Raw genomic sequence first — 144179 nt, forward strand, 5'->3', positions numbered from 1 at the left:
CTGGCAATCAGCTGAAGTGGGTTCAAAATGTTAATGCATTTCTAATAATGACTGGTTCTTTGAAATATTAAATCACCTAAAAGCTTAGACCAAGGAGAACAGAAGCAAGTGGTGGTATACCTTTGTAAGATACAGTTACATGTAAAAAAAAAAAAAACATTAAAGGACATAACTTATGGTAAGGTTTTGTATTCTACAGCAAATATTAACTAATTGGGATTTTCATAATTAACCCAACTGCCAAAAAAATTGGATATAGCTTTAACTAACTATTGCCTTCTAAAACCCAAAGACAACAGGAACCTTCCTATTTCTCTATAAAGCCCATATTTCTCCCTTTCCTGGAACCTCTAGGGTGGGGCTCACTTTCGTGCACACTTCTCCCAATGCATACTAACTGATACTACACCTGTTGATTCCAACCCAAATAATGCAACCAGTACCACCTTGGCATATTTCACTTCAGACTGCATCCAGAAACATCAGGTGTGGAATGTCAACCCTTCAGTTTCATTACTCTGGTCAGATCTTTCCTAGCTCATAAGACTCCTCAATTCCATTTCGGGTGGTACACTTCTTGTTTTTGTGATAGTTTCTTTGGCTGTGCAGAAGCTTTTCAATTTGATGTAATCCCATTGATTTGTTTCTGCTTTAGTCTTCCTTGCAATTGGTTTGAATCATCAAAGATGTCCTTAAGGTTTAGGTGGGAAAGTGTTTCACGAATAGGGCGGTACACTTCTTAACAAACCTCAAAATCTAGATATAGACCAGGGCCCATAAGATAGGGCATATGAACATGTATCCATAATTTAGGGGAAAACATATACCTTAAAGCAAGAGTGCACAATAGCTTGCAGTGAGTCAACAAATTCAGCAAGCAAGCAGAAAGACCTAAAAAAAGATACCATAAAGTACCTAATGAAATAGTCTCTACATAGACCTAGATACCCTCCTCACCTACCTCCTATTACACATATGTCAATCACTCCAAAGATAACCTTGTCAGAAAAGCAAGGACTACAAAAGCTGAATAAGGGCAAGAGACTGGCATAGATTAATGATAACTCTTTAGTCACTAGCAGGCAACCCCATCACCTGGGGCCCTGGTCAGGGAGTCCTGGGACTCCCACACAGATATGGTGGGCCTAGACCTCTAACAGATCCTCTCACCACTGTCACTGGTTATCTCCATCAGGAACAACTCAATGGACCCCTTTTTGGGCACATCAGTGTGGATCAACAAGGATAGGGACCGTTCCATTCTCCTAAGGGAGGTTGGATAACATAGTCTACCTACCACCCGAGGAAGAAGGGTCCTGAAATTAGTGCAGCCTGGAATATTCCCAGCCATGAACACAGAATGCCAGCTCAGACCTACAGAGATCCAGAGGTTACAAAGGCTCCTGTGCTTAATATGGACCCCAGAAAAAATCAATGGGGTTTACAGTTAACACTATTTATATAATTTCCCCTTATTTGGGAGCTACTCTCTTCCCTGATCCAGGTTTCCAGTCCTTTCTCCAACTATGACGCCATCTCCCCAGACAATAACTTAGGCCACCTACATGTTAGATCTCAAGCTCAGGCAAAAACTGGTAAAGTCATGGTCCCCTTGGAATATATCTAAAATAGACCTACCACCTTTTTTCAAAAGGGAGACACCAATATTCTTAGCTTTAGGTTTATGATTAGTCAACAATTCTTTCTTCTTTATATCTTAACTCTTTCTCAGCCACCAGGTTCCAGATGCTACCATGATGCCAACCTGACTTCCCTGGGCAGAGGACCCCACAAATGTGTCCTGAAGCCCCGCCTCCCCAGATCTCTACCTCACTAGGGAAAGAGAGAGAGAGAGAGAGAGAGGCTGGGAGTATGGATCAACCTGCCAATGCCCATGTTCAGTGGGGAAGCAGTTACAAAGCCAGACCTTCTACCTTCTGCACACCATAATGATCCTGGGTCCATACTCCCAGAGGGATAAAGAATAAAAAAGCTTTCAAGAGAGGGGATATGATACAGAACTCTGGTAGTAGGAATTATAGAGAAGTGTACCCTCTTATCCTATGGTCTTGTCAATATTTCCATTTTATAAACAAATTTTTTTTAAAAAAAAGCTTCTGCACAGCAAAAGAAACCGATACCCAAAGAGACTCCTCACAGAATGGGAGAAGAACTTTACATGCCATACCTCAGACAAGAGGCTAATAACCAAAATATACAAAGAGTGCACCAAGCTCAGCAACAAGAAAACAAATGACCCCAACCAAAATTGGGGAGAGGATATTAACAGGATGTTGTTTTAACTGAGCTGGCTTCAAGGGCGGGTAACAGAGACTCGAGGACACACGGCTGGGATGAGAAGCTGTATATCTTTATTCACGAAAGGGCAAATCACCACACCATGTGCTTTTCTCCATCATCCTCTCTCCGCAGCTGCTGCTGGGACTCTGCCCGTCCTTAGCATAGGGGGCAGGGAGAAAGAGGGGCACGAAAGTAGCAAGGGGCAAACCAATTCTTCTCAGAGGTCGGGGGGAAGGGAACATACCAACAACATGATATTCACCACAGAAGAGATCCAAAAAGCCAACCAACATATGAAAAAATGCTTCAAGTCACTGACTGTCAGAGAAATGCAAATAAAGACAACAATGAGATACCACTTCACTCCTGTGAGAATGTCGTACATCTGAAAAGATAGCAGCAACAAATGCTGGAGAAGTTGTGGGTACAAAGGAACCCTCTGGCACTGCTGGTGGGAGTGTAAATTGGCCCAACCCCTGTGGAGAGCAATCTGGAGGCTAGAAGTGGACTTTCCCTATGACCCTGCAAATCCTCTCCTAGGGATATATCCTGAGGAACCAAACATACCCATCCAAAAAAAAACTGTGTATATCCATGTTCATAGCAGCACAATTTATAAAAGCCGAAACCTGGAAGCAGCCCTGGTGTCCAACAACAGATGACTAGCTGAGCAAGTTCTGGTCTACATACACAATGGAATGCTACTCAGGTATTAAAATGGTTATTTTACTATTTTCAGCTCATCTTGAATGAAGCTTGAAGAAATCATGTTTAGTGAGATAAGTCAGAAACAGAAGTATTAATATGGGATGATCTCACTCATAGACAGAAGTTGAAAATAAAGATCAGAAGGGAAAACACTAGGCAGAACGTGGACTGGAGTTGGTGTATTGCACCAAAGCAAGACTCTAGGGAAGGTGGGTAGGGCTCAGGTCCTGGAAGATGATGGCAGAGGAATACCTAGTGGGGGCTGAACTGTTATCTGGAAAATTGGGAAATGTTGGCATGTACAAACTACTGTATTTTACTGTTGACTGTAAACCATTAATTCCCCAATAAATCTTTTAAAAAAGTGAGAAACCAGGGTGAAGATGCTTCCAGAAATTACATCATTACAAAAAACAAACAAACAAGCAAAAACCCTGAAAGACATAAACACAGATTGGACAAAAAAACATTATGTTAATAAGTAGCTTGAACTAGTAGGCCATACCATCAGAACTAATCTTTGCAAGTAAGGTACTACTCTTAGAGACATTAACACACACACACAAACACACACACACACACACACACACACACACACTCTCTCTCTCTCTCTCTCTCTCTCTCTCTCTTATTTACAATGTCCCTGTAGTTTTCCCCTCAGGAACTAATACTACCTAGCTAGACATTATTACACAGCTTTGTCCTATAACAAAACAGCAAACACTACAAGACAGAACCAAAGAGCATATGGTTATGGTGGCACTAGATATTTAAGACAAGACAGAGTTAAGAAAAAAAAAATCCACATACTAATAAATTTATTTAAAAATTGTCATGGCCTACAAAAAATTTAACTATTCATAGGATGTTCCCTTCTGAGACCCCTACACATGGTAAATATCCTTAGTACTTAAAACACAATCTTATTTTAGTACCATAACCACCATAATCCTATTTCTACAAATCAATCTTTTAACATTAATAGAAACAGTGTATGGGATGATAAACAGCAGGAAATTGGGTTGTAAAGTAGTTCACCTGGGTGGATGACTACTTTGCAATGCACACAACTCAGGTTTGAACATAGTCCCCACCACACTGGGAGAAGCTTCAGTATTGTGGTCTCTTTTCCTCTCTCCCTTTGGCTCTATGATTCTATAAAAATGTCATTCTGGAATGGTGAAGCCCAAAAGATGACAACAAAGGAAATTATTTTTATTATTTATTTAAAAATATTCTTTTATTTATTTATTGGATAGAGACAGAGAGAAATCAAGATGGGAGATGGAGACAAGAGGCAGAAAAGAGTGAAAGCAACAGAGCGAGAGAGACCAGCAGCACTATTTCACTGGTAATGCTCATGAAGCTTTCACCCTGCAGGTGGGGACTGGGGGTTTGAACTCCAAGTCCTTGCACATTATTAACATGTATGCTCAACCACTACAGAGTCCCAAAGCAGGAAATTTAGAGTCAAAATTTCTGGGCTTAGCTATAAACTCCAATGTTTGGGCAAGTTACTTAACCACTCTTTGTTTCAATTTCCTGACTCACTTGACTTATTATGGAAATAAATAGATCAGTAAGTGTAATGTACTTAAAATGCATAAATGAGCTAAATAGCTAAGTGGTCAATTCAGCAGAACTCTGTATATTCCAGTCAATGAATGCACAAATGAGACCATTTATTTACAGTTTCTTTTTTCACTTATACAAATAATAGTGTGATGACTTTGAGAGGAAAAGCTTCAAAGTCAAAAGGTTGAACATACCCTCTTGCTCTTCAATCATAGGAAAAGATGCTTTCTGAAGACTTCTCTACCATTATCAGAGCTGTCATCATTCAATTCACTATCTCCTTTCTCACTACCTTTCACACTAAATTCGTCTGGGTTTGAATGTGTGCTGGAAATGAAAAGCAAAGAATTATTCTGTTATCCATAAAAATGTACAAAACCCCAAGCACATTGCTTAGAGGTAGTGATAAATATTCTGAAATTACCCCGTCCTTGTAGCTGATTTATCCTTTCTGCACTGGGATGGGGGATGAAAAGGAGCTGAGACTGAATGCTCTTTGGAAAGAGGGGTAAAAGCAACAATTAAAAGTCATTTTACTCACAGATGTGAAGACTGGCTGTCAGTAGACACAACAACACCTCATCCGGGGTGCTGCAGGGAGACAGCATCTAACTCTGACTCTGAAGGAAAGTAAGTATTCAATCTCCACCTGAGGACGTTACCACAGACAAAACAAACAAAACCACGACTGCAGGCCCATGAACATCAGGCTTTACACATGGAGACCTTTCCCCGGGATGTAGACAGCCCTCCCTGGAAAGCACCTGTTAACCAAGCACCTGAGAGCACCTGCAACGGAGGAAGATTCCTGAAGCTTCCAGAACCAAGAAGTCTCTGTGATCTCCTTCTCCCTCTCCCTCTCTCTCCCTTTCTGCCTAAAATTTAAAACGGGGGTGTGGATGGAGGGCACAGAAGGGCAGGGGTGCAAAGCTCTGACAGGGGGAAAATATCAAATAGTTCTTGAAAACCCGACCCCACTGAAGATCAAAGTAGGCCAGGCACTGTGTTTCCAATTTTTAAGTGAATTTATGAGTATGCGGGTTTGTGGGTTTTTTTTTTTTTTCTTACTTTGTCTTGCCTTAACTATCTAGTGCCACCATAACACCTCAGGCATCTGACACCCACGGTAAGCTTTGGGGGAGCACCACCTGCCCCCTGAGTCATCCTCCACTGGCTCTCTGCCTCCAAGCTTCACATCAGACTTGGTTCACAAAGCTGTCCACGCCCTGTGCGGGCCTCGGCTGGGCGGGAACAAGCCCCGGCCCCCTTCTTCTTCTAGCGTTTGCCCTTCTTCCATAGCCAGTCAACAGCGTCAGGTTGAGCCTGATGTAAAGTTTCGAGACCTCCTTTGAATCTGGAGAGGTGGCAGTCACTGACTATGTGGGTCATAGTCTGTCTGTAGCCGCAGGGGCAATTCGGGTCATCTCTGGCTCCCCAGCAATGGAACATAGCGGCGCACTCGACAGCGATTGAGGAGGGCCCAATCATAACGTGCTAGGTCAAAGCCGGGTTGACGCTTGCAGGGGTCTGTGATGAGGTGTTTGTTCTTTACCTCAGCTGACTGCCAACTCTGTTTCCAAGAGACTGGAACAGAGAAGTTCAGTGTAGGCATAGGGGACCAGATTGGGTGACGAGACGTCAAGCGTTGGACAGGGTGGGCGAAGATATCCGCGTATATTGGCAGGTCTGGTCGAGCGTAGACGTGGGAAATGAACTTAGATGATGCCGCATCCCGACGAATATCTGGCGGGGCGATGTTGCTAAGAACTGGCAGCCATGGAACCGGGGTGGAACGGATGGTTCCAGAAATTATCCTCATGGAGGAATATAATTTGGAATCGACCAAGTGGACATGGGGGCTACAGAACCATACTGGGGCACAGTATTCTGCAGTGGAATAGCATAATGCCAGAGATGATGATCGTAGTGTGGAAGCGCTCGCGCCCCATGAGGAGCTGGCCAGTCTTGCAATGATGTTATTCCTCACACCCACCTTTGCTGCAGTTTTTATGAGATGTTTGTGAAATGACAGAGTGTGATCGAGAGTAACGCCAAGATAGAATGGCTGGGCTTCATGCCGGATTCTCGTATCGTCAAGCTGCACATTAAGCTCACGCGAGGCCGAGGCATGGTGTAGATGGTGTCATATGCTTTACATTGGCTTGCTCTAGCCCTCCCCCTCCAAGAGAATTGGATGAGTCCTGTTAATTTCGCGGGCCTGCTTGGCCCCGCCTCAAGGGACCCTGGGAGAGGGTTCCGGAGTCCGAGAGTTCCTGACTTCCCGTGTGACAGAGTTGCTGAGTTCCGGAGTTCGAGAGTGCAAGAGTGGGAGAGTTTCTGAGTTCGAGAGTAAGGGAGAGGGTTCCTGAGTTCCAGAGTAAGAGAGAGTGCTTGCGCCGCCGAAAAGAGACAGCAGAGTTCTGTTTGGTGATTAGTTTGTCTTAGTTTGTGAATCGTTGTTCCTGAATAAAGAAATACAGCTGCCCTGCCCAGCCGTTGTCTCCGCGTCTCTGTTACCCGCCGTGAAGCAAGCCCGGCCAGAGCCTCTGAAAATTTTAACAACAAATGGCGCCCACGTGGACCTGACCTGCGCATCTCTCAGATAAGTAAAGACAATTTGGCTACCTATGCACGATGGCCTTCTCTTCTGCTTATGAAGAGATCTCCAAAGGCCTCTGCTCTTTCTTCACGAGACTGTTTTGCTGTTTCTGGAACATTTATCTCTGGACCACTCTGTGGTTTCCACTCGCTCGGGCAAACTCAGAACAGCCAGCAAGAATAGCCAGCGGGCGGGAGGCGAGGCGCGGAGCTGCTGTTTCCACCTGGTTAAACAGCCAGCCAGCCGGCTGCGCCCAGACAACCCCGCGCACCGCGCCAGCAACCCCGCAGCCCCGCAGCCCGCAGGAGGCCTACGCCACCATGCAAGAGCCCGATGCCAACATGCTGGAGCCCGATGCCAACATGCTGGAGCCTGAGGCCAACATGCTGGAGCCCGATGCCAACATGCTGGAGCCTGAGGCCAGCCCACAGGAGCCGGCTCTCCACCGCGTGACGCAGGGCACTGGACGCGTGATCCCTCCACACTGCTCGGCCACTGCGAACAGGGCAGCAGACATGGCAGGGCCATGGGGCAGGGCCGCGGCGGCCCATCATGGCCGCCACCCCTGGGCACCTAGGCTCACGCCTTCTGCAAAGCTGGCCTGCCTGCCCTCTTTCTATGAATTCTGGAACCATCCCGGGCCTCCCGGACCCCCGGGCTCCCTGCCAAAACTGGGCACACGAGATCTCCAGCCGCCGGTCCGGTCTGAAGACAGACAAGCTGGAGTACGCAGAGATTTGTGCAGAGATCGCAACCTGCAATTCCTAGAAGTGGAGCTGCGCGGGAAGCCACCTCTGGATGGTGAACCCCCCCCCAACAACTAAGACAATATAGATTTAAATTCGTGTTTAAAATGACATGTCTTCGTAACAAAGGTTTCTCTCCTCGTGTATTAATGACTATGTTTATGTGTATGTTTAAAGTTTGGTAAACAGTAGCTTTAAGGCTAAATTCTTACTAGTCAAAGATAAATGAAAAAGGTTTTCAACGTAATTCTCATAAAGATAAAAATTAACTTACATTTAAAGTCTGAGGTAAAAATTAGTTAACAATCAATATATTTCAACTAAGTTGGTCTAAACAAAAGGTTAAATAGACTTGTTGATATGTAAAACACTACCTTCTCTATTAGAAATGGTAGATCGCACAATGGCTATGCTAATTATTCTCATGCCTGAGGTTTCCTCTCCGGCCCACACCTAGGGTGTGTCTCCATCTTGAATGGGTGTAACAAAAGGTTAAAAGACGTTGTTGATATGTAAAAGTCTCAAATTCCTTCTCTATTAGAAATGTTAGATCGTGCAGTAGATATGCTAATAACAAGTTTTGTTTCATAGTAAGTAAGTTGCAGCCAGCTGCCTTTGGGACCCTAGGCCGTTCCCCGCCCCCATGCAAATGCCCGTCGAGGCAAGTAGCCCCCCAGAGGCAAGAAATGTTTTTTTTTTCAGATATGGCCCCCTCAGGCCTTCCCTTGGCAACATGCTGGTTTTGGTTATATATGTTTCTGTTCACCCCACACCCTTGATACTATAGTCATTTAGTTAAAAAGAAAAGGGGGAATTGTCGTATGCTTTACATTGGCTTGCTCTAGCCCTCCCCCTCCAAGAGAATTGGATGAGTCCTGTTAATTTCGCGGGCCTGCTTGGCCCCGCCCCAAGGGACCCTGGGAGAGGGTTCCGGAGTCCGAGAGTTCCTGACTTCCCGTGTGACAGAGTTGCTGAGTTCTGGAGTTCGAGAGTGCGAGAGTGGGAGAGTTTCTGAGTTCGAGAGTAAGGGAGAGGGTTCCTGAGTTCCAGAGTAAAAGAGAGAGTGCTTGCGCCGCCGCAAAGAGACAGCAGAGTTCTGTTTGGTGATTAGTTTGTCTTAGTTTGTGAATCGTTGTTCCTGAATAAAGAAATACAGCTGCCCTGCCCAGCCGTTGTCTCCGCGTCTCTGTTCACCACCGTGAAGCTAGCCGGCCAAGGCCAACCTGCCCAGCTAGAGCCTACGAATTTTAACAACAAGATGGAAAACATATGATACCGTTTTTGCAGTGCTAGGGATTAGTCGCCATTTTTTACAGTAATCAGATATCAGAGACATGTCTTTTGTGAGTGTTTCCTCGAGGATGTCAAACTTGGATTCCTGAGTTGCACAGCAGATGTCATGGGTGTAGATGAACTTCCTTGAAGAAGTTTCTGGGAGGTCATTGATGTAAATATTAAATAGCGTAGGAGCCAGAACAGAGTCCTGGGGGAGGCCACTTGAGACAGGTCTCCATCTACTAGACTTGTCACCCAGACGCACCCAGAATCTTCTGTTTTGGAGAAGAAACGATATAGTGTTGGCCACCCATGGAGGCAGGCATCTTGAGATCTTGGCTAGGAGACCACGGTGCCAAACCGTGTCATAGGCTGCTGTGAGATCAACAAAGACAGCACCCGTCTTTAAATTCTTCTGGAATCCATTTTCAATGTAAGTTGAGAGGGCCAGGGCTTTTTCGCAGGTAGATCTTCCTGGGCGGAAACCAGCTTGGGCGGGTGATAGGAATTTCTCTATAAGAGGAGAAATACGTGACAGAAGCAGCCTCTCAAGGAGTTTGTAACACAGGGAGAGGAGAGAAATTGGTCTATAGCTGGCGGCCAGTGTTGGGTCTTTCTTTGGTTTCAAAACCCCGAAAACCCCAGAAGCCAGGCAACCAAAGGCCACCGCTGCCCGCGACTACAGCCCCAGCAGAACCGGGGAGGATGGCAGACAGGCTCCCAGGGTCCCGCGTCACTGGCCCAGGTGTCCGTTCTGGGTTGGGCGGCGGCGGCTACAGTGTCACGAGCATCACTCCTCCGGCAGGTGGTGCTGTGTCAGCGAGCGCGGGAGTGAATGTGGCCCCCGCATGCAGGCGCCTGAGGGACCCAGCTCAACGCTGCCCTCCGCCCTCCCGCCAGCCGCGGGGACAACTTATCTGCTCCTGCGTGCGGCGCCCGGGCTCCAAGGCAGCTGTCCTGGGGAGGAAGGTGCATAGGCATCGCTTTTAATCCAGGGCCTCCTCCCCCCGGGGGCTGAGGAGCCACCTTCGAGCGTCTGAGCCCCGCAGCGCTCGCCACTCCGCAGTCGTGCCGTCCAGCAGCCGGTAGGTGACAAGGCCATTGCGGCCCAAGTCCGGGTCGCGGGCGGCCACGGTGGCCAGGTAGGCGCCGGGCGGGTTGTTCTCGCGCACCGACACCTCGTAGAGCGGCCGCGTGAAGAGCGGCGCGTTGTCGTTCTCGTCGCCCACGCGCACCGTGTAGGGCCGCAGGGTGCGGAGCGCGGGCGCGCCGCGGTCCTCGGCCACCAGGGTCAGGTTGTACTCAGCGATGCGCTCGCGGTCCAGGGCCGCCGCCGTCACCACCAGGTAGCTGCCCGCGTAGGCCAGCTGCAGCCGGAAGTGCTCGTGCCCGTAGAGGGCGCAGCGCACCTGCCCGTTGGCGCCCGAGTCCTTGTCCGAGGTGCTGACCAGCGCCACCGGGCTCTCGCGCGCCGCCCCTTCCGGCACCAGGGACACGGCGCCGGCCTCGGGCGCCCCGGACCCCTCGGGCCAGGTGGCATCCGTGCTCCCGAGCGCGGCGGCGTTGGCGGCGTTGGCGGCGTTGGCGGCGTTGGCGGCGTTGGCCGCGGAGGTGGCGGAGGCGGCGGGCGCGCCCGGGGCAGCCAGCGGGGTGACGGCGATGTCGGGCGCGTTGTCGTTGACGTCGCGGATGCGCACGATCACCTTGCAGGTGGCGGCGGGGGGCCCGGGGCCGCGGTCCTGCGCGCGCACGTCCAGCTCGTAGGTGTCCTGGCGCTCGAAGTCCACGGGCCCCGCCAGGCTGAGGCGGCCGGAGCGCGGGTCGAGGCGGAAGAGGCGGCGCGCCTCGGGCGGGGTGCGCGCGCCGAAGGAGAAGACCACGTCGCCGTTGGGGCCCTCGTCGGGGTCGGCGGCGTCCAGGTCGAGCAGCAGCGAACCGACGGGCGCGTCCTCCGCCAGCTCCACCTCGGCCACGGCGCCCCGCGGGAAGGCCGGGCTGTGGTCGTTGGCGTCCAGCACTCGCACGCTGAGCGCCGCCATGGCGGAGCGCGGCGGGCGGCTGCTGTCCCGGGCCACCAGCTCCAGGCTGTAGGCGGCCTGGCTCTCGCGGTCCAGCTCCCGCAGCAGCACCAGGTCGGCGCAGCGGGCGCCGTCCGCGCGCGTCTGCAGCTCCACGCGGAAGGGGCTGTGCGGCTCGGCCAGGCGCACGCTCTGCAGCCCGTTGGCGCCCACGTCCTCGTCCACCGGCACCTCCAGCGGGATGCGCGTGCCCACGGCCGCGCCCTCGGACACCTCCACGGGGATCTGGGCGCGGGGGAAGCGCGGCGCGTGGTCGTTGACGTCTCTCACCTCCACCTCCACGTGCACCAGCCGGAACTGCTCCTGCGAGAAGCTGAGCACGTCGAAGGCCAGCACGCACTGCGGGGACGGGCCGCACAGCCGCTCTCGGTCCAGGCCCGCGTCCCCGAAGGTCAGCTGCCCGTCGCCCTCGCGCACATGGGGCTGGGCGACTGGCTCTGGAAATGCAACGGGACACTGATGACAGTGCCGGGGGCTTTTCTCCTCATAGGTGTGATGATTTTTTAAAAATATTTTATTTGTTTATGAGAAAGATGAGGAGAGAGAAAGAAACAGACATCACTCTGGTACATGTGCGACTGGGGATTGAACTCCGGTCTTCATGCTCATGGGTCTGTTGCTTTATCCACTGTGCCACCTCCTGGGCCACAGGTGAGGTGAATTTTGACAGGTTTTGTTTTGTTTTTGTTTGATTGATTGGTTTTGAGGTGATGTTGAAAGTTTTCAGTATAAAACCAAAACGCCAACAGCAGAAACAGCAAGAACTCCACTAGAGCCCAGTGTAAAGTCAGTGGGACATCTGAGCTTCCAAGGAGAAAAGTCCATTGCGGGCTCTGAGCTCAGAACCCCAGGCCTCACCTGCCCGCCTGAAGTGAGTGGTCAGGAGATACCTGTCCTCAACATCTAATCACCAACCCCTCTCTGCTGTGTGATCACTCTTAGCCTAAGGCATAATTATCCTAAGGCTTGAAGGCCTAAACATGCCTCTCAGACACACAGTAGAGAGAGTAGGCCAGGCCAGTCACCAGTGGTCTTCAGGCCTGCTTCATAAGCAGTGAAGCAAGTCTGCAGGTGCCTGTCTCTCTTTCTCCTCCTCCCCTCTCAACTTCTCTCTGTCCTATCCAATTTTTAAAAATGAAAAAAAAAAAAAAAAAGAAAGAAAAGAAAAAGGTTACCAGGAGCAGTGGATTTATAATGCTGGCACCGAACCCCAGCCATAAAACCCTGGAGGCAAAAAAACAAAAACAAAATCAAATTCATCCTACTTCCTTTGCTTCTTTTCTTTTTTAACCTTTTTTATTTATAGCAACAGCCAGAAATCATATGGTAAGTGGTGATAGGGAGAGCAACAGAGAGACACCTGCAGCACCATTTCACCACTCTTGAAGCTCCCCCCTCCCCTGCACGTGAGGATTGGGGGCTAGAACCTGGATCCTTGCACATTGTAACATTGCTGCACTCAACCAGATACTTACCACCCGGCCCTCCTACTTGCTTTTCCAGTTTGCTCAATTCTCACTGTGATACTCAGCAGGTGGAGGTTGTCCCACAGTCTCTCCTATCCCTTCTTGCTGTGCACTTAGTATTCCCAGACACAGTTTCTCTCCTTGTCTGCGATTTGAAATGAATGCATATATGCACTTTTCCACCCACACAGTTATCCATCGATGTAGGGTTATCATTTCCTGTATTGAAAGATTCTGGGAACACAGCTTCTTCAGAGCGAGGCAGCATCTAATCAGGGAAGGACTGTTTTCCAATGTAATCATCTCTGACTATCTTCTCCATGGGGGGAAAACCATTAATGATGATATTTCAGCCTCTTCATCTCCTTTTATGTCAGTAATTATTTGTGTGTGAGGAATCTGTTAGTCTGGGAGATTTGTCAACCACAAGCCACTGAAAAGAGATAGTTAAGGGTAAGCAAAAGACTTAGGGAAATATATTACAGACATTCTTGTTAGAAAATTACAAGAGACCAATTATTTTATTTTTTTACTTTTATTTCCTTTTGTTGCCCTTGTTTTATTGTTGTAGTTATTATTTTTGTTGTTATCATTGAATAGGGCAGAGAGAAATGAAGAGAGGAGGGAAAGACAGAGAGGGGGAGAGAAAAATAGACACCTGCAGACCTGCTTCACTGCCTATGAAGCGACCCCCCTGCAGATGGGGAGCTGGGGCTCGAACCGGAATCCTTACGTGGGTCCTTGTGCTTTGTGCCACCTGTGCTTAGCCTGCTGCGTTACCGCCCGACTCCCGAGACCAATTATTTTTAAAAAGCCCTTGGCTGAAGAAAACCATGGGTGGCCGGGTAGGCTGAAGGCTGAAGAAACATTAAACCATCTGTCTAAAGCACAATAAATAGTTCTGTGTTAAGTTCTCATGTGTAAAGTATTCTAAATGCAAAACAATCTGACATATTAATGATGACATTGTTTCTTGTGCCATGGAGTCATCATCAGTACGTACTGCTTTATAACTAGTCATCTTGGGGGGGGGGGATGAACATACTGTTTTATTAATATGCTCGGGCTATTCCTGGCTCTTACTTGATCTGTACTGTTATTGATTCCTGCAGAGACATGTCAGTATATGACAATTATTTTTATTTTTCTTATATGAGGAAGTTGCATTTATTTTAGCACGAGGACCAATGAATCCAGTTCTGAAAGCCACCTTTGATGAGATTATTAATTTGCAGGGTTTAATTTAGTAAAGTATGTGGCAATGATTCGAATTCTAATTACTAATAACCAATATACAGGAGAAGAACAGTAGAAAGCATGAGTTGATTTTGTTCAGGTACTCTGATATACTGAAACAGTGAAAATGCTTCATCTTGTTTACTTCAGATTTTTAATTTTCCTTAATGAGGCATCCATCTAAGGAAGGGAGCAACTTTACTTGAGTTTAATGAGACAGGATTCCCTTTCTGCCAGTATCCTCAATGATTTTTAGAAGTGGCATCCCAAGGAAGCACCTAGTTAATATCCCCCCAACTCTTTGGAAAGACAAGATAAGCTGATTCCTGCATCCAACTTCTTAATTCCTAGATTGTCCTTAACTGAAGCCAGAAAAAAAGAACCAGCTAATGATTTTTAAAAGGCACATGCTTTCATGCACATTAGCCAGGAGAGGGACCCATTTAACCACAGTCCAAGTCTCACTCCTTTTCTCCCTCAGTTCACACAGTCTCTGCCAATTTTCTCTTCTACCAGTCTTCAGCATTCTTCTTGCCATTTGTGATCAGAAAAACTGCTCAGCACACTAAAAATAAACAGTAGTCCATGACTTAACTACAGAATATCAAAAGATCCAGATAAAACATGTAAAAAGGCAGGCAATCAAACACATTACCTCCACAATGCTAAATATCTGGACATTTGTGTTTGGAAACATCAAGCTATGATGTTTCAATGCTTGATTGCTCTTCCTCCCCCACCCCTCCTCTTTTCCTCCAGCTGTTTGGCAGCAAATAGACCTGTTCTGATAAGGAATATGCTATATTGCTAGTGATTAGTTAGTTATTAGCATTAGCACTATTTCCAAGTCAACAACTACCTTATTAAAGCACTACTTTATGAGTGAAGGACAGCTGGAGTTTCAGGAAAGAGATATCTTCCCAGGCAAAAATCAGTTGTGTGCCAATAGAGTGACAAGCTAGAAAACATAGAAACTGTATGATCTATCCCCCTAGGGATGCATCATCAGGAAGCTGTGTTTACAGCCCTGATGTCCTCATGTTCCATTCTGTTGACTCCGCCTGATAAAAATCTGTCTCAATATTAAAAGCATTGTGGCAGAAATTTGCTTTATGTTGCTTATTTTCCCATTTGCTGGCATATTGCCAAACTACATGTCCATAAAATGTGGTTTTGATCTTTGTTGGTGTCAAACATAAAGCAAAACAAGCATGGGGTTAGGGATTTAGCACCAACACAGAAAGACCAAAATGCAAATAAAGCAGCAGTTTGTTCCTTTTGCTCAGTCTGTTTCTGAAAGAGGGGTGGGGTGTGAATCACTTACTGGTTTGTTGTTGTTACTGAAACAAAATCACCCCACCCAAATGTCAGCAAGTCAATTCAGTAAATCAGGATATACATTTCAATATTTTCAATAAAATGATTTCTGTTTTGCTGAACAGTTAACATCGTGTATGTGTCTTTACACAGTAGAGCACATTTTTTACACGAATGCCATAAACTAAACTTCACCACAGACATGGAGAAAAATGGTCCCTAAGTCAGAAGAGTGTCCATACCTTTGCGTATTTCCTCTTCTTGTTACATAATATGACTAATATGTTTGGAGGTGTCCTAGTTCCTAATTCAAAAACTAAGAGTGTCCCAAATGTGCACATTTGGCCAGATTTTAATGTCCACACTTCAGGGTAAGCATCAACTTTTATAGGAGCTGGAACTAATACTACCCAGACCCAGGAATAGGTTTTATACCATTTAGAACAAAGTATGCTATATTATACTGAGACCCATTGTCATTTCCAGAGGCATATAAGCAAAATATTATCAAGAGCAATTTTTTTTCAAGGAGTAAGTTCTAGAAATTAAAGCTATGAAGATTGTTTGGAACAAAGCAAATCAACCAACCTAACAGCTATTTTTATTTTGTCTTGTTTAAAATCATACCTTAAAAAATTAAAGTCAGTCTCTTATGATCACCCACAACAGAGGAACTGCTTTCTTCTTTCACAAGAAACATTAGTCTCTCACATTTCTGTTGTCCTAATGTATAATCAATTTAATATTAGTAAGTAAATTTAATATTAGTAAGTCTTGACTATACAATTTTAAGAGAAGTTATCAGATAATTAAAATGATTTCAGGGAAAATAATTTATCCCTGAAATATACCAGAAAGCCATCTGTAAATATCAGCATAGAAATAAGTACTATTTTATCAGCTACTTAAGTGATTTAACCTAGTGAAAATCAAAGGGACCAGCAGAAAGTTTAAAATACTGAACACAAATTCCTCTTAAAACAAAATGAGAATTTAAATAAGTCTTCTCTTAGAAAAATTTCACCATAGGATCACTATGTTAGTGAAGATATTACCAACACTAAATAACCTTAAAATACTACACAAAACTAAATTTTAAACTATTGATTTTATTAGTATAGCTATATAGGAAACTAAACTAATGATTAATGAATATCACCATATTATTATTGTAGCTTAAATGTGGCTTAAGTCCCAAATGAGTGAGATAGACTTGTGCTTGACTTCAGTCATAAACTTATGATCATACTTTTTATAGTCATCACACTGTAGGGAGGAGTCCAGAACCTCATCCGAGAATGCCACATTGCAAAAGTGGAAAAAAGTAAAAAACTGAGAAGCATTTTTTCATTTTTGTCATATTTTATCTCTACTTCTGTTCCTCTTAGCTGAACTTTTCTATTCCTACTCTGTACAAAATTTCATGTTCAGTAGCAATCAGTGTTTTCTGGTCCTTTATCAACAGATTTGTGATCAAATATCGGAGATAGAATAAAGTTTACAACATTGAAGAACAAAATACTGAACCCAAGTAAATAGAACCACCAGAATCCAGAGAAGGACAAAAGTGCCAAATGGCAGGTAGAAAATTACATCAAGTACAAACAAGAAGTGAGCCTAGAGTTTATAGGTAAAATCAGTCAGTCAGATCTAGCAACACAGAGAACCTGGGAGTAATAATGAACAAGCCATGGAGAAGAGAGGGCACAAAGTTACTTATAAGGACCAAGTAGACCAATGAGTTGATGTGAATGATTTAAGAAAGATGCTATGGCATGAGTGTGAATGAATGGCATAGATCAAAAAGATCTCGATGATAAGTTTAAGAATTTAAACTTTTTTAAGGCATCAGTGTAAAAGCACTGAAGTTTATGGAACAAAAGGTTATTGACATGTTTTATATTGTGAAAAATAATGTAAACAAATGTGTTTTATTTGAAGCTTTAACTGACTTATAATTATTGTTAAATGCTCTCTTATCAAAAGAGCATTGCATGATATATAACTTATACCTACCTGAAAAGTCACCTTTTGGAGTTGGTTGGTAATAAATCAGAGAGAGTATACATGTTCTCTCTCTCTCTCTCTATCTTCCCCCCCTTTACTTACCTCATCCCCCCCCCCTTCTTTACCAGAGCACTTCTCAGCTCTGGCTTATGGTGGTGCTGGGAATTGAACCTGGAACATCTGGTACCTCAATCATGAAAGTTTTTTTGTGGCATGTTATGCATGTACAAACTATTATATTCACTGTCAAATGTAAAACACTAATCCCCCAATAAAGGAAAAAAAGTTTTATTTTTGTTTTGCATGTCCATTATACTATATCACAGCTCTCAGCCCATCCCTATTAATTTCCCTCTGTCTCTGTTAATCAACCAACTAATCAAATAAACTTTAGAAAATATTTTTAAAAATCAACTGGCAGAATAATGGTTAAAGAGAGATTAAAGAGATAAGGAATGAATTAAAGTGCCCCTGCAATGTAAGTTGAAGATATTGCAGGTTTGAACAAGTTAGAGAAATAAAGAGTGGGGTTGGGAGATAGCATAATGGTCATGCAAAAAGACTTTCCTGAAGTACCTTACCATCTGAATAGTGCTCTGGTTTTAATAATAATAACAATAATAATAATAACTAAATTAAAAGGGGCCGGGCAGTAGCTCACCAGGTTAAGTGCACATAGTGTGAAGTGCAAAGACCTGCTCAGGGTTCCCAGTTCCATGCCCCAGCATTATCGATTCGCAACCAGTGAAGCAGGTTTGCAGGTGTCTTATCTTTCTCTTCCCTCTTTGTCTTCCCCTCCTCTCTCAATTTCTCTCTGTCCTATCCAACAGTAGCAGCAGCAGCAACAACAACAATAGAAAAAAGATGGCTGCCAAGAGCAGTGGACTCAAAGTGTAGACAGTGAGCCCTAGCAATAACCCTAGAGGCACCAAAAAAAAAATTATATATATATATATATATTGAAAATTTGAGGAACACTCTAGAGGAAGACTTGGTAGGACTTCATGGCAAATGAGCCTAGAGCCCTAGGTAATAAAGAAGATAGAACAAGTGAGTGGTTCCATAACTACTAGTGCCTTCAGAGAGTCATAGTATTCTTAAACAGAATTCCCAAAAGTTCCTGCTACTTACCAGCCGAAACATCAAAAGTAAAAGACTTCATCTCTCCCATCCTCTACTTCTTTATGGAAGAATGTCAGGCTTGAGGGACTGACAATCTGCCATACACAACATTTTTGTTGTGTATAAGTGGAAATGTAGATAGAGCAAAAATCTAGCATTAGCACTTCTATGGTCTAGAAAGACAACTGTGTCTTTCATTATAGCCGTTTTCATATCACCTTGCAATTCATATATTTAAAGGTGTGTTTCTTAACTCCATTGTGAGGCATTTCAGATATGAACCAAGTTCCCACCTATTTACATTGCAGCATACTGCCTACCACAAGCAAGTATTCATTAATAATTGTGGAATTTATGTGAAATATCATACCACCCTATACTAGTTCTGTTCAATTCTTATCATGTTACATGATCTAAATTAATTCTAAACTAGACAACTGGCACAGAATCTAAGTGTCTTATATACAACTTGTATATTATGAGATTTCAGCAATCAGCAATACTTAGCGAATAACGTGATTTGGTGCCTCCTAGGTGTAACTAAACTGGTTTCTTAAATCAGCTTCAACACCGACCTGTCTGTATATAAGACACTTGTTTTTGGTCTGCTTAGCATCAGTTTTCTTTTGATATAATGCCACTTGTCACATTAATCCAAGTGAGTTTGGCTTTGGTTCTTGGATACACACCTGCAAGACCTGCTTCACCAGGTGTTAATCGATCCCCCTGCAGATGGAGAGCTGGGGCATGGAATCAGGACCCATGAGCATGGTCTGAGCTCTGAAAGCAGGCTGCTTCAAAACTAGGAAGTTTGGATGAAGGTAGGAATTCTAGGTCAGTAGTGGGACGGGGTGCACTGGGTGGGCAGACAAGAACTAAAGAAGAGTACCATCATATTTGGGCTGGCAAACAGAGCTGAAAAGGGACAAAGGAATCAAAAAGATTGGCTGGGAGTTTTCTGTTTTGCTAGTTAACCCCACACAAGCTACTCCTGGTGGGACTCCTCTGGAGGGAATTTCTTTAGCAAGATTGCTGGATATCTTCAGGGGTGTCTTTCAAATGTGTGTCATTCAAAAGACATTAAAGGTAGGTAGCAGGAACTCTCTCTGAGTGACAGAATACCTGACCAGTCAGGGCCTCTGTCTTGCCTGGGGTAAGGTACCTGTGTTTTTTTGCTAACACTTGAGTTTAACTGAAAGTTACTTCTTATAATTGCTTATTTTTAGCTAGTTTTAGGAAAGATTGTACTGGTTCAATCTGCAGACTGACTGTTAGGGAAATGTATTTAATTTTATTCTGTTATCATTATTATTTGTACTTGTCTCTTCTCCAACCCCCCTCCAACTTGAACAAAAGTAGCCATTGCTGCTTCTTCCATTGATAGGTTATTGGGTGTGCTACACATTCTGGGAGGGACTTGTCCCCCCCTTTATTTATTTTTTTTTAATAATCTTTATATATTGGATAGAAACAGCCAGAAATCAAGAGGGAGGAGCGATAGGCAGAGAGACAGAGAGATACCTGCAGACCTGCTTCGCCACTTGTAATGCTTTCCCCCTTCAAGTGGGGACCGGGGGCTCAAACCCGGGTCCTTGAACATTGTAATACATGCGTTCAACCAGGTGTGTCACCACCCAGCCCCGCTCTCTTTTCTCTACTTCTTTTTCTTACCTTAAAGATGATCTGAAAAATCTCTTTCCTTTCACTTTTTCTTTCTTTTTTATTCACTGGCACTCGTTCATGAATTATCTTGTATAAGTCTGAGAGTAGATTCTTCTCTCTCCCCCTGTGTCTCTCTCCTTTTTCCTTATCTCTTCCCACTGTCTCTAGAATTTAGAGTTGAAAGTCAAATCATGCTTCTATTAAAGCCTGAGACTCGTACAGTGTCAGGGATTGGAATGGTAGTATTTGGTAGTACTTATAAGAAAAAGATAGTCTCCAACTGAAGATGATAGAAAGAAGGAAAGAAAATACAAAAGTCTGATTGTTATCAAACTTAGTTTTAAGGGTAGAAAAAGTAAAATGCCTACACTAAACTAAAGATAATGCAAAAAAAAAAAAAAAAAGACAAACATTATCAGAAAGGTAAGAATGCAGTCTCAGTCTTGAGCCCCTTTATCCTTCTCAAATACTCCCTGAAGGCCAGAATATCCAAGTTAAGAAAAATTGCAGTCTGGGTGGGTGGGTGGCTGGGGAGTTGCCTCTTAGGATGTAACTCAAAAGCAAATGCAGCATATACTAGTTGTGACTTTCTCCCCAAAAAATAGTTCTGAATGCCCTGGAGAGACAGGTGGAAGCCATTTAAGCTGTATACTGAGGGCATGAACAGAACATGTAGGGCCATGCTACTAGCTGAAAATCCCTGGGCTAGGAGTAAATTTGAGCACCATCTCCAATTTTGATTGTGGAACTGATTGAATATAAATAAACATAGAATTATTACCCAGAAAGCAATGGATTTTATTTCCTGAACACTTAGTTTAAAAAAATAGCTATTGCCCTGGAAATTTTCCTGGAATATCAGCCTATGATCAATTTAGATAAGGCCACAAAGGCCAAGAAGAATTAATCTTTTTATTTTGTCTCAGTCATTGTAGGGATTCATTGCATCTTTTGATCAATAGGATATGTTTGCTTCCTTATTTGCTATTGACAATAGCCATTGTGTGCTGCTTCCTTTCACACACACACACACACACACACACACACACACACACACACACACACACACACAAATACACATATATGTCTCCATGGTTATCTCTGGGGCTCAGTGCCTGCACTACGAATCCACTGATCCTGGTGGCTTTTTTTTTTTTTTTTAATTTTTTGGAGAGGATAGAGAGATTGAGAGGGAAGAGGAGATGGAGAGGAAGAGAGAAAGACAGACACCTACCGATCTGCTTCACAGCTTGTGAAGCAAACTCCTACAGGTGGGGAGCCAGGGGCTTGAACCAAGATCTTTGCTCACGTCCTTGCTGGTGTTTCCTTTTCTACATGGGTTTCTTAAATTGTGGTTATCTGTCATTAAATGTGAGTGGGGACATTCAGTGTGTTAAATAAGATATCAGATCGTGATCAGTTATATCTAACTGATGGTAAAAACAATGTATATTTTCATATAATCTGACTTGTTGAAGGTGCCAGCAATTATATCTTTTTATTGATCTTTAGGCTTCCTTAAACTTAGTTTAAGTCACCAATTGGTGGGAATAAAGAATGGCCTAGTTAGCAGTGCCCAATGAACAGGAGCAGAAAATTTTATTATTTATCTTTTCCTTTTTTCTCTACCTCACATCCCCGATAAATGCAACTACTCTGATAGGAAAACTTCCTATATTCAGCTGTACTCGCCCCTTCCTTATCTTTGTCTCTCAAGCAGTCAATGAATATCTTTGTTGAGACAAGTTTTCTCTATAACACTACTGTCAGCAAACAGATGAACAGCCCACCCATCCAAAAATCTTCCACCCTTCACTTTTCCTTTGAATTCAAAGTAGTTAGGGCTCCTTCTTATTCCTGAAAATTTTCATCTTATCTGCTTCTCTTGTTTCTGGTTGCTTTTATCTATTTCTGTTATTCAGAACAGCTGACAGCTTTACAAAATAGCTCTATCTTTCATGGAAACATCATGAAAAGAGCCTGGAAAAAGATTTTTAGTCCCCTCTCAGACTGAGAGCAAAGGAAGGTCTATCCATTGTGAAATACAGTGAGACAATATTTCATTTGCTTGTTCTATCTACTCTTGAAGTACAAGGTTGTGTAAGCTTTTAAATCTCTTAGGTCAATTTAACCATCAATGCCATAGCAATGAGTGGGCAATGGATATAGAATTCTCAAATGTACCTGGTTGCCTTCAGGAACTGCTCTATTATCTTTTAATAATCTTCATAAACTTAATACTGATTAATAATAGATTTGATAGTGTTCAGATGAAAGAAAATATGTAAAGAAATTATAAAATTATAATTTATAGAATCCTATGAAATTTCAAATTCATCACAAAGTTTAAATAGCTAAATATATAATAAATAGCTAAAAAGTTCAAAGAGGCTAGTAAATAAAAATTATCATTTCCTTATTTTATTTATTTATTTATTTATTTTTAATTTTTTATTTAAGAAAGGATTAGTGAACAAAAGCATAAGGTAGGAGGAGTACAACTCCACACAATTCCCAACACCCAATCCCCATAACCCACCCCCTCCCCTGATAGCTTTCCCATTCTCTATCCCTCTGGGAGCATGGACCCAGGGTCGTTGAGGGTTGCAGAAGGTAGAAGGTCTGGCTTCTGTAATTGCTTCCCCGCTGAACATGGGCGTTGACTGTCGGTCCATACCCCCCAGTCTGCCTCTCTCTTTCCCTAGTAGGGTGTGACTCTGAGGAAGCTGAGCTCCAGGACACATTGGTGGGGTCTTCAATCCAGGGAAGCCTAGCCAGCATCCTGGTGGCATCTGGAACCTGGTGATTGAAAAGAGAGTTAACATATGAAGCCAAACAATTTGTTGAGCAATCATGGATCCCAAGCTTGGAATAGTGGAGAGGAAGTGTTAGGGAGGTACTCACTGCAAACTCTAGTGTAGTCCTGCTTTCAGGTATATATTTTGCAGTAGTTTATGGATACATGTGCACATAAGCTCTCTCTCACAGAAACTGGTGTATATCTATTTTTAAAAAAACTGTTGTAAACTATTAATCAATCCCCTGTCCCCACCAATAAAATTATTTAGCATATATATATATATATTAATATATGTATATTTTATACTATATATCCATTTTCCTTTAAAAATGATATGGTTTGGGGAGCCAGGTGGTGGTACACCTGATTGAGCACACATGTTACAGTGTTTGAGGACTTGGGTTCGAGCCCCTGGCCCCCACCTGCAGGAGGAAAGCTTTGTAAGTGGTGAAGCAGTGCTGCAGGTGTCTCTCTGTCTCTTTCCCGATCTCCCCCTTCCTCTAAATTTATGACTATCTAATAAATAAAGATATTAAAAAATGATAGGATTTTTAGGTGTTACATGAACTCAGCTCTACCTGTTACCCACTACCCACTATCTTGCATACCACAGTTTACAGAGCAGCTCAGCCAGACCTCAGATGCCTCTAATTTTATTCACACCTCACTACTGTGACTTTTCTCATTCTGTTTCCTGTGCCTACAGTGCTATTCTTTCATGACAGTGTACTATCATGCTGTACATTCACCACTCTCGAAGCTTCCCTCATGCGGGCTTGAACCTGGGTTCTTGTGTATTCAACCAAATGAACCACCTTTCACTCCTGCAGGACTTTTTTGTTGTTGTTTATTTATAAAATGGAAATATTGACAAGACCATAGGATAAGAGGGGTACAATTCCACACAATTCCCACCACCAAAACTCTGTATCCCACCCCTCCATTGGAAGGACTATTTTTAAGTTAGGGAACAAATATAAATGAGATTTTGCTAACACTAAGTACTGTACCTATTGTACTATAAGTGCTCTGTAATAAATATGAACTTTTTTATTATTAATGGGAATGACAAGCATTAAAGTTTATCATGAAAATTTAACACAAGTTTAAGAGCCCTTCAGTTATTTTAGAACTATTCTTCAACACCTCCACTGTGACTCCACCACATTCTTCAAAACTGAATGGCATTTCTAATAGCCTTTCCAGAAATGCATTTGTGATTACATATAAAGTCTACAAGGGTTAATAACCACCAATTGCTGGCTCTTTCCTGTATGTCAAAGTTAAGAATATGCCAATTCTAACTCTAGAAACTGACATAAAGTTTTTCTAAAATGCAACCCATAAAGTTACCACAGCAACTGCTAGATGTCATATTTAGAATTTTCCTGTTTCACATCCTATTTGTGTAAGAACAATAAAGCATATACAACAGTAAAGCATATTGTAAGAACAATAAAGCATGGTATATACAATAAAGCATATACCATATACTAAATCATTGGCTGAAATGTAGTTTTAGAGATTAATCCTAACCATTCATATATCAACGTAACAAGATATGCAACAGCAAAACATATTTTTTAAAAATATATTTATTTTCCCTTTTGTTGCCCTTGTTGTTTTTCATTGTTGTTGTAGTTATTGTTGTTGTTATTGATGTTGTCATTGTTGAATAGGACAGAGAGAAATGGAGAGAGGAGGGGAAGACAGAGAGGGGGAGAGAAAGATAGACACCTGCAGACCTGCTTCACCGCCTGTGAAGTGATTCCCCTGCAGGTGGGAAGTCGGGGGCTCAAACCGGGATCCTTATGCTGGTCCTTGCGCTTTGCACCACCTGCGCTTAACCTGCTACACTACCGCCCAACTCCCTAAAACATATTTTTAATGTACACAGTAAAGGGATAGACTCAGGACCATGTGGTGGTATACTGGGATAAGTACTCAAAGCTCCAAGAATCCAAAGAAGGATCCCAGTTGAAGTCCTGGCTCCCTACCTGCAGGGGGTTTGGTTCACAAACAGTGAAGTGGTCTGCAAGACTCTCTCTGTCTTTCTACCTCTCTATCTCCTTTCTGCTCTCAATTTTTCTCTGTCATTAGTTATTTCTATAAAATGGAAGAAAGGGGGGGCCTCCAAGACCATTGGATTTGGAGTACTGGCACCAAGCCCTAGCAATAACCCTGAAGTCAAAAACATTAATAAATATATAAAAATAAAGGAGCAGGCTTCCTCAATATCCAATTGTTTCTTTTATTTGCCTGTAACTATAACATTCTTTCTTAGAATTAGTGAATCACAATGGAATTTTCTTTAGTTTGGGGAAAGGTCATTTATTTTAACTATTGTTGCTTTTTAACCAATGTAAAAAAACTCAGGAAAAATAAATCATAAAGATGGGGGTGATATCGTACTGGTTATGCAAAGAGACCCTCATGCCTGAGGCTCCAAAGTCCCAGATTTAATCCCCCATACCACTGTTTGCCACAGCTGAGTAGTGATTGGGTAAAAAGAAAAAAAAAATCAAACCTTCCTCACTTTGGGGCTGAGTGGTGATGCACCTGGTTGAGCACACATGTTACAATGTGCAGGGACCTGGGTTAAGCCCCTAATACCCACCTACATAAGGAAAGCTTTGTGAGTGGTGAGCAGGACTGCAGATGTCTCTCTCCCTCTCTATTTCCCCCTTCCTCTCAATTTATAGCTCCTTCTATCCAATAAATAAAGATAATTACAATTTTTTGAAAATATGCAATTCTATACTACTATGCAGCTCTTAGAAATAATGAAGTAATCTGCTATGCCATATCTCGTATGGAACTTGAAAGTATCATGTTAAGTGAGATAAGCCAAAAAGAGAAACAAGGACAATAAGAGAAGAAACAAACAAACAAAAAATCCACAGTCAACATCATACTAAATGGTGAAAAACTGGAGCATTTCCCAAGCATTTCCCCTCAGATCAGGTAATAGTAGGCAGGGCTATCACCGTTATTATTCAACATAGTGTTGGAAGTTCTTGCCATAGCAATCAGGCAGGAGCAAGGAATTAAAGGAATACAGATTGGAAGAGAAAAAGTCTAATTCTCACTATTTGCAGATGATATGATGGTATAGAAAAACCTAAGAATCCAGCAAGAGGCTTTTAGAAATTATCAGGCAATATACTAAGGTGACAGGCTACAAAATTAACATACAAAAGTCAATGGCATTCCTCTTTACAAACACTAAGTAGCAAGAAGATGAAATCCAGAAATCAATTCCGTTATAGCAATGAAATCAAGTATCTAGCAATAAACCTAACCAAAGAAGTGCAAGACTTGTATACTGAAAATTATGAGGCACTATTTAAGGATATTAAAAAAAAAAAAAACACAAAGAAGAGGAAAGTATTCCATGTTCATGGGTTGGAAGAATTAATATCATTAAAATGAATATACTACCCAGAGTCATATACAAATTGAATGCAATCCCCATCAAGATCCCAACCACATTTTTTAAAATAATAGAAAAAAAGCTACAAATGTTTATCTGGAAAAGATTTATAGTTGCCAAAACAACCTTGAGTGAAAGAACAGAACTGGATCTCAAATTGTATTATAGGGCCATTGTAATCAAAACTGCTTGGTACTGGAACATGAATAGACACACTGACCAGTTGAATAGAATTGAGAGCCCAGAAGTAAGCCCCCACACCTATGGACATCTAATCTTTGACAAAGGTTCCCAGACTATTAAGTGGGAAAAGGAGAGTCTCTTCAACATACAGTGTTGGAAAACCTGGGTTGAAACATGGAGAAGGATGAAACTACACTACTATATTTCACCAAACACAAAAGTAAATTCCAAGTGGATCAAGGACTTAGATGTTAGACCAGAAACTATCAAATATTTAAAGGAAAGTATTGGCAGAACTCTTTTCTGTATAAATTTTAAAGTCATCATCAAGGAAACAAATCCAATTACAAAGAAGACTATAACAAAAATAAGCCAATATGACTACATCAAATTAAAAAGCTTCTACACAGCTAAAGAAACAACCACCCAAAGAGACCTGCCACAAAAATGGGAGAGCTTTATGTGCCATATATCAGATAAGAGGCTAATAACCACAATGTATAAAGAGCTCACCAAACTCAGCAACAAGAAAACAAATGATCCCATTCAAAAACGGGAAAAGTATATGAACAGAATATTCACCAAAGAAGAGATCCAAAAGGTTAAAAGACATATGAAAAAAATGTTCCAAGTCATTGATTGTCAGAGAAATGTAAATAAAGACAACAACAAGATACCACTTCACTCCTGTGAGAATGTCAAACATCATAAAAGGTAGCAGTAATTCACCTCCTTTACCCCATCTCTGATGGAGCTTGAAGATGTCACTTTAAATGAGATAAGGCATAAATAAATGCTGGAGAGGTTGTGGAGACAAAGTAACCCTCTTGCACTGCTGGTGGGAATGCCAATTGGTCCAACCCCTGTGGAGAGCAGTCTGGAGAACTCTCAGAAGGCTAGAAGTGGACCTCTCCTATGACCCTGCAGTTCTGGGGATATATCCTAAGGAACCAAATACACCCATACAAAAAGATTTGTGTATATGTATACCTATGTTTATAACAGCACAATTTGTAATAGCCAAAACCTGGAAGCAACCCAGGTGTCCCAGAACAGATGAGTGGCTGGGTAAGTTGTGGTATATATACACAATGGAATACTACTCAGTTAAAAATGGTGAATTCACCTTCTCCACCCCATCCTGGATGGAGCTTGAAGTAATCATGTTAAGTGAAATAAGTTATAAACAAAAGGATGCATTAGGGATGATCTCATTCATAGAAGTTGAAAAACAAGATCAGAAGGGAAAACACTAAGCATAATTTGGACTGGATTTGGTGTACTGCATCAAAGTAAAAGACTCTGGGGTGGTGGGGAGGGTTCGGGTCCTGGCACATGATGGCAGAGGAAGACCTAGTGGGGGGTGTATATATTTTTTTTGCAAATCTATCATTTTACTTATTTTTTAGTAAATAAAAATATGGAATGATTCATGAATTTCCATGTCATCCATGCTCAGGGGCCATGCTAATCTTCCCTGTAACATTCCAATATATATACTATATATGCTGCCGATGCAGGAATGTGGGGGTTGTATTTTTATGTGGAAATGTTATACATGTTCAAGCTATTGTATTTTACTGTTGATTGTAAACTATTAATCCCCCAATAAAGAAAATTTTAAAAGGAGGCAAATATATATATAAATATAGACAGATAGTCATAGAAATAAAATCAACTTACTTTTGTGATCTTGGAGAAAACTACTTCAATTTCCAATGAAGTATGAGGACACAGAACTGTGGTGTTGGGAATGGTATAGAATTATATCCCTGTTATCCAATAAATTTCTCAGTCAATATTAATTGCTTATAAAAAGCATGTATCATTAAAAAAAAGTTTTCCTCTAAGAAGGCTTCTTAGAAGTTACATACAACACTTGCAATATGGGAAGACTGAGGCACAGAATGCCCTACTATTTGACAATCTGCCATTATAAACTCAAGTTTCTTGTTACAGGGAAAGGAGACAGAATAATGGAAAAAAACAGCATACTGTCAAAGGCAATTAATGTGTGTGTGTGTGTGTGTGTGTGTGTGTGTGTGTGTGTGTATTTAACAATGCTGTAAGGAACATCCACATGCATATATACAAATGCACATCTCTGATAATTTTCTTGGGGTAGGTTTTTTACTCTAAATCCAGTTCCCAGAAAGGTAATCACTTAACCCAAGTATATGAAAAATTTTAAGAGTTTTTATATATATTGCCAAATTATTTTCCAGAAATATTGTGCCAATTCCTACTCTCATCAAAAACACATTTTAAGGAGAGAAAATACCGTTAGTAAGATTCAATTTAATTTTATTGTTCAAATATTCCATATCTCCTGCAGAGAAGATAAAAATATCCACATCTTCAGAAACTAGTGATTGAGATTTGACAGGAAAGGGGGAGCAGGGCACACTGCAGTGCCAGATAAAAATATCTGTTAAGGAATTTTTCATCTATTCCCATGGATTGAAAGAATTCGCATCGCCAAAATGAATATTCAACCTAGAGCTATATAAAAATTTAATGCAGGGGCCAGGCAGTAGCACAGTGGGTTAAGCGAACATGTTGCAAAGCACATGGATCAGTGTAAGGATCCCACAAGCTCCCCATCTGCGGGGGTGGTGGGGTGGGGGTCGCTTCACAAGCTGTGAAGTAGTTCTGCAGGAGTCTTCCTCTCTGTCTTCCCCTCCTTTCTCAGTTTCTCTCTATCCTATCCAACAACAACAGCAATGACAACAGTAACAATGAATACAACAACAAAGGCAACAAAAATGGAGAAAATGGCCTCCAGGAGCAGTGAATTCATAGTGCAGGCACCGGGCCCCAATAGTAACAATAGAGGCAAAAAAAAAAGTAATGCAATCCCTATCAAGGTCCCACCAACTTTTTTATTTTTATTTATTTATTTATTTATTTATTTGCCTCCAGGATTATTGCTGGGGTTCAGTGCCTGCAACATGAATCCACTGCTCCTGGAGGCCATCCCCCCCCCTTTTGTTGCCCATGTTGTTGTAGCATTGTTGTGGTTATTATTATTACTGTTGATGTTGTTCATTGTTGGATAGGACAGAAAGAAATGGAGAGAGGAGGGGAAGACAGAGAAGGGGAGAGAAAGATAGACACCTGCAGACCTGCTTCACCACCTGAGAAGCGATGCCCCTGCTGGTGGGTCCTTGTGATTTGCTCCACGTGCGCTTAACCCGTACCACCACCCGACACCCCCACAAACTTTTTTTTAAAGAAAATATAACAAAAGTAACAAGCCTTTATCTGGAACCAGAAAAGGCCTAGAATTGCCAAAGCAATCTTGAGGGGGAAAAAAATGGAGGCATTACACTCCCAGATTTCAAACTATATTGCAAGGAAAATTAAAACAAAAATAAACCAATAGGACTATAACAAATTAAAAAGCTTCTGTACAGCATAACAGACCACCATCCAAAAATACTCCTTACAGAATAGAAGAAGATCTTTACATTCTTTACATACCATAGATCAGACAAATGACTAATAACCAAAATATATAGAGAGCTCACCAAACTCAGCAACAGAAAACAAACGAACCCATACATAAATGGGAAGAGAATATGAACAGAATAGTCACCAGAGAGATCCAAAAGGTCAACAAACATGAAAAAATGCTCCAAGCAATGACTGACAGAAAATGCAAATAAAGACAAAAATGCAACACCACTTCACTCCTGTGAGAATGTCATACATCAGAAATAATAGAAACAACAAATGCTGGAGAGGTTGTGGAGACAAAGGAACATTCCCTGCTGTGGGAATGTAATTTGATTCCACCTCTGCAGAGAGCAGTCTGAAGAACTCTGAGAAGGCTAGAAATGAACCCACCCTATGACCTTGCAGTTCCTCTTCTGAGGATATATCCTAAGGAACCAAACACACCCATACAAAAAGATGTTTGTATATGTATGTTCATAACAGCACAATTTGCAATAGCCAAAACCATGAAGCAGCCCAGGTCTCCAGCAACAGATGAGTGGCTGAGTAAGTTGTGATATATATATATATGGTGGAATACTACTCAGATATTAAAAATGGTGAATGCACCTTCGTTTACCCCATCTTGAATGGAGCTTGAAAATATCAGTTAAGTAAAAAAAGTCAGAAACAAAAGGATGAATATGGGATGATCTCACTCATAGAAGTTGAGAAATAAAAACAGAAGGGAAAACACAAAGCAGAACTTGAACGGGGTTTGATGTATTGCACCAAAGTAAAAGACTCTAGCAGAGGTGGGGTAGGAGTTGGTGGAGAGAGGCGGTTCCGTTCCTGGAGCATGATGGTGGGTGGAGGAGGACCTAGACAGGGAGTTAGTGTTATGCAGAAAACAGAAATTTTGCACATATAACAACTACTGTATTTACTGTCAACTATAGACCATTAATCCCCCAATAAAAAACAAACAGGGGCCAGGTGGTGGCACACCTAGTTGAGCGTAGGCATTGCAGTGTACAAGGGCCCGTGGTTCAAGTCCCTGGTCCCCAACTGCAGGGGGAAAGCTTTGTAAGTGATGAAGTAGTGTTACAGGTATCTATCTCTTTGCCTCTCTCCTCTATCAACCTGTTCTCTTTTGATTTCTGGCTGTTTCTATTAAACAAAATTAAGATAATAAAAAATTTTTGAAAAAAAACAAAGAAAAACATCATAAAACAATGAAAGGCATATTGATCTTACTGCTAAAGAAATCTGAGTTTGAATCCCAGCATCCATTTTACTATAACTCTAGGGAATCTATGTAAACCTCTCAGGGACTCGTTTTCTTTAATATAAAAATGGGACTGTTATTGTGTCCCCTGTTTTTATAAAGTTTACATATGTTAATGTGAAAGAACTTAATAGTTGTTTTTTAATTGAATCCTGCACTCCCATAAATGTTATGCCATTGCAATTCAATGTTTTATATCCTCCATAACTGAATGGCAGCAAGTAATGTCCTTCAGTAAAAATAAATCATTCACTAATACATTCCACAATATTTTGTATTCTGTTGCTATCGTTTTGTTATTTTTATCAATAAAGAATTTTAGTTTTATTTAGTTAATTCAATTGAAGCACCATATACACACAATTAGATGCATTACTTTGAAGTACAAAACTCAGTGACCAATAAGATCAGTAAGATCACTACCTTAGTCAAGTTGTAGAATATTTCCCATTAACCCCATAAAGTTCCCCTCACTGTCACTTTGATGTCAGTCACACTCCAGGAAACCCCTGATCTGAAATCTATCAATATATGTTAGTGTTGTCTAATTTCAAATTTAATATAGAGTCCTGTAACATGCATGTTTTATGTCTGCTTACTTTCACTCGACATACTAAGATGTATCCATGCTGCTTCATAAGTTTTTTTAAAATTTTTTATTAACTTTATTTATTGGATAGAGACAGCTGGGGGGGGGCGGGTGGTGGCACACCTGGTTGAATGCACATGTTATACTGCTCAAAGACCTGGGTTCAAGCCCCCGGTCCCCACCTGTAGGGGGAAAGCTTTGCAAGTGGTGAAGTAGTGCTGCAGGTGTCTCTGTCTCTGTCTCTCTCTATCACCCCCTTCCCTCTTGATTTCTGGCTGCCTCTACCCAATAAATAAATAAAGATAATTTTTAAAAAGAGAGAGACAGCCAGAAGTCGAGGGGGAGTTGGTGGTAGAGAGACACCTTCAGCTCTGTTTCACTACTCAAGAAGCTTTCCCCTGCAGGCTTGAACCTGGGTCCTTGAGCATTATAACATGTGCGCTCTACCAGGTAGATATGCTGCCACTCAGCCCCCATAAGTTTGATTTTCATTTCACTGCTAAGTATAATTATACTTTATGAATATTCTACCCTCTTTATCATTCAACTGGAAGCATAAGAACTGTCTACAATTCTTGTCTCTAATGGATAATGCTATTGTGAACATTAGTATAGAAGTCTTTCAGTGGGTGGGGTTTTATTCTAAAAAGAGGTTGGGTAAATAACTATAAGAGCAATTATATATAGCAAGTGCATATTGAATTTCATAACAAACTCACAAAGTTTTCCACAATTATTATGCAATTTTATATCTCCTAGCTATGTATAATATTTCCAGTTGTTTTATGATCTCAGACATTTAATATGCATAATCTTTATTTTTACATTTAGGTGTTATGAAGTGGTATATCACTAAAGTTTTTGTTTATTTATTGGTTGATTAGTGATGTTTAGAATCTTTGCAGATCCTTATTGACATATGCTAACGTATATCTTAGCATATTTTGTTCGAGTCTTTTTTCTGTTACAATGGATTGTTTTATTATGAAAGTATATGACTCTTAATATTATTAAGAATTGCAAGTCTTTGTCGGATACATGTTTTCTCCATTATCCAAAAATCAAAGAATTCCTGTTTGGTATAATGTGATAGGTCACTTTTGGGGTCTGATTGAAATGTTTTTTTCCACACAATTTAATGGAAATAGAATTCCCAAGCCAATAAAAATTATCTATGAAATAGAAATATTCTGGTCTAGGGAAATAACATAATGGCTATGCAAAAAGACTCTCATGCCCAAAGCTCCAAAGGTCCTAGGCTGTATTTTCAGCACCATCAGAAGCAAGAAATGAGCAGTGCTCTGGTAATTTAAAATAAAATAAAAATCCATTTTCCCAAAGTAGAGTAAGTATTCCCCAATATAAATTACCTTTTAAAGTTTTATTTATTTATTTTATTTGTTTGTTTGTTTATTATTGGACAGAAACAGAGAAATTGAGAGGGAAGGGGAAAGAGAGAGAGAGAGTCCTGCAGCACTGTTGCACTGTCATGAAGCTTTCCTCTAACAAGTAGGGACTGGGGACTTAAACCTGGGTCCTTGAGCATTGTAACATATGCATTCAACTTGGTGCACCACAGCCTAGCCCCATTAATAACTTTTTTATTCTCTCTCTCTCTCTTGCTCCCGCCCTCCCTTCCTCCCTCCTTCTCCTCTTACTCCTCCAATGGAGGCCAACAAGGTTATCACTGCTGGCAGTATTCCACCACCATTCACAGTGGCCATTTTCTATCTTCTTGATAGAGGGCGAGAGACAGAATTAGAGAGACAGAAAGGTAGACATACCTGCCACACTGCTCCCACTTATGAAGCTTCCCTGCTGCATGTGAGGACTAAGAGCTTGAGTCCAAGTACTTGCACATGGTAAATAACATGTGTTATACTGGGTATGCCACTGCCTGACTGTGTCTTTTTATTGTCTTAATGGTGTACTTTGAAATAGCTAGCTTGCTTGTGCCTTATATATGCACAATTTCTCTACTCTGGGGCACTTTTTTCTCCCACTTAAATAGAGACAGACACCACAGCACTGACATTTCTTCCATTACTATAGCACCTCTCATGTGACGTTGGGACTGAAACACAGGTTATATTGATGGTATTCTAGTGAGGTATTTCTCTTGCTCTTAAGGAAGATTTTAACAAATTTTAAATGATGACTTTAAATTTTGATGATTAGTTATTTGTATGTCCTACTTAGGAAATCTTTGTCTACAGTTTAAACTTTTTTTGGATTTAAAGACATTCTTTTTTTTTAAATTTTTTATTAAGAAAGGATTAATGAACAAAAACATAAGGTAGGAGGGGTACAACTCCACACAATTCCCACCACCCAATCCCCATAACCCACCCCCTCCCATGATAGCTTTCCCATTCTCTAGCCCTCTGGGAGCATGGACCCAAGGTCGTTGAGGGTTGCAGAAGGTAGAAGGTCTGACTTCTGTAATTGCTTCCCCGCTGAACATGGGCGTTGACTGGTCGGTCCATACTCCCAGTCTGCCTCTCTCTTTCCCTAGTAGGGTGTGTCTCTGGGAAGCTGAGCTCCAGGACACATTGGTGGGGTCTTCAATCCAGGGAAGCCTGGCCAGCATCCTGGTGGCATCTGATTTAAAGATACTCTATATTTTCAGATTTAACATGCATCAATAGACCTATGGTTTATTTTAAATTGTTATGGATTGGGGAGACCAAGGTTAAATTTTTTTTGGTGTGGATATCCAGTTATTCCAATATTGTTTAAAGATAAGACTAGTGCTCTCTCATTAATTTATCTTGTTGTTTTTGTTAAAATGAATCATATATATTCAGACAGATGAATGATAAAAATGGTTTATTTCTGAATTCCCTATTTTGTCCCACTGATAAAATCTACTCATAAAAATTCCATGTTGTTCTGCTTAATGTAATATTTAGAGAACTTTTTTTTTCTTTCATTTTGTTTATTTGTTTATTTACTGGAACACTTAAACTCTGGCTTATGTTCAAGGGACTGAACCTGAGACTTTTGGTACCTGAGACATGATTTTTTTTTTAATCACCACTATGCTATTTCCCTGGCCCGTATAATAGGCCCTTCTTCCCTCCTCTTCTTCCTTCCTTCCTTCCTTCCTTCCTTCCTTCCTTCCTTCTTCCTTTTGACTTCTGAGTACTGCTCATTTCTGTCTTATAGTGGTGTGCTGGACTTGGAAGCCTCAAGCATGAAAATTATTTTTGCATAACCATTATGCTATTTTCCCCACCCTAGAGAAGAGAAGGCCTGGTAGTATAAATCCTCCAACTTTGATTTTCTTTTTCTAATTTGTTTTGACCATTCCTAGTCTTTTATATTTCTTTTAAGTTAAAACAACTTCTCAATTTCTACAAAAAGAACCTCAATTTTGATTCAGATAATATTGAATCTACATTTCAATTTGAGTGTGCTATCATAAATACAACCTGTCTATTTAGATTTAAATTTTTTAAAGGAATGTTTATTGTTTTCAATGGACAAGTTTTTTCTTGTCTTCTATTACATTTTTAAAGTAATTTTAGTGTTTGATGCTATCTAAAATGTTTTTAATATTAATTTTATAGTTTGTTGCTAGTATATAGAAGTATAGTCAGCTTTATCACTTGGATACCATGAAACATTACTAATTTTATTAATTAGTTCTAGCAGTTTTTTTTTAATGGACTTGGTTTTTGTTTGTCTCACTAGTGAATAAAACAATCTTTCCTCTTCCTTGTCAATACTTACCTCTTTTATTTATTTTCTTGCTTTATTTCACTGACTGTAACCTCCAATACAATACTGAGTGACAAGTGGGAAAAGGAGATATCCCTGCTATATTTTGAGGCTTAGAAAACATCATTAAATGTTTTACCAGTGACTGTGATACTTCTTAATTAGCATATTTATTATGTTCTTTATCAATTTTGGAAACGTTCCTCTATTCATTTTCTGACAGATTTTTATCATATATGGGTGTTGAAGTGTGTCAAATGTTTTTCTGTATTAAAATTTTCATATGGTTTTTCTTTTTTTTGATGTGCCAAATTTTATGTAATTTTCAAATGTTAAACCTAAAGTCAACCATACCCATGTATGTATGATGATGTAGTACTTTTGTCCCAGCTATTTCTGGGTTTTATTTGATTTTTTTTAATAGTTTTGCATTTATATTAACGAGGAGCATTAATATTGTTATTATGTCCTTGATAGGCAGATCAATTATGGGCAGTATATCTCAACTTGTTAGACTTGGTCTTAGACTATGGAAAGCTATAGTAATTTCTCATTACTCCTTACTGTACTCAACTTTCAAACTCAGTTTCCCCTGATAATACTGACAAAACTGGGATTTTCAAACTTTAATAGTGTGGCTCTAGAGTAACCCTTACTACAAGGGATTTCTCCTCTCCCCCCTTCTCCTCCCCAGGATATTATGAAGAATTCTTTCCTTAGACTGGGTCAGAATTCTAGTACGGTCAAGCAATGTTCTGCCTCTAGTATGTCTATTCTGCTCTCGGGCCTATACTTAGAAGTGTATAGTTTTGCAGCATACACATGCACCCCATCCCTTAGTCAAGGAGTCATGAGAACTATATGGTATAGACTTCTATTGCTTTACTCAACCCCTACACTTAGTGTCCCAAATGGTCCTGCCTTATCCATTTGCCTGGCTCTGAATGCTTATCTTTGCCTGTTCATGGTAACTATACTAACACAATGTATATGGAGTTTGTCTCCCTGTGCCACAGTTAAAATTTTGGGCACAATTTGTTCTGCTTTATATCTTATTACTTTTCAGCCACCAAGTTGCATACTAGTCCATGAAATTTCTTCATGATGCCAACCTGACTTCCCTGCACAGAGGACCTCACCAACTGTCCTGGAACCTCACCTCCCCAGAGGCCTATCCCACTAAGGAAAGACAGAAACAGGCTGTGGTTATGGATCAACCTGCCAATGTCTATGTTCAGCAGAGAAGCAATTACAGAAGCCAGACCTTTTACCTTCTGCCCCCCCTAAAGATCTCTGGTCCATACTCTCAGAGGGATAAAGAGTAGAGAAGCTTCCAATGGAGGAGATGTGATACAATGGAGGAGATGTTGGTGGGAATTGTATGGAATTATATACCCTTTATCCTACAATCTTGTCAATCATTATTAAATCACTAATAAAAAATTAAACTGAAAAAAAAACTGGGCAGAAATTAAGCATAAAGAGAGTTTCACTTTACCTTGGGGATTGTGGCATTTGTTGAATACCTGAAAATAATTCTCATGTATTTGCCCAGTTTTAGAGTCAAATCTTCAGATCTTTGTATTGGTCTTTGTTTTATACAGAGAGTTAGTCTTTGACTTGTGGCTGTCAGAGGAGAGATGGCAATCTTTTAAATGGATTATTTCATCATTTCCAAATAGTTATGAAAACAAGGTGGTTGCAGGTGAATATGTGGAAAATATCAGGTTTTATTTTTGGTCATTTTAAAATCTTCTCACCTCTCTCCCCCAAACACATACTAGTCCATGAAATTCCTTGCTAACAGCTTTACCCTCTAGACTTGGAAGAAAAAGCCAGGTCAACTTACCCTTGTTCTGTATAACAGGTAACTAAAAGAAATGCAAAAGAAAAAAACCTATCCTGTATGTTATACAGATAGTACTTAGGAAAAACTTCAGGTGTACATTTAAAGAAAGAACCCCCCCATAGCTCCAGTGGAACAATCAGCATGCGGTACTTATACAGAAACAGCCCCCCCACCCCCAAAAAATTGGGTCACATCACAAACAGATGGGAGAACTAAGTTTGAATCCAGGTCTGTCCATTTGTTTTATCTATGTGTGGTTATTAAGTAGTATCCCAGCATTTTTTCTTGTGATTAACCTGGTTTTTATGAACTTCAGCCGCTGCCATATTCACATTGTTGCCTCACTTCATATACTTAAAATCTATATTCCAGTCATAGATCTTAAGTGTAGACTTACCTAATCAATAAAGAGAAGACCAGACCAAAGATATTTGGAATTTTCTTTTCCCTATTCTTCACAGAGGTTAGTAAAAACACAATTCGTTACTATAATTCCACTTCATGGTATAGAAGTGTGTGGGAGTGGGGAATGAGTGTTATAAGTATAGACGCAAGGATTTATTTCTGAAATTTTCCACCTGTTATTTCAGCAAAAGCATTCCTAAGCTCTGCTATCACCAGTCAGCTTTGACATAAAGAAACTTCAGCCTGCTCATTATTATTTTAACATGGTAGTCATCCTCAACAATGTTTTTGTTTTGATTTAGTTACCTTTTAATAAATACCCTAGAACCACTTCAGTATCAGTACTTTAGTATCTGCTATATTTTGCCCCAAAAATAATCATTTAAAGCAAATTTTAACTGTCTCTTTAAAAAGTAGTACTTTGGAATAGGCCAAAGGACAAGATACTAAAAATAGAACAATCTTCTGAATATTATTAAAATCAAAGTCCTTTCAGAATAAAGGAACACCATAATAGAAAAATATTTTTAAAAAAATCATAACAAGCAAACAAACAAAAATAGGGACCATTCAGGGCTGCTTAGACTTTCAGGACCTTATGATTTTATCTGGTCTAGCATAACCATGAATTTTATAGTTACAAAGGCATGAGAACTGTACACAACTACAGATCACTAATAAGCCTATAGAAGAAGACATTGAAAATCCAAATTTATCTTTACCAAGTAAAGGGTATACTAAAGGGAATAAATATAAACAAAGCATGGGGAGAGATATATAAGAAAGGTACTAACACACCAATCCAAACTCTTATCAGATGTCTCTTAAGAGCTCCTGCCAGCAGGAAGCCAATTACGTGGAAACGAATGAAGTTTGTTTTATGAGCACAATATTACAAATGGCTCTTCATCCTGACATCAAGGAGGAATTTTGCATTTCCAATAGGAGTCAGCAGTGCTTTGCAGGCAGCTGATAGGCTGGTGGTATGCCCTGGAGGTTAAAGCTGTAGGAGGGATATGGGAAGAATCAACAAGCTCCTAACTTCCTAAATGTAGCTCTGGTGATTAATTTCTGGCACTTAATTTGTGATAACCTACAATGAAATACTAAGATCCTCACAGCACAGTCACTAATGCCATAATGGCATAACTTTTGGCCTCACAGGTTTCTCAAAGCCTCTAATGCAATGAGCCTAGAATGTTTTTGTCACGGAAAGCCTATGATTTCCATCAGAGAGATAACTTACGTACATAATTATTGTTTAATAATATAATGTTTCCTAAGAGGTAACAACCTTCTGGAACTTTGTATATAAAAAAAAAAACATCTTTGCTCTTATTCTGAACATAAAGCATCTAATTTGTCTCATTCTGTTTATATCTCTCTCCTTCATATTTGAAGAAGCAGCAGAATTCTTGATTACTTTGCACAGTATGCTTGGTTAAATAATGGTGTGATGTGCTTCACTGTGCTCCTAAACATCTGCCAGTTTTTTCCACAGGAAAGCAACATTTCACATAAAAACAGAAGGGAAGGATTAAGGCCATTAAACAGATCTTCTGGATGATAGAAATATCACTTTTATACCTGAGCACAATGTTCAGTATTGCTAATATTATCAGTATTGTTCCAGAAAGCCACTCTAAGTTGACCATTTGACCTATGAGATTAATATACTGAAGTACAAAAAAAATGCCTAAAAAATCCTATCACAGTATTTTCATAGCACAAACATAAAATCCTTAAAATTGCAAGTCAAAGATTTAAGAAGAATGAAATATATTGAATTTCTTTTGGCTAGTTTCTTGACTGCTACAGTTAATACTTTTAGCATAATGGCATTAGTTCTTCTAAAACATAAATAAGTTCTAATTTTGATTACAATTTCTTTATTGATTCATGGTGTATTTATATTGCTCAATTACCATAAACTAGGAGACTTACTAGCTATCTTTTCATAATTGATTTTTAGCTTAATTTCACTGGGAGTTGAAAACATAATCTATGAATTTAATGTTTGGAAATTGGAAATTGGTTGAGACTTGTTTTGAATTATACTGCAGTTGTTGGATACAGTGTTGATTCAGTATGCTAAACATGACCTTCAATTATTATACATCATTACTAATTATTTCCCAGGTACATCAGTCACTAAAAGAGGAATATCATAAATGCCTAACACTCACGGATTTGCATTTTTCTTATTTCCGTTTTATCAGTTTTAACTCTATAAATTTGAGACTTTGTGGGGGTCAGGTGGTAGTGCAGTGGGTTAAGCACATGTGGTGCCATGCTCAAGGACTGGCATAAGGACCCTGATTCGAGCCCCTGGCTCCCCACCTGCAGGGAAGTCACTTCACAGGTGGTGAAGCAGGTCTGCAGGTGTCTATCTCTCCCCCTCTGTCTTCTCCTCCTCCTCTCCATTTTTCTCTGTCCTATCCAACAAGAACAATAATGACTACAACAACAATAAAACAACAAGGGAAACAAAAGGGAAAAAAGTCTTAAAAATAAATTTTTAAAAATTGAGACTTTGTTATTATAGCCTTAAAACTTTCTCAGTTGCTTCCTAGTAGGTTGACCATGTTTTCATTTGAAATATTCCTCTAGTAATTCTTGCCTTAATGTCTATTTGATTTGTTATTGGCTTAAAAGACAGCTTTCTTCTCGTTAAAGTCAATAAGGAATGTCTTTGTTATTGTGGCTATCAACTTTGTTGATCTTTATTAGTTTACTATAGGCAACAGATTTTTTAATTCAGTTTGGGAATATTTGTCTTTTAATTGAAGTATTTAATCTTTCACTTAATGTACTAATTAATCTATGTAGATTAAAATCTGCCATCTTGCTATATGTTTCTTCCTCATATGTTCCATGTCCTTTTGATCTCATCCCATGCTTATTTATTTATTTATTTCCATAGTCTTTTTTTTCTTTTTTTTTTTTGCCTCCAGGGTTTTTGCTGGGGCTCGGTGCATACACTACAAATCCACTACTCCTGGAGACCATTTTTTCTATTTTTATTGACTAGGACAGAGAGAAATTGAAAAAGGAGGGGAGGATAGAGAAGGGGAGAGAAAGATAGACACATGGAGGCCTGCTTCACCACTTATGAAGTGACACCCCTGCAGATGGGGAGCCAGGGACTGGAACCAGTATGTTTGAGTTTCATACTATGTGTGCTTAACCAGGTGTGCCACCACCGGCTCTCCTATTTCCATAGTCTTTAACTCAACACTTAAAGGCCAGGGGTCAGCATTAGCAAGGAAACAAAAGTGATTGTTTTCCACCTAAAATAATCTGTTTTTTTTTTTAGTTTGCCTCTTCCTAAAGGGTTTCCCCCCACCAAGCAGATCCATAATAACAGATGAAAGCAACTTTATTGTTACTAGGTCTTACTTTTATAAAGCACAGTCCCATAACTAGGTAGTATCTTCAGCTTTGTTAGTATCAGACACCTGCAGGAAACCTGAGGGCATTTGGGTGCATTGCTATGTTCCATCACTTCATTACCTGAGGTCCTGCTTGCTGGGCTAGCTTCGTGGGCTTGAGAGAGAAGACCAGGGACTCATGGCTGAGCTGGGACGCAGTTCAATCTTTATTGACGAGCGGGGATGCAGTTCAATCTAGCTCTAATCACAGTCCTGTCCTTATATATCTCCTGAGAAGGAAGTGCCAGGTGGGAAGAGGATGTAAGTAGGATAAGGGGTGGGGAGAAGGAAAAAGTATGCGAACCAGTGGGGATTAAACCAATGAAAACAATGATTATGTAAATAGACCACAGAGTTAAGCAATGCAACAGAAGAGGTCTTAGAAGCAGACCAACGCTGCTCATCAGAATGGAACCTGCTCATCAACTTCTGTTATCCTGGAATCAGTATCTGGCATAGTACAGTTATAATAACTAATCTTATTGTTCCCCTCACTTGATGTTCATAATCAAAAGTTTGAGTGCTGTTTAATCATAGCAGTGATGCCTGAATCTTTCAGGGTAGTGACTCAACACATTACTGAGATCTGTGCCACTTGCCACTATTTTTCCCATCTTTCCCATGGACTGCCTTGGTTCTAGCAAACTTGCTCCTCAGAAATCTTACTCTGGTAACTTTTTTTTCTTTTTCTGGCCTCTCAAAACATTTTTAAGACCAACTTTTAATAACAGTATTTGTCTATATTTGAGAAATAGCATATATTTTTCATTTTCCAAAAATATTGCAGATCAGTTAATAGCAAACTGAATGGGGACCATCAAGTAAAATTGTTACCAATCTGGGTACCTTTTTTTTTCTTTTTTTAATGTCAAAGATCATTAAAAAAAGAATCTCATACCTGGGCTCTTTTTGAATCATAAAAGCTGCAGCTTCAATACAGGCCATCCTTGTTTTGATTTAATTAAACATTTTTATTATTTCATCACCTTCCTTACTGTTTTATTATACTTTTGCTAATCCCTTAATGGCTCCCCCTGAAAAAACAAGTGTCCCTAACTTTTATCACAACATAATACAAAGATACTCAAACAGTATTACTTTGTATATCCATTATTTGACTTTTTGTTCAACTATGTGATCTATCACATAGATATTTTAACCTTACAAAATACTGTTATTATTCTAAACTTTCAATATTCATCTATCTATAATTATATTTACTCTTTATATTAATTTTCATTTTCCGTATAACTCCATTTTTCTGTCTAGAGTCATCATTCATAAAATGTCACTCTAGTGTTAGGTCTACTGCTGGGGAACTGATAATAAAGTCATCTTGGTTGTTTTTGATCAAAAGTTATTTATTTTGCTTTATTTCTTTTTATGAGAGAGAAGCCAGAAAACTGTTCAGTTGTGATGCCTGGGATAGAACCTGCTACCTCTGAAGCCTCAAGAATGCAAGTTAGGAGCTTTAACACATTTAGTGATCTTGCTGGCCCAACTGATATTCTCCAAATCAGTTTACTAAGGAAATGCTGATTTGTAAAACTGTTGTGGAGAGGTTGGGATGGTGACATCATGCTTGAGGCTCTGAAATCCAATCCTCATTACCACTATAAACCAGAGCTGAGCAGTACTCTGGTAAAAATAAATAAATTTATACTCATACTAATTATAAAACTTGTTTATGTTATTTAGTTACAATTCCACATCTCTCCATGATAAATGTCAATACACCTAGTCCACCACCAAGTTGTCATCTCCCTCCACCACAGGACACTGGGTACCCACACCATCTCAAGCCCCTCATACTTCTCCCACATTAGAATCCCTGGATCTGCTGCAATAAATCACCATTTACTAATATTTCTCCCTGTACTTTGCTTTGTTTGGTAAATTACACCAATGAGAGGCATCTTCTAGTACTTCTACTCATCCTTCTCCTTTTAACTCAGTTCAATTAGTTCCTTTCATTTCTACTCATGTTGTTGCAAGCAAGAGGACACATTTCTGTGGGGGAGATAATATAATGGTTATGCAAGAGACTCTAATGCCTCAGGCTTCAAGATTTCAAGTTCACTCCCCTCACACAACCAAAAACCAGAGCTGAGCAGTGCTCTTACAGGGAAGAAAGAGAGAGAGAAAGTAAAAACTTTGCACTGGGACAGAATTCTATGTTAGCTGTTTTCTTTCTTTATTTCTGTTTTTTCATAATCTCAAATGAATATGGCAATTTTTCAAAACTTTAAATAAACAATTTTATTGTCACCATAGACAGTTCTATGTTTTTTTCTTTGGAAAAGTCACAGGAAAATTCCATTTTCATTTCTGTCTGATTTTTAAGACACTTTGGCTTACAGCGGTATGCTTAGATATAGAATATTTATATTTTCCCATTAGAGATGTTCTACCTGACTCTTGGTACCTTTCATTATTTCTGTAGAATTATTTGCCATTATCCCTTTAAATATAGCTTGTTCCTCAATATTTTTCAAGCTCTTTTGAGGTTGAGTGTAGAGTGCTTAATGCATCCTTAATGAAAAATATGGTCAAATATGTTTATCTATTTTTAGGTCCTATATTTCTCTTACATTGAGGCTTTCTTCTAGCTTATCTTCCAGTTTACCAATTTTCCCTTAAGCAGTATTTTTTAAAAGAGAATCTCTTTTTAAGATGTTTTATTCACTTTATCATAATAAGAAAGAGAGAGGCAGGGGGGAGATACAGAGAGAAAGAGAACAGCACTGTTAAACTCTAGTTAATCTGGGGATTGAATCTGGGACCTCAGATCTTCAGGCATGAAAGTCTTTTTGCATAACCATTATGCTCTCTCTCCAGCCCATGCAGTTTTTTTTAATCTGCTATTAATTATATCTGTTGACTTACTAATTTAGTTATTTCCACTTCTAAACTTCCCACTTGCTTATTTAAAAAAGTTAATATCTGTTTATATTCTATATCTTGTCTTTTATTTTCATTATGCTTATAAGTTTACACAAGATAATTTAAGTATCTGGATCTGCTCCAAGTCTATTTCTGTCATTCTTTTTCTTCTGGTTTTTGGAAACATGCTTACCTCCTAGCATCTCCTGGTATGTTTTTATTTTGTTCCAAATATCATATATTAAAATTAAAGAAACAATTTAAGATTGGATTATGTTGACTTCAAGACAGCATTTACATTTGCAACTAATAGGATAAGGAAAGGTCATCTTAATCTGACCAAGAATAGACTGATTTAAATATACTCAGGCTTGTGAGGCTAATTTATTTCTGACCCACCCTTACTCTTCCTAATTAAAACCATGGCAAATTTGCCAAGGTCTGTTTCCTTTAACTGACCCTGAATTTGTTATTTTTCCCCAAGCTCACAAGACCACCTGAAGCTCAAGTTGACTTCCAGACCTTTTAGTTATCAATTTCTGCTCAATTTCTCAGCTGCTTTGTAGCTTCTTTGGAATTAGCAAATGCCTTGAAGGGAAATGTATATGTTACATTCAAATTTACCTCTCACATTTTTCTTTCCAAGACCTGTGTCTCTTAAGTTGTAGTTACTTTGGTATGTCTCCAAGTTTGAAATAGATTATTTTATATAATATATATTGTCTAGATTTTCTTAAATTCGCCACTGCCAGGAGTAGCTACCCCCAAAAATACTTACAGCATTTTCAACATTCAATTCTACTAACAGCAGAAATTTGACCATTCCTACAAAATACTAATGTCTCAGTTTTAGCTGAGGAGATTCATAGCTTGCAGGACAAAGTGGCTCCTATTTGGCCAAGGGCAAGTCTCAGCGCCCCACACAGAGCAGCTGTGAGTTATTAGCAGCCACCATTCACCATGGATGGCATATTTACACATACACTGAAAAAGAGCCCTAGGAAGGCATCAGTAGCTTTGATTACAATAGATTTCCTGATAATTTTAGTAATGTGCAATTTATTTACTCTTTCAATTTTTATCTATAGCATGTCTCCTTTATTCTTTTGCCTAACCCCATTGCTAACCTTTTTTTTTCTTCTAATTTCTCCACATTTGGGGTTAAATAGGGCTGAGGAGAAAGAATTGGGAGAAAGAACTCACCTCAAAGTACACATAGGCATATGCAACACAGTATCTTACAGCAGCCTTCCTAGACAGATCATCTCACTACTGCTTCTCCAGTGTACTCCACTATGCCTCTGTTACTAATGGGGGGGTCACCCTACCCAACATGCATATTTGCCCCTGAGAAACTGTATACCTATCTTCCCCAAATCGAAATGTGCAGGATATTCCTTCTGCAGCCTTCTTTCTTTAGCCTAGTCTTCAGGAGGGCATAGTCTCTTCTTCCCTTTGACTTTCTAAATTGGAGTCAAGATGCAATTCCAGCTTCAGATTCCAGAGGATCCAGGTAGACCTCTCCTCAAGACTCTCTAGTTCTGTTCCCATGGTGACAGAGGAGTGACAAGGTTTCTAGAATTCAGCCACCAGTCATCCAGGATGAGATCTCTGGCAAAAACCACACTTTCTTTTAAATCCCTCTTACATAATAAAGGTGTATGTGGGGTGGGGGGGACCTCCCTTTCTTAAGCCCATGAGGGGAAGAAAAACAAAAGTCTGGTTCATTGAAAACTACAGGCAACCTAAGTAAAATGATGCTTTGTAGGTAAAAGGCTAAGGACATTGTTCAATGTCACTTCAACTCGTCCCTATTTTAGAAGTGTTTCTGTGTTAAACACAGTGGGCAAAGTGTTGATGCTCTTCTCCTCCACGCTTTCCATGCTTCTGCCAGAATTCATGAAACTTCAGGAATTTTATACTTGTATCTAAAACACCAGGAGATGCTGTGCATTAATAATTATTTGATTCTAAACTATTTTTGAAAGCTAAATGATTACCTTAATGGGCTTTTTTTCCTCAGGAGAGAGAGATTTTCATTTCTGGAAAGGACACACAAACTACAGGCTCTTATTACACAGCTAGCATCTGCTTCCAACTGAGTGACATAGAGTATGCACTGATGTTTGACTTTAAAAGTAAATTAATATTGGCATAACACCTCCTTCTTTCCTGTGGTCTCTCTGTGGACTATGAAATAAGGATTTTTCACCCACTCTCCTACCTGAATTTCAGAAAGTCAAGTATACAATATATCCTTTGAAGAGCCTCAAGTTCTCCTTTTATTGGTTCATATAAATTTACTGAATGTTTGTCTCTGGGCTCAGTGCTGAATTACAAAACCAAAAATAAAATGGTCACTTCTCTCAAGGAGTTTACAGACTGATGAGGAAAGTAGGAAAATAAACAGATCATTAAAAACTGGCTAAGCTGTGATGGAGCTGTGCACAGGGTGCTGACGGAGCCCAGAGAAGGGAACCAGCTTGTCTCAGTTGGTAGAGGAGGACCCCCAGAAGCAAGTGCTATTTTGGGTTGTCTTATAGGACATGCAAAAATTAGCCATATGATTCTCAGTTTTCTAAACTGGCTGGGTGATGAGTTGATGGTATAGAAACTCAGATTTCTCTACTGAGTTGATGATGGTAAATGTACAAGATTGATGATGGTAAATGTGCAAACATAATTTAGAATGGAAGGTCATGAATTAATGTTGGATTTGGTGTGCTTGCACTGCTGACTCTAAAAAGCAAAGCTAGCTGGTAAATATTTTAATACAGGAGAATAAAATTTGGAAAAATTTAGGCTGGAAATATAAACTTTTTAGTTATCAATTTTTAGGCTGGAAATATAAACTTTTTAGTTATCAATTTTTAGTTGGTATTAAAATACTTAGAGTGAAGAAAATCATGAAAGAACAGCACATATTTTACATTATCTGGCTGATATATCTTTTTGAGAATCTGGGATATAAAATAAAGAATTCTTGTACTCCCCAAAATTGTACACAGATAAAATTTTCCACACACTTAGAGTGAGCATATAAATCCCCTAAAATGCATTCATGATTAAGAAAACACAATGCTTAATATGAAAGAAAGAGAACTGATTGAAACTTCCTAAACCACAATCAGAAGTATTGATGTTCAAGACAGCATAGATAAAGCTAGATGGACAAAGGAAACTTGGAAAAGTTGGATTTCTTTTTTTAATTTCTTTATTGGGGAATTAATGTTTTACATTCAACAGTAAATACAATGCATAACATTTCCCAGTTTTCCATATAACAATACAACCCCTACTAGGTCCTCTGTCATTCTTTTTGGACCTGTATTCTCCTCCCCCCCACCCCCACCCCAGAGTCTTTTACTTTGGTGCAATATGCCAACTCCAGTTCAGGTTCTACTTGTGTTTTCTCTTCTGATTTTGTTTCTCAACTTCTGCCGGAGAGTGAGATCATCCCATATTTATCCTTCTGTTTTTTGACTTATTTTACTTAACATGATTTTTTCAAGCTCCATCCAAGATCGGCTGAAAATAGTGAAGTCACCTTTTTTTTTTTTATTGTTGTAGTTATTATTGTTGTTGTCGTTGTTGGATAGGACAGAGAGAAATGGAGAGAGGAGGGGAAGACAGAGAGGAGGAAAGAAAGATAGACACCTGCAGACCTGCTTCACCGCCTGTGAAGCGACTCCCCTGCAGGTGGGGAGCCGGGGTTCGAACCGGGATCCTTATGCCGGTCCTTGTGCTTTGCGCCACCTGCGCTTAACCTGCTGCGCTACAGCCCGACTCCCAAAGTCACCATTTTTAATAGCTGAGTAGTATTCCATTGTGTATATATACCACAACTTGCTCAGCCACTCATCTGTTGTTGGACACCTGGGTTGTTTCCAGGTTTTGGCTATTACAAATTGTGCTGCCAAGAACATATGTGTACACAGATCTTTTTGGATGGGCATGTTGGATCCCTTAGGATATATTCCCAGGAGAGGAATTTCAGGATCATAGGGTAGGTGCATTTCTAGCCTTGTGAGAGTTCTCCAGACTATTCTCCATAAAGATTGGACCAATTTACATTCCCACCAGCAGTGCAGGAGGGTTCCTTTGACCCCGTAACCTCTCCAGCATTTGTTGCTGTTACCTTTTCTGATGTATGACATTCTCACAGGAGTGAAGTCGTATCTCATTGTTGTCTTTATTTGCATGTCTCTGACAATCAAAGATTTGGAGCAGTTTTTCATTTGTTTCTTGGCCTTTTGGATCTCTTCTGTGGTGAATATTCTGTCCATAACCTCTCCCCATTTTTGGATGGGGTTATAAAGTTGGGTTTCTGAAACCAAACACTTTGGTTTTTATAATGATTTATTATATACTACCTGCCTGTGGAACCAGAGGAGTCTATAAAGCATATTGCCACAAAACTCCAAAACCAGAAGCAATGTTGAAATATACATGTGAAATAGAGTTGGATCTATTTGTATCACAGCTCTGGAGAATATATCAAGCTACAAGTAATGAGTTCTAGTTGTAAGGATTTTTACAGCTCAAGAAAATTGGCTTTTCTAAAGTTTTCTCCTTCTCCAGGTTGCCAGAACACTGTGCTTTTGCTTCTGCTATAAAACTCATTTCATTCCTTCTTGTTCACACGTCACCTTCCCCCTTCTAAATTTTAGAATTTTGTAAAAATAAAAAAGAATGGGGTGCCCAATTCTTGCTTATCAGTTGATAATTCCTCTGTACCTCTCTAACCTATCCCCCACCATACATACCTTATGTATAGTCTTGCATAAGAATTTGATATTTGTGAAACTTAATCAGAACTGCAAGTCCAATTACATAATCTTCTTATGCTAGAAAAAGAAAAATTGGAAATTTGGAAAATAATGGAATTCAGAGACTCCAATGGGTTTATGTCAGGTATGTGCTAATGCCTCTGATTTAACTGTAAATAATGTGAATCAACCCGGGCTTCTCCACCTCACATTTCTCCTGTTTTTGTTCCACCATGATATGGAATTAGACACAATGGAGGAAAAAGATGTATGTTCTATGGGGCAGGGCAATTCTTTTCTTTTACCATATAAAAATTATCTCCTAGACAAAAGGAGATTGTCATTCCAGAAAAGCAAAAGGCAAAATGGGTTACTACATGAATAGAGAATCTCTAGATTCATAAGCTAACTCCTTTGCTCTACATAAATCAAGACAGAGATATATTTAGCCTTGTTTTCTGTATAACACTATAACTAGGCTTGGGGCAAACTTCTGTCTTTAAACATTGCCTATAAGCCTGAAGAGAAGCCATTTTCTGACCTTTGCAGATTTATAGTTCTACCTAGTCTGAAATGGAGCAGAATGTCATTGATATTTTCAGAAGAATATTTACTTGCTGCCTTCATTACCTTGCTCAAATAAATCTTCACCTTCTAGATGCAGATGGAGCATTTATGTCATCCATTCCTATACACAACATGTCTAAGTATCAGAAAAGGTGCTTTTTTTTCTCCTTTGGTTTGTTTTTGTTTGATTTTATTGGTTTGTCCATCTTAAAATATCTAGCGAGCATTTATACACCAATGTCTTAATTCAAAACATGAAACAAAGCTTTAAAAACAAGGACTGGAGAAAGAGCTCAGTGCATAAGATGCTTTCCCTGCCATGCTTGCAGTCCAAGTTTAAGCCCCAGCACCACACATGAGATGTTATGGTTACTTCTAGTCCTCTGGTACCTCTCAGTCTTTGTATAAATAAATTAAAAAATAGCCCAGGGTACTGAGATGAAGCATGTATGAGGCTCTGATAAGGCAAAAAAAAGTTAATTTTTTAATTAGTTAGCAAATAGAGATCAATTTCAAACAAATCTTGATTTCATGGAAACCTCTTGAATATAGCCTAGAATAAGCTCTGACTCAAACTGTGGGTTGCCCAAACTTTTCTATGGGAACATAGGCTTGTTCCTTTTCTTGGACTGTTATATAGAGATGGCTCTGGAGAATACAAAGCATTACTGTAATTCTGATTTTTTTTTTAATGTGTGGGCACTTATCATGGGGAAACAAGAAACTGTACTCATGTGACAACTGTCTTATAAATCATTTCCCCCCAATAAGGTGATTTAGAAAAGAAAAAATAAAGACAGGCAATGGCTCTTGAGGTAGATTGCACATGTTACAATGCATGAAGACATGGGTTCAATCACCTATCCTCACCTGTAGGGGGAGGCTGCACAAGCTCCGCAGGTGTCACTCTCTCCCTTTCTGCCTCACCTTTCTCTCTGTCTCTATCCAATAACTTAAAAATATATATATATTTTAAAAACCCTTTATACTAAGAAATTAGTTTGTTCTAGACAAGGAAGGTAGAGTAGTAAGCACAACACAAAACAGTTAATCATCAGCAAGAAAACAAATGACCCCATCCAAAAATGGAAAGAGGATATGAACAGGACATTCTCCATAGAAGAGAACCCAAAGGGCAACAAATATATGAAAAAAAAAATGCTCCAAGTCACTAACTGTTAGAGAAATCCAAGTAAAGAAAACAATGAAATACCACTTCACTCCTGTGAGAATGTCATACATGAGAAAGGGTAGCAGCAACAAATCCAAGAGAGGCTGTGGGGACAAAGGGACCCTCCACTGCTAATTCTGGTAGAATTAGTCCAACCCCTGTGGAGAGCAGTCTGAAGAACTCTCAGAAGGCTAGAAGTGGACCTTCCCTATGACCCTGCAGTTCCTCTCCTGGGGATGTATCCTAAGGAACCAAAGATCTGTCTATACCCATGTTCATAGCAGCACGATTTGTAATAACCAAAACCTGGAAGTAACCCAGGTGTCCAATAACAGATGAGTGTTTGAGTAAGCTGTGGTCTATATACACAATGGAATACTACTCAGTTAACGTTCTTTACCCCATCTTGGATAGAGCTTGAAGATAACATGTTTAGTGAGATAAGTCAGTAACAGAAGAATGAATATGGGATGGTATCACTCATAGAAGTTGAAAAATATAACCATGACATCAATCTGCCTTCTCTGGCAGATAACCTCACCAATATGTCCTGGAACCCCACCTCCATGAAGCCCTACCCCACTAGGGAAAGGTAGAGAGACGGGCCTGGGGTATGGATCAGACAATCAATGCCCATGTCTAGTGAAGAAGCAACTACAGAAGCCAGACCTCCAACCTTCTATGCCCCATAGAGATTTGTGGCCCATAGGCCCAGAGAGATAAGGAATGGGGAAGCTTCTAATGGAGGAGATGGGATATGGCATGCCGGTGGTGGGAGTTGCATGAATTGTACCCCTCTTATCCCAAAATCTTGACTATCACTATTAAATCACTAATAATTATTATAATAATAATGATGATTATGATGAAGTTGAAAGATAAGAAAACACAAAATGGAACTTGCACTGCGTTTGGTAAATTGCACCAAAGTAAAAGACTCTGCGGTTGGTGTTGGGGGTGGGGAGAGTTCATGTCCTAGAACATGATGGCAGAGGACCTATGGAGGTTAAATTGTTATATGGAAAACTGAGAAATGTTACATAGGTACAAACTACTGTATTTTACTGTTAACTTTAAACCACTATTACCCCAATAAAGAAAATAAAAAATAAAAATTAATTAATTAAATTTTAAAAGAATGGAGAAAAATAGGGACTGAAGAGCTATCTCGAGGAGTCAGAACAACAGACTTGCATGCCCAAGGACCTAGGTTCAGCCCATGGCACCACCATAAGTCAGAGATGACAGCGCTCTCATCTCTGTCACTCATTTGTTCTCTCTCTTACAAAAATAAATTTAAAAAAAAAGATTAGTCATCGTTTTCATCTCAGCATGTCTTTATAGGTGATGTGAAAATTTTCTTAATAAAACATATGTTGAATAAATCTAAGTGACTAATACCAAAAACAAAATCAGAGTCCCAGATAATTAAACATAGAGCTCATAGAACTTTACTCACCAGTATGTCATGAAGACCCAGTCTGATTTGGGAACTACTCCAGAACATAGCATTTATGAAATCAGACTTGGATGTGAGAGCCTCATAGAATAGTTCAAATAGAGACAATTCAAATGATTTTTATAAGAAAAAGAAATTAAAATAATTCTTATCTGTATTCACTTTCCGAAAGTATCTTAACAGTGGACATTTATTTTTTTATTAGAAAAAAAATCATCCTGAAGTATCCTCATGTGCTGTATAATTATTTCTTGGGAAGAAACATTATACACCCACATCAGTTTTGCAATTCACATGGGTAAGGAACTGAGGAATCTCCTTCCACTCACAATTGCTCAGTCCTGTTTATGAGCAGTCCCTCAATGCTACACATAAAAGGATGGATTTAAAATGAGTGCTGCATGGACTACTTACTGCACAGATTGCCATGGACACTGTCCAAATGTAGCTACATTGTGTCGTAGGAATGTAAAGCTTATTGAAAAAGGTCTGCAACTTTTCAATAAGACCCTATTCAAAAGTATATTCAGGTACTCACTGAAATACAGGAATTACTCAAGTGATACATAATTTGAATAACTTTCTCTAGAAATGTCTCCAGTTTTCAGCAAGCCATAAAGAGATTGATATAATGGATGCACAACTCCATACAAGCAGACACACACTCATATACTCATCCTTGCACTTTCACACCTGAGTGTTCACTCACTCATTCACCCACACAATACTTTTCTTCTCTCCTGTCATACTCCCTCTTCCTCCTCTCCATGCCATTCCTGTCCTCTTCATCCTTCTCTCTCTTATAACACACACACACACTCCCAACTAACAAGGGGAAGCAACTCAATGAAGAGGTCATTTCCAGAACATCTATGTTCTTGGATGCTCACCTGATGAAAGAAGGTACCTCGAAGGTTTCAGCTCAGTTATCAATTGGATTTTATAGTACCTAACAGTAGCAACCCAAGTCCCATAAATTGAAGGACATACTACTACACAATCCAGATTTTTACTAAATACTAAGGGTAGCTGGCTGGTCTTGCAATCATGAGAAATCCTCTTGGTATTTCTAAATCTCAGAAAAGTAAGTTGAAATTAAAACAACAGGACTACTAAAAACAGCATTTCCAGGAGTTGGGCAGTGGTGCAGCGGGTTAAGCGCACATGGACCAAAGTGTAAGGACCTGCGGTTCGAGCCCCTGGCTCCCCAACTGCAGGGGAGTTGCTTCATAGGCAGTGAAGCAGGTCTGCAAGTGTCTGTCTTTCTGTACCCCTCTCTGTCTTCCCCTCCTCTCTCCATTTCTCTTTGTCCTATCCAACAACAACCACAACAATGTTAAATAACAAGGGCAACAAAAGGGAAAATAAATTTTAAAAAAAGCTTAATCAAAAAAAAAAAAAAAAAAAAACCAGAATTTCCCAGCCCTTACACTATCTTGGTGTGACTTCCCAAACTCTAGTTAATGTGTAAACCCTTTCTGTTTTGCTCACAGATTTCACTTTAGTGAGACTCAAAACTCCACAGAGACAGGTGTTCTTATGTGTCCTTCTTGTCACTGTAAACTCCCAGTAAGCCTCAGAGTGGAGGAATGCATGACAGCATAGTTGTACAAAACTCTCTAGTTCACATTAACTTTAGCTACCATGTGAATGTTCCCATGACACTTTATGGTTCTCTCCTCTGTAGAAACAAAGAAGAAATCAGAAGCATGCTGAAGAAAACCCAGCCTTTCCCAGGTGTTTCCACAGCTTAGATATGCATATCTCAGCATCCCTTTTCTCCAGGTGCTTCACAGTGGAACTTGCCTTCATTTAGGGAATAGACTGAAATAATGCACATATTTTTCATATAAATTATCTTTGTACCTTCCATAGTGACACAGGGAGCAATGACTCAGCCTATCCCTATGAACAAAAGGAAAAAGCTGAACAAATGTCCAAAGATACTAATCAGAGCAGCAGAAGATATGTATTATTCATAAGCTAAAGCTTACCTTTTCCCTCAGCTGAAATGTTTTGACCAGAAAACCAGATGATTATTTCAGATTTATACCCCATTTATTTTATGTAAGCATCATTTCATTCATAGTAAAGATAAAGAGTTTTTGTCCAATCATTTCTGCTAAATAAAGTCCTAAAATCAATTTCCAACAAAGGTTTGAATAAATATGTTTATAGTTATATTACATGGAGGGTCTACCTGGTACATTTATGAGATACCTACTAACCATATTAAAGTTGAGAGAGATAGTAGAGAAGTGCTTATGGGATTCAAACTAAGAATAAGATCAGATTGGTGTTGTAAAACTGATTACACTGTGCATCCACTACATGTACATTTCTGTGCACATATGTGCATAAATATGTACACAAATCTTATATACAAACACACAGTTCAACTTATGATGGTTTGACTTACAATTTTTCAACTTCACAATAGTACAAAGGTGATGTGCATTGAGTTGATACTGTACCTTACATTTTGCACTTTGATCTTGACCAGGCTAGTGATGAGAGTACTGCATTCCCTCATGATGCTGACTAATAGCTGAGAGCCACACATACTCTACAGACTGTGTCTCACTTCAGTACAGTATTCAATACATTACATCAGATATTTAATACTTTATTATAAAATGGGTTTTGTGTTAGCTGTTTTTGCCTAACTATGGGCCAATGTAAGTATTCTGAGCACATTTATGTTTGGCTCAGCTAGGATGTACTATATGTTAGATAAATGTTTGAATAATAATAATGTCAACTTACAATGGGTTTACAGGGACAAAACCCTGTGGTAATTTAGGAAAATCTATATGTATAAATTATATAGATGGAAAAAACATATAAACTTATCTATACAGGGCTACCTGCCCCCAATAATACTTCTTCCATTTTTAGTAATTCTAGCATTTGCAAAACTACAATAATAGTTTAAAGGAAGATAAGATAGCAAATGGGTCTTTGAACACTATGCCAAAATGTCCTTCTTGAACTAGAACTCAGTGTTCAATTTGTCTTTGTCCTAGATGAAATGGTATCCATTTGAAATGCTACATGAAGATGTTTTGCTTTTGTACAACTAATTGGCTCTAAACAGCCATAGTAATTAGCAGCATCAGGTAGCCCCAGCAGCATTTGGTCACCCATTGGCTGCCTATCTATTTGTGAGCAAATGGCAGGTTATGTAGGGGTGACAGGAACAGATGGGGAAGAGATACAAGTACTTCACTGGCACCTTGCATGAATGTCTCATGCTGCCTTTCTCCCACTGGCATCATTAGTGACTCTGGTTTTTAAGCTTGGTCTGAAGAGCCCTTGGGCAAGTGCAGATGCTACCAGCTGTTCTGGCTGCCCTTCCCCTATAGCTTGCTCCTGGCTGTCCACACATCTGGCAGGAAGAGGGAATTTCTGTGCTAATGCCATCAGTCTCTGAACACTTCGGTTTCACAGCTGAGGATTTCTTTTTTCTTTTTCTCCTTCTCTTTCTCCTTCTTCTCCTCCTCTTCTTCTATTTTCCTTCTTCTATTCTCCTCCTTATTCTATCCTTCTCTTCCTTCTCCTCCTCCTCCTCCTCCTCCTTCTCTTTATAATAACTCAGTACGGCTGTGGTTAAGGGTTAATTGTGCATAAAGGCAAAAAGTGAAAAAACCCAGCACTTTCTCTCAGAGGGGATTCCAGAGAGTTACTGTAACTGACTGCTACCTTTTAACAGTGGCTCTCTAGTGGTGTGCCAGTATCAGGAGAAGGAAAGCCAAGTAGAGATGCCTTTAAAAAAGGGGTGGGGGTAGGCTGAGAGACATAAAATGGGACAAGTACAGAAAAGATAGTAACTATAGAATCATAGTGGAAATTTTGGAAAATCAGAGAATTTAATATTTATTAAGCAATTACTACCTATCAGGTACCATATAGGTAATTTGCACATTAAAAGTGATTAGATGTGGTTCAGTCTCTTAAGTACTGGGTCACATATTCAGATCAAGAAATCCTTCAATCTTTGAGTCTCTCCTAGGAGTCCAGGAGACTAGAATTATGTTTGTGGGTCAGTACTTATTTAAATAATTTACTTATTTAAATAATTTAAGCATGTCAATAAACTTCAATATTTTTTCTCCAAAGGAGAGACAGAAGGGCAGTTCAGTGGCACACCTTTTAGAGAGCACATATTACAATACTCAGCAATGCTTCAGGTGTTGCTGTCTCTCCCTATCTTCCCCTTCCCTCTCAATTTCTCTCTGTCTCTATTCAAAGTAAATAAGTAAGCAAACACATATAAGAAAGGGGCAAGGGGTTGGGTAGTAGTGCACCTCTTTGAGTGAACATGGTACTCTGCATAAGGACAGAGTTCTGGGGTGGGGGCTGGCAGTAGCGCAGTGGGTTATGTGCACATGGCGCAAAGCACAGGGACCTGCTCAAGGATCCTGGTTCGAGCCCCAGCTCCCTACCTGCAGGGGGGTTGCTTCACAAGCAGTGAAGCAGGTCTGCAGGTGTCTATCTTTCTCTCCCCCTTTCTGTCTTCCCCTCCTCTCTCGATTTCTGTCTTATGCAACAACAATGACAGCAATAATAATAACAACAACAACGATAAACGATAAACAACAAGGGCAACAAAGGGAAAGGGATGACTTCCAGAAGCAGTGGATTCCTGGTGCAAACACTGATCCCCAGTGATAACCCTGGGGACAAAAAAAAAGAGTTCTGCCCCCTGCAGGGTGGGGGTCAAGCTTCACAAGCAGTGAGGCAGTGTTGAGGGCTTCTCTCTCGTTACTCCTAAATCTCCCCATTTTATATCTAACTCCCACTTTATATTACTGTCTCTATCAAAAAGAAAAAAGAAAGAAAAGGGTGGGGGAAATGACCTCCAGGAGTAGTGGATTTGTTGTCCAGGCACCAAGTTCCAGTGATAGCCTGATGGCAATAAAATAAAGAGATAATTTTTAGTTATGCTCAACAAACTCTTACCTAACAAGTTTATTAAAAATGGAGATTTCTAAGTCTCTTCTTAAACCTAATTAATCAGAAGCCTTCTGGCAAGGTGCCTAAAATTGCACCATTAATAATCACCCTGAAAATTTTCAAGTTCAATAATGTTTAAGGACAACTGGGCTACTCAACCTGTAAGGTGTCTTCTAAATTGAAAAGTAAATGATTCTGGTGACTGAAACAGCACCCAAGGAAATGGTTGCATTGTTTATATCCAAATTTTGCTTATTTAAAAGAAAACCCAAAAAACGTTTCATTTGTTAAAAGTTATTTTACTCACAAATGGTGATTTCTATTGACTTTCCTTTCAATCCAAAATTGAAATCCATTTTCAAAGGATGAAGATTGCTTTCCAAACAGCGAGGAAATGAAAATCCTCAGTTTTAGGACTACTGTGAAAATGCTTTAAATTCAAACAGGAGTTTTGGAATCAGTTATTGAGATAATTTTATAGAAGTCAATGTTCTTTGGGGTCTATACACATTTTATAATTATATTTTATAATGAAGCCCAATAGGTTGAACCGCATGAAATCTTATTTTTACCTGTAAAAAATATGATTTCATATGTGTGAACTAGGCTCAGTGTCTGTGACCAGAATATTAAACATTGGGGACCAGGTGGTGGTGTACCTAGTTAAGCGCACACATACATGGACCTGGGTTCAAGCCCCTGGTCCCCACCTGCAAGGAGAAAGCTTCATGAATGGTGAAGCAGTGCTGCAGATGTCTTTCTGTCTCTCTCCCTCTCTATTTCCCTCTCCCCTCTCAATTTCTCTCTGTCTCTACCCAATAATAAGTAGATTTAAAAATTAGAATATATAAACATCAATACCCCTCATAAAAGGGTGCTGCCTTCAGTGAAAACTCAATAGATGTTAGGTAGTGATATTGATAACGAAATTTCCCATTCAACTCCCCAGACTTTGTCATAAATCCTTAGGACTTAATAAAATTAAATATTCACACCTACAGTAATCCAGTTTCAAACATGGCAACTCCTTCTTCCCCTTTCAGTCCCAAGCATAACATAGCACACAAGTATGTATTTCCCCCAGTTACCCTGCACACGTGAAGTGTCTTCTGAAAGGCAGCTTCTAGTCTAAAAGATTTCGTCATCTACATATTTTCCCAATTGTCAGGCCATTTTCCTCACAGTAAATATTCGGTCATTGTTACTGAAAACATATCAATAGGAGAAAGAAATCTAAAAGTTAACAATTAGATGAAATGACATGAATTTGCATGCTTTGAATGTTTAGGGAAGAAATACAAGCAACTGTGCTCACTCAGCCACATGAAGTATTTGTCCCCCCCCCATGTCTTCCTCCTGGGTGCCCAATTCTGGATGCCAGCAGGAATATTTGGCAGCAGTGGGCTCTAACTAAAACCTCTAGTAGCTCTTATTCAGCAGTAAAATTGTTGTCTTCCTCTGATCCTCAGATTATGGAGATGAGGGGATGAATGTACAGCACCAAGATTTCCTACCGTGATAGTTTTTCACTCTTTTCAGTAAGAAAAAGATCAAAAGGAAACTAGCTAATTAGCATACCAAAGGAGACAAAACCCCCTAGAGCTTTATCTTTGTTGCAATCCAATAATAAACGCCCGAGTACAAAAAAGATTATTTGATAATGACACACAAAATTGAAAGCCTTTGAAATAGCAGCTTCTAGAAAAACAATATTTTTGGAAGGGAAGATATCCATAATTATACAGAATAATGCTTACATGTTGGGGAACAGCTCTTCATTCCTATGAGAGCTACTTGCAGAAATATTTTGCTAAGAACGGTGGTATGGGTTGCCTTTATCTGAAATTCTCAAAAACCCTACAAAAGGGTTTCAAATCCCTTCCCAAGTAAACATTAAACTATTTCATATTCCCAAAAACTAAACACAGAATTCTTGTCCCCATTTCCCAGACCAGAGCCCAGCCAAAGACTTCAGCTCAAGACCAAAGACATTCGCAACTCTTTGAGGTTGATTATGCTTATTTAACAGCTTTCTCTGGTTTAGAAACGCCAGTAGTCTCTGTAAATATGAACTTTATAAAAGGGAGAAGAACAAAGTAATTGTTTAATTATAAATAACTTGTTCGGGAGCACAGGCACAGGAACCTAGCAGTCTATGGAAAGAGCTGTCCTCGAAAGAAGACCATACCCTCACTAGTCAGGCTAATACTAATATTGTGACACTTCTTTGCAGGAGAAAATGACCATCAGAAACATTTTTTTTAAGTTGTCATAGTGGGTTTGAATAAATTCTGAGAACTTTCTCTTCTTCTGTCAATGCATAAAGAGGCCATGTCTTTCCTATTATATACATACATTGGTTAATCTTGGAGTTGTGGTCAAGCCTGGTTTCCCCATGAGAAGCTGACTGGCATCCAAATCAACTCTAGGACCTCTCTATGAATAAGAGATAGGGGGTGGAGTATAGCCCTGGATTGGGGGCAAATTCCAATAGAGAATTTCTGCATTGCTAAGAGGCTGCCAAGCCTACTTTCCATTTTAACTGCTTACTGATCACAGGGAAGGTGTTATTTTCCCTGGAGATCACCCAGGTAATTATAATGGACTTGCCAGCAACCATTGGCTCTAAGCCATTTGAATTAAAAAGCCCAGAATCCTGGGTTATTAATACTTCATCTTGTTTCTAAGCAAAGAAACATCATTAATGAGTCAGATGGTAATGATTTTCTTTACAAATCTGAGTTTAAATGAGTAATGTCTCTCCTATTATATACACATGCATACATATTTTTTAAGCAATAAATGAATGAGAAATATGCCTTTGGCCATCAAATAAACTCTACCTTTTTCTCTAAGACCTCTAGTTCTACCTTAGATCTGATAAAATTACTTAAGGCTCTTATTTTGTTAGTTCCATACAGAATTATTTCATTTGTTTCTTTTTACAAATTGTCCATTTGCAATGAAACAAGCCCCAAATAAGAATTTTACTTAGAAAATGTGTCTAGAGAAGTAAAATAGCTGCCATTTACCCACCACTCCAAAGTATTAATTAGCCTTAGCTGTTTGCCAGCTAAGTACCAGAGGAGCCCATGGTGATTAGCTACACTAATTGGAATTTCAAGTGGCACTGATAACCACACAAGATAATAGGATTATGCCTTTCCTTTCTGAAAAAAAGTAGCTTTGTCATAACTGTTTAGATGATGGTTTTAAGCTGTTTCACACCTATATACCCCCAGAGAATGGAACATTTTTAGATCCTATTTTTATTCTTATAAAAAAGAGAAGTAACATTCTTCCACGTAGCAACAAAAATGAACTTTCCTCTGCTACTGGATTTCAACCTGATCTTCAAGAAACACAGACAAGTGCCTTTATTTGACAGTCAGAAGGTCAGGGGGACTTGTGTTTGCCTACAAGAACATACTTTTTTTTTTATTATTTAAGAAAGGATTGATTAACAAAACCATAGGGTAGGAGGGGTACAACTCCACACAATTCCCACCACCCAATCTCCATAACCCACCCCCTCCCCTGATAGCTTTCCCATTCTCTATCCCTCTGGGAGCATGGACCCAGGGTCATTGAGGGTTGCAGAAGGTGGAAGGTCTGGCTTCTGTAATTGCTTCCCCGCTGAACATGGGCGTTGACTGGTCGGTCCATACTCCCAGTCTGCCTCTCTCTTTCCCTAGTAGGGTGTGTCTCTGGGGAAGCTGAGCTCCAGGACACATTGGTGGGGTCTTCAATCCAGGGAAGCCTGGCCAGCATCCTGGTGGCATCTGGAACCTGGTGATTAAAAAGAGAGTTAACATACGAAGCCAAACAAATTGTTGAGCAATCATGGGCCCAAAGCTTGGAATAATGGAGAGGAAGTGTTAGGGAGGTACTCACTGCAAACTCTAGTGTACTTCTGCTTTCAGGCATATATTTTGCAGTAGTTTATGGATACGTGTGAACATATGCTCTCTCTCACCGAAACTGGTGTATATCTAGGTTATGGGACTTTGTTAGAAGGTGAACCACCTGAGATGAAATTCGAGTGTACCATAAAAGGAAAGGTCTCACCCGAGTAATGAAGCTGAAGGGTTGTCATTCCACATGTGAAGTCTCTGGACACAGTCTGAGGTGAAGCATGTTGAGGTGGCAATCGTTACATTAGGTTGTGATCAGCGGATGCAATATTATTTGGTATGGATTGGGAGACTCATACGGGAAAGTGGGCCCTATCCAAGGGTTCCAGGACTGGGGGAAGTAGGGGCTCTATAGTGGAGATGTGAGGTTCCTGCTATCTTAGGGTTCAAAAAGATAATCGATAGTTAATGTTATCATCACATTATTTGGTAATTGGGTTAACTTTGAAAAGTCCTTTTGTTATGGTTTGCTGTACAGTATCCAGTATCTTGTATATAACTGTGCTATTGGATGCTTCTAATCTACTTGGTCTAGGCTTTTGAGAGTCCGCATATCAAATACACAGCCTATATATTAAAAAGATTCAGTTTGTGTTTTGTTTTTCAAAAAATTTTGCACACATCCAGGTTTAGGACAAACAGACTACAAATATGACTCCTATTTGGGAAGGATGGGAAGATATCATTGTCTGTACATCTTTAGAGACAGAGACAGACTACAACACCAAAACCTCCTTTAATGCTGTGGGGGCCAAGCACAAAGCAAAGCAGAGCACTATCCAAATGAGTTTTTTTTAACCAAGCCTGTACCCCCCATTTTTGCCTCCAGGGTTATTGCTGGGGTTGGGGCCTGCACTACCAATCCACTGCTCCTGGCAGCCATTATATTCCGTTTGTTATTGTTGTTATTGTGTTGTTATTGCTGTTGTTATTGTTGGATAAGACAGAGAGAAATCAACAGAGGAGGGGAAGACTGAGAGGGGAAAAGAAAGACACTTGGAGACCTGATTCACTGCTTAGGAAATGAACTCCTGTTGGTGGGGAGCTGGGGGCTACAACCAGAATCCTTGAGCCAGTCCCTGCACTGAATTCATGCCATGTGCACTTAACCGGGTCTGTATTTTAAAGGTTAAAAGACTAGGAGACAGCTTACTTTCCACGTGCAAGGATCCAAGTTCAAGCCCTTGACCAACATATGGTAGTACTATGCAAGTAGAAACTTCACATGTGGTAGAACAGAGCTGTGGTATCTTGCCCTCTCTTCTTTCTATCAAGGAATAGAACAAAACAAAACAAACAAAAACAGGAGCAGTGGAATTATGTAGGCACATATCCCCAGCAGCAACTGATTAAAAGATAAGATTTAGAATCTATCATGGAGAGGTTAAATGAGATTCTGGCATTATTTTCCTGTCCTAAACACTCCATATTTATAAAATTGTGGCAGTTTCAAATATGATAGGTCCCACAGGTCAAGAAGTACAGCAGGGCTCCAGCAAACTCTGCCCTGTTTCCGTACTGGGAACCAGGCTTGGTATCACAACCCCCTCACCCCCTCCAGACTACCTTTGTTGGGTGAAAATAACTTCTTTCTCCTCAAAGGTAAACAAATAAATAAAGAGAGAGACAGAGAAAGAAAAAAAAAAAGTACTGATGAGGAGCTAACACACCTGCAAGCGGCGGTCACATCTATTTTTTTTTAAGATTTATATTTTATTTATTTATTTATTTATTTCCTTTTTGTTGCCCTTGTTTGTCAGGAAGTTGTGAGGATGTGTTAGAGCCTGATAGGGCTTGACCTGAGGAATGCATCTATTCTGTCAGTCTCTCTCTACCTAGAGGTTGAGCAAGGAGGGACAGGAGTAACCACAAAGGTTTGTCCCATCTTACCAGACTCCCTGTTTCGCAAAGCACCCAGTATTCCTGATACTATGGCCATTAGATAAAAAGAAAGGGGGAGATGTTGGGAAATTGTGAAGATGTGGTTAAGCTTGGCAGGGCTTGACTTGAGGGGACACCCATCCTCTTGTCTTATCAGACTTATTACTTACATAATCATTGTTTTGCCTGAAAGATCCCCACCATTCCATTCCTTTGATTTATCTTCTTTCTACCCTCAAGACCCTCCCTGCCTGCAGGGTATTATTAATCCTACCAGTTAAAACCCTCACAACAGTTTCTAAGGAAGTTTCTACCTTCCCAGCCCCCTTTTGCTTTTCTACACCCCTTCCCTAGCCATTTCCATTTCCCACTTGCCGCTTCTGGGTCTACCCTTTAAAAGCCTGGGCTCTCTGGTCAATAGAAAATTGCATTGCCTCACGCCACGTGTTTAGTTCCTGAGTCATCTTCCTCACGTCTTTGAGTGAGTAGGAGCTCAAGCTGGCTCCAGTCATGTTTTCTCCAACCCAGAGAGTATGTGCCCAGGAAGAGGCACCATCACACTAGCCCAGCACTTGTTGTTTTTATTGTTGTTGTAGTTATTATTGTTGATGTCGTTGTTGTTGGATAGGACAGAGAGAACTGGAGAAAGGAGGGGAAGACAGAGAGGGGGAGAGAAAGATAGGCACCTACAGACCTGCTTCACCACCTGTGAAGTGAGTCCCCTGCAGGTGGGGAGCAGGGGCTCAAACCGGGATCCTTCTGCCAGTCCTTCCACTTTGCACCACAGGCACACATCTCTTGTTTTTATCGTCCCTTCCACAATCTAGACCAGCTACTCAGGACTATGGCAAAAACTATTATGACAGAAAACTGCACTTGGGGAGGTGGGAGGGACAAAAGGAAATTGGGGTTGAAAATCTTTTTGAGATGTTAAATATTCAGAAGAGAGAAATTAACAAAAGTTTGCACGTAGAAAAATAAAAACCAAATTTTGGTCACAAGTTACTTGCACTTAAAGTCAAAGTTCTGACACCCACAAGATATAGCTTTGACCATGAAGTTAATCAGGTTTCCCCAGCAACTTACAAGGTTGTAAGGTGTTTTAAAGATAAAGGCATAAAGCAAAGCTCTCAAATTTGAAAAAAATAAAGGATACCTTTAATTGTACAGTTACATATTCAGTTCACATTTGAAAGACCTGACTCACATGGAGAACTTCACTCAAGAGGTACAGAACCTATGTGGAGTTACCATAGCAACTTAAAGGAGCCTGCATAGTCAACTTACCCCTACATGTCTCCATCATGATTCCAGGCATAGTTCAGCATTCTTAGAGATGGGCCATTACTTCTATGGAAAATTCCTACCTAAATATCACTAGATATATTTGTTTAATCAGCAAAAACTATGATTACTAAATACCATATAACTGAAAATTAGTATGGGTAGCTTTAGTCAAAAGCAAGGCCTCTGAAGTCAGAGAAGGTAGAGACATATGTGTTAGTATAAGGATTAATCCTGAGACTACTTCTGGGGAAAACCAGAAGACAAAGGTTTCTTAGGGGAAAGTACAAGAACAGAGGACAGCAAGGACAAGATTGTTAACGATGGGAAGAAATTCACCAATAGGAGAGGCAAGACTGATAAATAAAATAAAGAAATAAAGAAATACTATATTTTTTCACATCAAAATCTTCACTTAGCTTATAAAATTAAACAAAAATATTTTTGGTTCATTTGATTTTTAGGTAGCTGAGGAAAAATACATTTCCCACAAAAATGTAAGTTTCATACAAACAATATTTTATTTATTTTTATACTTTAATGCCAAATGCTATGTGTCTGGACATATTTTATATATGTAAGAATGTATGAATGAATAAATGAAAACAGAAGATAAGGAAGGGAAGGAGAAAGGAAGGAAGGGGGAAAGGAAGGAGATAAAGGTTGCAATTTTTTTGAAGAATAAGAAAGTTAGTCTTTGGCAGTTAAGCACAACACACACTTCCTCACAACACTCACTCTAACCAACACTGCCAATACCTTGGTCTAAGTCTTCCAGCCTTCAGAACTGTGAGACAATACATTTCTGTTGTTTAAGCCACCCAGTTTATGTGGTATGTTGTTAGAGAAACCTTAGCAAACCAATCCAAGCCTTAAATAGATGTATGAGCAGGGACTAGGAGGTGATGTACTTGGTGGAGCACACACATTACAGAGACCAAAGACCTAGGTTAACTGCCCCCCCCCCCCCCGCATCACAACCTGCAGAGGGCAGGGAAGCTTCACTAGTGATGAAGTAGTGTTGCAACTCTCTCTCTCTCTCCATATCCTCTCTCCCCTGTCCTCTCAATTTCTCTGTCTCTATCTAAAAAGAAGGAAAGAAAGAACAATCAATGTGAGACAAGAAAAGGAATAAAAGCCTATGACTATAGAGCCAAGTATATGTTCCAGCTACCCATTATCTACTCTTCTCTCCTATCTACTGGCAACAAATATGACTGATTAGAAAGAGATGAAAAGTAACCAAAAATGTTTGGCTAAAATTGCTAGTGGGAGGAAGAAGGAAATAAGCCTGACTATTCTTCTGGAGTTTTTTTCAGGCTTTCTGACCAAACTACTGGGGTCAGGGGCATCGGAGGTGATGGGAAGGAGATGAGTAGAGGGGTGTGTAGGTAAGTATCCTTTCTGTCTGCTTCCTTGTCTATGTTAGTGTTTTATAAACATAGGTTCTTCTCCTTCTCCTTCTTCCTCTTCTTCTTCTTCTTCTTCTCCTCCTCCGCCTCTTCCTCCTCCTCCTTCTTCTTTTTTTTTTTTTTTGTAAATTTCCTAAGCAACTGCATTTAACAAAATATCTAAATTTTAAAAAAAGGTTTGTAAAGTGCCTTAAAAGCAATTCCAATATTGGAGAAGCAAAATATTTGGAGTAATGTCAGCATGTTTATAGAGTAGACTCCATAGATTTCCCTGATAACCACTTACAAAAGGAAATCCTTTGTTTGTTTTTTTTACCATAAGTGTTTGATAGAGAGACCAGAGCACTGCTCCATCACTTTATTCACTTTGTGCAGCACCAGGGGTCTTGTATATGTGTGATTTTATTGCTCCTGAGTTGACCTTTTCATTCTTTTTTATTTCAGAAAGAGAGATAAGAGACAGACAGAGACAAAGAGAGGAGCCAGGTCTCAAGCTTGAGTTGTGTGGGGTGGCACATACTTCAAGGTAAGCTATCTCCCAGCCTCTGCTATGTGATGTAAGGGATTAAACTCAGGGCCCTGATCATGGAAGATGTGCATTTTACCTCTGAGTGAACTCCCAGGCCTCAGTAAGCTTCGTTAGTTCCCTAACTGTTCATAGTTTCTTTAACATCACTAGTTTGCAGTCACAGCTAGGATTTTAAACATACATTTTGCTTCTCCTGAACTCACTGCCAACATACTTCTAGAGTGACAACATATGCACTGCGTTGCTAGGTACCTAGCAGAATGGATAAGTGACATGATCACTACCCTCTAGGGAGGATAAAAAGAATAACAGAAGAAATGGTGTTTTCATAAATGCATATATTAACATTTGACTTCACTTAAAAAATGCTCAGCTAAAGAAAGAGAGTTTCCCTTGAAGTTAAGAAGTTTTATGATAGATCTAACCATAAAAGGAAAGGAAAAAGGCCATGGGGCTAATAATTATAATTAGCACTTATATTGGCACTTTCTGTCTTCAAAGCACTTTGTCAAATATTAACTTGTAAATCTTCCCAATATTCTTGTCAAGTTTATAAAGCTTTAGATTGTCCTGATGTTTCCTCCAGTATAATTTCATACTTGTGAACATTCTCTGGGTTTTGGCAAACACTACTGGAGACCTAATTAGCCCTCATGGTGTTCAGTACCAGCAGCTCACAGACTTTGGTTCAAAGAATAGATGGTGGTTCCTGACTCATTAGTAGGAAAGCTCACTCAGAGCTGAAGGATCTGCCAGGAAAGAGAAAGATAACTTTATGCACCTAAACATACTTTATCAAAATGGGTTCTCTGTTCTTCTGCTTTTGAGTCAAAAGCTCATCAAGGAGCTAAGTATAGCTAAGTACTAAAATGTGTGGCACAAGAAATGATTGCTAGGAGAGGATTATATTATATACGTACTTTTTTTTTCTTTTGGACTTCTCAGTTCATTAGACCAACCTCCTTCTTTTGAATTTATGTGCTTGTTTAACCAAATTTTGACATATGTTGTTATTATAGTAAAATACTATACTTCTTCAACTACTTAGCATAGAATCTTCACTTATTTGGGAATTACATACATACAAATACTCCTTTCTGTTCAAAACAATAATAAAAACATACAAATCTACACACATGAACATTCTTAAACACTAAAATTTAATACTGGTCCTAAATTAGAGTTTTGGGATGTTTTGAATATATATATATTTGTGTGTGTGTGTGTTATCTCATGCTTCAACTGAAATTTTAGAAATTATTATGAGTTTAAAGAAAGTTTATTTCTGGAAGATTGAAAAAATATTTTAATCTTTCCTAAAGTGTAATTGTGATTTTCATCCCTTCTCTTTACATTTGAGTTTTGTAACAATTATAGAAATTAATAGCCCTACTACATATTTGAATACATTGTGGTTTTTTTCCCCAGAAAATTCTGACTTCTACATGAACCATAAAATGACATATCTGAAATAGTCTATCTGATCCCTGGTGTCAGCTCCATTCTGATGCCCCTTCACACCCTTCCCCATTGTCTCATCCATAGTTCAGAACCAGGGTCCTTGGCACTCATCATTCAGTTTCATCCTACCTTACTGCTGGTTTTCCACCCCACACTCACCTCTGTTCTAGTTTCTAGACTCTCCTCTTTTCAAGCCAACCTTTACTTCATCATCTATTCCAGTGATCAGTTTATTGTCTCTCAGAACTCACCCCCCTCCCCAAGTCCCCTTCTCTTTTCTGCTTCAAGATACTCTAGCTGAACCCACATTTCTCTTTTGTAAGGGAGCACAAATGTCACACTATACCAATAGGAGGGTGCAGGAGGGAAACTGTTAAAGGATAGATTTTTTAGCTGCTTTTCTTCCTACAAAGCATTATAGGTAGATTCTTTACCATAGGGAAGTTCCCTTGTGAAACAAAACTCTCCCATGAATTCCCACTTCAGCCACTAACTTTCTGCTATCCAGTTCAGTCTTCTTCAGTTTGATGGACTTCTTTGCCTCTACTAGACCACACTGAATGAGTCAGGATTCTTCGTGTCAGGATGACAGGGCCAAACTTGTTCATTCCTTACATGTTCTCTCTCAGTCAGACAAATGACTGCTCTTTACATTTTGCCCTGGATTCTTGAAAGCTTCCTTTACACATTTTAGTTGATGATATCCTGAAACTGAATAATTGCTATTCATTATTTAGTTTTCCTGTTCAAACCTATACTGTGGTTTCATTCTCCTGACTAAGCCTGAACTGGTTTATCAGTTGAGTTTCAAATATAAATAAAATTATATCAACTACTGCTAAAAATATGCAATGACTTCTCATTGTGTGTCCTGCAAAAATTTAAATTGTCTTTGGATCCAAAACAAAGGTCTACTTAAGAACCCAAATCACTTGGTTTCTCCATAGGCCAGATGACATAGTTAGAATTAGACTACTGCTTGCCTTTGCGCTTGACACACTCTGTATTTGGCAACAGGATACCCAGGGTTGTTCAAACATACTCTCCCTCCCTCCCTTGCTTAACTCCCTTCTTTACTGAAGCTTACTTCCAATAAGAGCTATTGTACCACAACATGGAAATTTCATCTCACTGCCCCCAAAGTTTCAATGTACCCATGGATTGTTGCAATTATAATAATCTTCTATTTCCCCCCATCATTCCAGTTCAGCTCGAAGACTTTTGTCATATACTCTTTGAATCTGAACAAATGCAAAGCATGTTTGAATAAAATTGTCTCCTTAGTTTCATGGTATTGTTTTTTTGCCACCAGTGTTATCACTGGAGATTGGTACCTGCACGTTTCCACTGCTCCCAGTAGCCATTCTTTATCTTTCTTTTTTGATAGAGAGCAAGAGACAGGAAAAAGTAGAGAAGGAGAGAGAGGGGGATATAGACAGATACTGAAGAGAAACACCTGTAGCACTACTCCACTGCTTGCGAAGCTTGCTTTCTGAAAGTGGGGTCTGGGGGCTTGAACACAGTTTTTACACATGGCGCTCCATCTTAAATTATCTGGCTCTACCTGCTTTCGCTTCAAATGGCTTACAGTTGTAGGGCAATGACTACAGTTCCAGGCTATATCTTTCTCTCTTTTGCACAGCTATCACCAGGAGCCAAATTCATCACATCCTTAACAGCACTCTTCAGATTTATCTATCAAGGCAAAGGATCCAGATTAAAAATGAAACAACCATTTCACTTGCTTGACAAGGGGAGACTCAGTCTGTCACATTCCATCCCTATCACTGGGTAACAAGACTTTAGGAAATTAATAATAAATGTTGTCACATTTAGAGCCACATAGCCTGGAATACTTAGGGGCTTCTTATCTTATTTCAACAATTATTCCAGCTAAAAGGTTAAGGGATATATATATATATATATATATATATATATATATATATATATATATATTCTGTTCACTCTGTCATTCAGCACTGATTTGAGATGCAGGGCACACATATTTAAGGATTAGCTCTCCTTTCTCCATACTCATACTCTTAGAGTGATTCTACTTCCTGCTATCTTCTCTTTCAGAATAGAAATGAATACTTATACTAGGGGAGTTATTACAATCAGGCTCTTTTATATCTTTAAGGAAATTACAGGCAAAGACAAGAGTGCCTAATGCATAGCATTTCCACAATTTGTAATTTCGGCATCTCATCTTGCCAAGCCATGATAACATGCAGATGTTGCCCTATTGAAAGGTGTTAAATAGAATAAGCCCCAATCCAAGAGTACTCTCAGGCTTTATTATTTTTTTTGGGGGGTGGCTTTCAAATTGTGAATGATTTTTTCTTTAAAATATTATCACTTTCATGATTTAGTAAATAGTATTCTGGTCTTCATAATGTTTTAGTGTTTAATAATATGTTTTTATTTTTTTAAGTTTTAATAAGATAGGGAGAAGTTAAGGGAGGAGGGGAGATAGAGAGAGATAAATGAGACACCTGAAACACTGCTTCACCACTTGTGAAGCTTCCCCCCTTAAGTAGGAACCAAGGGCTTGAAGTTAAGAAGTGGTAATATGTGTGTTTAACCAGGTATGCCACTACCTGGCCCCCAGCACCTAATAATAATAGTAGTTGCAGTAACATTTTACACTTATATAGTGTACATTATATAGTGTACATTGTATGCCTTTTCAGTGTTAATTTTTATTTTATTTTATTTTAGTTTTCACAAGAGCACTGCTCAGCTCTGGCTTATGATGGTGCTGGGAAATGAACTTGGGACCGGAGTACATATGTCATTGCACTATATCATCAGCTTTCAAATATTAAATAGTAATACTCTCTGTGCATTTTTCTAACACTCTTCACCACAAATTTCTCCAGATTGTCATCTAATTCCAGTTTGACAGTGTAGAGTGCCACTTTTTCCCAAGATGTTTACATAGAAAGAGAATAATATAGGTAACATTGAGGGGCCAGGTGGTGGCACACTAATAGAGTGTCTGTCTGCCATGCTTAAAGATCTGGGTTCAAGTCCTCAATTCCTACCCATATTGAGAAGATTCACAAACAGTGAAGCAGTGCTGTTGTGAAGAGATATCTCTCCTCTCTCTCTCTTTCTCTTTCATATATATGAACAGGAGAGCTGTGCATAAACCAAGCCCCACTGATAACTCAGGTAGCAGAATAATAATAATAATAATAATAATACTTATAAATCCACAAGGAGAACATAACTGGTCATTCAGAGTTTGCCTAAGAATCTAGAAGGCAAAAATTCAGTTCTAAAGGCATGCTTACTGGTCACATTCTGGTCACAAGTTACCTGGGAAACATTTGGAGGTAACAGTGTCTTTTCTAGTATGTACTACTCATGCTATAAAGGGCTACTCCTTACCAAGTGCCTACTATTCTCTGTGAGCCCTTCCTTACTTACTCAGTCCTATAGTTTCACAGATGTGGGCCCTGTGATGTGTTGAGTATAAGCAGAGACCATGGCACAGTATGTTAAGGGGGCACTTAGGAAGGTCACATTAACTCACTTTCAGATAGCTATAATGCCTTCACAAAGTCTAAGGAACAACCTGAAAAATAAAGTCTTTTGGAGTTTCTTTGTGACATTCTCCTACTAATTTCAGAATTCAGAATATGAGATTTCTGGCTGTCTTCCATCTACAGGGAACTGTAGCTGGAACACACAAACCTCTTTCCTTATACCACAGAAGCTGGAACCCATATGAAAAACAGCTTATTCTGGAAAAATTGTCTAATTCTCTATGGAAACAGCATATGTTCAAGGGAGAGAGGTTGTAGCAGTCATTGGACTGGATAGAGCAGGGCAAGACACCTCTGAATCACTGCCAAGAAAACAAATTTAGGGATTCTTCACAGCAGAGGCATCCTAGAAGGTTTTACAGAGCATTTCCAACCCTTCAAACCAATTCCTTTCCAAACTACCCATACCCACATAAAATCCACATAATATGGGCTCACAAAGCCTCATGCCTTTCCATAAAAAGGCATGGTATTTAATATAATTTTTTTAAAGAGCACATACTACATAGGAACATTAAAAGAGAATGATGTGGTTTTCTTTCCCTGGAAGAACTCATAAATTCCAAAGTAATAAAACAAGTTGATAAAAGTAGTCTAGAGACAATCCTGATTCTCATTCATTCATTCAACATTCCCTGCTCACAATTTAGAGACAAAGGTATGTGCAAAGTTATGCATGAATAGTAATATTAGTCCCCTACTTGAGAGACCCCAGAAAAAGTAGAATAAACTGATACATGCTAAGAAAGGATTATTGATATGTGCTTGCTCCTGTTTAGAAAGTCCTAGTATCAGGGTCAGTTGGTGGCTCACCCATTAGAGCACACATTACAAGCATTCTGAGAGCGCACTCACTCTGAATCTCAGACTGCTACATGGGAGTGTCTGCAGGGGAAGCCTCACAAGTGATGGAGAGGTGCTATGGTTTTGGGTTGTTTTTTCTTTTTGCCTTCACGGTTATCACTGGGGTTCAGTGCCAGCATTACGAATCCACTGCTTCTGGAGGCTATTTTTCCCATTTTGTTGCCCTTGTTGTTGCCCTTGTTGTGGTTGTTACTGTTACAGTAGTTGGATAGGACAGAGATAAATTGAGAGAGAAGAGGAAGATGGAGAGGGAGAGAGAAAGATAGACACTTAAAGACCTGCTTCACTGCTTACGAAGTGACCCCCCTCCAGGTGGGGAGCTGGGAGCTCAAACCAGAATCCTTACTATGGTCCTTGCACTCTGCGCCAGGTGCACTTAACACACTGTGCTATTGCATAGCCCCTACTATGGAGTTTTTCTTTCTTTCTCTTCTTCTCTCTCTCTCCCTAGAGAAAATTTAAAAAAAAAAAAAGAAAGGAAGGAAGGAAGGAAGGAAGGAAGGAAGGAATAAAGAAAGGTCACCTGAATTGGTGGTGGAGTTATGCAGACACCTAGCCTTAATGATAAGCCTAATGGAAAAAAAAAAAAAGAAGGCTTAGTCTTTTTTTTTTTTTTATTTAAGAAAGTATTAACTAACAAAACCATAGGGTAGGAGAGGTACAATTCCACACAATTCCCACCACCCATTCTCCATATCCTACCCCCTCCCCTGATAGCTTTCCCATTCTCTATCCCTCTGGAAGCATGGACCCAGGGTCATTGTGGGTTGCAGAAGGTAGAAGGTCTGGCTTCTGTAATTGCTTCCCCGCTGAACATGGGCGTTGACTGGTCGGTCCATACTCCCAGTCTGCCTCTCTCTCTCCCCAGTAGGGTGGGTATCTGGGGAAGCAGAGCTCCAGGACACATTGGTGGGGTCTTCAGTCCAGGGAAGCCTGGCCGGCATCCTGACGACATCTGGAACCTGGTGACTGAAAAGAAAGTTAACATACAAAGCCAAACAAATTGTTGAACAATCATGGACCCAAAGCTTGGAATAGTGGAGAGGAAGTGTTAGGGGGATACTCACTGCAAACTCTAGTGTACTTCTGCTTTCAGGTATATATTTTGCAGTAGTTTATGGATACGTGTGAACATAAGATATCTCTCACAGAAACTGGTGTTTATCTAGGTTTTGGGACTTTGTTAGAAAGTGAACCACCTGAGATGGAATTAGAGTGTACTATGAAAGGAAAGGTCTCACCCTAGTAATGAAGCTGAAGGGTTGTCATTCCACACGTGTAGTCTCTGGACACAGTCTGAAGTGAAGCATGTTGAGGTGGCAGTCGTTGTGTTTGTTAGGTAGTGATCGGCAGATGCAATATTATTTGATATAGATTGGGAGAGGCATACGGGAAAGTGGGCCCTATCCAATGGTTCCAGGCCTGGGGGAAGTAGAGGCTCTATAGTGGAGATGTGAGGTTCCTACTGTCTTAGGGTTCAAAAAGACAATTGATAGTTAATGTTATCATCACATTATTTGGTAATTGGGTTAACTTTGAAAAGTCCTTTTGTTAGGGTTTGCTGTACAGTACCCAGTATCTTGTATATAGCTGTGCTATTGGTTGCTTCTGATCTACTTGGTCTAGGCTTTTGAGAGAGTCTGCATATCATTTACACTGCATATATTGAGAAAAGATTCAGTTAGTGTTTTGAAAATTTCGAGACATACAATTAATTTCCCCCCTCTCATATTAATTAACTAGTGATTTATATGACTACATTCTACTAGGAGTGTACATAAACACCATTCCCACCACCAAAAGACTGTGACCCATCCCTCCCACCCACTCCCACCCCCCACTGGCCCAGGTAGCTGCATGTCTACCCCTCACCGCAGAGTTATTACTTTGGTGCCCTACTTATAATTTGGTCAGGTCCTGCTTTTAATTTCCCTTTCAGATCTTCCTCAACTTCTGTTGATGAGTGGGATAATCCCATACTCATCTTTATCTTTCTGACTTAGCTCACTTAACATAATACCTTCTAGCTCCATCCAAGATGTGTCAGAGAAGGTGAGTTCATTGTTCTTGATAGCTGCATAGTATTCCATTTTGTATATATACCACAGCTTTCTGAGCCATTCATCTGGTGTTGGGCACCTGGGTTGCTTCCAGGTTTTAGCTATTATGAATGTGCTGCTATGAACATAGGAGTACATACCTCTTTTTGGTTGGGTGTTATGGAGTCCTTGGGGTATAATCCCAGGAGAGGAATTACTGGATCATATGGAAGGTCCATGTCTAGCCTTCTGAGAGTTTTCCAGACTGCTCTCCACAGAGGCTGTACCAATTTACATTCCCACCAGCAATGTAAAAGGGTTCCTCTGTCCCCACAACCTCTCCAGCATTTGTTGCTGCTGTCCTTTTTGATGTATGCCATTCTTACAGGAGTGAGGTGCTATTTTAGTGTTGCCTTAATTTGCATTTTCTGACAATCAGTGACCTAGAGCAGTTTTTAATATGTTTGTTAGCCTTTTGGATCTCCTCTGAGCTGAATGTTTTGTTCATATCCTCTGCCCATTTTTGGATGGGGTCATTTGTTTTTTTGGTAGTAAGTTTTCTGAGCTCTTTATATATATTGTTGATTAGTTTCTTGTCTGATGATTGGCATGTGAAGATCTTCTCCCATTCTGTGAGGGGTCTCTTTGTTTGTTTAATAGTTTCTTTAGATGTGCAGAAGCTTTTAAGTTTGATGTAGTCCCATTGGTTTGTTTCTGCTTTAGTCTTCCTTGCAATTGGGTTTGATTCATCAAAGATGTCCTTGAGGTGTAGGTGGGAAAGTGTTTTACCAATGTTTTCCTCTAAGTATTTGATTGTTTCTAGTCTGACATCTAGGTCTTTGATCCATTTGTAGTTGATTTTTGTTTCTGGTGAGATAAAGTGGTTCAATTTCATTCTTCTGCATGTTACAAGCCAGTTTTCCCAGCACCATTTATTGAAGAGAGCCTCCTTTTTCCATTTAATCCTTTTGGCCCCCTTATCAAAGATTAGATGCCCATAGGTGTGGGGATTTATTTCTAGGCTTTCAATTCTCTTCCACTGGTCTGTGTGCCTATTTTTGTTCCAGTACCATGCTGTTTTGATGATGATGGCTTTATAATATAGTTTAAGGTCTGGGAGTGTGATGCCTCCATTTCTGTTTCTTTTCCTCAAGATGGTTTTGGCAATTCTAGGTGTTTTCAGGTTCCACATAAATGATTGTAGTATTTGTTCTAGTCTATAAAAGAAGCTTGGTGGAACTTTGATTGGTATTGCATTAAATTTGTATATGGCTCTGGGGAGAATATTCATTTTGATGATATTTATTCTTCCAATCCATGAGCATGGGATAGCTTTCCATTTCTTGGTATCAGTTTCTATTTCCTTGAGAAATGACTCATAGTTTTCAGTATATAAGTCTTTCACTTCTTTGGTCAACTTTATTCCTAGGTATTTGATAGATTTTGCTGAAACAGTGAATGGGAGTGATTTCTGGATGTCTTCTTCTTCAGATTTAGTGTTTGCATAAAGAAATGCCACTGATTTTTGTACATTGATTTTGTAGCCTGATACCTTGCTATATTGCATAATAACTTCCACTAGTTTTCTGCTGGATTCTTTAGGTTTTTCTATGTATACTATCATATCATCTGCAAATTGTGAGAACTTGACTTCTTCCCTTCCAATCTGTATTCCTTTGATTTCTTTCTCTTGCCTGATTACTATGGCAAGAACTTCCAATACTATGTTGAAGAGTAACGGTGACAGTGGACAGCCCTGTCTAGTCCCCGATCTGAGGGGGAATGCTTTCAGCTTCTGTCCATTGAGTATGATGTTGGCTGTAGGTTTGCTATATATAGACTCCACTATCTTGAGCGAATTTCCCATCTATTCCCATTTTTTGTAGAGTTTTGAGCATGAATGGGTGTTGGATTTTGTCAAAGGCTTTCTCTGCATCTATTGAGATAATCATGTGGTTTTTGGCTCTGCTTTTATTGATGTGGTGAATGACATTGATTGATTTCCGGATGTTGAACCAGCCTTGCATTACTGGGATGAATCCCACTTGGTCGTGATGAACAATCTTTTTGATATGTTGCTGTATCCGGTTGGCCAATATCTTGTTTAATATTTTGGCATCTATGTTCATCAGAGATATTGGTCTGTAGTTTTCCTTTTATGTTCTGTCCCTATCAGATTTTGGTATAAGGTTGACTTGGCTTCATAGAAGGTGGAAGGGAGTATTCCTGTTTCTTCAATCTTATGGAAAAGCTTAAGAAGTATGGGTACTAACTGTTTCCTGAAAGTTTTGTAGAATTCGTTTGTGAAGCCATCTGGTCCAGGACTTTTGTTTTTGGGGAGGTTCTTAATAACGGTTTCAATTTCTTTGTCTGTGATTGGTGCATTTAGATTTTGTAGTTTTTCTTGGTTCAGTTTTGGAAGGGAATATGCTTGTAGGAATTGTTCCATTTCTTCCAGATTCTCTAGCTTGGTGGTGTATAGTTCTTTATAGAAGTTTCGCAGGATTCTCTGGATTTCTGTGGTGTCAGTTGTGATATCACCTCCATCGTTTACAATTCTATTAATTTGAGTCTTCTCGCTTTTTTGTTTGGTGAGTCTGGCTAGGGGTTTGTCAATTTTGTTTAATCTTTCAAAGAACCAACATTTGGCTTCATTGTCTTTTGTATGGTTCTTTTATTTTCGATGTTGTTTATTTCTGCTCTAACTTTAGTGATTTCTGTCCTTCTGGTGCTTTAGGGTTCCTTTGTTCCTCTTCTTCTAAGTCCTTAAGGTGTGCAGTAATGTCGTTCATTTGAGCTTCTTCTTGGTGTTTAATATGTGATTGTATGGCTATAAGTTTCCCTCTCAGAACTGCTTTAGCTGTGTCCCAAATATCTTGATAGGTTGTGTCTTCATTTTCATTTGTTTCCAAGAACATTTGAATTTCCTGTTTGAGTGAATCTCTGACCCAGTGGTTCTTGAGGAGTATGTTGTTTAGTTTCCAAATTCTGTGACTTTTAATAATTGTTTGTCTGTTGTTAAATGTTAGTTTTACTCCAATGTGGTCTGAGAAGATACTAGGAATGATTTCAATGTTCTTGAATTTATTGATGCTGTCTTTGTGGCCTAACATGTGGTCTATCCTTGAGTATGTGTTATGTGGATTTGAAAAGAAGGTGTATTCCAGTTTTTTGGGGTGAAGGACTAAAGGGTTGACATGCTTGTGATTAGCAGAGAAAAGAAGTGACATTTTTCCCCCTACCACTTCCCTTATAAAATCCATGAAGACTAAGCTTTCCAAGGACATTCATCCAATCATTCAACCTTTCATGAGACTTTTAATGGAAGTAACCTGAAATATTGCAGTTTTATTATTCTAATTTTTCATATTGCACAAAGGTCTGAAAAAATAAGTGAATACAGGGAGATAACTTAGCCTGTTAGAGCACCAGCTTGAATGACTGAGGCCCCAGAAGTTACAGGTTTAATCCTTGCCACCACCGTAGCCAGAGCTAAGTAGTTTTCTGGTCTTTCTTCCTCTGTCATTCTCTCTCTCTCCAGCTCACATAATAATTAAGGAAAATAACAGATCTTTAAGAAAGCAACAAAAGCAAATTCTTGGGCACTAGTAATAAATCCACTAATAGCTTGAATTTAAAAGTATTTTTAGCTTCTTTTTTTTTGTAATTGGGAAACCTAAAATCTGGCTGTAGGCTCTCTGATGGTATTTTTTTTCTGTTTAATCAAAAATTTTAAGTGCCTTGAGAAGTCTGATTTATCAAGGGTATGAAATTTCAGGAATAGAAAAAAGTCAGAAATCAGAAGGCAGCAACTGCCCATGGACAGTTGTTAGAATGTGTTCCAGACATTTATCATTAGCTCAGAAAAGGAGCATCTAGTTTAACAGATCAATAAGGTTTCTATCATGTTTCACAACTTTGGATTTACAGAATTATTTGGTAATTCTGTTTCTTGAACCTGAACAACTAAAGTAAATGATCATGATTATTGGTGCTTTAGCCCATTGGGCTCTTTATTAGAAAGATGCCAGTCTCCTGTGAGATGTTAGCTAGCTTCTTTTCAAATCTAGAAGATATTGTTTTGGTTGGTTGGTTGGTTGGTTTGTTGGTTTTTGGTAGTGTGCAGGTCTTCACTGTGTCAGGCTAATTTGTTAAAATACAAATAGATAGGCAGAGAGAGAGTGTGTGTGTTGGTATGCTTCTAGTTCTGCTTCTGGGATCCCTTCTGTTACATTGCTTGACGTTGTGGTCTATTTACATGGTCATACTGTTATATTGGTTTGGTCTTCCCCCCCTGCCTCTGGGAGATTTTGGTTTGGTCCTCCCTGGTTGGCGCTCTTCCCTTCTCCACGCCCCCTATCCTACTACTTAAGCATTCCCTGGCTCCTCACTCTGCAGCAGGAGGAGAAGGATGCAGGACAGAATGGGGTTGTGATTAGAGATTAGTTTTTGAACTGCATCCCCACTCGCTTGTGAATATAGAGATATTGCTCTCTAGCTCAGCCATGAGTCCCTGGTCGTCTGTCTCCCGCCAGCGAAGCTAGCCCAGCATACTGGCACCCTGAACTGGGACTGACAAGAGAGAGGGAAAGAAACCACAGCACTGAAGCTTTCTCCAAAGCTCAAGCCTGGGCGCCAGGTGGTGGCGCACCTGGTTGAGTGCACATGTTACAATGCACAAGGACCCAGATTCGAGCCCCTGGTCCCCACCTGCAGGGGGAAAGCTTCACAAGTGGTGAAGCAGGGCTGCAGGTGTCTCTCCATCTCTCTCCCTCTCTATCTCCCCTTCTCGATTTCTGGCTCTATCCAAAAAAATAAAGATAAAAAATATATTTTTAAAAAGCTCAAGCCTGGTTTGTACACAGCAAAGGAGCACACTATCTAAGAGAGTTGTTCTGCCAGCTCTTGAAGATGGTTTAAAGGGATAATATGCCTCTGGTAGCTCCAAAAGACAAGGAATGTTTCAATTGTGTCCATATCCACCTAAACCCCATCTTACTCTAGCCAGACTAACTCGTGAGGTTCCGTGAAAGCATGGACAAGAGCAGCACCAAGGGAGGTTAACAATTTAAGCATCACACTGGTCATACTGCAGCCTGGGTAGCTTCATTCCTTCAGACAAGAAATCAGTGCTTCAGGCCCAACTGAGTTTCCCAACAACGTAAAGTAGTATTTGAATGTGCTACCCCAGTAGCACAGATGACCCTGTGGAGCTGCCTTTATTCATTAATAGCAGTTCCTGAGTGTTGCCAGTTAATAGAAGACACTCTCTGGAGACATGCTCCATCACTCCTTATTTGGCTTCAGGGATCTTGATTGCAATTCGAGATCTGAATTTAAGAGGGTGGGAGGGTGGAGAAGTGAGAGCTAACAGAAAAGGAGGACAGGGTGATGAAGAGGACAGACTGACTGAAAAGAGATAGATGGGTATACACACACACACACACACACACACACACACACACACACACACACTATGAGAGAGAACAAGGCAAAGGAAGAAAAATAGAGCTTCAGAAAAATGCCTTTCAAAGCAGAACTCATTCTCTTTTTAGACATGCTAGTTATAGGTTTCTAGTGCCGTGGGTGGGCTTGCCTTATATTCTGGGGCTGACAATGGTCATTTCCTCAAGGGCCTGCTGAATGGAGTAGAGGCCTGAATGGGTTAGGCCAGCAGAGGAACTGAAAGGAGACAGGAGTTGCTTTTCAATTTAGAGAATGAGTTCAAGGAAGGAAGGCTGTTATCCAAAGAGAAAGATGAACAACAACTCCTCATGAAGACAGCACACATTTAGAGCTGATGCCACAGAAGAATGTTCTGATAAAATGTTTCTTGGAAATAATTGAGGGTAATGTAGAGAAAATAAAGTCTTATGTCCATGTTATCATGCCTGTGATTGTTCATTAAGTCCTCTTCCATTTCTTTCTGTCTTGTTTATGCTTCTATTCTTTGCACAGGAAAAAAAAAAAAAAAAGGAGAAAAACCAGAGGAGCTCACTATGTTTCCAGTGAAAAAGAAGAGTAATTTCCATAATCCGTTATTACATCGGGAAATTTTAAATTTAATGTTATAAATCTTTTTTGTTCACCGAATGTGCTGTCAATTTGAAGAACAACTGTTTGGTTCTTTCTAGTTTATCATGTGTAAGCTTAATTAATCACAATGGAATCCTATTCAAACTATTTTCCAACCCAAGAGGCAATTGTTTCCTATAGCATGCTGTTTCCTCCTAACTAAGGACAGCATAAACTGGAGAAAACATTAAAACCCTGATGCACATCATAATGAACTCCATGCAAAGTAGTTATATTAATGTAATGGAGTTGAGATCTTAATTGCACTTGTGCTTATATTTGCAACCTTCTTCCTTAAAGCCTTTTTATTTTACTCAGTGATTTGAACAATGAGGTAGGAGAGGTTACATGGCCTATTCGATAGAGATGGGTTTTACCACGCTGTAGGAGGAAAAATGAATCTGAGGAAGGACTGGCTAATTTAATTTTGTAAAGTAGATTTTATTCTTAGTTGATAATGGCTAAAATTGCTCTGTGAAAGCAATCTTTCCAGAGCCAGAAAATGTTCCCTGGATGCTTAAAAAGATGCATGTCCAAGAGCCCTTTCTGCCTCTCCCTGTGACCACCATTAGCTGACACTGAAAAACTCCCAGTTTGAGTGCTGAATTCAGTACAAAGCAATTTAGGAAGATGCATCCTCTGACTTCTGACTGAAAGAGATGATATATGATAATATAATTTCCAGCCAAACCTAGGAGACTTAGAGACTGTATCGTAGAAGATGGAGGGGAATTTACCATAAGCCTTATACAAAGTAGACATTCAAGGCCATAGTATAGTTCACCAGGTGGGGTACTTGTCTCACCATGTGCATGGTCTGGGTCTGAGCCCTGACACCACATGGAGGAGCCACAATACTGGGGTAAGCTATAGTGATATGGTATTTCTCACTAAGATAAAAGGAATGAGAAAGTCAGCCCAGGAGTGGTGAAATCCTGAATGTACAGGGCCTTGGCTCAAAAAATAAAATAAAATATATATGCAATTAATACTGAATTAAGTTATTGACGTAGTATAATCTCTAGAGAGGACATATTTATTACCATGTGCAAGGACTTGGGTTCAAGCCCCTCTTTGCCACTTGCAAAGTTAAGCTTCATGAGAGGTGAGGTAGTTCTCTCTCTCTCTCTCTCTCTCTCTCTTTCTCTCCCAGAGGAAGGAAGGACAGAGGAAGGAAGGTAAGAAGAAAGGGAGGGAGGGAGGAAAGAAGGAAGGAAGGAAAGGCAATGCAAGGAAGAGTCACCAGGAATGATGAATTCCTTATATAGTCTCTGAGTCCCAGGGATGACCTGGGTGGCAATAAAAAAGGGGGTGGTAAAGATCTGGATAGTGGCCCTTCTCTCTCTGTTTTTCCTACCCCTATTTATTAGACACAGACAGTGAGGAGATATGCCCAATTTCCTGGTTAATGCTCATTAATGTAGACACTGGACAATGATGCTTAAGCTAAGCCAGAAATCACCCTTGTATGTGCTGATGATCTTATCAGGGAGGAGGAGAGATGTATTATTCACTAGTTACATGGTACCTTTGTATGACATTTCTCTTGGACCACAAGAAGTTACTGTTCTTCATATATATATATATATATATATATATATATATATATATATATATATATTCAACTATTTACTCTTCATTGGGTTCCTGGGAGACTCAGAATAAGTTCTGCAGCCATCCTCTCATGCCTGTCTTGTCCCATCCTGACTTTAACCCACAGCCTTCTTAACCTCAACTTGTAAACACAGCACATACACACGCACACACACACACAAACACATACACACACACACACACACAGAGGCATACATACCACAGCTTGTACAATAAGGATTTTGATCAGAGGGAGGTGATATTCTCTAATTACATGGTACCTATGGGGGAAATATCTCTTGGGCCTTAGGACCTAAAGTTACTGCTGTTCTCCAGAGTGATATTTTCTCATATGGATGCCAATATTTGTGCAATTGTAAATTTTATGCTCTTTATTTGGTCTGTTGGGAATCTGGATCATCAGCTCCTTCTCTGTGAAGGAAAGAAGAACAGATGGAAGGAAAGAGAAAAAAGAAGAAGAGAAGGAAAAAAAAGATACAGAGTTGAGTTAGATGATATGAAGCTCACAATCATTCAAAAATATTCCTGGATTTCTCTTAGAATGCCAGGCACTGAACTGCCTGCTCAAGAGTTCACATGCCAAGGTGAACTACTAGTGAAGCAACCTCCCTGCAGGTGGGGAGCCAGGGACTCAAACCAGGATCCTTACTTACTCTGGTCCTTGTGCTTCACGCCATGTGCATTCAACCCGCTGTGTTTACTGCCCTGCCTTCTCTTTTGTCAGTCTTAAGATGCTTAAATAACTTTTAAATTCAAGAGATTAATAAGAAGGTGAGGATGTAGAACATGCCTATGTCTGGCTTCAGTAGTTTCTTCAACTGCTCTTTATAATATGAGCACACTGGAACAGCTCAGAATAGTTCTGACCATTAATGTGTTATCAACCTGGGTAGTCTGAGGGAAGAAAGAGGAAAGCAAAGGTAAAAGGTAAACAGCATGGCAAGCCCCACACAGGTCAAAGCTGAGGCTACAGAAGCTAATTATGAGAATAAGACACATCCTCTTGAATTCAGGATGTTTTTCCTTTTTAAAAAATATTTATTTATTCATTTTTAATTACTCAGCTCTGGTTTATGGTTGTGCAGGGATTGAACCTAGGATATTTGGAACTTTCAGGCATGAAAGTCTCTTTCATTAACCATTATGCTATCTTCCCATGCCCCAGGCTGTTTCTCTTACCTTAGAGGGAAGAGGAAAAAGGAGGGACATTTAGAACTTGTAACAGGTGTATATATGGCTTAGAAAGAATGTGAATGTTAGCCTTCTCTGCCACTGTGGAAGACTGGCCCTGAAATGTGGGCAGCCTAGAATGTTCCCAACTGTGAATATGAACTGTGAATTCAGACTCACAGGGACTCAGAGGTTTCACAGGCTCCTGTGCTAAATACGAATATATATATAGGCCTGAGGTCAGATCAGTGGGGTAAACAGTTAATTGGATTTATATACTTTCTTTAAGTTTGGGAGCTACTTTTTGCACTAGCCCAGCTTTCCAGTCCTATTCTCAACTCTGACACCATCTTTGCAGATAATATTTTTAGTCCACCTGCATGTTAGCTATCAAGCTCAAGCAAAATTTACTGAAATCATGGACCCCTAGAGAACATACTTAAAACAGCCTTCCTAGCTTCTCTCCACCCTAAGATCCCTGTTCTTATCTGCTTTTTTCCTAATTTTTGCTTCCTGTTTTATTAAACATTTTGTCCTGCTTATATTTTATTGCCTTTTAGCCACCAAGTTTCAGATGCTACTATAATTCCACCTTGACTTCCCTGGGTAGATAATCTCACAAATGTGTCTTGGAACCTCACCTCTCCAGAACCTTACTCCACTAGAGAAAGAAAGAAACAGGCTGGGGATATGGATCTGTTGGTCTGCTTCTATTTCTGCTTCTAAGACTCCTCGTTGCATTGCTTAACGCTGTGGTCTATTTACATAATCACTGCTTTACCTAAGACCCACCCTGCCTACAGGGCATTGGTTTAATCCCCACTGGTTAGATGCAAGCTTGATACGCATGCTTTTTCCTTCTCCCCACTCCCTATCCTATGTATTTCCTCTTCCGATCTGACACTTCCCCCTCAGGAAATATAAAGGACAGGATTTTCTAAAGAAGAGAGATTAGATAGATTGCACTGCATTCTTGCTCATCAATAAAGATTGTACTGCTTCCCAGCTCAGCCATGAGTCCCTGGTCATCTGTCTCCCGCCCACAAAGCTAGCCCATCATGGATCAACTTGCCAACCCCATGTCCAGTGGAGAAGCATTTACAGAAGCTAGAACTCACCTTCTGTACCCCATAAAGAATTTTGGTCCATTCCTCGAGAGGGGGAGAAATGTTAGGGGAAGATGACCAGAGGGCTCGGAACTCCAACTCTTTCAAGACCTGAAGAAAGAAGAGTAAAAAATGAAAGATGCTCAAAAGTAGGTATAGGTTTAGGTGTGACTTAGAAAGGAAGAGAATGGGGCCAGGTGGTGGCACAACTGGTTAAGCACTCACATTACAGTGCATAAGGGTCCAGGTTTAAGACCCTGGTCCCTACCTGCAGGCAGGAAGCTTCACAAGCAGTGAAGCAATGCTGCAAGTGTCTCTCTCCCTCTTTATCTTCCCCTTCTGTCTCAATTTCTCTCTGTTTTCATATAATAATAAATTTTAAAAAGACTGAAAATAAACTAATTTTTTTAAAAAAAGGATGGAAGGGAAGGCATAGCCATAAAAAAAGTGGGCAAAATATATAAACAGTTATAGAAATATTAGTTAGCCCATATCTGTGACCTTGGGAGAACTACTGCAATTCCCAAAGGAGAAAATGGGGACACAGAACTCTGGTGGTTGGAATAGCATAGAATTAAATCACTGTTATCTCATAACTGTGTAAATCAATATTAAATTACTAATTAAAAAAGGAAAGGAAGTGAAGGACCTTAGATGTAAATACGAATGGGCATCAACTTCGACATGGGGTCAGCTATCCTTGCCCAAATGGCCCATGTGCTTCTCTGATGTGTGCCTTTTCATTTTCCTGATTAAAAGTTTTAAATGTCTGAAAAAAAAAAACAAATAAATCCTATGTGGAATACTTAGAGTAAAAGGGAAAAGAGCTTTTAAAAATGGAATAAAATTACTCATTTGAGTCTCATAAATGCAAAACAAACAAAAAACTGAAATAAATTATGGGACACTCAATGGAGTACTACTCAGCAGTTAAGAAAGATGATGTTTATGGCCTTCAGGTCCAGATGTATGAGGCTGGTGGTGATTATGCTTAGTGAAGTAAGTAAGAAAGTAAAGCACAACTATGGGATAATTTCACTCATATGTGGAATACAGAGAGTTGAAACATATTAGTTTGAAAATATATATAGTCAAACCATATCTATGACCTTGGAAAAATCTATTTAATTACCATTGGAGTAGGACGGGGAGAACAGAACTTTGGTGGTGGGAGTGGTGCAGAATTATACTCCTATTGCAATCTTATAAATTACTGATAAATTATCATTAATAAAATAATCTTTGTGTTAAAAAAACATATATCCTCTTTAGCTAGTAGAGAGGCTGCATCAGAGGTTAATGAAAAACAAGAGAAAGATGAATAAAGTTCATTAGTATCCTTTAAAACATTAATAGCATTCACACTATTCTGGTACAAAATTCAAAATAGAAACATTTTTCATGTTTACTTACTGAATTGCTAATGAGGCAGAGAAAGGATTAGAAAGCTAGGTAATACTGAGAAACATTCATAATAGTGAAATTTGAAAACTTACTAAGGAATACGTTTAACTGTTTTTTGTCACTGTGAGGATTTCACCTCTCTGAGTTGACTTTGTTCAGTTAGAGACAGAGGAAAAGAAACAGAGGAAGAGACAGAGGGAAAGATACCCCAGTACTAAAGATTCCGCCAGCTTGAGGTCAGGTTCAAACCTGGGTTTTGCACATGACAAAGCAAGTGCCTAATGAGCTGAGCATTCTTGATAGCCCAGAATTTTAGATTTTTGTAATCAGAATGAGTTTATCCATCAGAGGGAAAGAAGGAAACATCATTCTTTGAGTGTTATATAGTGATACTAAGCACACATCACAGGTTTCTCTCTCTCCCTCTCTCCCTCTTTCCCTTCCCCCTCCCCCACCCTCCCTCAAGACTAAGAGAGTTACTTGCAAGACTCCACAGTCTCTGACATCCTTTTAGATAGATAGATGATAGATAGATAGGTAGATGGGTAGATGGACTATAGACAAAATAGGTGGAGAGTTAGATGATAGACAAACAGATAGATATGCAGATAGAGGATAACTGAGTTTGGATATAAAGAAACCAGGAGGGAGCTGGGTGGTGGTAGAGCTGGTTCAGTGTACATAGCATGATGCACAAGGACCTGAGTAATGTTTGACCTTCCCCAACTCCCCGCCTGCAGGGGAGATGTTTCACAAGTAGTGAAGCAAGTCTGTATGTGTCTATCTTTCTTACTACCTCTCTATCTCCCCCTCCCCTCTCAGTTTCTCTCTGTCCTATGGAATAAAAAATGGAAGAAGAAAAAAAGAAAGAAAGAAAGAAAGAAAGAAGGAAAGAAGGAAGGAAAGGAGAAAGAGAGAAAGAAAGAAAGGAGAAAGAAAGAAAGAAAGAGAGAAAGAAAGAAAGAAAGAAAGAGAGAGAGAGAGAGAGAAAGAAAGAAAGAAAGAAAGAAAGAAAGAAAGAAAGAAAGAGAGAAAGAAAGAAAGAAGTAGCGGGGAGGGGAGTGGAGGGGAGCCAGGAGGAGTTGGCTAGCAGCCAGTTCGCACTCAGAGCCCAGAGTTTCACTTAGGCACACCCAGCTACTAGCCTCTCTTGAGAGTCAAAGGATTGTTTCTCTTTGCCTGAGCAGTTGACAGCTGTCTTTTGGGCCAGAGCACAGTTGGGTGACTTTTCAGACTGCCGGGACTCCACTAGCATTGTCCCATTGCACAGAGATAAAAGCACAGGGATCCATCTCCATTCCCTGTGGACCTCCAGCCCTTCCCCCAAGCCAGGTGTGTGCTTCCCACATCCTGAAGTAGTTCATTACAATCAGAGACTGCATAGTAAAACAGAAATTAAATTGACACTTTGAAGCATTAATCTAAGCACAAATTAATATTCATCAGCATCTGCTATTTGTTCAGGTGAGTGCTAGGCTTAAAAAATAGCATTCCTCCTACCCAGAGCTAGCATACACAGAGATAAAATGGCGTCAGTGCTCAGGTCCTCTGTGTAAGGCCAGCAGGAAAAGTTGGCTCTTGGTGGTGAGAGCATCAATAACAAGCCTCCCAGAGGGTGCCTAGATACTTAGCAATAAAACATATTCATTTGGTCTTTTGTAAACTTGCTGACTTTCTAGATAGTGTTATTGCTTCTCAGCAAGGAAGAAGTCACAGTCTGGTTGATGTTTATGGCATCTCAGTCCTTGGAAACGGGCGTCCCTGTTGTCTACCATTTGATCACCATCATCAGGGCAGGAGAAGTTTCTCTGCGGGAAATTACTAGATAAACCTCCAAATGAGCATGGAGTGATGTTTTTAGGAGGGTGGAAAGATGAAGCAATGGAATCATAGAGGTGGGATAGCTATACATAGATAGAAAATGAAGCAATTACGTAGTAAAACTGCACTGTAAGGCAAAGGGAGTTAAGATGGTAACACACAGGAAGCATCATTGAGTCAATAACATCTTTGGAACAAGGGAGTATTTTTAGGGCATAACTAAGTTAACAGTTACTCTCGTCCTGCCAAAAGAAGTTAGGGAAAAAAACTCTGAAAGCCCTCCATGACTATAAGCCAGGGCAGGACTCAGAGATATTTAGAAACATAATCTCTTCCCTCGGTGAAGTAAGGACTTCCAAAAAGCACTTTGGAGGATATCCCTCCTTACATTTTTCCTCTCTCTGTCCCAGATAACAGAAACACAATCACTAAAATGGTAGAAATACAGTTAAAGAAGACAATAAACAAATAAAGAGACTAAAACTTTGCATACTTTTGAAAAAAATTATGGCTTGGGTTGCATGAATCTAGTCATCAGCAAAAACCATGCCTCGGCCTCGCGTGAGCTTAATGTGCGTGCAGCTTGGCGATACGAGAATCCGGCATGAAGCCCAGCCAGTCTATCTTGGCGTTACTCTCGATCGCACTCTGTCATTTCACGAACATCTCATAAAAACTGCAGCAAAGGTGGGCGTGAGGAATAACATCATTGCAAGACTGGCCAGCTCCTCATGGGGCGCGAGTGCTTCCACACTACGATCATCATCTCTGGCATTATGCTATTCCACTGCAGAATACTGTGCCCCAGTATGGTTCCGTAGCCCCCATGTCCACTTGGTCGATTCCAAATTATATTCCTCCATGAGGATAATTTCTGGAACCATCCGTTCCACCCCAGTTCCATGGCTGCCAGTTCTTAGCAACATCGCCTCGCCAGATATTCGTCGGGATGCGGCATCATCTAAGTTCATTTCCCACGTCTACGCTCGACCAGACCTGCCAATATACGCGGATATCTTCGCCCACCCTGTCCAACGCTTGACGTCTCGTCACCCAATCTGGTCCCCTACACCTACACTGAACTTCTCTGTTCCAGTCTCTTGGAAACAGAGTTGGTAGTCAGCTGAGGTAAAGAACAAACACCTCATCACAGACCCCTGCAAGCGTCAACCCGGCTTTGACCTAGCACGTTATGATTGGGCTCTCCTCAATCGGTATCGAACAGGCCATGGCCAGTACGCCGCTATGTTCCATCGCTGGGGAGCCAGAGACGACCCAAACTGCCCCTGCGGCTACAGACAGACTATGACCCACATAATCAATGACTGCCACCTCTCCAGATTCAAAGGAGGTCTCGAAACTTTACATCAGGCTCAACCTGACGCTGTTGACTGGCTACGGAAGAAGAGCAAACGCTAGAAGAAGAAGAAGAAGCAAAACCCAGTTTTGGGAAGTGATAGACTCATGAACAATTTCATCAAACATGTGTTTGGAAGAGTTGTGTTCTAGTTAAGATCAAGGACTCCAAAGTAAGACTGTGAGGAAAGATTTCATCTTTGCAACTTACTATCTGTGTGATCTTGAGCAACTTATTTCACTTCTCTCTGTTTCACTTGTTGCAATGACTAAATGAGTTTAACTATATAAAGCATTTCAAACTATATCTGCCATATTACAAGTATCATATAACTATAAGTAATATCAAATTGTAAGGGACATTACATTAGCATACTATAAGGGAAATTGTATATTAATAGAAATCACTGGTAATTCTACTAGTAGAGATTAACACTGATGAAGGTCTAAAGTAAATGGGTCATGGCTGAAACTGGTCAATATAAGAAATCCAATCTATAATTTACTGAACATCTAAAGAAACTTCTATGTGTTAACTGCACTGTAGACAAGAAATTTATTCAAAGGAAATTCTCCAACAAAAGTAATATAGCAGGGATTCTTTCTTTCTTTTCCTTCTCCTCTTCTCCTCTTCCTTTTTCTCCTTAGCCTGCTCTTACTCTTCCTTCTCTTTCTGCTTCCCCTCCTTCTCCTCCCTTTTTGCCATCAGTGTTATCAGCAGGGCTTAATGCCTGTATTTTTCCCCCTTTTAAAAAATGATAGAATCAAAGAAAGACACCTGCAACCTGTTTCACTCATCCACTGCTGTGAAACCCCCCTCTGACCCGCCCCCCTGTGGAAATCAGACTTGAACCTGGATGCTTGCACAAGTGTACTTTTTTTTAAATTTGTCCCCCCTTTTGTGTTGCCTTTGTTTTATTGTTGTTGTTGTTATTATTGATGCAATTGTTGTTGGATAGGACAGAGAGAAATGGAGAGAAGAGGGGAAGACAAAGAGGAGGAGAGAAAGATAGGCACCTGTAGACCTGCTTCACTGTCTGTGAAGTGACTCCCCTGCAGGTCGGGAGCTGGGGTTTGAACTGGGATCCTTACACCAGGTGAAATAACTCATTTGGACAGTGTGCTGCTTTGTCATACAGTCAACCCAGGGTGCAGTCCAATTCTCACTATATGAAAGGAAGCTATGTGTGTGTGTGTGTGTGTGTGTGTGTGTGTGTGTGTGTGTGAGTGTGTATGTATTTTTTCTTTTCTTTTTAAAATTTCTTTATTGGGGATTAATATTTTAGAGTTAACAGTAAATACAATAGTTTGTTCATGCAAAATATTTCTCAGTTTTCCACATAACAATATAACCCCCACCAGGTCCTCTGCTATCATGTTCCAGGACGCAAAACATCCCCCTACCCCACCCACCCCAGAGTCTTTTACTTTCGCTCAATACACCAACTCCAGTTCAGGTTCTGCTTAGTGTTTTCTCTTCAGATCTTGTTTTTCAGCTTCTGCCTATGAGTGAGATTATCCCATATTGATTAAATGAAGCTTTGATGCCGTGGTGTTTCTAGCTCTCAAGGTTTTTTTTTTCAGTTTTTTTATTGTTTATTTATTAAATAGAGACAGCTAGAAATTGAGAGGAGGGGTAAAGACAGAGAGGGAGAGAGACAGACACCTGCAGCACTGTTTCACCACTTGTAATGTTTCCCCCCTGCAGGTGGGGCTGGGGGCTCAAACCTAGGTCCTTGGACATTGTAACGTGCACTCAGTGAGGTGTGCCACCACCAGCACCCTCTCCTTTCTCTCCCCTCTCTGTATCTATCTAAAAAAAAAAGGTCCATGACTCATGTTTTCACTTTCTTTTGCCCTCTCACTCATGCTGATCAAGCCAGTTGCCATGTTGTAAGATATTCTATAGAGAAGCCCATGCCAAAGTGAATCCAGGAATGCCTTTAGCCAATAGTCTATATGAAACAAGGTCCCTACATCTAATGGCTTCCAACAAACTGAATCTTGTCACAAATACATGACTAAGCTAAGTGGCAGATGTCTCCTAGGCAAGCTTTCAGACCTATTACCAGAGGAACCTGTTAAGTTGCACACAAATCCCCGACTCACACAAATCACAAGATAACAAATAATGTTTTAAGCCAATAAGATCTGAAATTGTTACACAGGCCATACGTATCAACAAGTATGGATTTTCACATTGAAATGAGTGTTTAAGGACTAGGGAGCTAGCTTAGCATCAGAACACATAATTTTCATACCTGAAGCCTTAGAGGCCTCAGGTTCAATACATGGTATCACCATTTGTAACAGCTAAGCAGTTGTCAGAACTCTCTCTCATAAAAATAAATAAATCTTAAACATAAAAAGAAAGAAAATCAATTTTTAAGAAATAAAGTTGGAAAACTGGTTAAATGGATATTGTAGTAAATGACAAGAGAGATTTTGGTAATATGGCTTAGAACAGAAGCAGATGACTTGGAGAGAAGGGGGCATATTATATTCCAGATGTACTTTACTAAGAAAAAGTGAACAAAATTACTTTTGTCTTGATGTAAAGACTGAGTTCTAGCTTGAAAAACAAGGTTTAAGCAGAGGAAAAAGAAATAACTAAGTTTAGATATCATGAGTTAAAATCAAGCTTTCTCTTTTTAGTTATGTTGAGTTTGATGTACCCACTAAATACTCAAGTGCAGAGATAAACACACGGGACAATTGGATTTAAGAGTATAGTGTTTTGAGAAGAGATTAGGGTTGGAAAGTGGATTCTAAAGTCATAAACATTTAGATGACATTTTAAGTTATGCTATAGGATGAATCCCATTAGAGAGTATATCAATTATATAGCTGCATATCAAGTCATGCCAAAACTTAGTTGCATAAAGGAGACATTTTATTATGCTCTTAGGTTCTGTAGACCAACAATTCAAACAGAATACTGCAGAAAAAGCTTATCTCTACTTCACAATGTCTGTGTTCTCAGCTAAACTTCACTACAAATGGCCTTTCTGGAAGCCTGAGCTTTTTAAGTATGACCTCCTTAATACTGGAAGTTCAAGTTTTCTATAACCTATATCCCAAGAGAACCAAGTAGAAACTTCATGGCCTTTTCTGATCTAGTTTTTGGTATTAGGAACTATTAATTCATTTACATTACTAATGAGTTGCTGCTAAGTGCAACCCAGAGCTAACAGAAGAAGATTCAGACCCATTAAGATTCAGATCTTAATGTGAGGATAATGAAAGAACCTTCAAATAGGTCTTAAAATAATCATTAAAAAATAAATATAGATATAAAAGAGAAGGTGGTGTTTTTTAAGACATCCTGGTATATTTTAACCTTTGGAAATTGAGCAGCAGAAGAGGATCAAGAGAGACTGAGTGAAAATCAATGAGATAGGAAAAAAAAAAAAAAAAAAACTCCTGGGTGAATATGAAGTAAATAAAGCCAAGAGAATGCTTTGTTTTCAGAAAGTTGGAGTGACCATTGTGCTTCCAAAAAGTGAAGTAAGACAGGAACAAAGAAGTTTGGATTTGATGATTAAGTACTGCTACGAAGCTAAAGCTTTCTTTTACAGGGTGGTTGGGACAGAAGCAAGCTTGCACCAAAACAAACAAACCATGAGGGGAGGAAAGAGGCTAATATCAGTACATGCACTTGTATAAACAGGCCACCTGCAAGACACTAGGGAATCATAAAAGCAAAGAATTTTTGATTTAGAAGGCCATCCAGTGCACATATGTGATCATTTCTGATCTCAGAAACTCATTACCTCTCAGAGCAGCTCATTTTGTCATTGTTAGAAAAGTTATTTCTTCCACAAAGCTCACTTCTAAAGCCCATTTGTCTTTGTCTGCATGGATCAGCACACAACCAGTCTAACTCAGAATCACATGCTGCTTCAAGCTCATCTCTAGTTGAAGCATCCCCAAGATTTCCAGAACTTCCTGGTCTCCATTGCTTTCCTTTAATGTGCTTAAATTTGTTTCTGTGACTTTCATGGTGTGGCATTCAAAACCAGATTCGGCATCCTTCATCTTGCCTAAAAACACCAAACGTGGTACCAACAATCACCCCTATAGCTATATGTTGATTTGTTATACTGTATAACCCTAAAGCCTCTAGCTTTCATCCAAGTCTCATTCTTTCTCCATGACATGAGGAAGGACTGGTATCATGAAAAACTTTTTAATAATTATTATGCTTATATCAAATGTATAACAATACTACAGACATATTAAAGAGGTATAACTTGTTCCAGGTATTACCTCCTTCCAGACTTTTGAATTGTGAGGGTGTTTGACAGACTTATAGAAAAGTGTAAGTTTTTCTTTAATCCCAGATTTATTAATATTCAAAATAGTTGATGCAGTAGTCCCAACTGATTGTTCTTCATAGTTTCGTTGAAAAGGTACACTGAAGGAGAAATTAGAAAGTGGTCTCCTCATGTGCCTTGTTGTGTGTGTGTGTGTGTGTGTGTGTGTGTGTGTGTGTGTGTGTGTGTGTGTGTGTGTGTTTCCTTTGCATTGAAATGAAGCACAAGAAAGAGAAACAGTTTCCTGAGAGCACTGATGATATGCTTCAGTCTCTGGCCGACCAGAGACCTCTGAACAGGCAGAACAGAAGGGGAATGTGTAAAGAGGAACCAGGAAACCCTGGACCAGTGCTAGGGTTTATTTAGCAGTCTGAATACCTTGGAAGGCTCTGGGGTGGGAGAAGGGGAATGCCACGGGGTGGGGCCGGGGTGGGGGTGGGCGTGGAGTAGGGGGCCACAGGGTTCCTTCTCTCCTTTATAGGTATGTGAACTTTATAAAACATCAAATCAAAGATCTCCTTCCAAAATTCCTATGGGTTGTCTTCATAAGACATTGTCATTCTCTTGTTTTTCTTCTGAAATTGGAAGTATTTTTAAATTATTTAAGTGAACATTCAGCTCTTCATAATAGTTTCAAACTTTTTTTTTAAAAAAAGAGTTAGGAAAGCTTGCTTGTGTTAGAGACATAAATCCAGGAGATTAAGGTAAAAATCTTTTCACTAAATCTAACAGCTTTGTCAATGTAGCTTGGGTGTGTATAAAGACACCCACAAGTACACACCTGCAGGCAAGCATACAGCAGGCCCACTGTGTTTGACATCCCCTAAAATACTATCTTTTGTTCTCTACTGGCACTTGCTAGCATGCAGTTTGGGTAAGGTAAGTGGCTAAAACATTCTGAGAAGGTAGGAGCAGAATTCCTATTACCCCTGCCACGATTTGCTATCTTTTCCTCCTTCCTGTGAGAGCTTGAAAAGCTGTGTATAAATAGGAAGGAATAAAGCATAAAAGTTTACCAGCAAAACATTTGTTGTGAGTGTGTGTTCCAGCTGTTCTAGTTCAGGCTCTAGTAATTCAATTTAGGATTAAAGAAAGGTTTAACCCTTCTGTAAGTCTGTCATACATTCTCTCAATTCAAAGGCTAGATAGAAATAATACCCTGAACAAACTGTTTCTTTCTAAAGAAAATATGTCTGTAGTATCCTGACACACTTGATTTAAACATAATAATTATTAAAAAACAACAACACAACTTTCCATAATATCAGTCCCATCATGTCATGGAGGAAGAAGATCAAAGTATGTTCCTTGAAGTTGGTTAGGGAAACTATTTCAGATTCTTTCACATGCTGGATTTGCAGTGGTGGTCAAGTTTTACCAATCTTCTGAGCCTCAATTTCCATAGCTTTAAAATGGAAATAAAATATCCTCCTTGTGGATATATTCTTGAAACTAAAATGTAATAATTTCACCAAAGCTGATATGTAATAGGTGTTGCATGTATTTCAGTTTCTGTTCATTTTTCTCCTTGTAGTAGACCATGCTTGAGGGCAGAAATCCCCAAAACAAACAAACAAAAACCTCTTATTTCATTCATGTCACCCCCCTTATTGCAATCTCTAGTCACATTGCCCTGTATTAAGGATAAAACCCAGATCTTTGCATTAACTAATCTTTAAATCATATCTTTAACAACTATCAAAAATGAACCCTCAGTTCCCACTATCTGCAGGAGTTTCACTACTGGTGTCTGTCCTTTCTTGCTCATCTCTCTGCTTCAGTTTCCTTGTGTTTTTCCTTCTCTGAGAAAACCATCTACACCTACCCCTGCCAGCTAAGAGCCTACAAATTCACTCTGAAGAACCCAAGATCATGCTCTCCTTCCTAACACTAATGCATTTCTCATTGACTACTTGGCAGAGGCGATCTCTTAATTTATTTGTCATATGTTTTATTACACTTTCCACACTAGATCTTAAACTGTTTAGGGGCGGGGACCACAGCTGTATCTTTTGCCTCTCCATCTCTGGCATCTAGCATAGTACTAGTTAGCTCTGCCCAGATCCCCCACAAATGATGAACAAAATAAATAACTTTTCTTTACTAGTAAATTGTACATCTTACAAGCTAAAAAAACACATTTCTATGTCTGTCATTAAAATTTTCATATCCAGTTAAAAAGTATTCAATAATACTATATGATAAATAAAGGGTATCCCACAATGGGAGTCACAGTGATGAACTGAGTAGTATAAGCCATAGAAATTAATAATCATTTAAGCTCTAAATTCACAATTCCATCTCACAAGTATGATCAATTAAGTTAAAAAACATTTTTCCCAATCAGCAGAAATCTGTGCTTATGGCCAAAGATAAAAAAAAAGTTTGGGGCCGGGTGGTGGCGCACCTGGTTGAGCGCATATGCTACAGTGGAAGAGGACCGAGGTTCGAGTGCCCGGTTCCTACCCGCAGGAGGGAAGCTTTGCAAGTGATAAAGCAGGTCTGCAGGTGTCTCTCTGTCTCTTTCCCTCTCTAGCTTCCTTCCTCCTCTCAATTTCTGGCTGTCTCTATCCAATAAATAAAGATGATAAAGAAAATTTTTTTAAAAATTACTGTATGCCACTATGTAAAGGCTACAAACAAGAAAACACAAAGATGTGGGGAAAAAATAAGCATTTTCTGTCTTTAATGAAACCAAGAAGTGTAAAATAATAGAAAACCTTCAAACCATGCATTTTCAATAGGGACAATGTCATCTAAAGTAGGAGAGAATTGATTCTTGCACAGTTGAAAAAACTCATTTTATGAGTCAAACACAGAACACATACAGTATATATACAAATATACAATTTTATGGAGCATTGAATTTTTATAAGGAATTCAATAAGAATAAAAAGGGAAAATCTGAAAATTTTCATTAGGTAGGCAATAGTAATTTTTTTAAAAGTTAGTAAATACTGTCTTAAACTATTAAGTATATTCTCCAAAATTTTAAAATGCTAGTGTAAGGGCACAGAGGACCAAGAATGTCTCTTCAAATAATAAGCAAGTTACTTTCCCTCAAAATAAGCATCCTATATCCAAAAAGCTTAGTCAACAGCTCTTTGATTGATGACTAATCAAATGCTCAGGTACGATAAGTGCCAGGTATGTCATATCAGTATGTGACAAAGTATGTCACATACTTTGAGTATGTCAAAGTACAGTAGGGAGTATGAGGATTACAGCATTTGGAAGGACATTCTAAATCTAGGTTACTATAGACTCATGGAAATGTGGGCCAGCCCAGTAACCTCTGGCTATATGATATTTCAAGAGAAATCCAAAAACTTTACCTTTTGTGTATAGAATCTCCTGATTCTTGCCCATTAGAAAATAAATTTTTTTGTGTCTGGGTGGTGGTGCACTTGGTACAATATACACATTACATTGAGCAAGGACCTGGATTCAAGCCCCCAGTTTTCATATCTCTCTCTCTCTCTCTCCTCCTCCTCCTCCCCTTCATCTATCTCCCTTCCCCTGCCACCACTACTCTCTCTCAATTTCTCTCTGTTTTCTACCCCAAATTAATTAACTAATTAAATTATAAAAGAAAGAAGTCCTTCTTTTGTGAAATATTGTGTAGGCCCATGATAAAGCCAACTTAAAGACAAATGAGAACCATGCTTGTTTGTTTTATTTTCCTTTTGCACTCTTCATATGTTTTTTTTTAATTTGTTATCTTTGTTTTACAAAATTATATGTCAACAAGGGTTTAAATATACACCATTCTCACCACCAGAATTCTGAATCTTTAGTCTCCCCACTACAAGCCACTACAGTTCCCCTAAAGTTGTAGATATAGGCCACAGATTGTTTGGGGAGAGCAGAAGGTAGTAGTTCTGGCTTCTGTAATTGCTTCTTCACTGAACATGGCATTGACAGGTCTATCCATAACCCCAGCCTGTTTCTATCTTTCCCTAGTGGGCCAGAGCTCTGGAGGTGTGAGGATCCAGGACACATTGTTGAGGTTGTCTGTCCAGAGAAGGTGGGATGGAGTCATGGTAGCATCTGTTACTTTGTGTCTGGAAGGTAGCATAACCTAAATTGAGACAAAATGGTTAATGAACAGGAAACAGAAAGTAGGATTAGAGCAGATGAGATTAGGGATTTTAGAGTAGAAGAAAGATAAGAAATCCATTTTAGGCATGTTTCTGGGGGCATACAACTATGGTAGCTTTTGTTTGAGTTTGATAGCTAGCCTGAATTTGGATAAGAATATTGTCTGAGAGAATGGTGTCAGAGTAGGGAAAAGGGCTAGAAAGTTGGATTAGGGCAGAGTAGTTCCCATTCTTGGAAAAAAAAAAAAATCAGTGGCTAAAATTAACTATTTACTTCCATTGACCTGGCCCAGGGCCCATATATATATTTATATTTATATTTATATTTAGCTCCAGAGCCTGTGTAACCTCTAAGTCCATATTGATCTGAGCTTATAGCTCATGGTCACAACTGGGAACATTGCATGCTGCATTTATTTCAGGACCAGCCTTTCTTGAATGGCAGGGCAAGATACCTCAGCCTCCCTTCAGAGACTGGGCTATCCCTATCGTTGCTGCTTTATGGTGAGGACAAGGTTCTGCCACCAGAGTTCTGTGTCCCATCCCCTCCAATGGAAACTTCCCTAGTATTTATCCCTCTGAAAGTATGAATCAAAATTCTTTTGGGGGTCTGGGTGGTGGTACACCTGGTTGAACACACATGTTAGAATGCACAGGGACCCAGATTCAAATCCCCAGTCCCCACCTGCAGGGGAAAACTTCACAAGCGATGAAGCAGTGCTACAGGTGTCTTTCTGTCTCTCATCCTCTCTAGTCCCCCTTCCCTCTCAATTTCTGGCTATCTCTATCCAATAAATAAATAAAGATCATAAAAAATTTTAAAAATCTTTTTGGGGTGCAGAAGGACGGAGTTATCACTTCTGTAATTGCTTCTCTGCAAGAACTTTTCATTTGACCTGTGAGAGATGAGGAGTAAGTAACAGCTCAAGGTCAAGACAAAGCGAAATTTCAAGATGGTGAATTTGTGACAAGTGGGACTTTGGGATGATCAACAACAGCAGCTGGAACTCTATACACTGAGTGAAAACTCTCCCATCCTGGGAAATATAACTATTGGTGGTAACTCCAACTGAGTGCTAGTACCATCAGACACTATATGTCAGAGGGTCAGTCCCACTTAAAGACAAATATTGATGAGAAATATTTAAATGCTCCACTACAGAAGGAAGAGAAATTATGTATGACTGTAGAGTCCCACAAAAATTATGGGTCTCAGAACACTAAATTAACAAGTTAAAAGCCAGACCAAAAATAAAATATACAGTGTAAGCATGACTGCAAAATTAGGGACTAGGAGGAAAGGATTAACTCATACCAATTACAGATCACACAGTTACTACGTGAACTACAAATCAAGTAGAGGGGGCCAGGTGGTGGCGCACCTGGATAAGCGCACACAATACAGTGCACAAGGATCCAGGTTCAAGCCCTTGGTTCCCACTTGCAGGGAGAACATTTTACAAGTGGTGAAGCAGGGCTACAGGTGTCTCTCTTTTTCTCTCCCTCTATATCTCCCTCTCTCCTCTCAATTTCTGTCTGTCCCTATCCAATAATAAAAATAAATTTAAAAAATCAAGTAAAAAAAGACTAAAGGACAAAATTTAAAGGGAAGAATATTGCAGTAAAAGACAAACCCAGGAGAAGTAATATTGACATATTTGGTGTTCCTGAATAAGAAAAGAGAACAAGCATAATATACCTCCAATTAAAAAAGCATTACAATTTGTTTCTAGTAGAAAAGGCCAAAAGGGAATTTGATACTTCAGAAAATTTGATACAGGATAAGAAGCATTAATATGGATGCTGGTGAAACTACTGTATCCCAAAAGATAATGATAAAAAAAAGTGAATAACCAAGCAAAAAAAAATGCAAGACACTTTGAAAGCAGAGTAGGGAGAAATGAAACTTGGCTTTAAACACTCTCACAAAAGACAGTGAACATTTCCCAAAATTCTAGCTGGGAAAAAGAAAAACAAGTAAATCCAGCCATTCTTAGGAGTATGTGTGTGGGGAATACTACACATTAGAGAAATTACACTAGACTGGGGAGATACTCATTAGCAGAACACAAGTTTGCAGGAGGGCTGATGTTGCAGCCCTACCACTAACCACATGTCAAAGTTAAGCATGTTCTGCTGTCTCTCTCTACCCTTTCTTTATCTCTCATAAAATAATAATAAATCTTTAAAAACATTCTCCAAAAACTTTAGTACTAATGGTATTAAACAGAACATGCATGTCACATAGACCTACCTGTACAAAAACAATAATTACTATTCCATTTTTACATAAATTTAATAAATATGCACCTTGAAACATGAAGCTAAGAAACTCAATACCAATTTTTAAATATTTTTCCAAAATTGCTTTCTTTTTTTGTCTGTTATAATATTTTATTTATTTTGGACAGAGACAGAAATTGAGAAGAAAGGGGGAGATGAAGAAACAAAGAGACATCTGTAGTACTATTTCACCATTTATGAAGCTCCTTCACCCTTAGAGATGGGGACCAAAAGGTTTGAACCCCAGTCCTTGTGCACCAAAATGTGTGTGCTCAACTAGGTACTCCACTGTCTGGAGCCCCTAAACTTGCTTTTGAACCCTTAGAAAAAGTTTGAGTAATCTTATACTTTGTGTATTTTGAGCTTAATAATTTCCTTCATTTTACTTTTTGAAGATTTAAAAAATTAAGTTAAAGTATATTTTAAATGTTGTTTTAGATTATGCCTAAGTCTACTTGCATATAATTTCTTCCCTCTGTTTCTGAATGAAGAGGTAGCATAAGATAGTGCTTGCAATTGTTAACATTTATGTAGTGTTAACTATTTCTATGTAGTGGGACTTAGATTTTATTATTATCATTATTATTACATAGAGTCAAAGAGAAACTGAGAGAGAGAGAGACCTGCAACCCTGCAGCCTTGCTTCACCACTCGTGAAACTTTCCCGTACAGGTGGGGCTGGGGGCTCAAACCCAGGTCCTTGCACACTGTTATGTTTGTGTTTAACCAAGTGTGTCACTGCCTGGCCCTGGGTTAGTTTTGTTTTTTTTTTTTCACCATGTGCACTTAACCCACTGGCTTAACCCACTGGCTGAACCCACTGCGCTACCACCCAGCTCCCAATTTTATTTTCTTCTTTGCATATCTATTGTTTGATTTCCATATAATCAACTATATTGCTTTTGTAAGTTAAATAGTTACTACTCTTTAAAAATATGTGTAACATTTAAGAGAAACTTAATAATTGGCATCTCTGATGTTTAAAAATAACACCTACCACTTCTAATCCCTGTTTTTTCTTTTAAATACTTCCTACCTACTGATTTTTCAAGCTTAGTGACCTTAGAGGTAAACATAAAGCTGTCTCAATCCTACAGGGAACCACCAGAAAAAACATCTAACTTTCCAACTGCCTCACTCTTCTGAGGTTAATGCACATAATTCTCAGGAAAGTTGTAGAAGGCAAAAACCCTTATTTAGTTTTCATTCTCTAGAGATATATTTGCATAATGTTAAAAGAATTGTTGCTACTTTTCCCACACTAAACAATGTCATTTACCAATCAAACTATCATGGTTAAAGGAAATTTATACTATATAGTTTGTCCACATGCTTAAAAAGTCTTGAAACACTCCCCCCACCAAAGAAAAAAAAATGAAGCCAAGGAGGAAAATGGAAATTATTTTTTATTTACGTTTTAACTACTCCAGTTTTCTAAACCTATCTTTCTATATTAACTCAAAATGACTACAAGGTTATTGTCTATATACATTATCATTATCAGTAAGCTGAATCCATTTGCCCAGCTAGCTCCTGTTAAAGAGTCAGAAGAAATCAGACCACATAGAAATGAGGTTAGTACCTCCTGACCAAGAATATGGCCAGAAACATAGGACAAAAGTCAAATCTAGATGATACTGTCTGAACACAAGCAGAGAAAAAATCTGCAGCCTGGAACCATGTATCCACAGAAAAGCAAGCTTGGAGGATGAGGAGACAGCACAAAGACTATGCACCAGACTTTCATGCTTGAGGCATGTGACAGAGGTCACATACAGCTGAGACAGAGCAAGAAAAAAAAATAGGCTTTTGGCATCCTAGAAATGAGTTAAAGGGAGTCAGGCAATAGAGCAGCAGGTTAAGCGCAGGTGGCGCAAAGCGCAAGAATGGTCATAAGGATCCCAGTTCGAGCCCCCAGCTCCCCTGCAGGGGAGTCGCTTCACAAGCAGTGAAGCAGGTCTGCAGGTGTCTATCTTTCTCTCCCCCTCTCTGTCTTCCCCTCCTCTCTCCGTTTCTCTCTGTCCTATCCAACTATGATGACATCAATAACATCAGCAATAATAACTACTACAAGGGGGAGTCGGTCAGTAGGGCAGTGAGCTAAGTGCACATGGTACAAAGCGAAAGGACTGGCATAAGGATCATGGTTGGAGCCCCCGAATCCCCACCTGCAGGGGGGTTGCTTCACAGGCAGTGAAGCAGGTCTGCAGGTGCCTGTCTTTCTCTCCCCCTCTGTCTTCCCCTCCTCTCTCTGTTTCTCTCTGTCCTATGCAACAACAATGACATCAATAACAACAGCAATAATAACTACAGCATAAAACAAGGTGAATATATAAATAAATATTTTAAAAAATAACAACAACAAGGGACACAAAAGGGAATACATAAATATTTTTTAAAAAGAAGAAATGAGTTGAAGAGGGAAGGAAGGAAGCAGCACAATAGAAACAAGCTGGGACAAAGATGTGGGTAAACCTATGTGACTCACTAGTAACATGACTGGTTACTGTTCTAGAGTTCTTCATTTGGTTCAATCCAGGTATCACTTGTTTGATGAGCACTTTATAATTTCTTCACATTGATTTAGGAGCCGGAGACAGTACCTTGGATATAATTTTATGAAAGCACATGTTACAATATACTTTGAAGTTGATTTATTTAGCTGTCTCCACCAAGAGATTACAAATCACCTAAGACTGCATAGCATACTTTATTTGACACTGTATCTACAGTGCCTAGACTGATACTTGATACAAGATTTAAAAAAGAAAAGATGCTGCTGAATGTATGAATAAGTTTCTGCATGTAGAATTTAAATACAAGGAACATGGCCACTAACAAATAGAGATGAATGCCCTAATGCAAAATTCATGACAATTCATCACCTAAAGCCTCAACTCCTCAACTTTTTAACCTGTTACACCATTTCCTTAAACACATTCAACCACCAGTAAGATAAATATTCTCCTTGGATGGAGCTTGAAGGAATCATGTTAACTGAGATAAGTCAGAAACAAGAAGATGAATATGGGGTGATCTTACTCATAGATAGAAGTTGAAAAACAATAACAGAAGGGAAAACACAAATTAGAACTTGGACTGGAGTTGGTGTTTTGCACCAAAGTAAAAGACTAGGGTGAAGGTGAGGGCACAAGTCTTGGAACATGATGGAAGAGGAGGACCTAGTGGAGGTTGAATTGTAATGTGGAAAACCAAGAAATGTTACTCATGTAAAAGTGTTCTATTTTAATGTTGACTATAAACTATTAATCTTCCAATAAGGAAATTTAAAAATTTATTCTTCAAAATGACTTAAAAATTATCTGATGTAATAAAGTGTACTAAGAAAAAGTGGTTCCAAGGCTCCAGACACTTCCCATCCTTCTGACCTAACACCACCAGCATGTGAGCTACTCTCTAAGTCAGGTATTAACATTATCACCACAAGATGTCTATTGTACATGCAGACAACTAATGACAGGAGAACAGGGCTTCTTTTCCCATATGATTCTCAGCAGATAAGCTTCACTTCAAATCTGTACCCAGAATATTGGGCTCACTTAATATCTTTTTTCTTTTTAACTTTTAAAAATATATTTTATTTATTTATTGGATAGAGACAGTCAGAAATTGAGAGGAGGGGGAGATAGGGAGGAAGAGAGGTAGACATCTGCAGCACTTCTTCACCATTTGCAAAGCTTTTCCCTTGCAGGTAGGGACTGGGGCCTTGAACCTAGGTCCTTGTGCATTATAACCTGTGCACTCACCCAGGTGTGCCACCACCTAGCCTTCTCATTTCAAATGTTATGCCATCACTGACAGAAGAAACTAGATCAGTTTGGGCTCAGAGAAGGTCATAGCCATGTGGGGGAGGATAGATCACTTGAATGAAATCAGTGGGGAAAAGGGTTGGGTAAGTGGCCAGCAGTGATTGCTGTAATTATAATGACATTCATAGTCTGTCTACTGCTCCTAGCCTATAGCTTCTATTCTTACCTTTCTTTCTAGCTCAAACACTGTTCAAACTACACTTGGCTGTTCCCTATGTATAATGTGACTCAGCACTTTCCCTCTATGATCTTGCCTCTCCCTGAAGTACTCTTTCCTCTTATCCAGCTAACAAATGCCTGCTCACACTTCAAGCCTCTGCTGGAGCATCACTTCCTCTTTGAAGCTTTTCTTGGCCTCTTAAAGTAGCTGATCAATCTCATATTGCCCCTCCCTAAGCTGTGTCTATCAATTCCATTATAATATCTACCACACTAAAAGGTGCTTCTTTGCTTACATTTTCATTTATTCCATTAGTCTAAGAGCCTCTAGTGAGCAGGACTGTGGCTTATTTATCTTGGTATCCCTTGGCTTTTGTGTAGTGTCACATATTTATAAAAAATCCGCATAGGCTTGATAAATTTAATAAAACTGAGTGAGCTGAATAGAATCTGGCTGTGTAATATTTCCAGCATTTTCTCTCTTAATGTATATGTCTGGTGTGTGTGTGTGTGTGTGTGTGTGTGTGTGTGTGTGTGTGTGTGTGTGTGTGTTGGGATTTAAAGAGAAATCATTTGGCAGTTCAGAAGGGATCATTTTCTGAACTTCCCTTACCTGATGACGAGGGGTGGGGGATTAGACTTTTCAGTCTTTAAGAAGAAAAGGATCAGTTCCCATCAAGTGCTTACTGTCTGGGGAAATGATAATGTTTTTTTCTTATCATTCTCAATGGGGAGACATACTAAGATTTCCCACCTGGGCTTAAAGATTCAGAAACTGTGGACAGGAGTGAGTGAATTATAGAGATCCTAAATGGTTTTCCAGGGAAGAGAGGTACACAGCATTAGTTGTTTCTAAGGCAACAACTTCCTAAATTTATGCCTGTGATTTGAAACCAGTCTCCCTAGAGCAGACAATTATATGCTCATTTATCTCTAGAGAAGCCCTTAAAACCTCTTCTTTCTCAGAAAACCCATTTGGCTAAAAAAAAATACAGAGTTTAAGATGGAGGGCTGCCCTGACATTCCTGAACCCCCCAGAGAAATGCTTGCAGAGAGCATTCTGCCATCTTAACAAGTTGGCTACAATTCCACATGGCTTCAGTTCAACAGAGTTTCATCGATGCCATATAATCTGTTGCCTTGGAAGAAAACTCTAAGGAAATATCCAAATGGTTCTTTATATATTGAGTTTTTCCCAGTACCACTCTCTTTTTTAAAGACTTTATTTATTTTCTGTGAGACAGTGTTTCACATGAGAAAGGTGGGTGGCTGGGTGGGAGAAACCAGAGTGTCCTTCTGGTACAAGGTGCCCTACGGATTGAACTGGAGATATCAGGAATGCAAGCCCTGTACTCTAACAGTTGAGTTACTTCCCTGGTCACTAGAACAGTTATTAATAAGCAGTATTAGTAATGTCATTCTGCAGTTAGAATCACTCACAAAAGGTAAGTTCTTCAGAGGATAGCCTCTTTATACAGTTGATCCACCCAGTCAGCCATTTCTGAAGGACAGTGTCCACTAATGCCTATCATGTGTAGTCCTATGGTTTAACAGGGAGCTCAGCTCAGGCCTCTCTTACTAGGCATGCTGGAAAAACCACTGCTCTCATCACTTCTTTTAGTTGCTATCTTTTCCATAGTGTTCTAACCCAGAATGTGCCCTCCATTCCATTTCTGTATAAGCAGTTCTATGAAAAGGATCTTGAATTCTTAAGACTGAAAGAAAACTATACCATACTCCCCTTTCATTGAAATTCTCAGACTTTAAATAGTTTCAAATTAAAGGACTACATCTTTTTTTTTTTTTTTTGAGCCATAGTATCTTGGTTCTTATTCCAATGCTAATAAAGATTGGGCAATCTTAATGAATTACTTACCCTTGCAATGTCTGTTTCTCTGAAGGGGAAAAAAAAAAAGGAGATAGCATCAAAATTAAAGCATTGTTCTAAAGATTATGCAACTAGTAATTGCGAAGTACTTAAAGCAAGGTCTCATACATTATAATCATGATACAGATGTTATTGCGATTATATTAACTAATAGGGTTGGAAGATTCATCATGTAGTAGGGTACACACCTGGTCATGCACTGGGTGTACCTTTGAGCTTTGGCACTACATGGGAATACCACAGCACTGAGAGGTATTCCAGTGCTGTCATATGTATGTGTGTGTGTGTGTGTGTGTGTGTGTGTATGTACATCAAAGGAAAAAGGGGGTTAGGGGGTCACTGGTCACTTCCATCAGGAACATCATCATAAGCACTCCTCGAGGCAACTCTAGGACCTTGCCCTCACTATAAAATAGCAAAGTTTGGGACTGCCTTACTCTCCAAAAGGAGGCTGGGTCAGCATACTCTGCTACTTGAAGAAGACTGGTCCTGAAATGAGTGCATCCTAGAATGTTCCCAGCTATTACCATGGAATGTGAGCTCAGATTGACAGGGACTCAGAGGTTACACAGGCTCCTATGCTAAATATGAATATATTTGGACCTAAAGTCAGATCAATGGGGAAAACAGTGAATTAGATTTATATACTTTCTTCAAGTTTGGGAGCTACTCTGTGCCCAAATTCAGCTTTCTAGCCCTATTCCCAACTCTGAAACCATCTCCCCAGACAATATTTTTGGACCACCTGCTCAACAGCCCCATGGAACATACCTAAAATAGACTTCCTAGCTTCTTTCCACCCTAAAATCCCCAATTTTGACTTCTCTATTCCTACTTTATGGTTCCTGTTTATTAAACAATTTGTCCTGCTTTATATCTTACTACGTTTCAGCCACCAAGTTGCAAATGCTACTATGATTCTATCCTGACATCCCTGAGCAACTGACCTCATCCATGTGTCCTGAAACCCCATCTCTCTAGAGCCCTATCCCACTAAACAATAATAGAAACAGGCTAGGGGTATGGATCAACCTGCCAACTCCATGTCCACTAGAGAAGCAATTACAGAAGCCAGACCATTTACCCTCTGCACCCCAAAAAAGAATGTTGGTCTATACTCCCATAAGGATAAAGAATAGAGAAGTTTCCAATGGACGGAATGGGATACAGAACTCTGGTGGTGAGAACCATATGGAATCATACTCCTATTATCTTACAGTCTTGTAAATCAATATTAAATCATTAATAATAAAAAAGTGGCAAGGGAGCAGTGAAATTGTACATGAGTAATAAATAAATATTAATTACTATTATTTGCACCCTTCATATCTAGAATGACCTTTGGCATGGGGTAAACACATTTCTAAAAGTTTACTGAACTTAACTGAAATATCTACTAACAAGGCATAGGTAGGGATAACTGTCTAAGTGCTCTTTTTTTATTCATTTGCCTCTTTGTTGGCTAGTTAGATATTTTATGTTTCACTCTTTTCTCTGGTCAGACACCTGACCACAATTTTTATAGGGAATTAGATTAAAAAGGGTAAGTGAGAGCTCTACCCCTACTTCCAGTCCCAGCACTTCCACAGAATGTTAGCACTTGCAAAGAAAAGGAAAACATTGTCGAGCTCAGAAAAGGCCTTATGAAAGGAGTTGTCATCTTTACATGAAAGAGACATGAATGGAGGTGAAGAAAGAACATATTTTTAAAAGTGAAAGCAGCATGTAATACTGAAACATCATAAAGTTTTCTCAAGAAATATCACTCCGTGTGGACTTGGGCTATGGAAGAATCCAGATCTTTGCTATTCTGATACCACATTCCTACTTAATCTGACCTCCAATGATAGCAGAATGGCTGAGATTAACCCAGAGGTTATGTCAAGAAAAACTGTATTCTTTCCCAGTTCTAAGCAGGATCATGTGATTTCAAAGCTCAAGTAATCTAAGCAGCTCTTAAAAAAAAACTGAAGAGGGGAGTCGGGCGGTAGCACAGTGGGTTAAGCACACATGGTGCAAAGTGCAATGATCGGCATAAGGATCCCAGTTCGAGCCCCTGGCTCCCCACCTGCAGGGAAGTCAGTTCACAGGCAGTGAAGCAGGTCTGCAGGTGCCTATCTTTCTCTCCCCCTCTCTGTCTTCCCCTCCTCTCTCCATTTCTCTCTGTCCTATCCAACAATGATAGCAACAATAATAACTACAACAATAATAAAAAAAAAACTGGGGCAACAAAAGGTAAAATAAATAAATATACAAGAAAAAAAACCTAAAGAGTTAGCCTGTTTGAATTTGGAGTTGAAAAGAGGGGCATTTCAAATGTCACCACTATACATACATCTGTTCTTCTTCAGAGTACATAGCAGGTATGTGAAGGACTACTACTCCCAGTGTACTGACTGGGGAAAAGTATAGTCTGTACAGGAAAAAAAAAAAGCATGAAATCAAAACTTACAGAATCTATATGAGCTCTGAAACTATGACCAGAGCAGAGTGGCAAGACAGTTATGCTAAAGTGTCATCTCACTGTCTCTGTATAAGATGATTCCCCTGAACAATGATTCTCAAACTTCTGTATCTTACAGCTAAAACTGTTCTCCCTTGTTCTAACAAGCACTCAAATCATCTGGGTCCCACCATGATGGATGATATAAACACTTTCATCATGTTCCACAGGACCTCTGAGTTAATTCCCAAATCCTAAGACTCAGAAAAACAGCCCATTTAAATTTGCCCTGATTGCAAAGGAGAAATTATGTAGTTTCTTCCAAAGCTAAATAGTATATAAATAGTGTCAGGGAAAACAACTGGAATTCCAACAGAATACTGAGGAGACTGGAGCCAGGGTTGGGTGAAGGAGAAAGGAGTTTTTTGGTTTTGTTTTTTAAAATGTTTATTTTTATTATTGGTTAGAAGCAGAGAGAAACTGAGAGGGGAGGGGAAGATAGAGAGGGATACAGACACAGAGACACCTGCCACCCTGCTTCACCACTCATGAAGCTTTCCCCCTGCAGGTGGGGACCAGGGGCTTGAACAAGGATCCTTTTGCACTGTAATGTGTGAACTTAACCAGATGCATCATTGCCTGGCTCTTGATAAGGGGGGGTTTATTGCTCAGACTGAAAGCTCAGATCAGTCTGTAAACTCTTGGCCCTGAATTTAAGTTCAGTTTTTTCTTATATAACCTTTTAGCAAAATGAAAGGAAGCTTGGGTTTTATAGAAGCAAATGCAGTTAGATGTATTTTTTTCGAATTTACTCTACCCCTCCCCCACATACTCAGTCCAGTTCCCCTCCCAAGGAGCTGAAGTTGCTAGATTCACAGAAAGCCTCCTCAGATTCACAGAAAGCACTTGCTAGCTAAATAAGGTGGTTGCTTCTTATAGTTTCAGCTAAGTTCATCCTGTTTGCCTTCTGTCCTGCTTTTTTCTCACCTTGTTTTTCTTCTGTTCAACATCCCTCATCCTGTTTGTCTCCTTGTTCAACTTCTCTTTCAGTAGGAAAAAAGAACTGTTATAATTAAAGAATTTTATAAGAACTAATGATGAAAATGCAGTTGTGGGCCTTGGCTATATTCTGACTTGAACAAACAGATGGATTTTTTTAGACTATCAGAAAACATTTAAACAAGAGATAGATATTAGATGATGCAAGAGAATTACCATTAATTTTGTTAAGTATTAATGGTACTGTGATTATGTTCTTTTTCACATTTTTCTCTTTTAGAGGGATCTAAAGTATTCAGAAGATTCATCTTCTAAGATTTGCTTCAGAATACTGATATTATAATGAAGGTAAGTGATAGGGCAAAAGATGAAAAGAGATTGCAAAATGTTGAAAAGTGCTAAGATTGTGTGGTCTTCTGTGGGGTCATCATACTATTCTCTTGAATCTTGTGTATGTTTAAAAATTTCCATGATAATTTAAAAAAATTTTCCCAGGTCCATTCACATTGGCCAGCTAAATAAAGCATTTCATTACACCATGTACTTTGACAAGGAAGAAGTGCATTCCCTGAACATGAATATACTGGGAAATGGATATGGTGTGTGACAGCTCTTAGACAGTAACAGCAGTTTCTAGACAGACACTTCTATCTTACTGTTCTCAGAGAGTCATTAGAGTCCCATCTTACTGAAACAAGAGTAATGTTCTAATGCAGCCCTAGTGGTGATGGAGCTTCAACCTTTTGATTCTATTCATCTCTCCTCCTGCCCATCAAAAGAAAACCTTGCCCCACACTCATTGCTTCCTCAAAAGTCATCAATATAGCAATAGAGATAGCCCTCTCTTAATCTATAGGTTCCCCTCTGACAATAAGACTTTGATTATTATGGACTCAACTCTTTATCTTACTTAAAGAGTTAGATACAGTGAAACCTATAGTTCAAAGCATTCTGTTTCTAGGCTGTCTAGACTTGTCCAAAATGTTTCCAGTCTTTAAGCATTCCAAAATAGGAGTTTGAAGATAGCTCAAATTCTAGGATACATAGTTAGCCGTATGTACATCTCAGGTTCAAGGCCCAGCACCATATAGCAGTACTATAGCACTGGAGAAGTTCTGGTTCTTTGGCATCTCTCACTTTCTCTCTCTCTGAAATAAAAAGAATGAATGAATAAATTGCCCAGAAATGGCAAAAAATTTTCATAAAGTTGGCAAAAGACATGTGCACACACACAAACACACACACGTATATTCAGCACTCAAATATATTCATAATGATTTTCCTTAGTCACACTGTGAAGGGAATCCTTAGTCTTTACTTTATCTGTCCAGGAAAGAAAACAACTATAAAGTGAAATATATAATCTTAGTAATAATTTTCACTAAAAGTTTCAAGAGCCAATGTCTAACCTCAAAACTAAATGGATACCACTGGTGACACAGTTAACAGTAAGAAGCATGACAATCCAGCCTCAGGAGTTCTGAGACTTAGTGGGGGAAGGGGAGAGGATGTCAAAGACTGAAGATAGCTTTTCCAATGGTTATAAAAGGAAATAATAATGGAAGGGTGATCCTGGCCAGTTGAGCCCAGAGAAGGGCAGATTAAGATCAGAATGTGGCAGAGGTCGACATCGGAATAAGAGAAAGTGTAACTGCTTCCATTTAGTAAACATGTATGATACACCAAGCATTTTATAAGCATTATTCCTATCCTCATACCACCCTGAAAAATGGATAACATTATCTTCATTTTACAAAGGAGGAAATTGAGACTTGCATCATCCAGATGGTAAATAGCAGACTCAGAATTCTATCTATTGTTGAGTCTGACTTCAAAATGTAGGCTTTTAACTATTACTCATGGGAATGGAAGAGGGAGTAGACTCAAGAAGATTTAAAAAAACTGTATGTACCATCTGAGAAAATTGTTTTGTAAAATATACTCCTATTGGGCTAGAATATATTCCACTACTAACTGGTAATTATCTCTCTTAGCTCAATTATTATACAGACTCACTCTTCTTTTTGCCTCTTTGCATTTCCTAAGCTTTCTATCATGCACATGTACTGCTTTTACAATAAGAAAGTTATATTTAGTTTTTTTTCCAGCTCTCTGACTATGCTTCCAGTAATTATCCATCTTCTATGAAAATGTAAAGCCTTTAGCTGACTTGGCAATATAGCATGTGTATTCAAAAGCCCAACAACAGCTTGGAAACTAGATCCTGAAGAGCTATGAGTCCAATATTTAGGGGGTAAAAGAGCAACACCCCATATGCAATAACAGTGTCTTTAGTCTGCTCGGTGGTTATCTCCCTCCTGTTATTTCTCATCCTGTAAATTATTCCAGTGCTTGTGTATTTATTTTTTAAGCTTACAACAAAGGATTTATTCTCCAAGTCTATCAGCTAAAGTATTAACAGTTTCCAGCTGAGAAAATATCTTTCCACTTTGCTTAAGCCTAATCATTGTTTTTTTCCTCCAACAGGAGTTTCAGTATCTTACAAAGCATCACAATACAAAAGGCCATGTGGGTTATTTTTTATAAAGTCACTTGTAGACATACAGTGTATAATTTGGGTGTAAATCTATTTATAAACTACTGCAAAATATATACCGGAAAGCAGAAGTACACTAGAGTTTGCAGTGAGTACCCCCCTAACACTTCCTCTCCACTATTCCAAGCTTTGGGTCCATGATTGCTCAACAATTTGTTTGGCTTCATATGTTAACTCTCTTTTCAGTCACCAGGTTCCAGATGCCACCAGGATGCTGGCCAGGCTTCCCTGGATTGAAGACCCCACCAATGTGTCCTGGAGCTCAACTTCCCCAGAGACACACCCTACTAGGGAAAGAGAGAGGCAGACTGGGAGTATGGACCGACCAGTCAACGTCCATGTCCAGTGGGGAAGCAATTACAGAAGCCAGACCTTCTACCTTCTGCAACCCTCAATGACCCTGGGTCCATGCTCCCAGAGGGATAGAGAATGGGAAAGCTATCAGGGGAGGGGGTGGGTTATGGAGATTGGGTGGTGGGAATTGTGTGGAGTTGTAGCCCTCCTACCTTATGGTTTTGTTAATTAATCCTTTCTTAAATAAATTTTAAAAAATTTCACTAGTTTTGATTTTTTTTCTAGAAAGAAATACCTTTCTCCCTTCATTCTTTGAAAGGCTAAATATAAATGTTCCCAAATGGAAATGTAGAAAAGAATGAAGATTTTTTTCCCAGAACTTTTATTTCTTGAAGTTTCTCTTTTTAAAGTGAAATAATAAAGATGTGGAGCTTTTTACTCCAAACTTTAAATTGCCAAAAATATAAAACTGTGGCTGTCTCACTCCATGTGCAGAAAAGTGCCCCCACAGACAGAAAAAGATTTATACATAAAGCTATTCAGAGCAACCATTCTGCCTCTAGCCTAGGGCCCCTGTAAGAAATAGATTCAGTGCCAATATTGCGTATACATGCGCCAGTTTCATATATCATTTACAAGTCTGCTCTAGCCAACTGACTGGGCTGTAGATTATTGTTAAAGAAATGAGTCTGAAATATATTCTCTTTATGACCCCTTCCTTTTATTATTTTTGCTCCAGAGCACAAAAACAGTTTATGTTTGTGCCTAGGAACCTAGATACCTGTCCTGAAAATACTTCCCCTTTGCCTGTTAGAAATTAAAGTAGAAATAGTTTCTAGAAGCAACTTGTGACACCAATAAGTAATAGGTAGTAGCCCCAGGCAACCTCTTGTCTTGAGTGACCCTTCTCTGTCATCAGTTTTTTGTTTGTGTTGCTGTTGATCTTATCTACTTCATTTTTAAATTAACACAGTTCTCAGAAAAGTAATATAAAACAGACTTATCTCACTGTAAAAAGATTCATACTCCAAAGGGTTTTCTATTGTGCAGGTCCCTCCCCTACCCATTACTCTAAAATTCTACTCACTGTATAGTAACTCAGAAAAGCTTGAGCTGTGGACTTTTATGAATCGGTCTGCCTGAAAGCACTCTGGGAAGGCCAGGAGGGATTTCATCCTCCTGACCACAGCAAATGAGTGGCTATCTCAGATCAGTGCCAGCAGCTCTCCTGTAAAATGGTAACAATAATAATATGGGCCTCATATGGTTGCCATGGGAATTAAATGAGTGGGAAGCCCCTGGCAGACAAAAAACAGTCAATAAGGGTTAGCTTGTTACTTCTGTTCTTTGCCTCACTATCAGTTATTCACCCATTCAATTAATATCCAATGAACCTGTTTATCCCCAAATTTGAAGAACTTCCCACCGGAGGTATGAGTTAGAGCTTTGGGATATGCCTGGTTTCTTCCAGGCTAGTAGGATAAAATTTAGTAAACATTAACATAATGCACTAATTGGTCCCTTAGTAACTTGAAATAGTTAATGTGTTATTGTAGGATTAATCTACCACTTCCTGACAAAATCAATCTTAGTATTGTTATACATTGAGATACGTAGTTATAGTATACATTTTTCCGTGCTCTCTCCTCTCTCCCCTACTCCTTCCTTCTTCCCCCACCCCCTCTTACATACACACACACACACACACACACACACACACACACACACACACACACACACACACTACAACTCCCAAAAGCAATAATATAAATTGGATTAGATGACTGTTCATTTGGGGAAAACTGAAGAGGGGTTTATGGAGATGAGGGGACCCAGTGTCCTGTGGTGGAGGATTAGCTAGTTAGGCTAACTCTAATTATAGCAAATAACCTGTGTCAAATTGATAAGTAAAACTGTTTGTTTGTTTGTTTATTCTACAGGGCTTCACTGCCTCCATGGGCCTTTCCCCCTCTTAGATAGAGATGTAGGGCAAGGGCACAAAAGAGAAAGATGCCACAGCACTGCTCCACCTTACATGGTGCCCCATGTGGAGGGGCGTGAACCTTGATCTTTACAATGGCAAAAGGTGCACTTAATAGGTAAATTATCTCCCGGCCCCCTAAACACACACACACACACACACACACACACACACACACGCATGCGCTTTTTCTTCAATTTGAACTATTTTGGCTACTAATGAGGTTGATCATTTATTTGTGGTTGTTAGTTATTCCATTTGTTTAGTGCCTTGTAGGTTTATGTTTTGGCATGTTTTGTTGAGAATATAGATATTTTCCTAGAAGTTACATTGACTTCTTATATATTAATATTTTTCTGTGTTTTGATTTTTAAACTGAAATATTTGTTCCACAGAAAAAGGACACAGACCTAAAAGCTAAGGAGTTTTTTTAGTTAATAAATATAGCCTATCAAAATATTAATATTCACTGTTTTCTTGTTTGCCATTTAAATTTCATGATATTTCTGGCACAGATTTCATAATTTTAAATATTATAATCAATCTTTTCTTGGCTACTTAGTTCATTGATTGTATGCTTAGATAGTTCTCCCCCATCTGGATCAGGTAAATATTTGCCAAAAGTTTCATGTTTTTTTAAAGTGATTTCAGTTTTTTATGAAATATAGGAACATATTTTGCTCTCTTATTCATCTGGAATTCTACTCTGTTGTATAGGAAGAATGACAGTGAACCTTTCAAACAGATATTTTCAGTGCCATTTATAAAATAATTCACCCTTCTCAATACTCCTTTTCTATCATGTAGCATAATTTATGTATCATGCATTGTTTTCAACTTGCTTATGTATTGGTTCATTTTGCATTTTTTGTCATTCAAATTCTTAATTGGATGTGTTTGATTGAGGTGCTGTCTTTCATTTTTCATTTGTGATTAATAGTGAGTTATAAGATTGTAAGATTTAAATCCCACACCGCATTCACTACCAAAGTGCTCAGCTTCCCAAAGATCACCACCATAGCTCAGAGTCTTAGAAACAGTTTGCTTCCTTCTGATTTTTCCCCCAAGGTCATGTGTGTCAATTTGCTAGGTTTTACATATGAGTGAAACCATCTGGAAGTTGTCTTTCTTCTCCCTACTTACTTTGCTAAACATAATCAATTCCAGTTTCATTCATTTTGTCCCCAAACTTACAATACCATTTTTGGTTGCAGAGTAGTAATTCCATGGAGTATATATTCTGTAACTTTTTTTTTTCTTAATGCTACCAGAGTTATTGCTGGAGCTTCATGCTGGCTCTACAAATCCACAGCTCCTGTCAGCGATTTATTTTCCTTTTTTTTTTCCTTTCTGTTTTATTTGATAGGACAGCAAAAAATTGGGGGAGGGGGAGACATGCAAAGCAGCTTCAGCCTCCCACCAACAGATGGGTACTGGGACTAAAGCCTGACTCCTACTAGTGCATAGTAATGTGTATGCTCAACTGGGTATGCCACCACCCATCCCTCAATCCCATAATTTCTTTAGTTAGTCATCTGTCCATAGGTATTTAGGCTTCTTCCTGCATTATTAACAATACCCAAAAAGTGGAAGCATCTTATATTTTTAAGTCCTTTAAACATCTTATATTTTTATGTCATTCTTCTACTCAACCTAAAAAGTCTTATTTTTAATATTTTTACATTTTTCTAAAGTTTTTATTCCTTGAGATAAACTCTAGAATTACTCCATCAAATTCTTAAATATTGGACATGAAGGAGCCTGTACCCAATAGGGTAGAAGACTTAGTTGGTGGTAGAAGTGGTGTGAGGGCACCTATCATGAAGTGATGAAAAACTGTACTGCTGTAATAAGAACTGTCTTGTAAATCATTGCTTTAAAAAAAAAAATCGTCAGGGAGCTGGGCAGTAGCGCAGCTGGTTAAGAGCACATGGCGCAAAGCGCAAGGACCTGCGGAAGGATCCTGGTTCAAGCCCCCAGCTCCCCACCTGCAGGGGAGTCGCTTCACAGGCGGTGAAGCAGGTCTGCAGGCGTCTATCTTTCTCTCCCCCTCTCTGTCTTCCCCTCCTCTCTCCATTTCTCTCTGTCCTATCCAACAAAGATGACATCAATTACAACAATAAAAAAAAAAATCATTGTCGAGGGAGGCGGGGCTACGAGCAGCAGCAGATCTGTTTCTCTCCTCTCTTCTCCCGGATCAACTAGGAATACCAAAGGAGACCACCTGGAACTGAAACAAGACAAGACTAAAACAACTACAGGAACCCACCAAATCACTGGTGAGTGCAAACACATGTGGCTGGTGACAGAGAGGAGCCTAGGGAGAGACTAAGTGGCTGGTAACAGTCCGACGGTCTACCAGTTGAGACACCACCTCCAGACTGTTCCACCAAGGAGACAGATGAAGGGAGGAGAGGACTCCCTGGAGACTCACCAAGTGCAACCCTGAGTCTCCATTGCTACTGCCCTTAGAATCTGGAGCAGTGGGCAGGGAGGGACACCGGGGGACAGTGATCTAACAAGGAAATTCAGGAGAAGACCTATACCTCGGTGGCATAGCTGTGGGGCTGTGAAAGTCTCTTAGCATAACCAACAGACTATCTCTGCCACACCCTGCCTTATCTCTTGGTCAGGAGTCAGTGATTAAGAAGCCTACTTATAGTTCGAAGCCCTCAGGCTCCCATAGCATACAGAGAAGAAAAAATAAATTAAAAAGAGGCTTTTAAATCACTGAGCTCCAACTCAGGGATTAAAATACTACTGAAACTACTGTTAACTTCCACTACTGTGAACCCTTTAATTACCTTACTTAGACACAAGACAATCCAGGAAATAGTGATCAGTAATTTTAAAAGTACTAAGAGAGGGAACTCATAACATAAAATATAAAATGGGTAAACCAACAAGAAGAAATATTGGAGAAACTAACCAGGACAACAGTCCAGCTAAAAGCCCCCCAAAGGGTGAAGCACAAAATAACGAGTTCAACATCCAAACATTAGCTAAGGAAATAATCACAGGAGTGAGTAAAGAGTTTGAAAGAATTGTAATCAGAAATACAGGAACAACAAATGAGACTCTGGAAGAAAACACTAACTATCTCAGGGTTATTACAGAGCTGAAAGCTGAAATAGCTAAGCTAAGAACACAACTAGCTGAACAAGCTAAAACAGTATCAGAACAGGGAAACAAAATAGATGAACTCCAGAAAACAGTAGAGGGCAGAGAGAATAGAATCAATGAGGCTGAAGACAGAATTAGCAAGATTGAGGATGAATTAGAGACAACTAAAAAAGAAGTAAGAGATCTCAAAAAGAGATTAAGAGATGCTGAAAACAACAACAGATACCTATGGGATGACTTCAAAAGGAACAATATATGCATTATTGGCTTACCAAAGGAAGAATGAGAGGCAGGGGAACAAAGCATTCTTCAGGACGTAATAGCTGAAAACTTCTCTAGTCTAGACAACATCAAAGACATAAAGATTCAAGAAGCCCAGAGGGTCCCAAACAGAATGAACCCAGATTAAAGACACCAAGACACATCATATTTAGAATGGAAAGGAATAAGGATAAAGAAAGGATCCTGAAGGCTGCAAGAGAAAAACAAAGAGTCACCTACAGAGGAAAACCAATAAGATTAGCAGCAGACTTCTCCACACAAACACTACAGGCCAGAACAGAATGGCAAGATATCTATCGAGTGCTCAACGAGAAAGGCTTTCAATCAAGACCACTGTATCCTGCTAGACTGGCATTCAGAATAGATGGAGGCATCAAAACCTTCTCAGACAAGCAACAGTTGAAGGAATCAACTATGACCAAGCCTGCCCTGAAAGAAGTTCTGAAAGGTCTTCTATAAACAGTCAGGCCATCATAAATAGGATATATATCCGAACACTATAAGACTCTACAAGAATGGCGTTAAAATATCTTTAGTCTTTGATATCAATCAGTGTCAATGGCCTGAATTCACAGATGGATCAGAAAATACAACCCAATATGCTGTCTACAGGAAACCCACCTAACTCAACAAGACAAACACAGACTTAAAGTGAAAGGATGGAAAACTGTCATACAAGCCAATGGCCCACAAAAAAGGGCAGGAACAGCTATTCTCATATCTGACACGATAGACTTAAAAATAGATAAGATTTAAAAAGATAGGAATGGACACTACTTAATGCTCAGAGGATCAATCAAGATGACTTCACAATTATTAACATCTATGCACCCAATGAGAAGCCATCTAAATACATCAAACGTCTACTGAAAGAGCTACAGCAATATATTAACAGCAACACAGTAATAGTAGGGGACTTCAACACCCCACTCTCTCAACTTGACAGATCATCCAGGCAGAAAATCAATAAAGACATAAGGGAGCTAAATGAAGAGATAGATAAACGAGAACTATTGGACATTTTCCGAGTCATTCATCCCAAGACACTGGAATACACATTTTACTCAAATCCACATGGGTCATTCTCAAGGATAGACCATATGTTAGGCCACAAAGACAGCATCAGCAAATTCAAGAGCACTGAAATCATCCCAAGCATCTTCTCAGGCCACAATGGAATTAAACTAACACTTAACAATCAACAAAAGACTAGTAATAGTCCCAAAATGTGGAAGCTCAACAGTACACTTCTTTTTTTTTTTAAATATTTTATTTTATTTATTTATTCCCTTTTGTTGCCCTTGGTGTTTTATTGTTGTAGTTATTATTGTTGTTGTTGTCGTTGTTGGATAGGACAGAGAGAAATGGAGAGAGGAGGGGAAGACAGAGAGGAGGAGAGAAAGATAGACACCTGCAGACCTGCTTCACCACCTGTGAAGCAGCTCCCCTGCAGGTGGGGAGCTGGGGTTCGAACCGGGATCCTTATGCTGGTCCTTGTGCCAGTCCTTCTGCTTTGCACCACCTGCACTTAACCCGCTGCGCTACAGCCCGACTCCAACAGTACACTTCTTAACAACCTCTGGGTCAAAGAGGAAATAAAGGAAGAAATCAAAATGTTTCAAGACTTCAATGAAAATGAAGACACAACCTATCAAAATATTTGGGACACAGCTAAGGCAGTACTGAGAGGGAAGTTCATAGCTATAGAAGCACACATTAGGAAACAAGAAAAAGCACAAATAAACAACCTGGTTGCACATCTTAAAGACCTAGAAGAAGAAGAACAAAGGAACCCTAAAGCAACCAGAAGGACAGAAATCACTAAAGTTAGGGCAGAAATAAATAACATTGAGAATAAGAAAACCATAAAAAAGATCAACGAAAGTAAATGTTGGTTCTTCGAAAGAGTGAACAAAATCGACAAACCTTTAGCCAGATTCACAAAACAAAAAAGGGAGAAGACCCAAATAAATCAGATACTAAATGAAAGAGGAGATATCACAGAAATTCAACATATCATGCGAGGCTTCTGTGAACAACTATATGCCACCAAGCTAGAGAACCTGGAAGAAATGGACGATTTCCTAGATACCTACCAACTTCCAAAACTAAGTAAAGAGGAAGTGGATAACATGAACAGGCCCATCACAGCTAATGAAATTGAAACAGTTATCAAAAATCTCCCCAAAACTAAAAGTCCTGGACCTGATAGTTTTACAAATGAATTCTACAAAATCTTCAAAGAAGAACTAATAGCTCTACTTTTAAAAGTCTTCCAGAAGATTGAAGACACTGGAATACTCCCTGCCAGCTTCTATGAAGCTAACATCACTCTGGTACCAAAAGCAGACAGGGACACAACCAAAAAAGAAAACTACAGACCAATATCTCTGATGAACAGATGCAAAAATACTGAACAAAATTCTAGCCAACTGGATACAGCAGTATATTAAAAATATTGTTCATGATGACCAAGTAGGGTTTATCCCAGGCATGCAAGGTTGGTTTAATATACGCAAATCAATCAATATGATTCACCACATCAACAAAGCAAGACCAAAAACCACATGGTCATATCAATAGATGCAGAGAAAACCTTTGACAAAATACAACATCCCTTTATGATCAAAACACTACAAAAAATGGGAAAGATGGAAAATTCCTGAAGATAGAGGAGTCTATATATAGCAAACCTACAGCCAACATCATACTCAATGGTGAAAAACTGGAAGCATTTCCACACAGATCAGGTACTAGACAGGGCTGTCCACTATCACCATTACTATTCAACATAGTGTTGGAAGTTCTTGCCATAGCAATCAGGCAGGAGCAAGGAATTAAAGGGATACAGATTGGAAGAGAAGAAGTCAAACTCTCCCTATTTTCAGATGACATGATAGTATACACAGAAAAACCTAAGGAATCCAGCATGAAGCTTTTGGAAATCATCAGGAAATACAGTAAGGTGTCAGGCTACAAAATTAACATTCAAAAGTTAGTGGCATTCCTCTATGCAAACACTAAGCTAGAAGAAATTGAAATCCAGAAATTAATTCCTTTTACTATAGCAACAAAAACAATAAAATATCTAGGAGTAAACCTAACCAAAGAAGTGAAAGACTTGTATACTGAAAATTATGAGTCACTACTCAAGGATATTGCAAAAGACACAAAGAAGTGGAAAGATATTCCATGTTCATGGGTTGGAAGAATTAACATCATCAAAATGAATATACTACCCAGAGCCATCTACAAATTTAATGCTATCCCCATCAAGATCCCAAGCACATTTTTTAGGAGAATAGAACAAATGCTACAAATGTTTATCTGGAACCAGAAAAGACCTAGAATTGCCAAAACAATCTTGAGAAAAAAGAACAGAACCGGAGGCATCACACTCTCAGATCTCAAGCTGTATTATAGGGCCATTGTTATCAAAACTGCTTGGTACTGGAACATGAATAGACACACTGACCAGTGGAATAGAATTGAGAGCCCAGAAGTGAGCCCCCACACCTATGGACATCTAATCTTTGACAAAGGGTCTCAGACTATTAAATGGGGAAAGCAGAGTCTCTTCAATCAATGGTATTGGAAACAATGGGTTGAAACATGCAGAAGAATGAAACTGAACCTCAGTATTTCACCAAATACAAAAGTAAATTCCAAGTGGATCAAGGACTTAGATGTTAGACCACAAACTATCAGATACTTAGAAGAAAATATTGGCAGAACTCTTTTCCGCATAAATTTTAAAGACATCTTCAATGAAAGGAATCCAATTACAAAGAAGACTAAGGCAAGTATAAACCTATGGGACTACATCAAATTAAAAGCAAAAGAAACCACTACCCAAACCAAGAGACCCCTCACAGAATGGGAGAAGATCTTTACATGCCATACATCAGACAAGAGTTTAATGACCAACATATATAAAGAGCTTGCCAAACTCAACCACAAGAAAACAAATGACCCCATCCAAAAATGGGGGGAGGACATGGACAGAATATTCACCACAGAAGAGATCCAAAAGGCTGAGAAACACATGAAAAAATGCTCCAAGTCTCTGATTGTCAGAGAAATGCAAATAAAGACAACACAGAAATACCACTTCACTCCTGTGAGAATGTCATACATCAGAAAAGGTAACAGCAACAAATGCTGGAGAGGGTGTGGGGTCAGAGTAACCTCCTTCACTGCTGGTGGGAATGTAAATTGGTCCAACCTCTGTGGAGAACAGTCTGGAGAACTCTCAGAAGGCTAGAAGTGGACCTACCCTATGACCCTGCAATTCCTCTCCTGGGTATATATCCTAAGGAACCCAACATATCCATCCAAAAATATCTGTGTACACATATGTTCTTGGCAGCACAATTTGTAATAGCCAAAACCTGGAAGCAACCCAGGTGTCTAACAACAGATGAGTGGCTGAGCAAGTTGTGGTATATATACACAATGGAATACTACTCAGCTGTAAAAAATGGTGACTTCACTGTTTTCAGCCGATTTTGGATGGACCTTGAAAAAAATCATGTTGAGTTAAATAAATCTGAAACAGAAGGATGAATATGGGATGATCTCACTCTCAGGAAGAAGTTGAAAAACAAGATCAGAAAAGAAAACACAAGTAGAACCTGAAATGGAATTGGTGTATTGCATCAAAGTAAAAGACTCTGGGGTGGGTGGCTGGGGAGAATACAGGTCCAGGAAGGATTCAGAGGACCTAGTGGGTGTTGTATTGTTATATGGGAAACTGGGGAATGTTATACATGTAAAAACTATTGTAATTACTGTTGAATGTAAAACATTTATTCCCCAATAAAAATAAATAAATAAAACAATTTAAAGAAATCATTGTCTTGGAGGTGACACAGTGGATAAACCAATAGACTCTCAAGTATGAGGTTTTAAGTTCACTCCCCAGAAGCACATGTACCAGAGTGATGTTCGGTTCTTTCTCTCTGCTCCTATCTTCTACATGAATAAATAAGTAAAATCTTTATTTCTTTAAAAAATAATCCATAAACTATTAGTAGTTAGTCATCCAAACATTTCCTTCCCACTTTATTTATTTAGTTAGCTAGTTAATAGTATAGAATAGCATCATTCCCACCACCGTAGATCAATATTCCTATACCCACTCTCCCCTACAAATGAGCTTAAAATCTACCCTTCCTCCTCCCAGAGTCTTCTACTTTGCTGCAATACTCCAAATCCAGTCCAAGTTCTGCTTTTTTTTTTCCTTTCTCATTCTTCTTTCTCAACATCTGTTTATTAGTGGGATCATCTTTCTCTTTCTGGCTTATCTAACACCATAATTTCAAGTTCCAACCAAGATGGGTCAAAGAAAGTCAATTTATCATTTTTAATAACTGAGTAGCATTCCACTGTGTATATAGACCACAACTTACTCAACCACTCATCTGTTGTTGGACACCTGGGTTGCTTCCAGGTTTTGGCTATTACAAATTGTGCTGCTATGAACATAGGTATACACAAATCTTTTTGGATGGGTATGTTTGGTTCCTTAAGATATATCCCCAGGAGAGGAATTGCAGGGTCATAGGGTAGGTCCACTTCTACCCTTCTGAGAGTTCTCCAGACTGCTCTGCACAGGGGTTGGACCAATTTACATTCCCACCAGCAGTGCAGGAGGGTACCTTTGACCCCACAACCTCTCCAGCATTTGTTGCTGCTACCTTTTCTGATACATGACATTCTCTCAGGAGTGAAGTGCTATCACATTGTTGTATTTTTTTTTTTTTTGCATTTTTCTTACAATCAATGACTTGGAGCACTTTTTCATTATGTTTGTTGGTCTTTTGGATCTCTTCTTTAGTGAATATTCTGTTCATATCCTCTCCCCATTTTTGGATGGATCATTTGTTTTCTTGTTGTTGAGTTTGGTGAGCTCTTTATATATTTTTTGGTTATTAGTCTCTTGTCTGATGTATGGCATGCAAAGATCTTCTCCCATTCTGTGGGAGTTCTGTTTGAATGATGGTTTCTTTTGCTGTGCAGAAGTTTTGTAATTTGGTGTAGTTCCATTGGTTTATTTTTGTTTAAGTCTTATTTGTAACTGGATTTGCATCATTGAAGATGCTTTTAAAATTAAGATGGAAAAGAGTTATGCCAATATTTTCCTCTAAGTATCTGATAGTTTCTGGACTAACATTCAGGTCCTTGATCCATTTGGAGGTTACTTTTATTTCTAGTGATATGTAGTGATTCAATTTCATTCTTCTGCATGTTTCAACACCATTTTCCCAAAATGAATTATTAAAGGGACACTCCTTTCTCCATTTTCTTGTTTGGACCCTCTTGTCAAAAATTAGATGTCCATAGGTATGGGGGGTTATTTCTGTGTTCTCAATTCTGTTCCACTGGCATGTGTATCTATTTTTGTTCCAATACTAGGAAGTTTTGATTACAATGGCCTTATAATATAGTTAGAGATCTGGAACTGTGATGCCGACGGTTATGTTTCTTTTTTTCAAGGTTGTTTTGGTTATTCTAGGTGTTTTCTGGTTCCAGTTAAATGTTTGTAAGTTTTGTTATATTCTCATGAAGAAAATTGGTGGGACCTTTATGGGTATCACATTAAACATGGCTCTGGATAGAATATTCATTCCTTTTCCCAGTCATGACATCATCTCCCCAAACAATAACCTGGGTCCACCTACATCTCAGTTGTCAGGCTCAAGAAAAACTATTATAGTCATGGGCCCTTTGGAGGGTAACTAAAAATAGGTCTAATAACTATCTACCAAATGGAGACCCCAAATTTTCATTTGAAATATTCCGGCCTTTAGATTCATAATTAGCCAACAATTTGTTTGACTTTATATGTTAACTCTTTTTTTTTAGCCACCAGGTTCCAGATGCTATCATCATGCCAACCAGACCACCCTGGGCAGATGACTCCACCAATGTGTCCTGTAGCCCCACTTCCCCAGAGCCCTGCCCCACTAGGGAAAGACAGGCTGGGAGTATGGATCGACCTGCCAACACCCATGTTCAGCAGGGAAGAAATTACAGAAGCCAGACCTTCCACCTTCTGCACCCCATAATAACCCTGGGTCCATACTCCTAGAGGGTTAAAGAATAGGAAAGCTGGGAGTTGGACAGTAGTGCAGTGGGCTAAGCGCATGTGGCACAAAGGGCAAGGACTGGTGTAAGGATCCCAGTTCGAGCCCCCAGCTCCCCACCTGCAGGGGAGTCACTTCACAGGCGGTGAAGCAGGTCTGCAGGTGTCTATCTTTCTCTCCCCCTCTCTGTCTTTCCCTCCTCTCTCCATTTCTCTCTGTCCTATCTAACAACAACGATATCAATAACAACGACAATAATTTAAAAAAACCAAGGGCAACAAAAGGGAAAATAAATAAATATATAAAAAAGAATAGGAAAGCTATCAGGGAAGGGGATGGGATACAGAGTTCTGGTGGTGGGACTTGTGTGGAGTTGTACCCCTCTTATCCTATGGTTTTTGTCAGTTTCCTTTTTATAAATAAATTTTTTTTAAATACTTATTTTGATGATGTTAATTCTTTCAATCAATGAGCATGGCATATCTTTCCACACCTTTTTTCTTTTCTTTTTCTTTGAATAGTGAGTCATAGTTTTCAGTATACAAGCCTTTCACTTTTTTAGTTAATTCTAGATATTTTATAGATTTTGCTGCTCTATGAATGGAAGTGATTTCTGGATATCTACTTCTTCTGACTTAGTGTTTGTCTAAAGGAATGCCACTGATTTTGTATGTTAATTTTGTAGCTTGACACTTTACTATATTGCCTGATAATTTCCAAAAGCTTTCTATTGGATTTTTAAAGTTTTTCTACATATACTATTATATCATCTGCAAATAGGGAGAATTTGACTTCTCTATCAATCTTTATCCCTTTAATTCTTTGCTCTTGCCTGATTGCTACTGTGAGAACTTCCAATACTATGTTGAATAGTAATGGTGATAGTAGACTGCCTTTCAAATTCACAGTAGGGATCTCATGCAGCTGCAATGGCCAGGACAGAGCAAGGCATCTGGAGGTACGTTCAATGGGATTTTTGAGTTAATGACTGACAGTTGTTAACAATTCTGATGTAGCTCCCATATAGATTTCCATTTAAAAAATTGTTTAGGAATGTCTTCACTTGTTACATCTTTATATCTACCCCTTCTTTATCCAAATAAAACTGAGATGAACTCTGGGGATTGGAAAAAGCATGGCTCTTTCTGGAGAAATTCCCAAATATATAGACACTATAATATGCCATGACCTTAACTGTTGTTCATATAAAATCAGAAGCTCACTTGTTCTTTAAAGTTTGCCATCAAACTTCTCAACCCAAGTTATTTTCAAGCCAACAACTCCTTTTCTATACAGGTGTTATTACAACTTCTTTAATGATAGGTAGGTGACAGCTCACTTAGCAAAGCAAAGCATATACCTTACCATGTGTGAGGTATCAGATTTGAATCCTGGTACCACAGGGGAGGACCATGACATTAAAGACAGCTCCACAAACAAAGGAAAACGCTGTAGTGCATCTCTCTCTCTCTCTCTCTCTCTCTCTCTCTCCTTTTCTCTCTCCCTACTATTCTCTATCTGAAATAAAGATTGAAAAAGTCAGCTCAGGAGGGTAAGGTAGAATTGCTTATACATAAGACCTCAGGCCAAAGGGGGGGGAAAAACTTTGAGTTCTTAAAATAATGGATGGTGAATTAATAAATGACAGCAGAATCTATATTTCCTCAGGGGTAAATGATTGAGTATTTAGCATCTGAACAGACTCCTTTTGCAGCACTTTTTTTGTGCTGATGTAGATTAACCAGTAGTTAAATTGCCTGCAATTCAATATTGATCACAGTTCTCCCAAGATGTCCATAAAATACAAAACTGAGTGAAAAGTGTTTTATTATAGCTAAATTCTCAGACCCTATGTTTTTTTTTATTTTTTTAAAATTTATTTTAAAAAGGAGACATTAACAAAACCGCAGGATAAGAGGAGTACAACTCCACATAATTCCCACCACAAGATCTCCATATCCCATCCCCTCCCCTGATAGCTTTCCTATTCTTTATCTCTCTGGGAGTCATTGTGGGGATGCAGAAGGTGGAAGGTCTGGCTTCTGTAATTGCTTCCCCGCTGAACATGGGCTTTGACTGGTGGATCCATACTCCCAGCCTGCCTCTCTCTTTCCCTAGTAGGTTGGGGCTCTAGAGAAGAGGAGATCCAGGACACACTGGTGGGGTCAACTGTCCAGGGAAGTCTGGTCAGCATCATGCTAGCATCTGGAACCCGGTGACTGAAAAGAGAGTTAACATACAAAGCCAAACAAATTGTTGAGCAATCATGAAGCTAAAGGCTGGAATAGTGTAGATGAAGTGTTGGGGGTTCTCACTGCAGACTACTGTATACTTTTGATTTCAGGTGTATATGTTGCCCTACTTTGTGGATACGTGTGAACATATACTCTATCTCACGGGACCTGGTCTATATCTAGGTTTTGGGACTTTGTTAGGAAGTAAACCGCCTGGAATGAAATTAGAGAATCCTATGAAAGGAAAGGTCTCACCTGAGTAATAAAGCTGAAAGGTTGTCGTTCCACACCTGAAGTCTCTGGACGCAGTCGCAAGTGAAGCATGCTGAGGTGGTACTCATTGTACTGATTAGGTTTGGATCGGTGGATACAATATTATTTGGTATGAATTGAGAAAAACATGCAGTAAAGTGTGCCCCACCTTAAGGTTCTAGGACTATAGGCTCTATAGTGGAAATGTGAGGTTCCAGCTATCTTAGGGTTTAAGAAGACAATAGATAGTTATTGTTATAATCACATTATTTGGTAATTGGGATAATTTTTTTAAATCCCTTTGTTAGGATTTGCTGGTTAATACCCCACATCACCATAATTCATGTCCTTTGACATTGTTTGTATATAGCTGTGCCACCGGTTGCTTCTATTATCCCTTGTCTAAGCCTTTATTTATTTATTTATTCCCTTTTGTTGTTCTTGTTGTTTTATTGTTGTAATTATTATTGCTGTCATTGTTGTTGGATAGGACAGAGAGAAATGGAGAGAGGAGGGGAAGACAGAGAGGGGGAGAGAAAGATAGACACCTGCAGACCTGCTTCACTGCCTGTGAAGCAACTCCCCTGCAGGTGGGGAGCCAGGGGCTCAAACTGGGATCCTTACCCCAGTCCTTGTGCTTTGTGCCACATGCATTTAACCCGCTGCAATAACACCCAACTCCCCTTCAATTATTTTTACTTTATTTATTTTTAAAGTAGACTTGTACATCTTAAATGGAATAATTAAGAATAACTATCTTCAAAATATTTTTCACTCCAAAGTGATCTGTCACCAGAATTCCCCAATAAAGTTATCTTGATATATCTTCTTACTTACATTATTTTTTAAAAACATGGATATACAAAAAAGCAAATGACCCCATCGAAAAATGGGCAGAGGATATGAACAAAACATTCACTACAGAGGAGATCCAAAAGGCTAACAAACATATGAAAAACTGCTCTAGGTCACTGATTGTCAGAGAAATGCAAATTAAGACAACACTAAAATACCACCTCACTCCTGTAAGAATGGCATACATCAAAAAGGACAGCAGCAACAAATGCTGAAGAGGTTGTGGGGACAGAGGAACCCTTTTGCATTGCTGGTGGGAATGTAAATTGGTCCAGCCTCTGTGGAGAGCAGTCTGGAAAACTCTCACAAGGCTAGACATGGACCTTCCATATGATCCAGTAATTCCTCTCCTGGGGTTATACCCCAAGGACTCCATAACACCCAACCAAAAAGAGGTGCGTACTCCTATGTTCATAGCAGCACAATTCATAATAGCTAAAACTGGGAAGCAACCCAGGTGCCCAACACCAGATGAGTGGCTGAGAAAGCTGTGGTAAATATACACAATGGAATACTATGCAGCTATCAAGAACAATGAACCCACCTTCTCTGACCCATCTTGGACAGAGCTAGAAGGAATTATGTTATTGAGCTAAGTCAGAAAGATAAAGATGAGTATGGGATGATCCCACTCATCAACAGAAGTTGAGTAAGAAGTTCTGAAAGGGAAACTAAAAGCAGGACCTGACCAAATTGTAAGTAGGGCACCAAAGTAAAAACCCTGTGGTGAGGGGTAGACATGCAGCTTCCTGGGAGAGTGGGGGGTGGGAGTGGGTGGGAGGGATGGGTCACAGTCTTTTGGTGGTGGGAATGGTGTTTATGTACACTCATAGTAAAATGTAGTCATATAAATCACTAGTTAATTAATACGAGAGGGGGGAAAATTAATTGTATGTCTCGAAGTTTTTCAAAACACAAACTGAATCTTTTCAATATATAGGCTGTGTAATTGATATGCAGACTCTCTCAAAAGCCTAGACCAAGAAGATCAGAAGCAACCAATAGCACAGCTATATACAAGATACTGGGTACTCTACAGCAAACCCTAACAAAAGGATTTTTCAAAGTTAACCCAATTACCAAATACTGTGATGATAACATTAACTATCGATTGTCTTTTGGAACCCTAAGACAGCAGAAACCTCACATCTCCACTATAGAGCCTCTACTTCCCCCAGTCCTGGAACCCTTGCATAGGGCCCACTTTCCCGTATGCCTCTCCCAATCCATATCAAATAATATTTCATCTGCCAATCACAACCTAACCAACACAACGATTGCCACCTCAACATGCTTCACTTCAGACTGTGTCCAGAGACTTCACGTGTGGAATGACAACCCTTCAACTTCATTACTCGGGTGAGACCTTTCCTTTCATAGTATACTCTAATTTCATCTCAGGTGGTTCACATTCTAGCAAAGTCCCAAAACCTAGATATACACCAGTTTCTGTGAGAGAGAGCATATGTTCACACGTATCCGTAAACTACCGCAAAATATATACCTGAAAGCAGAAGTACACTATAGTTTGCAGTGAGTACCCCCCTAACACTTCCTCTCCACTATTCCAAGCTTTGGGTCCATGATTGCTCAACAATTTGTTTGGCTTCGTATGTTAACTCTCTTTTCAGTCACCAGGTTCCAGATGTCATCAGGATGCTGACCAGGCTTCCCTAGACTGAAAACCCCACCAATGTGTCCCGGAGCTCCGCTTCCCCAGAGACCCACCCTACTAGGGAAAGAGAGAGGCAGACTGGGAGTATGGACCGACCAGTCAATGCCCATGTTCAGCGGGGAAGCAATTACAGAAGCCAGACCTTCTACCTTCTGCATCCCACAATGACCCTGGGTCCATGCTCCCAGAGGGATAGAGAATAGGAAAGCTATCAGGGGAGGGGGTGGGATATGGAGATTGGGTGGTGGGAATTGTGTGGAATTGTACCCCTCCTACCCTATGGTTTTGTTAATTAATCCTTTCTTAAATAAAAAAAAAACATGGATATATATACATACATATACAAATACACACACACATATATATATATGTATATATATATATGCCTCTAGGGTTATCACTGGGGCTTGGTGCCAGCACTATGAATCCACTGTTCCTGGAGGCCATTTTTTTTCCATTTTGTTGCCCTTGTTATTGCACAGGACAGAGAGAAATCAAGAGAGGAGGGGAAGGTGGAGAGAGGGAGAGAAAGACAGACACCTACAGACCTACTTTACTGCTTGTGAAGCAGCCCCCTGCAGGTGGGGAGCCGGAGACTCAAACCAGGATCCTTATTCCGGTACTCGGCTTCGTTGCATGTGCGCTTAGTCTTGTTGTGTGACTGACTGGCCCCCGGAAATATTTTATTTTTACTTTAACTATTATATTTTACAATACCATTTTTTCTCATAAATCATGCCATTTCTTCAGCTATCAAAATGGGTAAAATATAAAAGACATAATATCAAGTAACAATGAAAATGTAAATCAAATAAAACTTTCAAACCAGAGTGCTAACTGCTGTTACCACACTGGAGAAATGTTTAGTATTTACTGCTACTGGACATATGCTTGCTCTTTGGATCATCAGTTCCAATCATAAGTATTTAACCAATAGAGACACTACATACTCATGGAAAGGCATGTATAGTAATGTGCATAGAACATTTTTCATAATACGCATAAACTGTAAACAATACAAATGTCCATCTACAGTAGGAAGGATAAATGAACTGTGATGTGTTCACCTAATGGAAACCAAGAGTTTAGAAAATGAATCAACAAACTCCATCCAAAGAGCACTGATGTTCACAATGACAATGCTGAATAAAAAACATTTAGAAAAGGAATATATACTCTATGGTTACATTCACTTAAAAAAAACCAAAAAACCTCTTCTAGCAAAATAGTTTTAATAGCCACTCATACATGTATTGAAAGGATACTAATTTTTTTTTTTTACTAAAAGACTAACTTTTAAGGATATGCAAGCCCCTATGTTCATAGCTGTATTTATTCACAATAGATAAAACATGGAAGTAACAAAGCAAAGTAAGTGCTCATTGACTGATGACTAGATGAAGAAGCTGTGGGACATATGTATACATGTTCAATGGAATATTACTCTGTAGTAACAAGAAAACAAATGATGTCATCCAAAAATGGGGAGAGGATATGAACAGAATATTCACTAAAGAAGAGATCCAAAAAGCCAACAAACATAATGAAAAAGTCCTCTAAGTCATTGATTGTCAGAAAAATGCAAATAAATACAACAATGAGATAGCACTTCACTCCTGTGAGAATGTCATACATCAGAAAAGGTAACAGAAACAAACGCTGGAGAAGTTGTAGGGTCAAAGGAACCCTCCTGCTCTGCTGGTGGGAATTTCAGTTGGTCCAACCCCTGTGCAGAGCAGTCTGGAGAACTCTCAGAAGGCTAGAAATGGACCTACCCTATGACCCTATAATTCCTCTCCTGGGGATATAGCTTAAGGAACCAAACACACCCATCCGAAAAGATTTGTGCACATCTATGTTCATAGCAGCACAATTTGTAACAGCCAAAACCTGGAAGCAACCCAGGTGTCCAACAACAGATGAGTGGCTGAGTAAGTTGTGTTCTAGATACACAATGGAATGCTACTCAGTTATTTAAAATGGTGAATTCACCTTTTTGACTCATTTTAGATGAAGCTTGAAGAAGTCATGTTAAGTGAGGTAAGTCAGAAACAAAAGGATGAATATGGGATGATCTCACTCACAGACAGAAGTTGAAAAAACATATCAGAAGGGAAAACACTAAGCAGAACTTGAACGGGAGTTGGTGTACTACACCAAAGTAAAAGACTGGGGTGGGGGAGGGCTCAGGTACTAGAACATGATGGCAGAGGAGGACCTAGTGGGGGTTGTATTATTGTGTATTTTTGTGTATTTTGTGTATTACATGTGCAAACTATTATATTTTACTGTTGACTATAGACCAGTAATTCCCCAATAAGGACATTTTTAAAAAAGAAAAAAAAAAGGAATATTACTCAGTAGTTTAAAGAGACAAGATTGTATTCTTTGGGGTAAATTTTATTTAAATGAAGCTGAATATGCTTAATGAAATAAGTCAGGAGGTGAAGGACAACTGCCAGACTGTTTCACTCATATGTGTAATGTAGAAAACTAAAGAAAAGCAACTTGCAAAAAAAAAAGTAATAAAATTGTCTCAGACTTTATGAAAACTGTGGTGGTTATCAGGAGGAAGAAGAAGGTCCAGGAACTGTGGTAGTGGGTACAGCAAGCTATATACAAGTATTGATGGATGTGAAATTATACTCCTGAAATCTAAAGAGCTCTGTATGTCAAAGCCAAATCATAAATAATAAAAATCAAGATAATTTTTATTGTTGTTGTTGCTGTTGTTGTTGTTGCCACCAGGGTTATTTCTGCAGCTTGGTACCTGCATGAATCCACCACGACCAGTGACCACCCCCCCCCCACCTCCTCCTTTTTTTTTATAGATGGTAAGAAACAGAGATTGAGAGGTTGAGATTGAGAGAGGAGAAACACCGGTAGCACTACTCCACCGACTGCTATAGGTGGGCAACATGGGCTTGATCTCAGGTCCTCAAGCATGTTAACATGTATTCTCTATGGGATGATGGAAAGAAATAGCTATGTATTTTTGCAAAAGATAGTGGTAATAGATGTGAAAATAATTATTAGTCTTATTAGGATTAAAATTGGAAGAGAGCACAGGAGGACTTCAGGGTTCTGGAAATTTTCTATTTCTTCACCTTGATGGGGCTTTCATGGGAATGTTCAATCTGTAGTTTGTAAAGTGATCAAAGTGCACATGTACAATATACTACACTTCACTTGACATGGTGCCACTTTTTTTCCATTTATTTCTGCGGCATAATTTTGTTTCTAGTGTGATACATTTGTGCTCTGTGAAGCAAGTAAAGTTTGTGAGTCATAGCACAATCTGCTTCATGAACCAAAGCTAGGATTTTAAAAAAAATAATCCCGATATCATTGCCCTAAAACAAAATGAACAGCTGTGTCAGTTGGTCCAAAAAAGGGTAAAAAAAAAAAAAAAAAAAAAAAAAAAGTCAGGGCAATATGCTTTAGTTAGAAGACAAAATAAGTTTTATGAACAATTTCCTTTTCTGTGCCTCTTATAGGCTGAATTGGGCCTTAGAAGAAAAGTGATTACAGAAGAGGTAAAAGTTTCACACTCATACACCCCACACCACCTTCCACTTCTTGAAAAAGTACAGCAGACTGCTAGAGAGCCACATCTGGATGATCTGCTTACCTTAATTTGAATATAGTTGGTTTGGTTTGTCCTGTTTTTTAGTAGTAGAATCCTTATGAGTCTTCCACTAAAAGTGTTGTCACATTGGACACTTACCAAAATTTGTCTCTACACCCAAGACTCTAAAGTAGAAAGACTCAAGTCTCTGCTTGGTTCTACCCAGTTTCCCATATTAGTTTGTGAGCATACATCTTCAAAACAGTATGAGGAATACATACTAAATATGACTTTTTTTTGCCTCTAGGCTTATCACTGGGGCTTAGTGCCAGCACTACAAATCCACTGCTTCTGGCAGCCATTTTCTCCATTTTATTGGATAAGACAGAGAGGAATCGAGAGGGGCAGAGGAGATAAGAGAGGGAGAGAGAAAGAGAAACCTGCAGACCTGCTTCACAGATTGTGAAGTGTCCTCCCTGGTAGTGGGGAGCGAGAACTCAAACCAGGATCTGCGAAAGGATCCAGGTTTGAGCCTCTGGCTCCCCACCTGCAGTGTAGACACTTCACAAATAGTAAGCAGATAGGGGTGGGACATTGGTGAGGTTGTCTGGTAATCAGCCATCCAAGATGGCAGGATTCTGTCTTAGAGATTTACCCTGAAAACAGGTACCTCCCAAAGGTTCAGAAATTCTACCTCACACTTTATCTCACCCCCCACATAAAAAAGCAAGCAAGCAAATAAATAAAAACAATACCCAGATGTTGGGCAGGAAAAACAAACAATGCCAGAAGTAACTTTAATATTTTTTACCCTAAACTAGTATCCAAGTCTGGAAAAGTTACATAGACTATGATGTGATGGGCAAGTAGTATATTTTTCTAACGGTTTTCTCAATTTACATATGGCATAATTATTTATTCCCAAGAGGGAGAATGTCATGTACCTTTAATTCAGGCCCCCTAAATTTGGAGTTTAAAATAGTTCTTTGTAGCATTTCCATAGGATTTTGACAGATGCCTCAGGCTATCAGAAAATTTTAAAAGAGACTGAACAAGAAACTGCACTGCACCATTTTTGTTTAATCTGTGTACATAGTTGTCTAGTTATACATAGCTTTAAATCGTATAAAACCTGGGAACATTTTAAATCCTTATTTTTTTTTCCTTCAATGGACTGCTCGTTAATGAGCTTATATGCTTGCCTGCCTCTGAAGGTGAATCTTATTTCTACATCTACATTGTATAATGATTTCTGTTTTATGCTTTGATTTGTTGCTAGGCAAAATACTATATATATCTGCTTACTAACTGTACACTGTTAAAGATTTGAAGTTTTGTTTCAAAAATATTTGTGTGCTCTATTTTCAAATTGGGCTTACTTGTTTCTAAGGCCAATGTTCCAAGTTTATTTTTTTCCCCTTGAAGAAACAGTTAAAAACTAAAAACACACACCTGCCCAACCTTCAACTTTCCTTACCACTGTATGCTCCTGGCAAAAAAAAAAAAAAAAAAAATCCTGTTCTTATTCTTTTCATAAAAGACTTTAATAGCATATTCACTAGACTATTTCTATTCAAGAATTCATTACCTTTTCTTGAAAGTACATACTCAATTTATTTAAAATTTTAGTATATTTATGAGAGAAATCACTCAGTTCTGGTATGTGTAGTACTGTGGGTCAAACCTGAAACCTCAGGCATGCAAGTCCTCTGCTCTACCACTGATTTATCTCTCTGACCCAAAAATATGTACTCCAGATAGTCATGTAGGCAGCTATGAATTTTCAGAGCAGAACTCATTCTTAACAAACAATTTCAGGTCTGCTAGAAGATAGGAGTGGGAGGTAGGCTATCCAGAGAACTCTCATCTATTTTTTTTCTTTTCTTTTTTCATCATCACTCTATCCCTATACAACTTTACTACTCAAATGCCTCCCTGCCCCCCCCCCTTTTGATAAAGAGTGAAAGACAGGGAGACTTAGGGAAGAAAAGAGACCAGAGAGAAGGACAGAAACCAGCATCACTCCACCATTCATGAAGCTTCCCCTTGCAGGGACTCCCAAGGCCTCAGATTTGTGCCTGGTCACATGTGTGTTCATTCCACTGGATGAGCTACCTAGCAATCTCCCAACAGCTCTCATCCAAACCTGAAAGCCCAAGCCATCTCTGCCCTCTACCTGGATTCCCTCCTTCATTGTGCTCTCTGATTACTCTTCTGAGCAGCCGTTCAGAGCTAATCTTACTGTTCCTTACATCCAAGGACAAGGAGGCCTTGCTCCATGAGGAAACTCAGCAGCCAAACTATTAGTCATGACAAGTAGAGAAGTGGCCTATTGGGAGTGGAGGGATGGGAAGATCCTGGAAATGTACAGCAATACTAATTTTAAAAGCACACACCCCCCTGTTTATTTACTTGTCCTCCAGAATGGCTCCAGAAAAGGTTTGAGGTGACTGTGTAACTTCATCTTCATAGATCAGAGTATTGTATTTAGTATTTTCAAGTCATAATGATTTGGGGTGGGCTTATTAGACCATCAACACCCTTCTGCCCTTGCTGTGACATCTAACATGAAGATTAAAGTTATTCAGGCTTTGAAGAGAGGTTTTTCATTTGAGGATTTTCAAGTATGCTCATCAGGTATGTGGCTGTCACTAGGAACATCTCCGGAATATACTTGTCGTCTCTCTGACATCAGTAAATCCATTCATTCCCAGCTGTAATTTATCTCTTGATAAATCATCCTATCAAGCTGAAGTGTGAAAGCAATACCCTTAGGACATAAAATACCAGTGAATCCGCTGTTTGGTTAATTTATTACTATTATTAGGGAACTGGCAGGATTACTTTAAAAACTAAGTGCCTAGAGGCCCCAGATTTTTATCAAGTCTTTAATACTGAAACAGTGTCCCAACCACTTCTGCTACCAGTCTCTTTGGAGAAGTCCTGTAAGGGAGGGATGAAGGAGCCTGTGGCAAGGACGCCTTGGAAACATTCATATAGATAGGTAAGTCTGACAATCAAGAGATAAAGCCGTGAGGCCTCTTTCTCAAGGAAGTTGTTTGCTTTCTTAAGAGGACTGTCTCTCTGTTCTTTCCTGACAGTACTGCATTATGTATGTTGAAGCACAGCACTAAAGATTGACATGGTGCAGCCACAGGAGTTCCAAATCAAAGGCAGCATACGTGACTTGAAATCCTGATGCTGGCATTTACTAGCTGTGTGACCTTGGCCAAGTTATGTAATGGTTCTGAGTCCTGGTTTATGTAGCTTCAAATGGTATTAATAATAGGATCACTGAGCTTATTAAGACATGGAAGACCAACAAAATAGTTCACCTGGATAGTATGCCTGCTCAGCCATGCTTGCAACCCAGGTTCAAACTCAGCCCCCACTGACTTGGAGGAAGACTTGGTACTGACAATCAAGAGATAAAGCCATGGGGCCTCTTTCTCAAGGAAGTTGTTTGCTTTCTTAAGAGGACTGTCTCTCTGTGGTGCCTTTCTCCTTTTGCATTTCTGCCTCTTTCTATCTGAAAAAAGTGACATTGAACAATAAGTCCCTAAAACAATAATAAAAAAAAAACATAGAAAAGCACACCTCAGAGGGAGCCAGGTGGTGGCATACCTGATTGAGTGCACATGTTACAATGCACAAGAACCCAGGTTCGAGCCCCCGGTCCCCACCTGCAGGGGGAAAGCTTCACAAGTGGTGAAGCAGTGCTTCAGGTGTCTCTGTCTCTCTCCCTATCAACCCCTTCCCTCTGAATTTCTGGCCGTCTCTATCCAATAAACAAATAAAAACAATAAAAAAATTAAAGAAAAAAAGAAAATCACACCTCAGGGGGTCAGGTGGTGGCACACCAGGTTAAGTGCACATAGTATGAAGCACAAGGACCCACTCAAGGATCCTGGTTAGAGCCTCTGGCTCCCCACCTGCAGGGGAGACATTTCACAAGAGGGTAAAACAGATCTGCAGGCATCTCTCTGTCTCTCTCCTTCTCGATCTCCCCTCCTCTCTCAAGTTCTCTCTGTCCTATCCAGTGAAGTGGAAAAAATGGCCACCAGGAGCAGTGGATTTGTAGTGCAGGCACCAAGCCCCAGTGATAACCATGGAAGCAAAAAAAAAAAAAGTGAAGTAAGTCAAAAAGACAAAGATGAGTATGGGATGATCCCACTCATAAACACAAGTTGAGAAAGAAGAAGAGAAAGGAAAATGTAAAGCAGAATCTGACTGAGTTCGGAGTATGGCACCAAAGTAAAAATCTCTGGGTGGAAGAGGAGGGTAGATTTTCAGCTTCACTATGTGGGTGGAGGTAGGGACACAGACCTCTGGTGGTAGGAATGGTGTGATATACACTCCTATTAACCTATAGTCTTATAAATCACCATTTAATCAATATGAGGGAGGGAAAAATAGGTTGTCTCAAACTTTTTGAAGTATAGACCCCAGTTCTGAGTATATATTCCTTTAATCTAAGCGCTTAAGGTTTCAAATGGGTAACCAGAGTGAATATTAACAGTGGGCTTAAATTTTTCATACATTCTTAATAATGTCTTTTTCTTTGAAATCTATAATCTTAGACCAGAGAGACCAGAAGCAACTGATTGCATTACTACATAAGATACAGCTATATATAAACAGCATTAAATGGCATAAGTCATGGTGAGGTCTTGTATGATACAGAAAATCCTAACAATGGGATTTTCAATGTCAACCAAATTTCTATATAACTTGGTTATAACAATAACTATCTATTGCCTTCATAACCTTAAGATAGGAGGAACCTTCCCCATTCTCTATAAAAACCCATATTTCTCCCAGTCCTGGAGCCTCCTCTGTTGCGGGGCTCATTTTCTAGTAGGCTTCTCTCGACCCATAAAATTTGATACTGCCTCTGCTGATCTCAACCTAATAAATGCAACCAGCACCACCTTAACATGTTTCACTTTGGACTGTGTCCACAGAAGCCAGGCCTGTGATGTCAACCCTTCTGCTCCAGTACTCTGGTGAGACTGCTCCTAGCTCATAGGACTCCTTAATTCCATTTTGGGTGGTGCACTTCCTAACAAAGCCACAGCACCTAGATATGGACCAGCGCCCAAGAGACAGAGCACATGTGCACATGAATCCATAAGTTAGGGGAAAATATATAGATACCCTCCTCCCCTGCTTTCTATTTCACTTCCCTCAATCACTCCAAGGCTAACCTTGTCAGTAAAAGTAAGGACTACAAAAGTTGGATAAGGGCAAGAAACCAGCATGGATCTTTCGGTTACTACCAGGCCACTCCATCATCCTGGGCCCTAGTCAGGCAGTCCTGGGATTCCCACACAGACATGATGGGCCTAGACCTCTAACAGATCCCTCTCTCCATTGTCACTGGTCATCTCCATCAGGAACAACTTAATGGACCCCTTTGTGGGCCCCTATAGGACCATGTCCCTAATGTGGATCAACAATGGTAGGGACTGCCCCATTCTCTGAAGGGAGGTTAGGCCAAAATATTCTACCACTTGAGGAAGATGGGTCCAGCAATGGGTTCAGCCTAGAATGTTCCTAGCTATGACTACAGAATGTGTGCTCAGACCTACAGGGATGAAAAGGTTACACAGGCTCCTTCACTGAATGTGGACCCCAGATCAAACCATCAAATCAATGGGGTTTTCAGTTAACGATATTTATATATTTTTCCCATATTTGGGAGCAACTCTCTCCCCTGATCCAGCTTTCTAGTCATATTTCCAACTCAGACACCATCTTTCCAGACAATACCTTTAGCCCACTTGCATGTTACCTGTTGGGTTCAGGCAAAAATTAGTAAAGTCATGGGCCCCTTGTAATATAACCTAAAACAGACCTACTAGCTTTTGCCATAATGGAGACCCCCAAATCCCATCTGCTATATTCTTTTTTAAATTTTTTTCAATCTTTATTTATTTGCTGAATAGAGACAGTCAGAAACTGAGAGGAAAGGGTGTGATAGAGAGAGAGAGAGAGAGACATCTGCAGCACTGCTTCATCACTTGTGAACCTTTCTCTCTGCAAGTGGGGGCCAGGGACTCGAACCTGGGTCATTGTGCACTGTAACATGTACGCTTAGCCAGGTGCACCACCACCTGGCCCCTCCATCTGCTATATTCTTTCTTTTAAGTTCCTGATTATTAAACCACTTGTTTGGCTTTCTTCTTTTTTTTTTTAATATTTTTACTTTTTTAATATTTATTTATTTATTTTTCCCATTTTTTTGTTGCCCTTGTTGTTTAACATTGTTGTGGTTATTGATGTTCTTGGATAGGACAGAGAGAAATGGAGAGAGGAGGGGAAGACAGAGAGGGGGAGAGAAAGACAGACACCTTCTTCAGACCTGCTTCACCGCCTGTGAAAAGAGTCCCCTGCAGGTGGGGAGCCGGTGCTCCAACAGGGATCCTTCCCCGGTCCTTGTGCTTTGCCACACCTGGGCTTAACCCACTGCGCCACAGCCTGACTTCTGGCTTTATTTCTTAATTCTTGTCAGCCACCAAGTTGCAGATGCTACTTGACACCAACCTGACTTCCCTGGACAGATGACTTCACCAGTGTGTTCTAGAACCCTACCTCTCCAGAGCCCTGCCCCACTAGGAAAAATTAGGGGCAGGCTGGGAACATGGATCGACCTGTCAACACCAATATTCAGCAGGGAATAATTACAGAAGCCAAACCTTGCACCTTCTGTGCCCCATAATGATCCTGGGTCCATGCTACCAGAAGGATAAAGAATAGGAAAGCTTTCAAGGGAGGGGACAGGATATGGAACTCTGGTGGTAGGAATTGTACCCCTCTTATCCTATGGTCGTGTCAATATTTTTTATTTTATAAGTAAATTTAAAAAAAAAAAAGGGAGTCGGGCTGTAGCGCAGCAGGTTAAGCGCAGGTGGCGCAAAGCACAAGGACTGGCATAAGGATCCCGGTTCAAACCCTGGCTCCCCACCTGCAGGGGAGTCGCTTCACAGGCGGTGAAGCAGGTCTGCAGGTGTCTATCTTTCTCTCCTCTCTGTCTTCCCCTCCTCTCTCCATTTCTCTCTGTCCTATCCAACAACGACAACAACAATAATAACTACAACAATAAAACAACAAGGGCATCAAAAGGGAATAAATAAATAAAATAAATATTTTTTAAAAAGTTTTTTAAAAAAGGAAAAGCACATATTATAATAGCTGCCTAAGAATGTTTGAGTCTTCTGCTGCTTCTGCTGAACCTCCTCCTCTTTCCTCCCCCACCAAGATTATTGCTAGGGCTATGTGCCTTCATGACAACTTCAGAGGTCATTTCTTCCTTTTATTTTATTTTTTTTCCTTTGACAGAGAGCGTGAAGAAGAATGGGAGAGTAGGAAAGTGGAGGTGTATATGGAGGTGGGACAGAATTCTTCCCCTTGCAGGTAGGGGCTAGGGGCTTGATAATATTTCATTTAAAAAAATAGTAGTGGTTTAATAATGATTAACAAGATTATAAGGTAACAGGGGTATAGTTCCATACAGTTCCCACCACCAAAAGTCTGTGTCCCATCCCTTCCATTGGAAACTTCCCTATTGTTTATCCCTCTGGAAGTAAGGACCAAAATTCTTTATGAGGTGCAGAAGGTGAAAGGTCTTGCTTGTGGGGACCAGGTGGTGGTGTACCTGCTTATGCATATATAGTACTAAGCAAAGACCCAGGTTCGAGCCCCATTCCTCACCTGCAGGGGGGACGACACTTTAGAAGCACTGAAATGAGCCTACAGGTGTCTCTCCTCTCTCCCTCTCTACCTTCCCCTGCTCTCTCAGTCTCTCTCAGACCTATCCAATAAAGTGGAAAACATGTAGTCACCACGTAACCCTAGAGATAACTTTGGAGGAAAAAATAAAGTCTGGCTTCTATAATTGCTTCTCTGCTGGACATGGACAATGGCAGGTCGATCCATAACCCCTGCCTATTTCTGTCTTTCCCTAGTAGGGTAGTGCTCTGGAGAGGTGAGACTTTGGGACACATTGGTGAGGTCATCTGCCCTGGGAAGTCAGGATGGAATCATAGTAGCTCCTGCAACTTAGCTGGAAAGCAGGAAAATATAAGGCAGGATACATTGTTTAACAAATAGGAATCCAAAGGTAGGAATAGAGAAGGTGATCATATTTCATTTATTTATTTATTTATTTATTTATTTATTTATTTATTTATAAGAAAGGAGACATTAACAAAACCATAGAATGAGAGGGGTACAATTCCGCACAATTCCCATAACCCGATCTCCACATCCCACCCCTCCCCTGATAGCCTTCCCATTCTCTATCTCTCTGGGAGTATGGATCCAGGGTCATTGTGGGTTGCAGAGGGTGGAAGGTCTGGCTTCTGTAATTTCTTCCCCGCTGAACATGGCGTTGACTGGTCGATCCATACTTCCAGTCTGCCTCTCTCTTTCCCTAGTAGGGTGGGGTTCTGAGGAAGTGGCGCTCCAGTACACATTGATGGGGTCCTCTGTCCAGGGTGGAGGGGGGGGGGGTGGGGGTAGGTGGTGGGGATGGGACACAGTCTTTTGGTGGTGGGAGTGGTGTTTATGTACAATCATATTTCATTTTTAAAGACACAGTTTATAGGAATGTATCAATGGCCTTAATTTCAAATGCTTGTGATTATCCATTTATTGGCCATACTTGTATTTGTTTGGATTTGGTATTTAACCCAGCACTGGCCATTAAGAGAGATGACAAGAACTTTATGTTTTCCACAGATAAGAACCTAATGAGATGTAGGTTACATCCATTACAACAAATATTATGCCCAGTCTTGGAAAAAAAACAGAGAGGGGGGGGATAAGAGGCATAACAAAGAGAATCTAAGTTATAATCAACCAGCTAGATAGTATTTCAAGCAATATTTAACATTTTGAGTATAAGAGATGTATAAATCACTAGGGAGCTTGTTAGGTGCATGCTGGTAACATTTCAGGCACCCACTCAAGCCCCTACTATTGTTCTTCCTGTTCTTTCCAGCCTTCTCCTTGACAAACTAGCCATTCCACTGCCACTTCAAGTCCTTTGTACTTGCCAGTCACTCAGTCTAGGACGCTTGTCCCTAGGCTCAACTAATCTTACATCCATATTTCATACAGATCTGGGCTCAGATGTCTCATAGCCAGAAAGTCTTTTTCTAGACACCTAAAGTGGCTCCTGTACCTAGTCATATCTGTCATTACCTCTTTTTTCTTCTTATTTGTTAACAACAGCTTCATCAGGCATACTGTGCCTTTATGCAGCCCTGGGGATTCACTTGCTAAATACACAAGTTCTAGAATAGAAGCAAAGCAACTGGACTTAATCTACTTATCTTTATTCAGATTCTAACACTGTCACACAGATCTTTAGCAGAGGCCTCCTAACTGCTATCTCCTAGTTTTTATTAATATACCACATATACTAAAGTATATAACTTGGTGAGTTTTAACATCTGGATATACTCATAATAATATCACCAAGATAATGAACAATTATATAACCTCCCTAGGTTTACTCATGTCCTTTGTGATTTATCCTTCCTGATTCTCACCCCCCCCAATTTGTGGTTTCTAGAATTTTATATAAATAGAACCTACAATATAGATATTTTTGGCTTGTATTATTTCACTCTGCATAACTATGAGATTTACCCATATTGTATCAGTAATTCTTTCCTTTTTACTACTAAGTATTACCACAATGAATGGATATACACAGTTTGTATATCCATTCACAATTCATAGACATTTGCTTCTGATCTCACTCCTTTATTTAAGGACCTACATTCCCCCACTAGTTTATGTTTTAATCTTTTTATCCTAAGTTGTCCTAACTTCTATGCATTATTGTTGCATGAATTTTCTGGAATGAGGCTGCTCACCTAGATTTCTTTCCCTGATAGCTTTCTGGAGTCCTCTCTTAAAAAATAACATTAGAAATTATCTCTTTTGAGATCTGTTCTAAAGTGAACTTTGAACAGGTACATAAAATAAACATTTAAGAGATTCTTCAGAGCACTGACTATAATGCCAAAATAAATGCAATAGCATAATTGTTGCTCAACAAATAAGTTAAACAAATCATGGAATGTCTCACAGGGGAATACTGTATAGTCAATAAAAACAACAATGTGGACCTATATTTTTTGACATGGAACTAACATCCACCACCTATATTGAATGAAAAAGAAGATGGAGGAGGAGGAGGAGAAGGGGCAGCCAGATCCTAGTAATAAACCTAAAATAGTCTTCCTAGCTCCTATCCATCCTAAGATTCCTATTCTCATCTGTTCTAGTCCTACTTTTTGGTTCATGTTTATTAAACTTTTTTTCCTGCTTTATAGCTTCCTGCCTTCCAGCAACCAAGTTATTAGTTATCTTATTTGAATGGTTCAATTAATCACAGCTAAAATTCATGGACAAAAAATAAAATACTATTATTAAGGAAGAACATGATAATTCAATTAATTCTACCAGCAAAAGACTGGCCTGGCATGCTAAATTATGATATGAAAAGGAAGTAAGAGGAAATGAGCTGAGACTGGTGTGAGGAATAAGGGAAAATCATGATAAACAAAATTATTCTCTAGAGAAAGTAGGAAAGGGACAACAAACAGAAGGAATCACCAAAGAGATAACGACATCTATTTTACAATTGAGGCAGGGCAGACCAAACTCTTAAACAGGAAATAGTATGTACATCTTGGGACACACAGAAAGTACCTCATTCTACAAAAAGAGATCTCAGAAAGCAGAGCAAAAATACCTAGCTTGATTCTCCATGCACAAGTGCTTTTTTGTTTGTTTGTTTAATATTTATTTATTTATTCCCTTTTGTTGCCCTTATTGTTTTATTGTTGTAGTTATTATTGATGTCGTTGTTGTTGGATAGGACAGAGAGAAATGGAGAGAGGAGGGGAAAACAGAGTGGGGAAGAGAAGGATAGATAGTTGCAGACCTGCTTCACCGCTTGTAAAAGGACTCCCCTGCAGGTGGGGAGCCAGGGGCTCGAACCAGGATCCTTATGTTGGTTCTTGCACTTTGTGCCACAGGCACTTAACCCGCTGCACTACCACCCGACTCCAGAACAAGTGCCTTTAACTTCTTTTGATGAACAATGATCATCAACTAAGGACTATAAGTGACAAAACAGAATTATTGTAAAGTATCCAGTGCTTATCATTCCCTGCATTTCTTCTAGCCTCTCTGTAGCAGACTATGTTTGCCTAGGTGACCATATCAGGATGTGTCCCACATCCATATGCACACAATGTAACATGGACAAGTGTCCCCATCCAAAGGTAGGACCACTGTTTCTTCTCTTTGAAGATAGATAAATCTTTATAATTACCTTGGCCTCTTCTCTGCTCTTCCCTTCTCTTACCTACCTCTTTTACTTTTCTTCCCTTGGAACCCAGCAATCATGGTGTAAGAAAATTCAGGATATATGAATTAACCATTTGAGGGTCTTCCACCTGACTGCTCTGGCTAACAGCAAATGCCAGGTACTACATTTGCAAGTTTTCTTGCAATTCCAGCCTGCAGTGTTTGATAATTTCCAGATGGGATGCCTTGGACATGGTAGAACAGAGATTTCTTGTCCTCACAGTTCTTGTGTGAATGTCTGACTCACAAAAACAATAAGAGACACAATAAATCACTGTTATTGCTTTCAGCAATAACTAACCAACACACCACCCTATCCTTATCACTGCCTTCAGGCTAGT

General features: G+C 39.6%; 1 protein-coding gene and 2 non-coding genes across 3 annotated transcripts; all 3 read right to left on the reverse strand.

Moving 5' to 3' along the window:
• Nucleotides 1-10190: 10190 nt before the first annotated feature.
• LOC103114925 (protocadherin-8-like) lies at nucleotides 10191-92558 on the reverse strand. The gene is made up of 2 exons (XM_007524656.2): nucleotides 92405-92558; nucleotides 10191-11719 (listed from the first exon to the last, which is right to left on the reverse strand). The coding sequence occupies exons 1-2, from the start codon at nucleotides 92556-92558 to the stop codon at nucleotides 10191-10193; spliced, it is 1683 nt and encodes a 560-aa protein (XP_007524718.2).
• On the reverse strand, nucleotides 27923-28030 carry LOC132538813 (U6 spliceosomal RNA). The gene has a single exon (XR_009550136.1). It is a non-coding gene; the product is annotated as a U6 spliceosomal RNA (small nuclear RNA).
• LOC132538851 (small nucleolar RNA SNORA16B/SNORA16A family) lies at nucleotides 41992-42177 on the reverse strand. The gene has a single exon (XR_009550162.1). It is a non-coding gene; the product is annotated as a small nucleolar RNA SNORA16B/SNORA16A family (small nucleolar RNA).
• Nucleotides 92559-144179: the final 51621 nt, after the last annotated feature.

The sequence above is a fragment of the Erinaceus europaeus genome, chromosome 5, assembly GCF_950295315.1.
Source record: "Erinaceus europaeus chromosome 5, mEriEur2.1, whole genome shotgun sequence".
NCBI classification, from domain to species: Eukaryota; Metazoa; Chordata; class Mammalia; order Eulipotyphla; family Erinaceidae; genus Erinaceus; species Erinaceus europaeus.

Coding starts and splice junctions, on each gene's coding strand:
- LOC103114925 (XM_007524656.2), bottom strand. CDS start 92,558: ATGAAGGATGCCGAATCTGGTTTTGAATGCCACACCATGAAAGTCACA. Junction 11,720..92,404: donor GAAGCAGCATGTGATTCTGA/GTTAGACTGGTT, acceptor TTGCATTTCCAG/AGCCAGTCGCCCAGCCCCAT.